At 36.6% G+C, this 144,179-nt stretch overlaps 2 protein-coding genes and 1 long non-coding RNA gene across 5 annotated transcripts; 2 read left to right on the top strand and 1 right to left on the bottom strand.

Annotated features, from left to right (window-relative positions):
- Positions 1-42,658: 42,658 nt before the first annotated feature.
- Positions 42,659-107,523, top strand: RASA1 (RAS p21 protein activator 1). Of its 2 annotated transcripts, XM_087927080.1 has the most exons (25): positions 42,659-45,224; positions 49,938-50,090; positions 53,438-53,573; positions 54,859-54,929; positions 62,313-62,430; positions 64,107-64,138; positions 65,742-65,794; positions 68,709-68,859; positions 74,965-75,043; positions 82,503-82,623; positions 83,483-83,639; positions 85,239-85,326; positions 85,909-85,986; positions 89,371-89,528; positions 89,768-89,844; positions 92,618-92,790; positions 95,939-96,098; positions 96,284-96,426; positions 97,539-97,654; positions 98,462-98,548; positions 99,468-99,535; positions 100,177-100,265; positions 102,300-102,377; positions 103,121-103,255; positions 106,732-107,523. In XM_087927080.1, the coding sequence occupies exons 1-25, from the start codon at positions 44,794-44,796 to the stop codon at positions 106,813-106,815; spliced, it is 3,036 nt and encodes a 1,011-aa protein (XP_087783206.1). In that variant the 5' UTR covers positions 42,659-44,793; the 3' UTR covers positions 106,816-107,523. The 2 variants fall into 2 exon arrangements, with proteins under 2 accessions (XP_087783206.1, XP_087783207.1); XM_087927081.1 differs by lacking the exon at positions 85,909-85,986.
- A 4,179-nt stretch (positions 107,524-111,702) lies between these two features.
- CCNH (cyclin H) lies at positions 111,703-127,547 on the bottom strand. Of its 2 annotated transcripts, none has more exons than XM_026718840.2 (9): positions 126,074-127,547; positions 124,707-124,829; positions 122,916-122,989; positions 122,486-122,696; positions 121,497-121,660; positions 120,271-120,341; positions 116,625-116,736; positions 114,903-114,963; positions 111,703-111,867 (listed from the first exon to the last, which is right to left on the bottom strand). In XM_026718840.2, exons 1-9 carry the CDS (start codon positions 126,329-126,331, stop codon positions 111,835-111,837), a joined length of 1,107 nt encoding a protein of 368 aa, XP_026574625.2. In that variant the 5' UTR covers positions 126,332-127,547; the 3' UTR covers positions 111,703-111,834. The 2 variants fall into 2 exon arrangements, with proteins under 2 accessions (XP_026574625.2, XP_087783205.1); XM_087927079.1 differs by having other exon boundaries at positions 111,703-111,869; positions 114,908-114,963; positions 126,074-126,434.
- A 43-nt stretch (positions 127,548-127,590) lies between these two features.
- Positions 127,591-131,459, top strand: LOC148127378 (uncharacterized). Its single transcript, XR_015742276.1, has 2 exons — positions 127,591-127,863; positions 129,456-131,459. It is a non-coding gene; the product is annotated as an uncharacterized LOC148127378 (long non-coding RNA).
- The last annotated feature ends 12,720 nt before the right edge of the window (positions 131,460-144,179 follow it).

Genomic DNA, 144,179 nt, shown 5'->3' with positions numbered 1-144,179 from the left:
CCTACCAAGCAGATTCCAAATGCAAGCAAAATTCAATAGGCAATGGCTATGTGGATGAATCTATATAGGGTTTCTACAATGGGGTTTCTAATCCATCCAATGATTACCTACCCATCCACTCTCTTTTGCTTGCACTTCACATTAAAATTACAATGTGTGGCTAAGTTTGGAAAGTGGCTCTTGGGACTGTACCCAAGATTTTGCAGTGGCTGTGGCTAGCCAGACTGAAATAGCTTTTACATCTATGGCAGGGGTGTCAAACTCACATTATCACAGTGTCATCATGTGGCATATCAGGACTTTCCCCCTCTTTGCTAAACCATGTGGGGGCAGGGCCAGCACATGACACATCCGGCCCGTGGGCTCTGAGTTTGACACCCCTGCTCTAGAGTATTCTATTACTTCAATATTCTATTACCAAGATAGGGCATCTTTTAGGACCTAGAGCATAAGTAGAATTTTGATGTTATGTAGAGGGTGCAATCACAGAATAGCTAAAATGGGAGAAATGCTTAATTATAGAATGGTTCAAATAATAGGTATGGCCAGTGTCAAAGTATCCGTTTAGTAGAAAACAAAAGATCCCCAGAGGTGCTATTTTAGAAATTTTGTGGAACCTAAAAGTATTGTCTCAAATAAACACCATATGAAAGGCTGTGCTTTGCCTTCTAATTTCTATTAAAAATAATATTTTTTAAGAGTATCAGGATAGACAGGGACCTGGTAAACCAGGAGAAGAGAAGGAATACCTAACCCATATTATGGTAATAAATCAGATGGAAGATTCCAACTGTAATCTTTTGCAGTATTTGGACAATATTTTAACAGGCCAATGTTTTATCTAAAACAAGATTTATTTCTGTTATTGAAATATTTTGGCTTCCTCAGCTGGAATCTCAGTTGTATTATGGAAAAAGGCATAAACAGCACTATTAAAGAACATTAGATATATATTTAAAAGACTCAACTGAATTTGAAAAACTTATAAAATAGGGACCACTTATTCGGTTGTACTTATAAAATCTCAGTGAAATATTGTCAGGGAATACTTTAAGAGCTGGCCAGCTGCCATGATGCTGTAATGCTGTTATACTGTAATGATGATGCAATGGTAGGAATGAGTCAGCAGGATTATTTGACTATTGCCACTTTAAGAGTATGTATTATAAGAAGCCCTGCTGGGGCATATCTCTCTCTCCATGTGTTCTTCCCTTGTAGCTGCTGATTGATTGTTTGACCTTTGGCTAGTAGTGTGTATATATTCTTTTGTACAGATAAACCACTGTTTATTATTACAAACCTCTGTTTGATGTTATTGCTCCTGGGTTGTCTCACATAGTCACACTGTGTGCACTCTGACAAATATGACTCTGAAACTCGTATTTTTTATACAAGGTATAGATTTTGATTAAATGGATGCAGGATTTAGCAATTATAGGAAGTTCAACCGAAGAAAGGTATTAAATTCATGGTTCATTCTCTTCATTTTGTTTCATCTGAAAACAGAAATTGAGGTGTGATATTCTCATATAGTTTCACATTTAGCCTGTGTAGCAAGACAGACATTTTTTTGAATAGTAGTAACAATATATTTCAAATAAAATGCATACATGACTAGAATAGCAAGAGCAGTGCAAGCTAGAGAATCAGTTCACTAGTAGCAATTGAAAGTTTATCTGCTGTTGCTGGAAATGAGGAGGAATTCCTGAACCCCATAGAAACTACAGTATCTGGAGATTGTGTTGGTTTTATTTGAATATTTACTCCAGGCAGTTAAGAGCAATACAAAATACAATAAAACCACATTTGTCTCCTAAAAAGATCAAGACCTAGTAAAACAAATAACATTTAATATTTACATTAAAAACCAAAACCAGAACAATTAAACATCTCTAAAACAGTTTGATCAACTTTTCAAGAGTTAAAATACAAAAAGCACACTATATTTCCAAAGACCAGCAGAACAGTACAGATGTTGCTGTTTTAGCTGAACCATATTTTAATAAAGTGGTAATGGAAGAAGGGGCTGACAGTGACAATCCAGGGCTTTAGGGGAAAGCTATTCCACCAGAATGGGGAAGGGTTGTCTACTGAGAAGTTGTGTCTTTTCAATGCCATTCTCATTCTGAGTTGAATGCCCAGGATGGGCAAATTCAGTTTGAAAAGCCAAATTTGAAGGTTAAATAGGAGCCAAGGTCTTTTAGTACTTGTGTACTAAATAGGTAAAAGTTGACTCAGTAGTAGCTTGTCTTCTTCAGTCTCAGCATTGGTCACCTATATGTTTCCAGATACAAGTCAAAGTGTTTGTTATCATCTATCAAGTCCTTCATTGTTCAGATCCAGGTAATCCTTGGGACCACTTGCTCTATGTGGAATGCACATGTTCTACATTTCAATTGTGAAGGTATACTGTACAATCCTATTTTTCCCCAAACTAAAGAGTTGAAGAGCAGGAAACCTGCCTTTCTGTACGTAGCCCAGCCTTACATAAAAATTAGCCCCAGTGTAAGAATATTCCCCTTTCTGTTAACATTCAGATGAGAAGTTAAAAAAAAACATCTCTTTCTTTCTCTCTCTCTCTCTCTCTCTCTCTAGGTTTTCAACTGTGATTTATATGGATGTTGCTATTGAAATATGATACAAACTTATCACATGGTGATAATGAAGGGAAAAATCATTAGTTGTGTCCTTTTCCTGGTCACCGATAGATGTGAGCTCATGAGAACCATCAAATCCCTGGTTCGTGCTAAAACATCTCCTGTACATTCTTAATAATCTTTGGCAGCTTCAAGAATTCCTCTCGTACTTCAACTATTCTCCAGAAGTAGGCTACTGTTATCATCCATGCAGAATAAGAAATAAGTGTGTATTATTAAAAGTAAATATATACAGGTAGTCTTTGACTTACAACCATTTGTTTAGCAACCAAAGTTACAAAAATTGTCACAGCATCCCCACAGTCATGTGATCAAAATTTGGGCACTAGGTATCTAGTTGCAGTATCCTGAGGTTATGGGATTGCCATTTGTGACCTTCTCAGACAGCTTCTGACAAGCAAAGTCAATGCGATGAGTCGGGTTCACTTAACAAACACATGATTAGTTAATAATTGCAGTGATTTGCTTGACAACTCTAGAAAAAAATGTTGTAAAGCCATGCATTCAACTTACTTAACAACCACCTCACTTGCCAAAGGAAATATTGGTCCCAATTATGGCTGTACGTTGAGGACTATCTCTTATACCATTTTGTCATGTCTTTCATTAACAAGAATGTTGTACATTTGCTTTTAGTAGCTAAATCTTTTTTATTTTAAATTTTTATTTTAATCAATTTTATAAATCAATTTAGGGAATAAGTTAAATGAACACAATATTATCTCATGATGGTAATTGATATTAATATTAATTATGTTTTAATTGACATATTTGGAAACACTGAAAATCAATATGATATTCAGTACCTTACTATCATCTATTTATGCACAATTAAATTATGGACTATTGAGAACAACTCTTGTTTTATCAAATTCTGGTTTCAGAATTCATCATACAAATCAGTCTCAATTGGTTTGCTTTTGTGGCTACATGTTTATAAATAATCAACGTTGTCAGCAGAATCTTTTTATCTCTTCTTAATTCAATCTGCTGGAGCAGTTTTTCCTATGGGATAGTGAAAAGTTTTATGTTTTATGCTGCCTTCTTTCATTTGCCTCATATGTAATTTTGACTAAATAGCAGAAAATGTCAGAATAACTTTACATCTGATATAAGAAACATATTTACACAATAGCAGTAATAGTGTGGCTTAAATATGCTTTGTACAACACATAAATAATATGTGCTTATGGATGGTCAGAAATTTGAATGGCTTTATTTTACTTAGTTATTTAACATATTTATGTGGATTAACGGGATAAATTCATAAAAGACAATTCTGTCAAGGGTTACTAATCTTGTGACTCAGTGGTCCCACCTAGTTGGGTGCAAGAATGGCTGTATCTCCACCCTCAGGGGCACCAAGGGCAACCACTGTGAGAGACTAAATATTGGATTGAGAGTCCCAAAGGTGCTTTTTCAAGATGCAACTGGACTCCAGAAAGTCCAGCTCCCTCTTCAAAAAGCACCTTTGGGACAACCATGACTTGGATGACTGAGAATCTCCATAGACATTGGATTGAGAGGATCCTCAGCAGATCCAGAAGGCTTTCTCTTGTGTTCTTATATACAAATTGGAATGTCTTTCTAGAACTGAAATTTGAAATCCAAAATTTATCAAACAATTGCAGGTTTACAGGTTATTCAAAGGGAATTTAAACATTGAGTTCATTTACACAGGACCAGGCTGATTTTTTTTAAGTTAAACTGAGCTTAAAACTTGTTTCTCCATTTCCACAAGACAATTCATCTTCTGCAAAGATTTAAGTCAGAGGCTCCCAGAGTTCACAGCATCCTTACTATCTTATATTTCACAAGGACCTGATGTCAAAACACTAAAGTACCCAGAGCTAATACTTCATATGGGGTCCATTGGATGTTGAGAATCACTGTGCTCCTTATATTTAAAATATCCCATTCAAAGCACACAATTTGGGAATTTCAGGTAGAAGCTAATCCAGCAAATTCAAGAATAGAACAAATTTATGTTAAGATGCCTGGAAACTAAGAATAGATTTTCCATGGAAAGAAAAGAATGCCCAGAGCCTAGGAAATCAGACACTGGATTCTCTCTTATAAGTCATGTGGCAACGTTCACAACCCTCCCCATTCTAATAAAAGCTTTTTTAAGATTGAAACAGTTTAAAAAGTGTATGTATATGCATACGCATATAAGAATGAATGAATGAATGAATGAATGAATGAATGAATGAATGAAAACATTTCTGACAGTGGAATTAGAGTAACGAAAAAAAGAAGATAAGGGCAAGTCAAAGAAAATGTATAGTCCTGTTTGCCTCAAAAAAGGCCAATTCTGAAATACTTTCTTTCCATTGTATGCATTGGAGAAGTAGGAATGACCCCAGAGGTCAACCTGACTTGTTAAAACAGAGTTAAATTTCTTATATGAACTGTGACAAATCTTTTAAACCATTTCAAAGTGGATATTTAAATCTACAGAGTATGCTGATTTTTTTTTTAATTTTTATCAACCAAATGTGTAGAATATATTCCATATATCATCATATATTGATGGGGAATTAAGAAATATTTAAAGGGGTACTTTCATTTTATTTCATTTTTCTAAACTCTCTTCAGCACATGACTTTTGTTACGATAGCATTGCAAAAAAAAAAAATTGGTTGAGTATTTAAGAGCTTTGGTACCTGATACTTGCTCTGTTCCTTCTGCTTCATATTTTTAAAATTGCTTTTTAAAAAGCTTCCTGCACAGCCCAGGAATGCTTTTTAGTGTCTGCTACTATTTAAACCTTCTACAAACTTCTACAAACCTTCTACAAACTGGTGATTTTGTAGCCACTATCACTAGGTAAACCTTAGGTTTGTGATTCACCAATTTTATTAATGCTCAGAATGCATTTTGCCAATTGACCTGAGGTACTTTTTTGTTACCTTTTCTTTTTTCTCGTACCTTCAAGTCAGTTTCTGACCTTGGTGACCAGTCTTGTGCAATTTCTTTGGAATTTTTTTTTTCCTCAGAGGTGGGTTGCCTTTTTTTTCTAGACTGAGAAGTCATCCAGATAGCTTTGTGCTTAAAGTGGGATTAGAATTCATGGTCCTCCAGTTTCAAGCCTGATGCTTTAACCACTGCACCAAGCTGTCTTCCTTTGGTTGCCTTCTTTTGATACTACTGTTAACATTCTAAGAAACATTTTTTTTCATTCAATCATAAATCTTATGCAGGATAACCAACAATCTTTACGTGTTACGTGTGTGTGTGTGTGTGTGTGTGTGTGTGTGTGAGAGAGAGAGAGAGAGAGAGAGAGAGACTGTGTCTGTATATCCCTAATTATTCAGTCTCTTACAAATCCTGTAAGAGAGATGGGTGAATAGATGAATGGACACATACATGCACACGCACACAATCAATTCATGAAGGGTGAGCTGAAAAGGAAAGACAGTGGGAATATCTCTTGCATAAACCTCATTGAATGAATCTGAATTATACAAGTGTACAACAAGAAACTGCACAACAGAACATTACTACCCCATTAATTTTACATGCAGCTTCTGAAGGAAACATTTCCAAAGACAGTGACAACTAATTCCTCGATAAATGAGATCAGTCGATATGACCCACACCCTGCTGCAGTGAGCAACAAAATGATCCTTGATCATAATGGATTCGGATTGCACGCTATAAGACTCAGCTCTCTCCCACTGTTCTATCAGTAGAGAATAATAGAAAACTGCAAATAGAAATAAATTGCATGAAATCCTGTGTAGTTTCTAGGTGCTTTCACGTAACTATAAAGGCACCACCTGTCACATTCATTCAAAACTCACTGTCAGAAAGCCTGATATAGGATTTGCTTAGAATTATATCTAAGTAATATCCTATTGAATATGTCAGTTGTTTGGTTCTATTTTAATCTTTCAGACAATATGATAGAAGTTATTTCTTTCTCAAAGAACATTTATTTTTTCCTAAATTGCCAAGTTTATGCATTTTGCCATGCATAAAAAATAGTCACTGTACAGTATGTTTGAATGTATTGATTTCATTAGATGAGTAGGTCTTTGTGAAAAAAAATTAGCATATCATCCATTCCTTCATGTTGCATAATGAGATCTATGACTCATAAAGAATATTCCATTTTTTCCCTGCAGAGGCACTCCTGGTACTCTCGTGCCATATCTTGAAACTCGCTGCCAACACATTTGAAAGAGGTAAAAATTCAGCAGCTCGGTGCTGGGGGAAAAAAATGGGCTACACCTCTGCTTCAGGAGTGATACATATTTATATGCGTGGCTCCTACTTTTTCTTTTTATTGGGGAATCTGGCCCTCTGTCATGTTTCCAATATTTATTCTAAAGATTGCATACAAAACCAGAAAAGTGGGTTGTAATAATTCTTCTTTGGGAACAGCAAGTTCTTTACAAACAGTAATTTGTGAGTCAGAGGTCAAGATTTAATATTCTGTTTCAATTTATAAGCTCACAAAGTCACCCAGAACCCTCACTTTGTTCATATAGCTTATGTCAGCTATAACTGTCTTATTTATGACATTTCAGAGTTTTAGGAGGTGAATAGGGAAAGGCCAACTGAAGACAAAGCAGATTTCAGAGTGGTGGAAAGAAAAGTTTTCCAATCTGACAAAAATCAGAAATTTGTGAAACTATGTAGGCAACAAAATAAAAAAGGCATCAAAAAAAGTTTTAGCTAACAGAAGGTTAAATAAATAAACCCACTGTTAAGTTTGGGAAAAGAGAGGCTGAACCAGAGCATGAGTGCAACGATATTTTATTATAACAATAAAGGACTGACCGTGCTTGCCAAGCCTGGAACTGGCTCGCAGCGATCAGCGACTGGTTGGACCCCGCAGCCTGCTTTTATAGCTGGCTGCTGGGGAGAACCAACCAATGAGTGAAGGGGAAGAACGCCCCCGTAAAGTGAATGGACCTGAGTGAGAACTCCTAGAGTTCCCAGGACATAACACCCACCCTGGAAACATATGGTTCGTACTGGAGACCAGAAAGCACATGAGAAACTAGATACTGGACAGAATTTCAAGGACATGTCTCTTTTACTTTTCAGAAACTAGGGGTTTTAACTAGATATGACAAATCCTTACAAGATTTGGCAACAATGATGTGCTAGAAGGAAAAACTTGCATCACACTCATGTAGGAAGCACCAAGGCTCTTTCAGGTTGAAAGGATTAGCTGGTGACATCACTGTTTCTCAGGACTCCTTTCATGTCACCAGCAGGAATTCATCCTGCCCTATAGCAGCATTTAGATCTTGAACACGGGCTTGCCAATCTCCAACTCAGTGTCCCAATCACTTGAGCCATTGTGCTCCTATGATGTGTGAAGTGGCAGAAGGAACAAATATGAATTTATCAGAAAGATCAGAAAGTTCACATAACACACTCCTATAAAAGGCAGGGGTACATATAGTAGTAGTCCATATCAACTCATGGTAAATCACATAGAAATGGGTGGAAGAGGCACAGAAACTATTAATTTACAAAATTATTCAGAAATTTGAAAAAATGATTTTGTAGTGTGGCAAGCAGAAAGTGAGCCACTGAAATTACTACTAACCCATTTCAAGACTCATCATTAAAAGTTGGTTTCATTCTCATTTTTCAATTTTCTCTTCTTCAATTAGCAACAAAATAAAGTCACACAAAGAGAAATTGGACTTACAATACCCCACAGAGAGACACACCACTTGGCCATCATACTTTTCACTTCAGATGACATCAGCACAGACATCATTGTATAGCCATGAAGGTCAAACGGTCAATAAAGAATTTGTACTAAACTGGGTATATAAAAAGTACTGCTTAAAGAAATATTGTTGGATAATTAAGAATGCAAGTCTAAATAAAGGGAAAAGTTCATTAATTATTTCCAGAGTGTCACATCTAATATCATATAGAACAGAAAATGGAAATCTTTCTTCATAATTATTAAAAATTGTTTCCCCATTATATTTAATGTGAATATTACCAATATAAATGAAAAGCTGAAATTTGATTCTGGGAGTTTACAAGGATAAAGGAGTTTTTAATATTGTTGTTGCACAACCACTTCTTCTCCCACAAGGCTTTGATTTGAATCTTAAGTTTCTGGTTTTCATTTAGTCCAACAAGTTGTTGGTTTTCCTTTTAAATTTTCTTAACATACATATTTTAATTTTCAGGGATGATGATTTTGTTGTTGGTACATCTGGGTTTTTTTTACAGATAATTGTGAGGACTTAAATTTAAAAATGTTAATTTAGTTTATTTTGTAATCAAACTCATGCCTATCTTTTTTTAAAAAGATATCTTTAAGATGTCAAAAAAAACCAAGCAAAAATTATAAGAAATGGTGTTAGGAGTCTTTAGTTAGCACAGATAACTATTTTTATTATATTGAATACTTTAGGTTCAACATATTTCTACTTAAAGTTTTGCTTCAGTGCAACATAAAAATATAATCAATATCTCAAACTATGGGATCCCACAATTTGGGCCCAAATCAAGAGATTATTTTCCTTTTATTTTTAATTCAACTGAATTAAAACTGAAACTTAAGTTGATGAACTATGATTCACTTAAGCTTATTTTAGAAGTTTGGGTGAACTACCGTGTTTCTCCAACTATACGCCCCCCCAATAGGAAGATCCAGCATGTTTTCTAGGCATAAAATGAAATTAAGCCCATCCCCACAAATTTAGGTCTATTTTAAAACATGCAAAATAGGGTGGGGAGGAACTTGCCATTAGGAGCGCTCCACGGGCAGCCATGCCTTGCAACCAGCCGCTCCTAACAGCTGCTCCTGGCAGAGTGCGGAGGGCTCCCTACCCCTGCCAAGCGCCTTTGCTGCAGACCTGATACTGGTTGCAGGACAGGTCGGCGGGCGGGCGGCAGTGTCATAGATGTCGCCTCAGCAAGGCACTTTACATCGTAAGACATTCAGTGCCCGCCGCTGCTGCTTCCTCTGCTACTGTTGCTTTTCCTTCTACCTGTGCCACTGTCGTGTTTGGAGTGCTCTGCATTCCTCCACTGGCAGCAATTCAGCCACTTTTTGGGTGGGGGGAGCCACCTCCATAGCTTCCATGGTTCCAGCTGGCATTGGCGCCTCTCACCAGCTCTGTCTCCAACAACAGCACCAGCGCCGGCAGGAACCGTGAAAATGTTTCAGCCGCTTTTCAGACGGGGGAGCCGCCTCTGTAGCTTCCACAGTTCCCGCCGGCACTGGCACAGTTGTTGGAGGCAGTGTTGGTGAGAGAGATGCCAGCTCTGGAGGGAACTGTGGAAGCTATGGAGGCAGCTCCCCCGCAAAGATGCCAAAGGGAAGATCCTCAAAATTGAATGGTCAAGGGAGTGTGCTAGGCACCCGCTTTCTTTGCCTTGAAGCTCCCCAGAAAGTAGTCACAGAAGGGATATGTCACTACTTTCCAACAGGAAGGGAGGGCTGGTAGTCAAAGCTCGCTCCATGGTTCTTGGACCTGAGGAAGAGAGGTGGGCGAGGCCACCCTTTAGCGACTCCTTCCATGGTGGAAAGCGAAGAGGGCTGCCTGCTCCAATTCCACATCCTTCCCCATGAGGGCCAGAGGAGCAACAACCAGATGCTCACACATGCAGCAGCTCCGGTGCCGCCTCCCCGCCAGGTCCTCCAGTGGGGACCTGCTGCTGGTGCTGCTCTCCACTCCCTTTCATATCCCGCTAATTTCCCCGTTTAGTGTCTTGGAAAGTGCTGCCGGCAGGTGATCCCCTCTGCCCCGGGGAACCAGCCATCCAGGTCGAAGATACATTGCTAAGTTCAGGAGGTTTGCTCCTAAGAATTTTCCTGGCATTTCCTTGCTAGACTTTGTCACAGTTTCACCAAAACAAAATCCATGCAGGAACTGTGGAAGTGTTTCATACCTTCGTGAGCTTGCCCACTTGAAATAAGTATAAAGTGACTGAAATCAGCTATGCCATTATCCTTTCTGATAAACGGGGGGAGACAGAGAGAGAGAGGGCGAGGCTGTAGGGCACGTCCAACTCTCACCTTTGTCAGGAAGGCTTCAGTTTTTGCACACCTCTGTTTCAAGGAAAGGGCAGAAGTGTGAGGCGATGCGACTGTGGCTAGTGCAGAACTATTCTCTGAAAGGGGCTGGGATCGAGTAGTACTTGCACAGCCGACCCACCTCAGGAGGCAACCCGGAGTGACTGGGAAGGTTCCAGAGAGGTGGGGAGTAAGATAGCAGCTGCAAGGCGGGTGGGACACAGACCTTGGAAGGCTGGCTCCCTAGGGTGGAGGGGATCACCTGCCGGCAGCACTGCTAGGGAGCATGCTAGGCATCCGCTTTCTTTGCCTTGAAGCTCCCCAGAAAGTAGGCACAGAAGAGAGACATCACTACTTTCCAATGGGAAGGGAGGGCTGGTAGTCATGCCACCCTCCCACTGACCCGGCTTGCAACCAGCACCATACCCAAGTCTGCAGCAAAGGTGCTTGGCGGGTGTAGGGAGCCCTCCATGCTCCACCATGATTGGCCATTAGGAGCAGCTGGTTGCTAGGCATGGTGGCTCATGGGGCAATCTAGGAGAGGGTGGGAGGGGGAATTAATCACCCCTGAAAAGACATCCTAGCCATTTTTTCAGGGCTCAAAAGAAAATAAGACCCGGCCTTATTTTATGAGAAACACAGTAGAATTTAAATTCAAGCTTCCTAGATATGATCAAATTTGCATTTGTCATATACTTTTCAAACTTTGTATTGACAGTGCAAACATTAAAAAACTTTCTAGGTAATCAAAAATAGACTGATATTAAGTGCTAGCCAATACATCCTATGGGTTTTATAGAATGGTACATTCCCATCACATGTCAAAAACCATCTTAATTTTATTTTATTTTATTGGCGATCCAGTTTTTTTAACAGGCAACCCTGTGCAAGCAAGATTAATTTGGTTTTAAAATAAACTTCTACTTTCTCTTCTTCTGCCCTTGCTTAGAAAATAATTTCTGAACTTTCAGTAGTATGCTGTGAGTTATTAGAACTGACATGTAATTTCATTCGTTTCTGCAGTCCCTCTGTATCAATCTGCTATAAAGAGCTAGAAGTGGGAGATACTCAAAGTGAGTTCTATGAATGTCACTGGGTATGAGAAATGCAATTTCTCTCATCTGGGTCTCTACCTTGACCTGTGCTGTCCAAATCCTAATTGCTGCCTTCTTGTCATTGTGATTCAGACTTAAAGCAAAATTATGTGTCATTTTATTTTAGGAATCTGTTCCCAAGACAGATTTTACAGGACCAATCTTTAATCTTCATTCTCATTTTTGTCTGTGAAGGATCTGGCAAACAGTTGATTCCACTGGACTTCTGAAACCATCTAAGATTTTTACCCAAAATTCTTCAGCCTTTTCTTCAAAGACAAATTCTAAAACTAAATGATACATGGTATGTATTATAATGCTTCAGGTAAAGGTAAAGGTTCCCTTTACACATAAGTGCTAGTCATTTCAATTATATTGTTCTTTTGACACTACCTACAGATGAAAAATTAGAATATCATGAAAAAAGTTCATTTATTTCAGTAAGGCAACTTAAAAGGTGAACCTAATATATGAGATAGACTCATTACATGCAAAGCAAGATAGTTCAAGCCATGATGTGTCATAATTGAGATGGTTATGGCTTACAGCTCATAAAAACCACAATTTCAGAAAATTAGAATATTACATGCAATCAATAAAACAAGGATTGTACATAGAACAATATCGGATCTCTGAAAAGTATAAGCATGCATATGTACTCAGTACTTGGTTTGGGCCCCTTTTGCAGCAATTAATGCTTCAATGCAGCGTGGCATGGAAGCTATCAGTCTAAGACAATAGTCTTATTGGTTGTTTGTTTGGTTTTTCCAAAATAAATATATCTTATTTCTTTTGCCATCCCACCCGTTTCTAATTCAGCACCATCCAGATATGTTTGACTACAACTTCCATTATTGTCAGCCAATTGCCATGTTGGCTGAGATTGATAGGAGATCACCCAATTCATGTTGAAGGTATCAATTAAGGGATACATGACAAACATGAAGCTGGAAATGTCAGTTCAGGTTCTCTAAATTCAAAATGGTTATGTCATAAACTCATAGAATTAGCTGACTAAATGTAAGACTATCCTTCCATCAACAATTACATCATGTCAAACCAAAAAGAAGCCACTATGTACAAAAAACCATGAACTTTTCAAGTTCTTTCACACCACTGCTAGCTTTGAAAAATGACTGTATCTTACAAACAACATGGCATGTACTTTATTTTTGCATCTTATAAACAACATTGAACTATAGTAACATTTAAACATTTAGTAAAATAAGATGTCATAATCACATTATCTATTTTAATATTATTATTATATTAATATATCATCTAGAGATAATGACAGAATTTTAATTTTAAAATAAACAAACAAATAAATATTTATTAGAAACTCATTTAATAGAAATAATTGAGTCCCAATATTTTTCAGTGTCGGCATACATGAAATAAATAAGTTAGTTAGTAGTGGTAAATTAGTGCATAATGAGACAAAAGAAAGGAAAAAAGGTTTTTTTTAAAGTTTTATTCATACTGCACTCATTTGGCATTAGTTTTCCTTTTCCAGTTTTCACATTGACTCCATCTGATGTTGAGAAACTTCAAAAGAGAGTTTTATATTTAAAAATTATAATTCTTTCTTGCTTTATCCACAAATGCAGATCAAGAACTGGTCTAAATTATTCTAATAAATTTTCTTTTTAAAATTAAAAATACTATGGCATAAAAATGCTATAATCCATTCTTATTCCTACATGGCAGGAAATAGCAAACAGTAATATTCTCAAAGAGTCTGGTATGTGGAGTTTTCTGAGACATGTGCATTCACATATTATGAGTGCATTCACTCATAATAAAACTTTTGAAAAAGAAAAAGTTCAAAAGTGTACATCAAAAGTACCATTAAAGCTACTAACTTTTACAAAACAAAACATAACTCACTGCTAGTAAATCAAGGACTTTTTTCCTGATTGCCCTGCCTATCATTAATTAAAAGATTTATCTGTGAGTAGATATGAGAGGAATAAATTTTCTTTTTGCTGAAACAGCTTTTCTGTTGCTGCTGGGCCAGTCTGTAGTCTCATGTTTCATGTACAAACTAGACTGCAGGAAATGCTTTGAGGTCTGTCTGAGGTATTCTAGTCAAGACAAATATCAGTTCTAAATTTATCAGATTTCTTTATCAGGAACTGAGAAGTAATATAAACAATATACACCATTATATTACATTGGTTTTTAAATAGATCTTTTCAATTTGGAGTTGAGAAACTAACAGCTAGCCCATACTATCTCGAAAGACTATTGCAGATAGTGGTTTTTTTTAAAAAAAACTTGATTTGTCTTTCATTAAGTATTGAAATTATTTAAAAGAAGGGAGATAGTCATTTATTTTGTTAGTGACTGAGATGGACTGATAGAATGAACATACCTGGTACAGCTGTTTGCTTTTGCTATTACTCTCAACCACTGCCATTTTCTTGCATGCCATACCTGATGCTGATTGCTATTGGAACGAATGAGTTTCACTAAAGCAATCAGAAAGGCTACAACAGGTCAAATAGCTACAACAGTCTGAAGAAGCAGTTACAATTGCCTGCAGTTCAATTACTTTTGTCCTGAGACTCTGAAAGCCATTCTTTAGGTTTTTTTTCTCTGCAAAGTACTTCATGGTTGATTTGGTGGCAGGTCTTTTCAGATCATCATGTTGCTGAAATATCCAATCACTTTTCAGCATGAATTTCTTCACTGACTGTGGGACATTAATGAAACAGTGGACAGCCTGTCTTAGCCTTCTGGAAAACTATAAAAACTTAGCTTTTCCATCAGGTGCTATAGACTGTATAGCACTGCCTATTCAATAGTGTTATGTCCTGAGGACTCAAGGAGTTCTCACTCAGGTCCACTCACTTGTGTGGGCGTTATTCCCCCATTCCCATTGGTCAGTTCTCCCCAGCAGCCAGCTATAAAAGCAGGCTGCGGGGTCCAACTGGCTGCTGATTGCTGCGAGCCAGTTCCAGGCTTGGCAAGCACGGTCAGCCCTTTATTTGTAAATAAAGTACTGTTGCACTCATGCTCTGGTTCAGCCTCTCATTGCTCAAACTTAACACTGGCGACGGATGGGATGGCTACCAGAAGCACCTTGCAACCGCTGAGTCACTAGCCACCGATCTACAGCCCAGAGAGCGATCGGCTGGCAACAAGGGAAACGCTGATCCGCAGCCAGAGAGAGCGGTCAGCTAGCGAAACGAGCGATCAAAAGAGCAAACGCAGATCCGCAGCCAGAGAAAGCGGTCTGAGTCAAATAGTTAGAAGCGTCTGTGCCGCTTGTTAGCCTCGCTACGGGAAAGTGAAGCGCTGCGAGCCGCAGCCGCTCTGCATTTGTGGCGAAATTCAAACGGGTGTCATTTGAATTTCGAGCCAGTAGGAATCACAGCACAGCGCTGTAGAGAGTCACTAACGCCCACTTTTTTGGCGCGAATCAAGACACCTCCAACGGCTAGCAGCCAACGTGGTAACAGAGAGAGAAAGAGAGGGTAGCAAAAAAAACCTCTCCAGAGCTGATATCACTAGTAACTCACGGCGTTCGTAGTCCCAGAGAGATTTCTCCGCAGGTAGCCCAGCCGTTCCAGCACCATGAGTTCCAATCCAGTATTCCCGGCGTTTAAACCAGACGAAGAGAAGTGGGAATCGTATAAGAACCGTTTCAATCATTACATCGATGCGGTCGGCCTGTCGGATGCGGGAGAGCATCGGAAAAATCCTATTTCCTAATCTACTGCGGAGCCACCGTTTACGATACCGCTGCAGCACTCGTGGCGCCGAGAGAATTAAAAACGTTCCGTGGTCCGAGTTGCTTGAGATCCTCACAAACCACTACGCTCCCAGGCCTTCACAAATCGCCAGGAGGTTCACGTTCGAATGAGGAAGCAATCTAGTAAGGAGACCATCAACCAATATATGGCGCCCTCAGAACAGCAGCCCTGCACTGCGGGTTTGGAACATACCTGGAGGACATGCTCCTCGATCAATTGGTTTGTGGGGTCAAGGATCTCAACCTACAGAGGCGACTGCTGGCTAAAAGACCTCAACCTCGCACAAGCGGTAGAGGAGGCCCTAGCAGCCGAGCTGGCTACGAACTCAGCCACCGAAATTCAGGGCCCAAGCGCCAAGCTAGCAGCTTCCCAGTCCATTCCGAAGAGGTGGAAGCGGAGGTAGGCCACAACGATGAGAACGATGTCCATCGCCTCACCAATGACAGACGGTCGCAGGTAGGGGCCAAACAAGAATACACCGGTCCACCCAAGCACATCACCCTGTGCCTAGCCTGTGGGGATCACATCAAAGGGCCACCTGCAAGTTTAAAGGAGCCATTTGCAACAACTGCCATAAGAGGGGCACATTGCAGAGTCTGCCAAGCCCCCAAAGCGCTGCACAAAGACCCCGTCCTCGCACTCGGGACCACAGAGGCAAGTATTAAACTGTCGCACGCACCGCCTTGCCAGGCGTACTTGCCACTCTGTTAGTAAAATTTCTCTCTCCGTTTCCCTAGAAGGTAAACCGTGCCACATGGAGGTTGACACAGGGTCAGCGCTCTCAATAATCTCATGGAACACCCTCAAGAGACTCCACCCCAGCCTATCTACTACCCGGCTTCAGAGATGCCAGTTCGGTCTGAAGGACTACCAGGGGAAGGCCATTCCCGTGATCGGCAGAGGCAAGTTCTTTGTCAGTTTTAGAGCTTTTAAAGGCCACCTACCTCTAGTGGTAGTTAACGGCAATCTACCCACCTTATTGGGGCTCGATTGGTTTCCCCACCTCGGCCTAGGGTTAACAGGAGTCCATGCTGTCTCAACCTCAGACACTGACTCCTTATTCGCTGACTACGCAGATGTGTTCAGCGAGGAGCTGGGTGTTATAATGGAACCCCATCTCGTTCACCGTTGGCCCCCAGGCAGTCCCAATCAGATTAAAACCACGGAGAGTTCCATTTGCTATTCGACCAAAACTAGACGCTGAATTGGATAAACTACTAAAACAAGGGGTCATTGAGCCAACAGATTTCGCCAAGTGGGAGACGCCCATTGTCACACCCTCAAAAAGATGGTAGCCTGAGAATTTGCTCGGACTACAAGACAACAATCAATAAATATTTACAAGTTAGCGCCTACCCCGTGCCCGTCATTCAGCACTTATTGCACACATTCGAACCGGGCAGTATTTTTGCTAAATTGGACATGTCTCAAGCATATCAACAGTTCCCTGTTGATAACCAAACAACAGAACTTCAGACCATCGTCACTCACAGGGGTGCCTTCCGATGCAAGCGTCTCCAATTTGGCGTAAGTGTTGCCCCGGGTATTTTCAATCCCTCATGGGCGGATTTTACAGGGCCTCCTGGTGTAGTATCCTACTTGACGACATCTTGGTCTCGGCCAGGGACAGACCCCAACTCTTCCAGAGAGTGCGAGCAGTGTTAGAGAGGTTCAGACAGCATGGCCTCAAGTTAAAAAAAGAAAATGCACCATTGCCACTAGACAGGTGGACTTTCTGGGTTATAAAATTGACGCCTCTGGCATTCACCCCTGGAGTCCAAGGTCAGGGCGATCCACGAAGCTCCCACACCGACCTCCAAAACGGAGCTACAAGCTTTCTTGGGACTCCTAAACTTTTATGCATCCTTTTTGCCCCATAAAGCCTCAGTAGCCGAACCCCTACACAGATTACTAGACAAAAAGTCACCGTGGCACTGGGGCACAAAGAAGACCAGGCGTTTAACGCCGTCAAATCACTACTTACGTCAGAGGCAGTGCTCATCCAGTTCGACCCCAACCTTCCTTTAGTACTGGCAGCAGACGCATCCCCTTTGGAATTGGGGCGGTCCTTAGTCACTGACTCGCCAATGGCGCCGAGGCCCCCATCGCCTTTTTTCTCCAGGACGCTCTCGGCCACGGAGCGAAATTACAGCCAAATAGACAAGGAAGCCCTAGCAGCTGTTGCAGCCGTGAAAAAGTTTCACGAATTCCTTTTGGCCACTTCTTGAACTGGTCACCGACCATAAGCCCCTCCTGGGCCTACTGGCCGGCGACAAACAGACACCTCAAGTCCTCTCCCCTCGGATGACAAGGTGGACGCTTTTCCTAGCGGCCTACTCATACAAACTTATCCACCGCCCGGGCAAAACTCTATCCCACGCTGACGCACTCAGTCGCTGCCCCTTACCCGCTCCGGCTGAAGACCCAGCTCCTGTCAATGCCATTTTTGAAATCACCCAGTTGGACCTGCCCATCACCGCCCTTGACATCGCCGCCAAAACCAAGGCAGACCAAACGCCGCCCAGGTGCTCGACTGGGTGAGGAGGGGGTGAGGAGGGGGTGGCCGGGAGGCAATGTTGATAACAAATTCGCACCCTTTAAGACTCGCATGCAGGAGCTGTCCAGTTTGCAGGGTTGTCTACTGTGGGGCACTCGAGTGATCATTCTGACCTCGCTGCGTGCCCGAGTCCTGGAGGCGTTGCACGAGGGACACCCCGGCATTGTGAGAATGAGGCGTTGGCACGCAGCTACGTGTGGTGGCCGGGTCTAGACGAGGACATTGTCAATTGGGTAAGTTCCTGCAGCATTTGCCAGGAATCCCGTCCTGCTCCCCCATTGCCACCCCTACCAGATGGGAGAGCGCCAGCGCCCTTGGTCTAGAATCCATATCGATCTGGCAGGCCCGTGCATGGAAAGATGTTCCTAGTGGTCGTGGACGCTTATTCCAAGTGGATAGACGTGGCGCAGCTATCCACGACCACCACACTAGCAATCACCAACGTGTTAACGCGCCTGTTCGTTACCCATGGACTACCCGACTCCTTGGTCTCCGATAATGGCCCACAGTTCGCATCAGTAGAATTCAGCCGTTTTGCAGCCAACCTAGGCATTCGCCACATTTTAACAGCCCCATTTCACCCTGCGAGTAATGGGTTGGCTGAAAAGGCCGTCAGACCACCAAAGAGGCCCTCGCTAGGTTTGGCAGAGATGACTGGCACCACAAACTCTCACGGTTCCTGATGAGCCAGCACTCAACCCCCTGTGCAGTCACCAATAAGTCCCCAGCGGAACTTCTGATGGGCCGCGCCTGAGGACTGTATTAGATAGACTGCACCCACAATACTGCCCTGACTCTCCCCTCGCTTCCACTTCGGGGTTAGACATTTTATGTTACAGGAGCCGATATTCGCAAGGAATTTCGCTGGGGACCCACTTTGGATTCCGGGCGAGGTCATCGCCGTCACCGGGCCGAGATCATATAGAGTCAGGCTGGAGGATGGTCGCGTCTGGAGGAGACACATAGACCAACTCAGAAGGCGCCTCAGCAACCTCGCAAACAAGAATCCAGAGTCTCCAGTCGAAGGGGAACCATCCCATCCGCCACCCAGCCACATCGCACCCAGTGACCAGTCTGCGCCAGCGGTCGTTCCGGTCAGCCCAAACCCGGACAACAGCGCCCAGAGAGTTGATCAACCGGATCCAACCCACGAGTTTGACTCCAGAAACCAACCCGGTGGTTTCCGAGGATGCCAGTCCAGAGAGAGTGTTGGCGACACTATGCCAGCTCAACCGTCACAGACTGATACCGAACAGTCAGACAATGTTCCCGAGTTGCGCCGCTCCGGGCGCCAACACAAACCCCCATCTACCTCAAGGACTATGCATGTTCGCATCTGGGGGAAGGGGTGTTATGTCCTGAGGACTCAAGGAGTTCTCACCAGGTCCACTCACTTGTGTGGGCGTTATTCCCCCATTCCCATTGGTCAGTTCTCCCCAGCAGCCAGCTATAAAAGCAGGCTGCGGGGTCCAACTGGCTGCTGATTGCTGCGAGCCAGTTCCAGGCTTGGCAAGCACGGTCAGCCCTTTATTTGTAAATAAAGTACTGTTGCACTCATGCTCTGGTTCAGCCTCTCATTGCTCAAACTTAACAAATAGGTTATCCTAAAATTCATCATCATCTAAAACAGAAATTCTCAAACTTTTAAGATGTGTGGAGTTCAACTCCCAGAATTCTCCAGCCAAGCAACTTTTTCTAGAATTTGAAGTTCATGCATCTTAAATTTGGCAAGTTTTAAAAACATTGATTTAAAGCATGCAAACAAAAAATTTGATAGCTTGGCACCAGAGGTGATATTCAGCAGGTTCTGACCACTTCTGGAGAACCGGTATCAGAAATTTTGAGTAGTTAGGAGAACCGGTAAATACCACCTCTGACTGGCCCCACCTGCATCTATTCTCTGCCTCTTGAGTCCCAGCTGATTGGAGTCCCAGCTGATCGGCTGGATCTTCTTTTGTTGCCCTGCACAGGAGAACAGAGCTGGAAAGCAGGTTAGTTGGGTGGAGAGAGAATGGGATTTTACAGTATTCTTCCCCTGCCACACCCACCAACTCCACCAAGCCATGCCCACAAAACTGGTAGTAAAAAATCTGAATTCCACCACTGCTTGGCTTTCTACCAATAAATATAAAAAAAACCTGTAGGAATCAAATTTGCAGAGAGCAGTTGTGGTTTAAGTTCTACTCTTCATGGTTTCTTTAAAATATACAATTTGTTGAAAGTTTCTAAACTTTTGCATACAACTCTCTACATCTGTACAAGCCAAATGTAGGTTTAAAACAAAGGTTTAACTCTCAAAATGACTTCTGCAGATGCAGGGGAAAAAAATCGTAGTTCACTACATTTGTATGTTAAATTAAAGCACATTTGTTGTATTTTAGGTTGATATGTAATGAAAAATATTTATACTTGTTATCAAATATAAATTATTTATACTTTCCGTGTTTTCTCTATTCTGGACTATTTTTTCTTTTAATTCTTTTTTAGTTTTATTTTTATCGTTAAAATTGTAAATATACAATAAAATTACTATAAAAATAACATGCACATTTCCATATCGCACTAATAAAGTGCTTTTCAACGAAACAGATTTCAACAGGAAAGATGTGGAATTTTATCAGTTCATTTTCTTTACATAGAATCATGTTGGAAGCATTTTCTTTTACACTATCACTTTATATCACTTTATTTATAGCTGGTATAGAATCACAATATAATATGCCAATTGAATTTTAACAATATTTTAAACAATGTTTATGGGAGTTGGATGGCTAATAATTTGTTATTAATATTCCTCTAATTTACACTTCCTAGAGAACTTAGGGCAGAGTATTGAATAATTACAATAAACAAAGCAATAAAAGCAATAAAAAGGCATCCTATTACTATTTGCAAATGCTCATGTGGTCATGACCAATTATATTTTCAGTCGATAACTAAATCTAGATAGCGTCAGCCATACATTCCAGGACACCAGTTGAAAAAACCCTCCTCCAGATAATCAAATGGTACACCATAGCAACAGACCTGATGCAAATCTGTCCCAGACTAATTTTGCTGCAGCTGATGCTGGAGAATTTTAAATACTTGGATTCTAAACTACCTAGTGCCTTATTGAATAATAATAGCATTTTGCAATGCTGTTAATAACTTACTTTAAAAATTCTTTAAGAATTGGTGTACATAATTCTTTAAGAATTGGTGTAATTCCGTGTAAAGAATTGGTGTTTGATATCTTTACCAGTTACAGATTATTCTAATCTATATTCTGAATAGCACTATATGGAACACAAGTGTATAAATTATAAAATTATTTGCACTAATAGTAAATTTCTATTTTAGCAACCTATTATATCAAACTCACGATTTAGCTCCTATAGAAGACTTATTTTGATTTTCTACCAAACTAATGGTTATCTTGATTCACAAATCAAACTTATGGTTATCTTGATTCACAAACGATAGGACACAAGACTATTCAATTTATGTTTTGACACGTAGCTAAGATACCAGCCTGCCTTCGGAACTGTTAAATCTCTCACTTGGTTTGAACATTGCTGGAGCAATAATTTCTTATGCCTTTTGTATTTCTGAATCTGGAAGTATAGGCATGGCAACATCTCTTCTATTGACTACTGGATGTGGAATCATGTGAACAATAGGATTTCAGACATCTGACTGCACTCTGGAAAATGACAACTTTTGTACTTAAAGATACTTGCCTTTATAATAAAAAGGGAAGTGGTATACCTATAGAGCACTCAGGATATTTTAAAGTATGTATTTTCAAATGTGGTTCACCACTTCCCTTTTTGAAAATGGCATTTTGTTTGTTTTATATGAAGAGGAAAGGTTCGTGGTCAATTTGTAAGACACTAAGAACCTGTCAGTTTGAAGTCTCCCTTATTCATGAAAGCTGGCTGGAGGACTTCAGGCCAGTCACTCTCTCTCAGCCCCATCCACATCACAAGGTTGTTGTTGTGAGGAAAACAGGAGGCAGGAATATTGTTGTGCAGCCTTGAATTATATGTATATTCATATAAAAATGTAATAATCATAATCATCCTTGCTAGATCAGTTTTAACTAGATCTGTTCAGCATTGCACTTGCCTACACAAGCAGCCATAGACTTATTTCTAATTAGACATGTATTTCACAGTCAGTATCCAAGACTGAATTCTAACTATTAAAAAGTGGTCTGATAGATAAATGATAGATGGATGGATGGATGGATGAATGGATGGATAGATAGATAGATAGATAGATAGATAGATAGATAGATAGATAGATAGATAGATGCTCTTATCTCAGTGATTCAGATATGAAACAACTAAAACAATTATGAATTGGCTTAAGAATTATCATGTCAAGTTTGGAGTAATTTTGTTGAAGGATCCCAAAATTTTCTTTTATTCCATTCTATTTATATTTATACTCATCAGCTTAGGATATTTCTAAATGATCATCTCCCATTTAACTAAATCATCCAACTTTACAATGAAGACAAAGCACAACCTGACTTGACTATCTTCTAAGATTACTAAAGCCTTACTAAAGCTGGCATATTTACTTCATGGAACTGGAGGCCTTACTGACAATTAAAGGCCAAACAAGGCTTTATTTTATTAGTCAGCTAGATATCAGTGGGTATCTCTTCTATTTGCTTAGTTTCAAAACAACACACATTTCTCTCACCACCACCCCGGCACCATAATAACAATAAGAACAACAACATTCCAAATGCATTTTAATTGAAAAAGCTTTTAATATTTGTTTTTCCAGTCAACCAATATCCTCTGTCAGCTTCCTGAAGGATGGTAAACTCAGCCTGTCAATGTTAGTCAGCTTTTTTTTATAGGTTCATGCAGAAGTCCATATTGATAATAATGAAAAATGCCCATTTTATGCCCAAACAATAGATAACAGATAATCAGAGTTGGAAGGTACCTTGTAGGTCATCTAGTCCAACCTCCTGCCCAAGCAGGAGACCCTACACCATTTCTGACAGATGAGAGTCCAATCTCTTCTTGAAACTCTCAAGTGATGGTGCTCCCACAACAGCTGAGGCGGGGAAATATTGTAGAGCACTTTGCAAATGTGTCAAAAAGTTATCATTCTGAGTAGTAAGCTTTGTTGTTGTTTGTGATGATGATGATGATGATAACTTTTCCTAACTCCAGGCAGTATTGCCTTGAATTACATTTTCCATTACCTGGAACTAGCGATGAAGAAGCGATGGCAATATTGCAGGAATTAACATGGCTGCTTCATTTCTCTTTTCTGTTTTCCTTTAGAAACAGCTTAAATTAATCTGATAATATGCAAATATTGCTTTTGGAAAGATGAATTCTATAAAGCTAAACAAACTGAATTTCTGAGTTTCCTAAATCAATATTATAAGTAAATATTCTTTAAATGCATAATCATGGAAAGTACATTCTTCAAGATAGCAAGCACCAATATGCTATCTATTTTTACTGAGCCAATGCTACACTGCAAACTGTTTAAAAATCTTATAGAAATGTTTATTCTTAAACAACAATAAATAAGCAAATAAAAACACACTAAAAGGAAATTATGAGATGTTAAGGTCAAAGGCAAGGTTTTGGGTGCTAAAATGCAAAACCAAAAGGAGTAATGGTCTTCGGAGTTTATTCAAACTGCATGTATGAATCACATTGTGCTTTGAATAAGTCCATTTGACACATTTTCTGAGACTCTTAAAAGGTAACCTTCCTGCATAAACATAAATTGAGGTCATGGTCTAACACTCTTGCTTCTTAGAAAACTCAGAAATATTTCTACTTTCAGGCTAAATATTATTACTCAATCTAACTGCAGCAATTACATTATTTCTACCCCTTTTTAAGTGTAAGTATAAATCAAATAAGCTATTTTTCTTTCCATCTCCTGCTGTGAAGTCTGAAGCTGCTAAAAGTTTCTAAACAACCTCAGATCTATGCTGCAGTTAACTCTGAACTGCTTATTCATCTTAAAGAGAGCATTTTAACATTGTGAATGGATGAATGCTTTCCATGCAAAAATCCTTTTAGAAGCATATTTCATTGGATTGCACGGATAGCAGAAGGAAGCAGTGAATCAATGAATATTTAAATTTGTGATGGGCTGTGGAGAAGGGAATCTTCTGAAATTGAGAAATTGATTGTTTCTATAACCATTTGCTAGTTCAAATTGGTATTAAAAGCAAATCATTCTGATTTCCTGTCTGCCATCTTGCATACTGTCATAAAAACTTTCACGGAATCTAGACAATCTAGTTAATAATGATTTCAATAAAGACTTTTCTGGAGATAGGAAAATCACCTTTAATATGCCTTTTAATAGTAGCATTCCTTTGCACAGGATATGTATTATGACATAACTAGAGAAAACAGCTATATAAACATTAGATGGCTACCTCCCAAGTCATGTTTCATATAGCTTAAGTTGTCCCAGGAACGTCACAGATGAAGTACAAAGAAATAAATTTTAGGATAAATGTATTATATTATCGGTAAAAGAGGACTGAAGAGTTTAGTTATGACAATGAAGATGTGGCCAGGAACTAAATGTGAAAAAAGAAACTAATATTGCCCTGTATTGACTCTCTTTGATATATGAGAATTGCTTCAACAGTGAGATGGGCAGCATATAAATTTAATAACTAAATAAATAATAAAGACATGAAGGAGAGAAAATGCTGCCAGGCTTTCAAGATTGTTTAATGTAGCCTTTAGTTAATTTTGTTGTTCTCTGGGTTGTGTAGTTTGTATCTTGATTATTTTGATGTTGATAGTGTTTGTCATTTTAGTTCAGCTACTGTACTTATATTTTAATGATTTTTTTTATTCTGCTTGTATCCAGTCACATGCTTTGAGATAGATGGCCATATAATTTATTCATATAAATTGATGACTGAATGACCTATATAAATGCAGTAGAATTCTATTATATTGTGATAAATATCTCCTGACCTGGCCACCTCAAAGGGATGATATTTGGGCCCTATCTTGCCTCCTAAATTGAATCAAGATTGGTTTCTAGGTACAATTTGAAGTTCCTGTTTAAATCTACAAATGTCTTCATAGTTAGCACCTAAATATCACCAGGACCATGTTCTCCAGCTAGAATTATATCAATTAATGAGATCACCTCGATAGAAGCTACTACCACTGTTCCACTTCTGATTAATTTCTGGGGATGTTGCCAAGGCATAATGCATTTCTCTTTTAGAATTAGTGCACTGTTTTTGTTTTGCTTTTATTTTCATGCTCCTGCTTCTTGCTGGGAGATCCTTGTGTGGTCCAGCAGCCTGAAAGTGTAGATGAGTAACAGTACCACTGTTGTGGTTCGCCAGCGGCAGGTACAGACGGCTGAGGTCTTGGAGAGCGAGGACTCAGATAAGGGGCCTGCGTATGATGCAGGGATGGAGCCAGGACTATGCTGCCTTTGGAGCTTGTGGAGGCTGGCAGCAGTGATGCAGAGGAACCTGAGGAGCCTGTGTCCAGTGCACTTGCACATAGTGCTGCTCAAAGAGCAGCTGCAGCAGCACAGGCAACTCAGGAGTAAGGCTGCAAGGTGATGGCCCCTCCCTTAAGGGATAAAAGCCAGCCCTCGGGGGTGGGATTCTTTTCAGGAAGCAAAGAAGTTCTTGTACTTCAAGTCTTGTGGAAGTTCATACTATCCTGGTTTGTATTTGGAGACTTTTGGTTTTGAATATTTCCTTGCAATTTAATCTAGTGTTCTTGGTAGCCTTGCACACCCTTGACAAGACTTGTTCTTATCTGGAACAATTAGTTTTAATAGTGTTTTACTGTGAATGAACAGAATTCACAGAGAAGCATTAAAAAGGTTTTGCTTTTATCTCTGTTTGGTGTTTGTTTGCTTGGAACAAGGCTTGAAGGGTCAGAACAACCACATTGCCCAGGATGCATCACAAGGAGGCTAGTCTACTGCATTAATTAAAATCTGGAGGCTAAAATCCAATATCAGCAAAACTGAGATTAAGAACAAGGACGACTAGATTTAAGAACAGTTTTTATCCAAGTGCAGTTTTGAGTTTGAATGCAGGGTCATAAGATTTTTGTGGAATTTAATGGCTGAGAGTAATGGGGTATTTACATTTTTAAACTGTATAGAGATTATTGTATGGTCTGTTGTGTTTAGTTTTATTTTTCTTTCAATGGTGTTGTCCAGTTTTACTTGTGAAAGAGCACCTCATTTCGTTGCACCCGCTTGCGAGTGTAATGACAAATAAAATTCTTATGTCTTATGAGATGTTTTCACTGGAACAAACAAGCTAACTATACACTAAAAGTGGAATTTAGGAACCAGCTGCTATTTAACCATAATCCAAAGTATCAGGAATGACCTTTGATCGGACCGTAACATCTAAGAAACCCCTAAAAAACAAGGATAAAATAAAAACCAGGAACAATATCCTTCATAAATCTTCAGGCACCAGCTAGGGAGCAAGTACTATAGTATTGAGGATTAATTTTTATTCAGCAGCTGAGTATTACAGCCCTGTATGTTTAAACAATGCCCATACAAAAGCAGAGAATATCCAGTTTAATCACACTATGAAGCTAATATCAGGAACTATTAAATCAATTTCTAAATAACTACCAGTATTATCTAACATACCACCACCTCCATTTTAGAAGACAGCCTTTAAAAGGTAATGGCATAAAATGTGACATAAACCTATTATTATCTATACATGGGACTGTCACAATCAAATATTCAGATTCAAATCTTGAAATCCACCATGGAAACTTGGGACCCCAATTAATCAGAGAAGACTTTGACAATGAGATAGCACGCTGCCAGGAGTGGGCAATTTCTAATCCAGATCTTAGTAATTTAGTGTCTGATCTAGTGCAACACTCCTTCAGCTTTGATCTCCCAAAGAAAATCTGGACAGCACTCAACTAGACCCGAACTGACCATGGCAGGTGCCAATACTGGAAATATAAATGGGGGTTGGTTGATAATCCTAACTGTGACTTTACATCAGATTGGGATGCAATGCCCTCTCAGAAGGTTCCTGGATCCCTGCATAAAAAGCATCCTGAGGGTACTTCTGTCCAATAGCTAAATGATCTAAATATCTGGCCATATGTTTAGTCACTCCACTTAATTGCTCGAACATAATTTAATTTTATTCATAAATTTATTCATCACTTTTACTGTGTTTTTTAAATAATTCACTGCTCTGATCTTTTATATTTTGATATACATTTTATATATATTTCTCCGTGAATTTTATGCACTACGATGCATTTTGTTATGCCAAAGAAAATTTTAAAAAATCAACCCTCTGAAAAGCATCTCCCTTTCCATCAGGGCCGCTGTCTCTCTGTCAACATTCAGGAGAAAACAAACAAACATGGAATCCTTCTATAGAGTCTTTCCCTAATATATCACAAGATAGGGTTTGGGGTTTTTGTTTTGTTTCACTCCTTAAATATTTTATTTTCAAACCTACTATTGTTTTCTTTGTGCCATATTTGTTTAAATCTTGTTATAATGAATGATTCAGTCAATTTGTTGAAATTGGCAACATGCAAGTTTTATATATTTGTATCTATTTAATTTAGAGGCTGCCCAATTCCATAAGTGGATGGGTTACAATATATACTACATCTAACGTATTACAATTGTACACTAATCTTCTCTCATGGCAATCAAATAGGTTTTAGCCTTCAAATAATATGTCTGCACTTGGGAAAATGTATTAACCTATTATTATACAACCATAAATAATTCTGAGCCCTACATCAGACTTTTAGAATGTATATTGGCATTGGTTGGATTTTAAAGGATAATTGTATTATATATCCTTTAATTCCTATTCACTCTATAATACCTCTTGATTTTTTAAAATGTTCCCTGAAGCATTAAGGAGAAAACTATAGGTAGCAAAATACATTGACAAAGATTTACATCAAATCTGTCCCTTAAGATGTAAAAATAGGAACACATTTATTTTAGTCTATAGTACGTGTGATTGAATCTGAATAAAAATATGTCACAGTAGAATGGCAATTTAAACGTGACTGGACAAGTAAATGTAGATTATTTTATCCCTATTCACTATGATTTATATGTAGATATTGAACTATGAATCTGAAATCAACAAGAAAACAGAAAACATGACCACAATTGGTACTGGAACTTCCATCACTAAGCAAAGCAGTTATTAAGTGAGTTGCACCCAATTCTATAATCTTTTTGTCATGCCCCTGGTGGAGACTGACTCTGAGGAAGAGGAGGAACAGCCAACAGGGAGTGGGAGTGTGGCTCCAGAGGTGGTGGAGGAGGCTAGGGAAGGGCAGAGGCTGGCTGAGCAATCAGAGGAAGACCCAGGCCCATCCCCTATCCATCCTAGGTCACGCAGGGAGGAGAGGAGCAGGGAAAAGCGAGGTCTACTCAGGAAGAGATTACCATGATCAGCATCGTGGCTTGCAGCTGGGAGCTATGTATATGTTTGTAACCGCATAGTCAGAATTGCTGGAGTCAAAGTTTAGTGTTTACTTTGAAAGTGGTTTATCTTTGCTGGCGTTCTTCCCAAGGACCTCCTCGGTTATCTTCCTGGAATGTATGATTAATTATCTTGGCTTGCTTCGGAATTCTTGTCAATGCGGTTGGTTTTGGTTTTCTTTTTGCCTCATTATTTACTTTTGTGACTTTAAACTGTGCCTAATAAAACAGTGAAGTTAAGTTGAAGGCATTATCGGACTTTAATGTATGTTTTGGGTTTGGGGTTATTTTGAGAGACTATGGGTCATTACACTTTTTTTGCTGTAATCCTTAAGTGAATTACTGTGTCCATTAAGTGAATATGGTTGTTAAGCAAATCTGGCTTTACCTCATTGACTTTGCTTGTTGGAATCCAGCTAGGAAAGTCACAAATGGTGATTATGTGACCCCAGGATACTGCAACCATCATAAATATATGGCAATTGCCAAGCACATGAATTTTATCATATGACCATGGGAATGCTGCAACAGTTATAAGTACAAGGACTGTTTGTCAGTCACTTATTTCAATGTTGCTATAACTGTGAATAGTCACTAAAAGAATAGTCGTAAGTTGAGGACTACCTGTGTTAAAAATACCACCATTAATTGAATAGCAGAAGTTCCCATTTAAAAAAAATTAAATCTCCTAACATAATCAGGCAGCTATGCAGTCTTTATTAAATCTTTGATCAAATCTCTGCTTGCTTTTATGTACATTGTGATCCACATAAAAAACAGGGAGAGCTTTAATCACCCCATTGTGGTTGCTATCTTGTTTTAACCAAACATTGCGGACAACTTTTAATATAGATATCTTGCACAGAGTATGGCTTAGTACAGATATTAATACATATTAACAGCCATTAAATATTATCATTATTAATAATAGATTTATTTATTTAAAAGTATGTAAAAGACTTACTTTTATCTAAACTATACTTTGAAGAGAAAAATGGCAGAAAGAGAAAGAGAGAGACAGAGAGGGGAGAGAATGATGAATCTTTTTGTTTTAAACACAAAAGTTCATTTCACTTATAATAAGCTAGATGAGGAACAAACACAAGGACCTTTTTTTCCTTTATTTATCTCTCCGCATTTGCCCTGGGGGTCAAAATAGAATAGATGTAAAAAAAAAATGGTGGAGTTTTCCTATACCTTTCATAATGACAAGATGACAAGAATACAATTGTACTTCCATCTTTCTATTTTCTACTTTTCTGAAATTGTGAAGCAAAGAAGAGGCATAATTTTGCAAAGGTTATTTTCCTTGGCAAAACATTTCCTTCACAGAGAAAAAGCTGGATTACATGCATATTTGCAATGAGCATGCCAAAAGCTAAAATTGCCATCAAAGTTACACATTCTTCCCAGTGGGGGATTCAAATTTTTTTACTACCGGTTCTGTGGGTGTGGCTTGGTGGGCATGGCAGGGGAAGGTTAGTGCAAAATCCCATTCCCTCTCCATCTCACTAACCTGCTTTCCAGCTCAGTTCTCCTGTGCAGGGCAACAAAAGATCCAGTCAATCAGCTGGAACTTGGGAGGCAGAGAATAGATGGGGCAGGGCCAGTCAGAGGTGGTTCTCCAAAACTGGTCAGTACCTGCTGAATACCACCCGATTCTTCCTCTGCTCTTTCATAATCTCTAAGTTATGATGGAGTGAGATGCTATTTCCCTTATTTCCAGACACAAATGAAACCTTATCATGTCTTTTTAATATCTACAATTCAGTTTAGTACAATGTAGTTTAATTTTAAGTGAAATTTATTACTTAAAAATTTTTCCCCTCTTATTTTGTCTGCAAACATACTCAGCTTATATTGGTATACCCCTTTTGAGAAATTAGCTAGTGTTAGTGGATATTCAAAAACAATATAATGAAAGAAATATTCTTGGGGCATCTCCATTAAGTCAAGGAGGGAGACAATGATGAAACCTGCATGTGCCAAACCTCTCTACTTATATCAGATACATGCATGTAATTATGGTATTTGCACAATCAAGTCAAGAGTGGTTTATTGTCACATCACTAATTGTATTTGTTCCATCATTTATGTTTGGATACATGTTGAGTAAAAATGATATAAATCAATATTCATTGGTTGATTGATTCAATTTGTATGGTCACCCATATCAGGGAAGTGATTCTTGGTGGCAAATAGTCATAAAATCAATTAAATCAATTACAATCCTAATGCAAAAAAGAATTATAATCCATAGATGTTAGTATTTTAATATAACTCAATGTGTAGCATGTCATATAGTTGAATGTATGTGAGTGGGCTTTCATACATTAAAACTGATAAGACATTTAAGCTACTCATGTCAAGAAAAACTCTAGAAAGGTTAAAATTTATATATATTTTTACAGTATAACTGCTGTAAAAAATATTAGAAGTCACTTTATATTTTTTTTCTTGCTTGTCTCATTTTCAATTTTTTTTCTTTACTTGCATTTTTTTGCTTTTTGCTTTCCTTATTTCTTCCTTACTTTTTATTAGTTTGTATTACTTCTTGTTTAAAAGTTTTAATTATATATTCTGTCTTCAGACATGCCTAGTTTTTATTTCTCCACTTGTTACTGGAGCATAATATATTGAAAGTAATTTCTTATAGTTTACCGAGTATAAGATAGAATAAGTCTAACACTGAGAATAAGTCCAACACTGGTCTCAACCCTTTGGGTCAAATGCGCGGATAAAGGAAAAACCAAAGCTCTTCGGTTTGGAAAACAAAAGTTTTTAATTCCTTCTTGTGCAAGGACACCAAGAACACAGTCAAGCAATATAAATAAAGTCAGCTCTAAACTGAGTTTAACAGAACCCTGTATTTATAGAGACTTCCCATTATTACCCAGTATTATGTTATTACCCCTCATTATCCAATCATAGTCATTGTAGTTAATCCCCATAGCTTAATTAATCCACCATTAGCTACATTCACATCAATATCTCCACAACAAAATGGCTCCCCGTCAGTACACTCTTCGTGTATACTCTCCAGGATCTTTGCTGGTACATCAGAATCGCCACCATCATCGGAGCCCCATTGGTCACTTGTGTTGTGTGGATGCAACAATTGGAGGCTTTTAAGAAAGGACTGGACAGCCATTTTTCTAAAATGGTGTAGGGTCTCCTGCTTGAGCAGGGAGTTGGACTAGAAGACTTCCAAGGTCCCTTCCAACTCTGTTATCGTGTTATAATTTCCTTTAAATTTCACCCACTTTTAAACCTATGATCATTGCCTTAAAATTTCCAGGTGATTTTTTTTTTAACAGCAAAGCAACATGTGCTGTAGGATGGATTCTCTTGCTTTTAAGCCAGTTTAATTCATGACTCTATTACTCTTGCCAATTTTATTCCCCAGAGCAACCTATTTTATTAATAGAAAAATATCTTAACCTATTTCATATTTATACAAGTTTTCCTCCTTGACATTGTCTAATGCCCTTTAGGCAGATGATTCCATTCATACATTGTCAGCTTTTCCCAACATGGTGCCTTTCAGTTGTGTCACACCATAAACCCCACTACTCTATAACTGCATATGCAGGTAATTGTGATGGCAGCTGTAGTTCAACCCATTTGAAAGCCATCAGTTCAAAAAGATTTAAGATTTTACATTTGTAGCCTGCAATTTGTAGCCTGCAGTTATTTTTTATTTATCAGTGTGGTCTATTTATCCCCTACAATTGTGCTGGCCTGATTTAAATTATGATCTTACAAAGGACATTTCTTTAACTTCTCTTTACATCAAGGGGACCGAACTTCAGACCTGGGACCATCTCTGGTTCCAACAAAGTTCTGTGAAATGTCTTGTACGGAGTTGTAGGAAATAGACTGCAGGGGGGATTGGTATATGTACCTCTTAGCTCCTGGAAGAAAAACTCATCTTATGAAAGAATATTAGACTAGCTAGGCCAGTGATGGCTAACCTTTTCCACATTGCATGCCAAAAGTGCTCACGTGTGCATGGGCCTGAACCCATGATGCAATGCGCATGCAACCCCTCCATATGCCACATACCTCTGCTCATGTGCGTGCGCCTTTCCCCACGCATGCGCAGCAGATACCTGACAATAAGCTGGTCGGGGGGGGGGTGCATGCACAGTGGAACTCTTCCAGGCAACCTCTCACGTGCCGGCAGAAGTGGCTCTGCCTGCCACTCCTGTCATAGGTTTGCCATCACGGAGCTAGGCTGATCAGCCAATAATGTTTGTTTTCTGGAATTAATTACTGCATATAGTGCTATTCATTTCAGCAAAGTTTCAAGGAAATAATTTTATCAGTAAGCTGTTTATAAAATGAAGGCGGGGGAGATCTGGACTAAGAATTGATTTGTCTGCAGTATTCCTGGAATTTATTTATTTCTATTGGCAAAAAGAATGAATAGTTGAAATTAGAATGTAGTTAAATATTAAAATGGCTGAAACAATCCCAGGAGACTCAGAAGAGGGTAGTCACTAAAAGGACATGCTCTAAACCAAGCTGAAAGAATGGATAGGACTCCTTAATAAGACAATTGATTATATTATTGGCATTTTCCCATTATGCTTAGGAGAAACAAATGAACATAAATCTGTATTGGCAAATAGATAGGAATAGAGGAGCAGAATTGCCTAAACTTGCAAGGCTATCTGCTAGAAGACTGAAAGCAAAAGAAAACTGTTCCAGACAGCACAATACAATACAATGGGAGCTGACCTAGCTCTATTACCCATTTGAAGGAAATGTTATAGGCTTTTACAGTAGAGGAAGAGGGATAAACAAGCTGCCTCCCACAGAATAAATAGAATTAAATATTCCAGACTTGTTTTTAATGTTTTATTTTTTTAAATAAGCCCTTTTTAAAACAAAGAGCCTTATAGCAATCAACAGAATTTTCTCAGACACACTGATATTCACACTGACTTTTCTTTCAAGCTGCCTGATCTATTTTGGAAACAGAATATGAAACAGAGAAAGATGCTAAATTGTATTGATCTTTATACTTGGAATTATTTGGGATAAGTTAGAAAAATACATCAGAGAAAAGCATGGCCTTAAGGGACAATTTTGGCTGATATCAGGAATATATACAGTATCTGAGGAAAAATGGCTCTGAGTTTAGATTCTTCTATAGCAGCATTTCAAGATGAGCTTTGCTTCACTGAAGCTTCAAACAAAGCACTTCCTAGAGCAGCATTTCTTCCTAGAGCAGCATTTCACAACACTATCAGCTTGAAGCTGTGTGAACTTCAATTCCCAGAATTCCTCATCCATAGTTTTCAGAGGATAAAAAAAAACTAGGTGTGTTTGTAATTGTCTTTAATGATGGCCACGTTGTATAAATCTACTGTAATGATTTTACACCATTGAAATTCAGAATCTATCCTTCAACTCCATTAAGTAAAATTTTTTAAAATATCCTTTTTCATTAGGGGACTGGATCTCTCTCACAACATTTGTAGTTTAGTTCAGAAGACACACATGAAAATATTCAAAGATAATTGGTATAGGTATAAATCCCTAATGTTATTATATAAAATACATGCATGTTTTATTTTTTAGCAAAATAACTTGTAAGATTACTACTGATACCTGTAGTTTTATCCTTGCTTTATGTTTTGATTAGTTATAATTAGTTTTGGTCTCTATTTACTGAAAAAGCAGAATAAATAAGGATAAATAGAATAGTATATGATCAGTTTGATCTGGTAGGGTTTAGGCCTGCTATCTGTCTTTCATTAGGTTTTTTAAAATTATTATTTAGGTATACATTATATTTTCTTGATTATTTTTAAAGTTATCCTTAGTGAGTTCTTTCACTTTTTAATATTGGTAACCTTTTAGCATCCTTATAAATTTATATAAATTTTATCTAACTTGTAACTTTGAAAAGGGATACTACATTTTTGTGACCAATAATGAAAATGAAAAGAATATATTTGCAGAACAGATTTGCTCTACAACTTTCTCCTTCAATACATGTCTGTGATAAATTCTTTTGGACACTGCTTTCCCCATTGATATAAAAAATCACCAAATAGGGGCTAGAGAAAAATGTACTTTGGAACTACAGCAATATTGCTGAACCTGGCGTCCAGATTACACTTTTCATAATTCTTAGCAACACGACCAGCAATACCAAAATCAAAGCTGAATTAACTTTTTTTTCCCTATTTTTTTTATTAATTTTTAAAAAACAAACATACAGACCAAACACAAAACATAAACATAAAACATCTTTTTTGAAAGCAGCTTGATCCCGGGTTACATCTCTTCGTACAAACATAAATTCAAATTCATGCTCACTTTTATATACCATTCCATATCTTATTACCATTCTAGATTTTCTATATAGCTTCTCCCCTCTTTTCACTCTCTTAATTCTATTTTATTTATTTCATCTCAATTTAAATCATTACACTTATATCCTTTATCTGTCCTGTTTCAACTGTCTATTATCTTTTCTCATTAGCACAAAATTTCTCCTGTAATCACTGATTGGAGTATGACGCCTTTATATCTTTCCCCTAAATTTAACACTTAATATAATATACAACTTTCATTTGGATTCTGCTTAGTACATTCTAAAGCTACACACTATATTTTAAAAAGAAAAAATTATAAATATATAATTAAAACAACAATCCATACCAGTTACTCTATCGTTAAAATTAATATTCATTTAAATCTTAAACATTTTACACCTTCCTTTTCAAATAAGTATCATGCTTCTATGGGAACCCTTATAAATTTTGCATAGTTACTTCCCCCCCATTTCACTTATATTTTAAAACATTATATAATTAAAATGTTCCCATTCCTTTTTAATTCAATTCTCTCATATTTCATTTCATTTATTTTGTTCAAAAAACAAAGTTTCACTAAATTACATTGAATATTTTATCCCATTTCATAATCATATGTTGTTCCAATTTTCTAACATTATTTCTAATACAAATACAACAATAGTCTATATGTACCTTTGCAGAATCTCTTTTTCAGTTATATTTTTACCCATTATCTCTAAATAAATCCTGTTTCTTTACATCTTGTTTCAAACCCTTGTAGCTTCTCTTCTCTTCCCTTCCTTCCTCCCTTGCTTCTTCAAGCCCTTTTTACCCCCTTGTCTCTCTATCTCCATTTCCCTCTTCTGTATTCCTCTTTTCCATTGTTTTCTGACATTATATCCACTTTTCACCTTATTTTTCCCTTTTTTGGTTGTTTTTTTTAGGTCTTAAATTCTCCATTCTCTTTCCCCTCTCTTCCCCAGATAAAGTTACTTGTTCATTAAAGATGGCTTCTTCTTTGTCCCAATCTTCTTGTTCTTGTAGTTTCTCATAGGCAGAAATCGCCATTTCTAAAAAGTTGAAAACAGAGCCAAAAGAGCCCTTCCCTTCTTGTTCCTCTTCTTTATATTTTTTAAATTCAATTTTCAGTTCATCCACAAGTTATGCCATTTTAAAAATGATTTTTAAACAACCACCCAAGTATTTTTAATCATTGAAATATAATTTCCCAAAGTCCCAAAGTCACCAAGCAGTCCAAATACACACAAGGTGTTTCATTTAACACTTCTCTCTTTTTTCACTTTCTCTTCCTGGGGTTACAATTCAGTTACAAAGTTCCAATTAAAATGTATCTTTTAGAAGTCTTGTTACAATTTGACTTTCGATTATTTTAAATTCCAAGCAATCTCCAGTCAAATCTTACTCTTTATTCTTTTCCTCTCCCTTCCCACTTGCAGCGAAAAAAAGTTTTTTCAATGTTCAGAAATCTTTATTATCCCCTTGGCTTTGATTTTCAGTTTAATTACCTGCTGATGCCAAAGCGGGTTTTTCCGATTTCTCATTCATTTGCTGTCACCGTAAGGAAGGAGAGTGAGAAAAAACAAACTTTCCCTTTTCACTTTCATTTACTGCTTCCGGATCTTCCTTGGGAACGATGAATCTTTTTTGAGGTTTAAATTCCAGAATATCTTGAATGTTGCTTCTTATCCCGGTCAGCCAAAACATTCACTTCTTAGCTTCCTCCTGCACATTCTTTTCCGGATGCGTGCTTCTTTGAGGCAGCCATTTCTGACTGCCGCTCTACCGCCTTTGGAAAAGGGAGTTAAGCCAGTGAGGAGGGGAGGTGCGGACTCCCCTCAAAACCCTGCCGGATCTCCCCTGTCTTCAGCCACCTCTACGGGGTGACTTTAGCCCCGAAGCCAGCTGGCTTAGGGCACTCCAGCGGCGAGCGCTAGCAGAAACCGTGCACGGTCGCGGATTCCTGCTGCCGCCGAAGCCCAGCAAACCGGAAGTTTCCAAAGCCGAATTAACTTTTGCAACCATAATTTTTCTTAATAAAATTAAGAGAAAATAATCTCTTTAAAAGTAATTTCTTAATAAAATGAACAAAATTATATATTGGTAAAATATGCACAATGAGCCTAAATTAAGAATGAAAAGATGAGAAATACTGAGATTGACTGATTCAATGTCAATCTGACTGCCACACTGAAAATTAGTCTTCAAAATGGTTTATATTTCCCATGCAGAGGAGAGGACACATGAATAAAGCATTGTTCGATTGTGATGCAACCTCTACTCCTTTGGTACATGTCACAATGTCATAGCCACGTGCTTATGTCATAATTATCTGATTTTGCTCTCATTTCTAAAAAAGGAATGGAACATGCTGATGCATCTGCTTATTTGCAGTCATTTCACAACTGAGAAATGCAAAATGAGGTTCTGTATATTATTTAAATATACTTTTGTACCTGATATATAAAGCATGAAATATTTAGCACTTATTCTAAATTTAAGTAAAGCTTCTAATTTGTAGAGATACTCCTGTAAAATGGAATTCTGAAAACAAGTAAAAGTTTATTTCAGATACAAGAGGCAAAATCAGTAATCTAACATGCAATACAAAATATGTTTGGGAATTGCAATTTAAATGTCAGACATAATTAATGTTATTTTTAAATGTGAGGCAGTTGACTGCTGCTTTTTTTAAAATGTGCTGCCCACATGACTTTCCCAATGAATGAGATAATATTTCAGTATCTATTTCCTTTAATCAGCAGAAAAGCAGATCATAACATTTCTGAATCACAGAATTTGGTATTAATTTCATAACTCGAAATACTGCAAGATTGTTGGAAAGTAATAACTATTTTGGAGGGAAGGCAAAAATGAGTGAAGTGATAAATCCTGGAATTGACTGAAATCTGTGGGAGCAAAGAACTTAAAGCTGATTTAAGACCAAGATGAGTGGAACTACAAGTTTATTTCAGAAACTTTGAGTTACTTTAGAAAATCTGTGAAAAACTTGAGCCAGAAATTTACCATCCAACCTATACCTATATCATCTTAATTTTTGCCCCATTTGGGGGGGTGGGAGGGATTGCCAATTTTATAGATAGGTTATTGAATATGATTTTTTTTTGAATGACTTGTATTTTATTTCTGTTTAAGATCTGTTAAATGGGATAAATATGGGTTTATTGTTGTATTCCTGGATTTGATTTGATTTCAATGCTTTTTACTTGCATTTTAAAAAGGCTGATTGTTGTTTGTGGCACTCCAAAGTGTAGATCTTGATCTGATTTTAAATCAAGCATGGATTTGTGTAGACTGTGAAACTCTACACAAATCCATGCTTGATTTAGAATACATGCAGAAGAATACATGCAGAAAGATGAATAATCATGGCTAGTGTTTTTTTTATTCAATACAACTAAATAGAGAACTTGATTATTCTTTGCTAGCCAATTGAAAAAAACACCAAGATTGGAAAACTCAACTAAAGTTCTCAATCATTACTGAGACTCAACATATGACTAAGTCCATATATTATAAAAGCTCTGCTTGGTTAAGTTGAATAAATCATAATTGGGTAAGTTAAGATACAACAAGACAAATCCAACCAAATTAATCATATCATGGTAAAGCACACTATATGAATTCAATCATTAACAAAAGTTGTTTAATACCATTTTATCCTTAATTTGGAAATTGCCCAAGGACCAAGCTGAGAATTATAAGAGCTGCTGTCCAATGGATCTGACAAAGAGTAGATTGGGAAAATGTAAATTGATTTAAGGTGCTTTGTATCATGCACTTTCAGCATGCTTGTTGTGAATACTGTGACACTATATATATCCTTATTTTACTTAAGAGGATTCTTTTCTGTCCTTCAAAGGCAAATGGTTAATGAACATTATCAAAAATTCTCAGCAAAAACATGGAAGAAGAGAATGAATCCTATCTTAGTTATTACTTTCATACTTATTGTATGGAGACAAATATTGCTATTACTTTGGTTGATAAAAATTGTTTAACACTTGCAATTTATGTCACAATTTAGGAATTACATTGGGAAAAAAACTGCATCTAGTTTCAAATGGAAGATTTAAGGTGGCTGGGAATAATTAAAATCTAGTTGTTACAGACCAAAAGTAAATACTCAACCTGTCTGTCAGATATAATTACATGTGCATACATATAAATGTGTAGGGGATGATGAAAAACAAGAGTGTTTCACAAAATTGTAAGTGCTCCCACATGTCTCTTTATTCTCTGTTAATTGCTGTGATTTGACTCTTTCACAGTCCGCCTCTACCCCCACCCCATTGGAAGCATTCACCATCTGGCTGGTTGGTCTGTTTTCTTGGTATAGTTCCCATTTAAGCCTTCCCAGTTTCTGTCTATTTTAAGTAAAACACTCATTAAGGACAGTCACAGCTGCCACACAGTGGTATTTGAAAGGAAAATTTTGCCTTTGCTTAGGTGCCAAGATAATAAGAATAGCATGTTTATGTCTGATGATTCAGCTTCTCTTTTTCTTGGAATTCATCTACTTTCATCTGCATAGCATGAAAGATAAAGAACCACAAGTATCTGAGAGATTTAGAGGAATGACAGAGGAAGGTTAAAAAAAGGGAAATTACTTATATGTTATATACTATAATATTTGATTGTTACTCAGGAAAAATCTTTTATCACGGAAATCTAGAAAATGCTTTGAACGTACAGTTGTTTCTCCTTTTCTTTTACTTAAAGCATACCATAACAATATGCAAATGGAACTCTCACTTAAAAAGATAAAATGGCAGAATCAGCTGCCTACTGGATACTTGGATAAATTCTCAGTTATGAATGCATTGATTAGGAATTCTGAGTTATCATCTGAATACACCTACTGGTCACTAGGTCAGAGAAGGATAGAAACCCAAATACTATACAACATTCAGTGAATCATCCAGTCATATATTTCAGTAAGTTAATTTATATTGTTGAAGTCCTCATATTCTGGTGTTATACCATTTTATAACTAACAGCATTTATTTCACATATGACTGCATTATATTTAGTTATGTACTATCTTTCTCTTCCAAACTCAAATTATATATTTAGGCGGCTACTGCATATTGTATTCCCAAGCAGCGCATCATGAAGAATTTATTATTTGTTTTGTTGTATTTCTATACAACCTGAATTAAGCTCATGTGACTACAGCCATTTGCCTCTCTAGAGAACAGTAAATGGACCACAATTTAACTGTAACCTAATTAATAATATCTCACAACTATTCTGTGCTTTGAAAGTTTAATGGCACCATAGGGGTATGATTAAATATAATGGCATTTGCATTAATATTTTACATGAAACCAAAGTAGAGGAAAGGCCCAAAGGCAAATAACGTAACTTGTAAATCAGAGTGGTTATATTGGTAAAGAGCAAGGCATAGTTTTGCAGGTAAAAAATACCTCGTACATTCTAAATGCAGTTCTCAGTAGAAATTGCCAAGTATATTTTTAACCTGATTTCAGAAGGTTGAACTATTTAAAAAGAGCAGGTTTTGTAAGGCAATATGAATTTTCAGAAAGGTTTAGAGATATACTTTATTGGTCATAAGCACATACTAAGCTTTTTCAGAGTATTTCTCTTCCTGTCTCTTTCTACTGAACTCGTAAGTTATTTTTTTTATGCTGTGTTAAGTTTTATGGCTGAACTGTACAAAATGTATTGAGGAATAATAGAGAATGTGCACATTGCTGCTGACCTGCAGACATGTCATTTTTGTATTAAGCACTTCTAATTTTTTCCCAGTCCATTTAAATCAATATAGATTGCATTTTGATAGGATGATGTTTGACAAGGTAAGGTAAAGCAAGGAAGAGGCCAGGAACTTAAATGCATTCATTAACTGGCTATTTGTTTTACTGACTATTTTCTAAACATTATCCTAATAATGAAAACGCAGTATTTCTGTACTGGTCTCCAATGAGGCAAGATTCCAAAAAGAATTCTTAGATGCATTATTTTACATTTCATATATAGTTCCCTCTTTTTTGTAATAGCTAATCAATTTGTTGAAAGGATAAAAACATCCATGTCAACATGTTACAAGTTGCATAGCTTATAATATTAAATGTATTTGCAGCTTGCCATCTTATGCAGTTTGCTAATCTAAATCCTCTCATCTGCTAAATTCACTTGTTTTGTAACTGAAACTACTTTAAGAATAAAACAAGTAGCCAATTTACTCTGACACCTGTCATACATTGTAACACTTCTAGATCATAAAGGAGTAATATATAACTGTGTTAGTCCCAGTTCATTAAAACAAACTATTTTCTGGCTTACTTAGATTAATTTTATATGCATGAACATTTTCTTTATGCAACTGCTTACAACAGTCATACAGGAAGTTTTCAACTTACAACCAGTTATTTAGCAACCACTGAAACTTATGGCAGACCCCCAAAAGCTAATTATGGCCTGATTTTGAAGTTGTGAAGTCCACACCATCCTGTGGTGACATGACTGTATACTGAGCACTTGGCAATCAGCTTATCTTTATGGCCGTTTGTAGAGTCCAACATGAAACAGTGATTGTTGACATTTTACACCATTTTTTGGCATTTGCTTCCAGTTTCTGATAAAAACCACCCATTGGATAAAACGGATTCACTTAATGGCCATAGCATTTGCTTCAACACCACTTTACCAACTCACCAACAATCCTACAATTTGGATAAAAGTATATTAAGTTTTTAGAGTGCCTTGGATCAGCAGTCCCCAACCTTTAGGGCTTGGTGGGCTAGCGATGGGGGGAGGGGGAACTGGAACAGGCCCACACAAGTAGCAGCCCGGAGCACACACGCATGTTGCAGTGTGTACCAGCCCGCCACTCACGCAAGCTGCTCACATGCGCACCAGCCCGCCACTCGCACTCGTCAACCTGCATGTTTGCTGGCCTGCCGCTCGTGCAAATCAAGTTACATGCATGTACTCCAACCCACTGCTCGCACGGCCCAGTTCTGAATAGGCCATGGCCTGGTACTGGGCTCCAGGGATTGGAGACTTCTGCTTTAGATTCTCCTTTCACCAATTTCCTGTATTTCCTTCTTCCTAAATTAATTTTGTATAAACCTTATGTTTATTGTTATCTCAGAACATTGTTGATAATGAAAATATTTTTCTTCATGCCAGTGTATCAATATGACAATATTTTCCCCTTTCCTGTGACAACTAGCATCTTAAATTATAAAATATTAACTACAAAAGAAAGCATGGAATACACCCAAGTACCAAGATGCAGAGGAGGGGAAAACCTTATAAGCTCCTTTGTACCTTCCTTTCTTTGTACCTTCCTTTGTTCATCCAATCTCATTTTTCAACAAGAAAAAAAAATAAAAGAAAAACATTACCCATCCTTATCACAATCACTCTGAAGTTCAACCCTTATTTCAGAGCTGGATTAGGTAGGTTCCAATATAATGTAGAACAGAATTCTTCAAAATTATAAGTAATTCAAAATAAAAAATGATAGTGGGTGCTGACTATTTCTCCTGCTTGGTTCCTAAAAACCAGGGGTGGGCAATTAATTTTCCCAAAAAGCAACATGAGAAATTGGGATGTTATGGAGGGTCGCCATCACCCACCACCACCACCACTACTGCTCAGACAGGGACAATCAAAGGACTTATGTGGCCTATGGGCTGTAAAATGCCAGGTTTGCTGTGAACATTGAGAATGAATAGACAGAATCTTTGTGATTATTATTTTTTTAATCTCATTTACCAATCATTCATTCATTCATTCATTTGCTGAGAGTTTTTTAAATTGTTAGCTTCCAGAATCACTTTTTTGATATGGGCACACATGTTAATTGATGGCACACTTTTCCTCCAAAAGATGGAAGGAAAAAAAAGTTTAGAAAAATAAAAGGAAGGAGCGGCGTGGGATGGGGAGAAGCTTCTACATCACCTACAGCAAAGTTCCCCAACCTTTCCGGGTTGGTGGCCTGGGGTGGGGAGGGAATGGTTTTGTGGGAGATAAGTATGTGCACATGCTCAGCTTTTTGCTGAGAGCATCTGCATACACCACCCAGCCAGTTGCACGGCCCAGTAGTGGGTCATGGTCCACAGGTTGGGGACCCCTGACATGCAGGTTTTGGATAAGTCCTTTATTTTTGGATCTTGAGTCCCATAAACAGCCTTGTTCTATGTGAATACAACAGTTTTTTTTAGCAAAATACATTTCTGAAATATCAGATAATAGGAATATATTAATATATTAACATACAGCTCAGATGGAATAATTTTGAAAACAAGTACAATACTATAATGCAACTTATGCCTTTGGCGTTAGAGAATAAGATACAAAGGATGCCTTGGCTCCAGCTCTCGTGCATGGAATGCTGCAATTTTTGCCAACCTGATCCTTGCACACTTGGGGGAAGTTGATATATTACTTGGTTGATTTACTGTTACTGTTTTTATATTTTTATTTTATGGCTGCTCTTTCATTTCATCATGCAGTAACCTGCCCAAAGCCTTTTGAATTGGGCAGCTATCAAAACATAAAATGAATAAATATGCCCATAACACATGGATAGATGTTTCTGCATCCAATTATAGCCAAGCTGTCTTTAACATGCAGAGAGGTTTATACCCAGTTAAATAAATACAAACCTGTGTTTGCTGACCTTGATGACATCTTACTGGGGTTACATCCAAGAAGCTTGGGCTGAGGCGACCAAGGCCAGCAATAATCCTATTTGTAAATCCAGCAAGTAAAAAAAAAAACAGCACATTAATGCACAATCTTGAGGCATATTATCACATTTAACTTGCTTGAATTTTATGGACCAGAGGCAAAAACCATTGCCACGCCCACTGATTCATCTTTATCAGTGTTTCTCAACCTTGGCAACTTTAAGGAATAAGGACTTCAAGTTGCCAAAATTGAAAAAGACTGATCTATACCACCATACCCATTGCAGGGACGACAATAGCCTTTTTCTTTGCCTCACCTTAACTACAAAGTCAGGTGCAGCAGTCCCACTAAACAAAAAACCCAGACCTATTTAAAATATGGCAGCTAAGTTTTGTGGGCGAGAAACCTTTTCGCGCCTCTCAGAAATAGCAATAGAATTTAGACTTATATAACGCTTTGCAGCCCTCTCTAAGCGGTTTACAGAGTCAGCATATTGCCTCAACAATCTGGGGCCTTCATTTTACCAACGTTGGAAGGATGGAAGGCTGAGTCAACTTGAGCCTGGTGGGATTCGAACTGCCAAATTTCTGGCAGCCGGCAGTCAAGAAAGCGCTACTAGTCTCTTTCAACTTTTGAGACTCAGAAAGGAGGCGTTCCTTGAGTTACTGATCGCGCCTTCTTTTTCCAACAAGACGCCTCCTGCCCTCTCCGAAAGCCCAGCTTGCCCCGAGAACTGCCCCGCCGCAGAAGTTCTTTCCGAGCTTTTTCCGCGAAGCAAACAGTGGCGGCCGAAAGGACGCGCATGCGCCTTGGAACAAGTCTGGGGTGGGGGGTGTGGAGGAGACGAGCGGCAAGTGGAAAGACTAGGGGCGCTGCCGCCTCACAGCAGCCCACTGTTGAGTCCAAGAAAGGAGGCTGGCTGAGGGAGCGCGTGAGACGCTGAAAGAGCCGCCGCCTTCGGTGCCAGAGGCGGAATGTCACGCCCCACACCTCAGGAACTGACTTGGATCCTTGGCTACCGGGCGGCTCTCCCATTGTTCCCATTCCGCGTCTCGGGCAGCTCAGTTTCACCGGTTCCCTCCCTTCCCCGCTGAGAGGCAAAGGCGGGGAACTGCTCTCTCTTTCTCTCGCCCTGTGCCTCTCGGCCGCCTCCTCCCGGCCGCGGGCTGTCCCATTAAAGGCGGGGAAGGTGTGGGAGGAGTCGGAGCAGCATGATGGCGGCGGCCGAGGCTGGCGGCGAAGAAGGGAGCTCGGGAGCGGCCGGAGAAGCGGGGGGACATTGCCCACCCGCCGCCAACGCAGGCCCCCGCAGCGGGAGCAGCAAGAGCGCGGCGGCGGTTCTTCTGGGAGGCTCCGGCCTGAACGCTTCTCCCGCCCCGGGCTCGCTTGCGGTGGGCTCCAGGCCTGCCCCTGCGGAGATGTCCAAGGGGCCGCTAGCGGCGACGCTACCGCTTTCCGAGAGCAGCGGCGGCGGCGGCACCGCAGTCAATACTGCGGGGGGCTTCCCTCCTCTGCCGCCACCTCCGCAGCCGCCGCTTCCGGCCGGGGGACTGAGCACCGTGGATGAAGGCGACTCTCTCGACGGGCCTGAGTATGAAGAAGAGGAGGTGGCTATCCCACTGAACGCGCCTCCCACGAACCAGTGAGTATGCCTCCCCCCAGCCACCCACGCCCCATCCAGGCTAAGGATTCAGATGAGGATCCTTCCCAAAAGTCTCGGTTTCTAAGCACCGCACCCAGTGGAAGTGTGTTGTGTATGTCAAACTCTGAGCAAGTCCTGAAAGTTTCTTTGCGCCGCCTCTTTCTCTTCCCGCATCCCGTTGGAAGCTGCTTAGTCAACTGCCTGCTTGCCTGGAAAAACTGAAAACCTGAGAAATTAAGTCTTTTTCTTTCCCCTGTTCCTTCGCTTGAAAATAATAAGAAGCACCGAGGCTCGCATTTGAAACTTGTCCTTCGCTTTGCCTAAAGCTTCCCAGTGTGGATATTTTCCAAAAGCTTAATCGTATCTTTAAAAGTCCTCAATATTTTCATCTAAGGAATCCATGACTGAAACCAAACATGCTGTAAAAGACTTGCTTGTCTTTTAACTATAGCATTTTCTGCATATAAAGGTTGCTATGCTGTCATGGTGTAACACGCACTTTCTATGCAAAGTTTTTCATGGAAGATGTAAAACAGCAAAAAATATAGTAACATCTCTCTGAAATAACTAATATAAATAGATGCAGCTTTATCACTCTTTGCATCTGGTAACCTGTCTCTGACATTAAAAATTTCACTATCTATTGAGTTTAGGTAGAAAATGTTTTTTTAAATAAATATTTTCTGATGAATGAAAGAAATGATGTTATGTATTCTGATAATGGATTAACTTTGAAAGGGGCAGAGATGTTGATCCTGACATCAGAACAGGTTCATATGGGGACTGAGAAGCTTTAGGTATTTACAACTGCAAAGCTTTAAACCAGCTTTCTGTAGTGTGTTTAAAAAAGAATGCGAAATAGTTTAGCTTTTCAAAGGAGGCAAACTATGCTTCATCATCACTGCAGCTTGTGCAAAATCCAGAGACTTCTTATTTTCAAAGAAACTTTAATCTTCCCTTTATGAGCAGGACATTGCACAAAACTAGATAAAAATTGTTCATCTATTAACAAATGAGTTTATTGAAGTGGCACATAATTGCTCTACAGCCTCATTTGCTAAAATGAATTTTGAACCCTGAATGCTATTTCTAAGATCAAAACTATTACAACATAAAATAGAGATGTTTTATTTAGAGTTATCATAGCTGATGCCATAATAAATTCAGCATAGATGCAAAATTGAAATGATTTAGTGCCTTTCTGGAAAATATGGATGTATCCAATCGGCTATTGTGCTCCTTCCCTGAAAAGAGACAAAGGTATTGGTGACAAATTATAGCTATTTTGAATCCATGTATTGACTTCTTCCAGTAGTGGCCTTATAATCATTTTTATAAAAATATTGTTCCTGAGAAGATTTCTCCTTGAAAAATAAAGGACAGATTTGTTGCATCCAAATACTTCAAGAGAAGTACTTACATTATTAAGGACCCAGGTTGTTGGGGGGAATATGCTGCCTGTAAACCTCTTTGAGAGGACTGTAAAGCACTATAAAGCGGTATATCTAAGTTCTATTGCTATTATGTTAAATTATGTTCACAATATGTATATAATATGAATTTACAAAAATGAGATAATTTCTGATATTTGAAGAATGCCATTGCTAATTGTTGTGCAAATAGATTAAATGGACATTTAGAGGTAATGCCTTTATCTTTTATTGATTTAAGACAGTTTTTCATTGTTGAGAGTTGGGTGGCGTACAAAAATTACTGAGTTGGGCAGCATGGAAGTTTAATAAATTATTATTAATGGATAATCTGTCTACCCAGCTACTACAATAGATCAAAACTGTATGCTATTTTGTATACCACAACGGAGTCAGTTTTGGTGAGATGGGCTGCTATATAAATTGATTGATGAAAGTTTTGTTTTGGTATTTTAAATATGTGTGCAGCTGTTTTATTAACAGGATAAGTGTAAAAGTGTTAAGGTGGTATCTCTTAGATACAGTGGCTTCATAAAGGTGAGTGGTATTTGGACCTGGAAAAGATACCTTAGCTCTGTACAGATTGTTCCTTAAATGAACCATTCCATTTCCTGGACTTGCATGTTACATGTGCAGGCATAGGAAAATACCTGTTAGAGTTGAAGGTAATAGGATATAATCACTTCTTTTGTACTTCCTTAACTGATGCCTGTTTTCTAAATTAAGGGAAAAAGGAGCTACCAGTAGGAATAGAAAGTGTCCATGCTAGATCCAAATACTATACACCTGCAGATCTTTACTTCTTTACAGAGTCATTGTGGGAGGTCTGCTCACAAAGTCTTTCTGCACTACTTGATGACAAGTCTGGTACTGTGATATGATAATGCAAGAAATGAAACGTGGTAATTTAGGGAGGATTGGAAAATTGAAAGCTCATATGTTGCCTAAACAAATCCCTGAAATATTCTAACCCTGGAAATTGTATGCTAATGAAAAAGGGGAAAATTGTGTGTCTCTCCCATCACCACCACCCAATTAGTATCAGTTGGAATTTAGATTTGGTGGTTCTTCTCAACGGATTCTTTTTCCTCTGCTTTCATTGCATAGTTCTGTCCGTCTGCTATACAGGTAGTCCTTGACTTACAACAGTTCAATTAGTGACCATTCAGAATTACAACATCTCTGAAAAAAGTGACATGACCATTTTTCACATTTATGACCACTGCAGCATCCCCATAGTCATATTAAAAATCAGATAGTTGGCAACTGACTCATATTTACAACCTTTGCAGTATCATGGGATCACTTTTTGTGACCTTAATGACAAGCAAAGTCAATGGGGAAGCCAGATTCACTTAACAACTATGCTAGTAACTTAATGACTGGAGTGATTCAGTTAACAACTGTGGCAAGAAAGATCATAAAATGGGGCTCACTTAACAAATGCCTCATTTAACAGCACAAATTTTGGAGTCTGTTGTGGTCATAAGTCAAGAACTACCTGTACAGTATACTTGGACATAGGAAGTCAGCGGAGCTTGACTTTTAAGTCAACATATAGAATTACTATAAAATTACTAAATTGTTTGCAGAGTTTTATTATTATAGTTATTGTGTAATTGAAAAATACATTTGAAGTAACATTTGGAAAAGAGCTGTTGTAAATATCAACTTAAATGACATTGTTCTATGCAAACTTTCTATATGTTTTATTGCTTGCTTATGTATAAAAGCGTAAGATATAAATATCCCATAGAAAAGACAGGAAGTTAATACAATATTAAAATTATTATGAACATCAAAACAATAAATGAATACTGCCCACCATCTTTTTAAACTCAAAAGTTCTATGGAAATTATTAAATCATCTATGGAGTTAAATGCAAGTGCTTTTTTGGCAGGGCAAAATTTTCTTTTTGATAAGTAAATTTGTAGATGGAATTAATTTGGGTTTTATTTTTTAAAAAAGGAAAATTTAACACTTTTGTTAACATAGTAATTTTTTATGTACACACCATTATGTAGAAAAAGATTCTTACTAGCAAAATTTGGTTGATCTTGTCTTAATAGTGTAAAATTTTAAAGTGATACTTGGTATACTTTTCCTTTGTAGAGGTGATTCAGGATGACTTGTACTTTAGTGTGCTTCATGATTGGAGCTGATACTACAAGTATGAGTATCTGTGGGAATTTTGGATGTAATTTATTTATTTAATTTATATCCTGCCTTTATTATTTTTGCAAATAACTACAGATATTAAACATATCCAACACACCTTCCTCCTATTTTTCTTACAACCCAGTAAAAATATATTAATAAATCTCCTGAGAAAATTATTTGGTAGAACTAAGATATTAAGCCCTGTGTGTAAAAATATTAGATAGTACTTCACAGTATAGAGGATGATTTAAAATTGAAAGCTATATCCAAAATGTGTGTTTGAGATTTCAAGATGCAAGTAAATTTGCAGTCTGATATATATCTCTAGCAACATACTAAAGTATTGAGAACTATTCCATGAGTATTTTGTTTGGAAATATTAGTTTGATACATTTTAATTTGGGAACAATTAGGGATGGGTAAATGAATCTCAAGTTTAGTTTTGATACAGTATTCATAATTGGGTTGAAATTATTTTTTTTATCATGTTTACATTATGAAAAGTTTCAAGTAGATACTGGTAGTCTTTGACTTACAACCAATCATTTAGTGACTCTTCAGAGTTACAACAGCACTGAAAAAAATGACTTGTGAGTGTTTTTCACACTCGCCATTGTAGTAGCATCTCTGTGGTCACTTTATTAAAATTTGGATGCTTGGCAACCGGAATGTATTTATGATGATGGTTGCAGTGTCCCAGGGTCATGTGATCATTTATTTGTGACCCTGACAAGCAAAGTCAATGTGGGAAGCCAAATTCACTTAACAACTGTGTAACTGTTTCCCTCAATTATGGTCATGTCATCTGTACCTCAAAAAGGAAAGTTTTCAATCTTTTAGGATTGAAAAAATAGGCAATGATCATGCTTATGCTTTTGTGAGCATAAGTACCACTGAAGTTTTAATTCCTGTTTTAAAATAAAATGCATTTAATATAAAAAATGAAACAACTACATAATTCTTACGTTTAGATTTCTGTTACCAGTATTAAATCAGCAATAAACTTGCCGTTCACTTGCATCAGCCTGTAAGAAAAGTGGATGTAGGAGATTTTATCCAGGATTTTCAGGTCTAGATGCTCTGCTAGATGGATTTAATATGCCATTATGCTTTGGTTTTCAGATGGTATCATGGAAAACTTGACAGAACAATTGCAGAAGAACGTCTTCGACAGGCGGGAAAACCTGGAAGTTACCTTATTCGAGAGAGTGATCGAAGGCCTGGATCATTTGTGCTTTCATTTCTGAGCAAAACCAATGTTGTTAATCACTTTAGGTGAGTGAATGTTTGTTTTGTAAATTGATAACTGGGTTCCTATAAACTCCTATAAAATATGAGAAGCAGGTCTTTTAAGGCAGTGGTCCACATCCTTGCCTGTTTGGCAAACCAGCGGGTGGTAGGGGAAAAAGGAAAATTTTGTGTGAGTGGTAAGTGCATGCGCTTGCACACACTTGCCACTCACACAAGTGGAGCAGCACATGCGTTCGCCCACTGCTTGTGCAGACTGGGGGTTGGAGCCCCTGTTTTTTAAGGGTAATGATTATGTGGTTCACATATTCTTTCACAAGTTTCAAAACATTGTTGAAAAATATATTTGGCTGGTGGGGTATGCACAGGTTACATATTCAATTAATATTGAGTTATCGGCAGATTTTGTGATCAATATTTATTTGTAAGTATTAGAATGTGCCCTGGAAAATGCACTTATAATCCAAGCAAGGTGCAAATTATTAAGTTTATACATTTAGAGCTGTGTGAAAAAGTCCTGCCCGCTTTCAGTTTTAAGCTGTATTTACATGTTTAATCAACTTTTTACTCATAGAAACCACGCAAATTAGTACTTTGATGAAAATTTCTGTAGTTGGATTGAGATGCATAATTTTTATTAATATAACCAAAGTCTTTTTAAGGTTTTGAGTGAGTTTATGCGCTAAAACAAACACAACTTGCATTTTCGAGAATGTTAGTATCGAAAGTAGCCAATCAGCAGCGAGCTTTGACTGACCAATCAAAATGCACAGAAGCTAAATCTATGAGCCAATCAGTGTTGTCATACTCTCTGACTATAAATAGGCATGAAAAGCATCAAGAAATTTAATTTAGCTTTGGCTGCAGGCAAGTATGAAGGCCTTTGCTTTACCATACTGAGCAGCGGCATCGCATGAAGAGGGTTACTCTTGTACAGAAATAGCCAAGAGAGTAAAATGCCAACACACCACAGTGAGCAGAGTGGTTGAAAAATACCAAATAACTGGTTCAGTTGATGACAGGCTCCGCTCTGGAAGACCAAGAAAGTCGACAAAATGGTAAGATCAGGCTCTGCAATGCATTTCGGTGGCTGACAGGAAGCTTGCCTCACCTCAGATTACAAGAATTTGAGGTGAAACATGTGATGTAAAATTTGTGCACAAGCACAGTGCATTTGCAGACTGATTGCTAGAGGGCTCAAAGGCTGCAGGACTCCCAAGTAAACCTTTGCTCACAGATGCTCACCACTCTTGTCGACGTGCGTGGGCCAAGAAGTATGCCAAGTGGACCAACAACAGTGGGCCAAGATCATCTTCAGTGATGAGAGCAATTTCTACTTGACTGGGAATCAGTGCAATAAGTATGTCAGAAGATTTCCAGCTGAAGAATTTAGGCCATACTGCCTGAATCTATCTGTGAAGCATCTATTGCACATGAAGATCTGGGGGCTGCATCGCTACTTCGGAAACAAATCGTGCAGGGAATCATGAATTCCAAGTCATATGTTGAAGTCCTGGAAAAGACCATGCTTCCTTCAGCTCAGCAACTTACAGGGAAAGATTTTTACTTCCAGGATGACAACACTCCTTGTCATTGAGCCAAGTCTGTCCAGCAGTGAATGAAGAAGCATGGGGTTCAACTCTCTGAGTGGGCCAAGATTGGTTACAAAATAAGCAAGAAGCATCTGAAGCCAAACAGGAGCTGATTGAATCCATTATTGCAGCCTGGCACCACTTTGTCACCAAAGATCACGTGCAAAGGCTTATAAAGTCTTATGTTGAAGCGATGCCGCCTGATGATAAGGGCTGGCCAATTTCATACTAGTAACCATGTTTGGTTACCTAAATGGTCCTTTTCAGGGCCACAAACAATAAAAATGTTAACAAAACACTAGCATCGGCCTTAGTAATTGCAACACGTATGTCACTGGGTATGCATCAATTAATCTGTTTTCATAGGCATTGTAAGCATGCATTGTAAGCATGCACAAAAATTCACAATCCCCATCCAAACTGCACCAAATTGCAAAAAGCTTATGCTTTTCACTTAAAAACCACCAGTATTTATTTACATATAACAATATTTGCATAGCAGTTACCATAAAATATAAAATCAATGGCCTATTCAAAAAATGTCATAAACCATAAACCATGCAGGACTTTTTCACACAGCTGTATAAACAGTTTTATAAATGTTTATACTTTTATACAGTTATATACTACGTTTAATAGGGAATTGCCACTTCCACTTTGTCTCTTATTCTTATTTTTAACTCCTCCTCCCAATTTTTTATTCATTCCATCTTCTATTGACTACTGGGTCTAGAAGAGGAAGTTGGAGCATGCATTAAAACGTTTTCATTTGTAAAATATTATGGTAAGATGAGCATTCTTTGACTAATAATCATTCCATGAACTTTACTAGCATATATGCTTGGTTTAATTTCTAATTAAGAAGATTAATTTGTAAATGTTGGAAAGAATCCAGAAGGGTTGCTTCTTTTGCTTGAAGAATGGCAGCTGCTGAGAGTTTAGCCACATGTTCTACAGCTGTATTTTTTTTTTTTAAATGCGGCTTTGCTTAATGTAGGGTTATGTTCTAAAGAGATCTGTCAAAAGAGATCTGTCTTTCCATGATTTTGAAAATAAATTGACTAGGCTGTGTTGTTTTTCTGTGTCATAATATATGTGGGTATATGCATAATTTTGTATGCATGTATGTATGTATTTTGTCATGTTTATGTACATTGTGTGCATTGAAGGTGGTGACCCTTTGAAGGCTGTATGCAACAAAATTTCATTTTAATGTATGCCGATTAGTGTTACCTTTGATTTGCCGAAAGGAAAAATAAGATTGACCTTACAAATATTACTCAGTAATTGTATTATTAATTTTAATTTATGCTTTTTATCCTGCTGTACCCTTAAAAAACTTAGTTGCCAGTTGAGTAGAAATGTAGAATATAAATCAAATCCTTGATTACCAATGGTAGCTGAAACTGGAAACTATCATTAATCAATCTGCTTATAAGGTATGATATCACATGATCACATCAACTTATGACAGTAATTCAATAAGTCCCAGTTGTTACAGTTAGGTGAATGCCATGTGATCACAGTATGCTGTGGTCATGTGATTACCTTTTGCAAATATCTGCCTATTTCCCCATTGATTTTGTTTGTTGGAAGCTGGCAATACTGCAGAAATGCAGAGAGGGACACAACTAGGAGCATCTCCTGTTCAGCATCATCACAACTTCAAACAGTTGCTAAAAGAATATGCCTTAAGTGAGGACTGCCTCTAGTTTTGTTATATGTGCAGTCTTTAATAGAAAAGGACATTGTACTAATGTTAGTTATTATTTTCTCTAATAGGATTATTGCAATGTGTGGCGATTATTACATTGGTGGCCGACGATTTTCTTCACTTTCTGATCTAATAGGGTATTACAGCCATGTGTCTTGTTTGCTTAAAGGGGAAAAATTATTGTTTCCTGTAGCACCTCCAGAGGTATGTATTTTTTATATAAGCATGTGCATTTTTATATATTTGAAATTAACTGGAAGTGAACCAGTTTGGTATTGTGGTTAAAGTACTAGGTAGGAAACCTAGAGACGGTGAATTATTCTTAGGCACAAAGGTAATTGGATAACTTTATAGGTAGTCACTCTTTTAGCATAAGGAAACAGCAATGTTAATCCATTTCCAAACATCTTGTCAAGAAAATTACAGGAGTCAATACTGATTCATGGGAGAAACATTAAATTAAATTAAATTGAATTAAGAAACTGAAAATTACTGTTTCAAGATTCACAGCTCTGTTGCACTTTTTCAGAGGTGAGGTGACTGAGTGGATCTACAGTTGTGCTCATAAGTTTATATACCCTGGCAGAGTTTATGAGCACAACTGTAAATGTCATACCTATATAAGCCCATATAGTGTCTTAAAGAGGTTAATTAGATTGACACAGAATAATTACAAGTTTTGAAGTTCTCCAGAACTTTACATCAAAGTCAGTCCCAGAATAGAGGTTATGATATAGACTAAATCATAACAATATAGTTTTCAGGACAAAAGAGACAATACGATACCAACAACACCTCCAATCTGCAAGCAGCCAAATGTGTCTACCTTGGGAGCAAAAAGAAAATATTTTTGGACTTCTGTGATTCTTTATTCCTTCTTTTTGATTTTTTTTTTTGAAGACATTTCGCTTCTCATCCCAGGAGCTTCCAGAGCTGAAAAACCTTGGATGAGAAGAAAGTCCAGTTGCCTCTTGAAAAAGCACTTTTGGGACAAGCATGACCTGGATGACTGAGAATCTCAATAGATATATAATAAAGATATAGAGAAAAATTTTGAACAAAAACAACAAAAAGATAATAATATGACAATAATTAAATGTAATGCAATTTATTTTTATAAATCAAAATTTGAATATAAATCTAGGATTTTTCTGATATTTAAATTCTACAAAAAAATCAACAAATATCCAACACAAATGCCAGTATTATATAATTGTTTATAAAACATGATTGTAAAAAACCCCCATCTCAATTATTTTATTATTAAATTATGTTTATTTCTGATGCTACATCAAAACCGGGGTAAATTTTTTGGTCTTTTTATTGGTTTTGAAATTGGTTCTGGCCAATTGGAACTTTATGACCAAAGAAATGAGAGAAAAAAAAAGCTGAGTATTGTGGGTCTGAATATGTGGGAGATTTTGTCTTGATTCAGTATACCAATTCTGAAGTTTTTCTTCAAAACAGAAGATCTTTCTTTTTTTTACAGCCAGTAGAGGACCGCAGGAGAGTCCGAGCCATTCTGCCATACACTAAAGTGCCAGAAACAGATGAAATAAGGTATAATTTAGAATGATAAATAATGCATGTATTTGGGTGTAATATTTGTTAGGGTTTTTTTGTAAGAATTAAAATATCACTACACTCTATTAATTTAAAATATGGAAAACTGCTTTAAAATAATCACTTTAATAACTCTTTTGTTTCAATGTATAGTCTGTTTTATCATTAAATTAATAGTGAAATCAGTCAAATTTATGGAATTGATGCATATATTTAATGTGGTGTAAGTTTAGATTTAAGTAATGCACAGAAATTTCCAGGTTTCTATTAAAGTAACTTTATTAAAGCAGCATCCAATTCTACGTGTAGGTACCCAAGTGTTAGTCACACTGAATTCAAGCAGATATACTTCTTAGTAAAAAATTGTGGGATCTCATGTTACCAATTGTAACAATTTTGAAAGTAGGATGTGATTTTTTTAAAAAATTAGGGGATTTCAGGGGATTTCTGGAGAGCTCAGTAACATTCTGTTCTTGCTCCACGCCTGCAGTTCTGAAAGCAGTAGTATTTAGCAATAGCAATAGCATTTAGTTTTTATATGGCTCCAATGTGTTTCTTCAGCAATATTTCAGAATGAGTCCTTCAAATAAATAAATTTAATATGACATAAAACACACTTAACATAAAATTATGTTACGAGAGATCATCAAGATGCAGAGTGGCAGGACAGGAGAACGTAGGTGAAGAAGTCTGGTGCAGGCTTCGAACACCTTTTCTGGCATCAGGAGCGATCCCCCAGGGATACATGAACCCCGGAGAGGTTCGTGTCAACGTGGAGATCCTCGAGCTGCAGAGGGGGGAAGGCAACTCCCCGACAGTGAAGAGGGAAGCTCCCGAGCTCGGCGCTAAAGAGTAAGCTGTCATTTTATGGCGGCTTCCAATCCGGTCTGCCACTTGAGTGAATAAGCAAAGCAGTGACAGCCTGCGAGATCGAGTAACAGGAACAGAGAAACGGTTTATATCTTGGATTCTTTGAAGTCTGAAGGGAGTAGAATGACAGAAGAATGATAGCATAAATTCTTCTCTCCTGGTTGTGATAAGCACCTCTTCAGGAAGTCGGGCGGAGAGCGGCCAGAAAAGCAATTGGGAAAATGGAAAGATTATAATGGAGAGCGAAGGAAAGCACAGTTTTACCCTGTGAAGGGGAAGCTCTGGAGAAAGAGGGAGATTGCTAAAACCTGGAGATTGGAGGTCCGGAACTGATCTGAGCACAACATGACTATTACATCTACTTAATATTGGGGAGAAGATAAATTGAGCATTATATTGGACTTTGGGAGATTTGTATGTGGATTTAAAAGTTGGAAAGCAAAGAAAGAAGCAGCAGCAAGAGGAAGAAGGCAGAGGCGAACAGTAGGCTGGGAAAGACGGTTTTGGGACTGCAGAGTAGTCAGCACATTTCACCATTTGCTGATTGGAAGGCTGAAAAGAAACCTCTAGCTGGAAGATGGAACTTTAGCTCACCCAATTTGCTTTCTTTATTACGTGGTACTACTTAAGTTTACTAAGTTGGCACTACTTTCTCTTTAAGATGACTTCCTTGTTTGTTTGTTAATTTTCTGAAGCTGTGGTAATCTCTCTTCTACCCCTTCTCTTATTATCTTGCCCCTGCCTCCCTATTGTATCTCCTAAATACTTTACATAATTTTACTTACTTGGGGGAAGAGGAGGATACACACTATTATCAAAGAGTTAAGAGTTTACTGTTGTAAGTATTAATAGTAAAAAGGGATAAACTTTGTTGATATAATCTATTTATAAATTATTTAGACTACTTATGACATTTAAGATTAATCCCTTAAAGTGTTAATTGATGTACTATTGTTGACCAATTTTCTTATTACATAGACTAGAATATTGTTGCGGATATCTATTTATGATATAGGGGAAAAGACTGTGGAGTGAGATATAAAATTGAAATACGTGAATAGTCTTTCAAGTACAGGACCCAAATACTGAATGGTGATTTGGGATAATATATTTAAAATTGTGCATCAACAAAAACAAATACTTAGAGAGATGACATCCACAACAACTATGGCCTTAAAAACAGGAAAGAAGGCTATCCCGACCCTATCGACTACGTTGACAGCCACCCCACCAACATCTCAAAAAACTATCGAGGAGTCTTTAATAGGGGAAAAGCAGCCCAATGTCCCCAATATTAATATACAAACTTCCATATTAGCCTTGCAGGAAGCTATATCTAAAATGCAAGAAATGATGATTAAAAATCACAAGGAAACTAGAGCAGATATAAGCGAATTGAAAGATGAGATGGGGAAACTGAAGGCTGAAATGAAAGCGGATATATCGAAGGTGGAGGGCAAGATAGGGTCTCTACAGCAGGCCATGGAGAGAAACGAAGTGAAAATAAAAGATATAGAGAGTAGAACAACACGCATGGAGACTAACTTTGAAAGGATGGATGAGGAATTTAAAAATGTACTTAGAGAAACGGAAGACTCTCTGGTCCACCTCGAGATGGACAAAGCAATGGCGTATTTAAGATTCCAGAATGTGGCGGAAGCCAAAAATGAAGAATTGGAACATTTGATGGCAGAAATATTGGCTGAATGGCTAGGAAAGGAAAAAGATGATCTAATTAAAGAGTTTGATGAGGTATATAGGGTTAGCACAAGCTACGCCAGGCGTAACAACTGTCCAAGAGAAATTCATATCCGCTTCTCTAGGAGATGTCTGAGGGATTTAATTTTGAAAATGTCTAGGGAGGAAACAATATCATATAAAGGCAGAGAAATTAGGATTTTAAAACAAATTCCAAAGAGAGTGAGGATGATAAGACAAGATTATAAATTTTTAGCTAATGATTTAAATAAAGAAGGAATCCATTTTAAATGGTTAATCCCGGAAGGGATGTTAATTACATGGAAAGAGAGGAAAATCAAAACAGAATCGATAGAACAGGCCCAAGTTTTTCATCAACAGCTCACAGATAAGAATAGTCAACCCACCAAAGAAGAACCTAAAACAAGACCACAGGAGGTCCGATATTATCACAGAACCCAAAAGGAACAACTTTCTCCAATTTCAGGAAGTGATAATCCACAACATGGGAGAGAAGAGCAAATCCCAACAACAACAACAAGAGAACCGAATCATTACTAGGCAAAAATCTAAGCAGAAGTAGATAAATGGTGGAGGGGAAGAAGTTGCTCTCCATCAATATAAACGGATTAAATTCATTATTAAAAAGAAAAAGGATATTCTCAAAACTTATTCAACATATCGCAGATATAATATGTCTTCAAGAGACACATATTTGAAAAATGACGAAAGACATCTAATTTGTCCAAAATTAGGTAAACTTTTACAGCACCGGCCGACAAACACAAGAAAAAGGAATTGCAATTTACGTAAAACAAGATGTAAAGGCAGAATTAATCTGGTCGGATCCCGAAGGAAGAACTCTGGTTATACAAGTTTGGATAAACCACATCACATTTTTACTTGTAGCAATCTATGCCCCAAATGATGACCAGGGGAAATTTTTAAACACCTTCACCAAAAAATAGTAGGCTTTGAAAAAAGAAACATTTGCTTGATTGGCGATTTTAACTCCATTGCAGACTACCAGAAAGACCATAGTAATATGGGGAAAAACAAGAAGGGGAAAAGGGAACTTTCTGCGCATGTAAGGAAATGTTGAGAGAGCTAAATTTAAAAGATCTATGGAGGGAACGGAATCTTGAAGGAAAACAATTTACATACTATTCTAACCCACATAAGACTTGGACCAGAATAGATATGGCTTGGATGGATTTGGACTTGGCTAATGAAATAAAAGAAATCAAAATCCTACCGAATGAATGGGCTGATCATAACCCAATACAGCTAATTTGGAGAGATAGGAGACGAATAAAAAAAAGATGGACACTAAATAACCAAATTGTAAACGAAGAAGAGTATATTAATAAACTGAAAGAGGAGCTAAACTATTTTCTAAAAGATAATAATAATGAAACAACTTCAAAACAGAACATTTGGGATACTATGAAAGCAATTATAAGAGGCACAACAATTTCCTATAATGCTATGAGAAACAAGAGAATTTATGCCCAACAAAACGCGTTACAACAACAAATCCAAGACTTAGAAATACAATTACAAAAACCCCCTAAGATCCAAGGACTACAAAATCAGTTAATACTAGCCAAACATAAGCTGAATTTAATTGAACAAGATAAAATAGAAGTTAGCTTGAGAAGGTCCAAACAAAATTATTTTGAACACGCCAATAAACCAGGAAGATGGCTATCTTATAAACTTAAAAAAGAAAAAGAAAAGAGATTGATACACCAATTAATAGACGAGAAAGGCATCCCACAACATGAGATTGAGAAGAAAAAGGATATTATATTAAACTATTTTCAAAGATTATATAAAAAAGAAGAAATCAATGAGGATAAAATAAGAACTTATCTGGAGAATATGAATGATAAAACAATAGGGGAAGGAGAGAAAGAATTACTAAATAAGGATATTACATGGTCTGAGTTAAAATCTGCAATGGAAAATCAATGTAATAATAAATCCCCTGGTCCAGATGGGATTCCAGTAGAATTGTATAAAGCCACAATAGATTTAGTAGGGCCTCTGATGCTGGAAGTGTTTAACGAAGTACTTTTGGCTGCCAAAATGCCAGACTCATGGAGGGAGGCGTTGATTGCGTTAATTCGAAGGAGGATGTGGATGCCAGATATATCAACAATTATAGACCAATCTCACTTTTAAACGCCGGTTATAAATTATTTACCTCAATTATTGCGAATAGAGTAAAACAAGTTTTAAATTTATACATTCATGAAGACCAAAATGGTTTCCTTCCATTCCGCCAAATTAAAAACAATTTAAGAACCGTTATTGACATCTTAGAATATTATGAAGCTCATCCAGAGAAACAATTTACACTCATGTTTCTAGATACGGAGAAAGCATTCGATAACTTACATTGGCACTTTTTAATACAAAAATCTATAACATGAATCTGGGCACTAAATTCGAGAATATTATCACAACAATTTACAATACCCAACAAGCCAATATACTAATTAATGGTGAACAAACAGGCCCACTAAGCATTGAAAAGGGCGTTAGACAGGGTTGCCTCTCTCACCCCTCTTATTTATATTTGCTTTAGAATCATTGTTAACGCGGATAAGACAAAATTCTGAAATTCAAGGGTTAGGGTCAAAGCAGAGGAATATAAATTACAGGCGTTTGCAGACGATATGGTTTTCTTCCTAGAGGATCCCATGGAAAAAGGACATAATCTAATAAAAGAACTAGAACAATATGGCTCAGTAGCAGGATTAAAGATTAACAGAAATAAGACGAAATTACTGACTAAAAATCTAACAGAGAACCAGAGGAAAGAATTAGAAAAAACCATGGGGATACAGGCAACAAAAAAGGTCAAATATTTAGGCATATGGTTAACACCACATAGTAAATCACTCAAAGAGAATAATTATGATAAACTGTTACAGCAAATTAAGGAAGATCTAGAATCTTGGAATAAGTTGCAGCTTTCTTTACTGGGCAGGATTGCCACAATCAAAATGAACATTTTACCAAAACTCCTTTACTTATTCCAGACAATCCCAATAAAATTACCAAAAAAATTTTTTGATGATATAAATAAGGTAACTCTTAAATTTATTTGGCAAGGGAAAAAAGCTAGAATCAGTATTAAGGCCTTACAAGATGCAAAAAGTAGAGGTGGGCTAGCGCTTCCAAACTGGGAATTATATTATTGGGCAGCCAACTTATTATGGTTAAAAGACTGGGTCAATTTACGGAACAAAAGAACTCTAGTCTTGGAAGGGCACGACCTTCAGAGAGGATGGCACGCATTTCTATGGGATGTGGGGAAAACTAAACAGGCGTACTTTCATAGACATCTTATTAGAGATTCACTATTAACTAATTGGAAAAAAATATGTAAAAAACATTATTTAAAAATTCCGATTTGGCTTTCAACAATGGAGGCAATGGTTCATCCCAACAATTTGGATATAACAAAAACAACTAAATATAAAGATTTATTAGACCCTTTAGGAAAATTAAGAACTCGACAGGACTTACAGGAACAGGGATTTAAAATTGATCAGTGGTTATATATACAAATCCATAGTAGATACAAACAAGATATCAAAGAGTTTGGAATCTATAGCAAATTACAACACTTAGATAAAATCTTATTAGGATCAAATAAAAAGAATATCTCTAAATTTTATAAATATTTATTGGAGGTAGAATTAGAGCAAGAGATAGTGAAAGGGAACATGATAATGTGGAGTAGGAATATTGGAAGAAGCATTACATTAACAGAATGGGAAAAGATCTGGAATAGAATCATTAAGATTACGAAATCTGCAGCGTACAAAGAAAATATGTATAAAATGTTATATAGATGGCACTTACCCCCTTCGAGGTTAGCGAAAATGAACCCAAACTCTAGTCCAAAATGTTGGAAATGTAAAAACATAGAGGGAACCTACTTTCATATGTGGTGGACCTGTAAAGAAGCCCAGAAATACTGGCAAAAAATTAGAAAATGGCTGGAGGAGATAACCAAAGAACAAATCGAATACAAACCAGAGTTCTTCCTACTAGGGATCTCTGATAAACATTTTCCTAAAAAGACGAAATATATAATAATTCATATTCTAACTGCGGCCAGATTAGCATTTGCCCAGTGCTGGAAATCATCCTGTTTACCTACAGATCAATTGGTCATTCAGAAAATATGTGACTGCGCAGAAATGGACAATTTAACCATAGCTCTTAAAAATAAAGAGTCTTCAGCATTTGATAATAATTGGAATGCGTGGTATAATTGGTTATATCAGAGATAAACTGTTCAATGAATAAAGGTAATTTAAGCATAAATAGTGATAAGATGTGTATATTTAAAGTAAGGTAGGAGAACTGGATCTTGTAGACTGTCAAAAAGAATATCTGTCTGGTTTTAACGTATTTTCTTTTTTCTTCCGTCTCTTTGTTTTTTTTCTCTCTTTTATACTTCTTTTTCTCCTTTTTCGGTCGCAAGACCGAGCGTTTTTTTTTTTTCTTTTCCTCTCTCTTTCTCTTCTTTCTTTCTTCTTTTTCTCTCTCTGTTGCTTATGTAATGTTGTTATGTTATTTTTTTAATTGTAAATTCAATAAAATTTATATATATAAAGATTTCCTGCAGAATAACCGGTAGCCTATGGTTCGGTGGGGGAGGGGGGGGAATTATAAGAAATTCGTTTAATTTGCAAAGAGATTAGAAATTAGATCAAATTGATAACAGGTGTAACTGATCGCTTAAGTGTTTATTTAAATAATTAATAATTTTACCTTAACTGCCTATAGTTTCCTTAAAGGAGACATGTTCATTGTCCACAATGAATTAGAAGATGGATGGATGTGGGTTACAAACTTACGTACAGATGAACAAGGCCTTATTGTAGAAGACTTAGTAGAGGAAGTGGTAAGTAATATTATTACTCAATATTGAATAATATTGTTTTCTTCTTCTTTTGTGAACTTTATTCCTTTGAAGATATTATTGATTGTTGATTCTCTAGTTGTTTCTTTTCTGTTATGACAAAGGTGTCATCTACATACTAGATCCATACTTTTAGTTGCATGAATGGGAAAGCTGTTGTTTCTACACATTGCATTACAGTCTGCTATGAGTCCTGAGAGTGGTGATGCCATAAATATTCCTGGGAACTTGACAGTAAGACAAATCAGCCATCAACTGGCACATAGAGATAACCCACATGTACATAGGACCCAAAAGAGGCAATAAAAAAGTTAAAAAGGAAACAAAAAGATCAGAACATCTCTTGCCAGAAATCAGAACCCAGATAAGCAGGGATTAACACCAGGAGCAGCATCAAACAAACAATCCAGCAGTGAACAAATCAAGTAGTAAACAACAACCTAATTAAGGAATAACCAAGGAGAAAACAACCACCCACATACACACACTGATAGGGCAAGCTACCATATGTAAACAGAGAGAAAACTCCAAGCCTTCTAGAATGCAGATATTACTAGTCAGGTAGTGAAACGTCTCCATAAAAACATCCAAGCTCAGTATGAAGGACTCCCCAGTTCTATCCTGAGCCACATATATTTCTTTCTATTAGTATTATGGGCATATTAATTAATTTTTACCCTGTGCTTCTTTTTGATGGGAAATGGAAATAAAATTAGGCACAGAGATTGTGTTTATTTAATTATACAACTATCCAATTTGCAGAAAAGTAGTATAATAAAAACAAATCACAGTATCCTGACAACAAAAAAACAGTTGTGGCTGTATCAACTTTCACCTCTTGGGACTAGGTCTCCTAACACTTTGGTCCTAATGTCTTAAAAAATAGCAAGAGTTAATAGGGTCAGAGACATCTTGGAGGGTAGTTCCACAAGGCAGATGCTACAACCTAAAAGATGTGTCTCCTAAATCTTGACAGATGTTATTTCAAAAAATGCTTGGTGCATACTTTCCTAGAGTATATGTGAAAATGGGCGTTCCTGTAGATAGTCACAATTCTGTGTTATGACGGACTTTGTATGTGATAGGCAGCACCTTGAATTATATGTAGGAAAATTGAAGTTTTACTTGCATGTACCAAGATGCTACCATGACTACCTGTGCTGCTGCATACTGAACCAATTGAAGTTTCTCAATGGTCTTCAAGGACAGCCCTGTGTAGACCACATTACAATAGCCCAACTGAGACGTGGCTTAAAATGATTGTCTGTATCCAGACCTCCTGGTCCAAGAATGGGTGCAATTAACATACCAGATACTGTGTAGAGAATCCCTTGACCACATCTGCTACCTGCTTATTGAGGGATCTTATCCATCTCTTTTACTAAGATTTTCAACTTGGGGCAGATTTTAAAATATTTAAGCATTTTTAAGCATCATAGACTATATTCCTTTATAACGTTTATTTGCAAAAAGCTTTGTTAGATACCATGTAATCCTGAATAAGCATGGATAGACACTCTTTTCTGACTCAGAGCAACCTAATGTTTACATTTTCTAAATTATACTAATTGTGTCTTTTCTAAACAGAACAAAATTCTTTAACATGCTTAATGCTACAATCATGTTAAGTTCATCCTTTTGTATCATATTTTTCTAAGGGAAGAGAGGAAGATCCACATGAAGGCAAAATGTAAGTGTAGAATTTTTATACATAAGTAAGTAGTGTATATGTTCTTTCAGCATGCTAATTCTTGCTTTTTTATATGCCAGAGGCACCATCCCATAAAAAGAAGATTATATACATACAGGTAGTTCTCCATTTACGACTACAGTTGAGCCCAAAATTTCCATTGCTAAGCGAAACAGTTAAGTTAATTTTGCCCCATTTTACTACCTTGCTTACCACAGTTAAGTGAATCACTGCAGTTAAGTTAGTCACACAGTTGCTCAGGGAGTCTGACTTCTCCATTGACTTTCTCATCAGAAGGTCTCAAAAGGGGGTTCACGTGATCTGAGGACACTGCAACCATCATAAATATGAACCAGTTGCCAAACATTTGAATTTTGATCACATGATCATGGGGATACTACAATAGTCATAAGTGTGAAAAATGGCCATAAGTCACTGTTTTCAGTGCTGTTGTAACTTTGAGTGGTCACTAAATGAACTATTGTAAGTCGAGGACTACCTTTATTGAGCCAAATTATTAACAGGCAGCACAAGTAAAGATACTGAAGCTGAACACAGACTTAGTGCTATTTTAATGTGCATAATGAGAAACATTTTAGGACTTCAAAAAAATCTATATTCCAACTTTGAGTCACAAATCTTATCTGGATTGCTTTGTCTGGTATTAGTCACAATTTTTTTTAGCATTGACATGATTAATTAGTACAATGGAAAAGTTCTTGAACAAGAAGTTGTAGTACAAAAGAAATGAAATATATTCATCTAGATAAAAGAACAGCAATAGAAATTAAGCTTGCTTTGAAATGTTTTCTGAACCTATTATTTTAATAGAATTTCCAAATTTAGAGACATCCAAATCCTTGGGCAGCTTGCAAATAAAAGTGAAAATCAATATTTTTGAGATACAAGTAAAAAAGAACCTTAGCTCACTGGAAAGCAATGCATAGTCATTCAACCACCCTATCTCAAGGTCAGGGAGAACAGCCAGGTTTGTAACAATTTCCTAAACATCACAAGGAAGAGAAGTGCCAGAATCTCTGGGCGGACATTGTTCTAAAGGGAAGAAGCTGCAACAGCAACCCTGCCTCCAAGATAAAAATATTGTTCAATCAAATGGATGCAGAGAACATTCATTTCTTTTAATTGTACTGAACAAGCAGAAACAATTGGAGATAGCCTGAAATAGCCAGGTTTCCGTCATGAAGGGTTTTAAAGGTGATAAGCAGCATCTTGAATTTCACTCAGAAACCACCTGGCAACCAATGCAGTTTGCAAAACTGAGGTCTTCTGGGCATAGCATGATGGTCCCAACAACCCACACCACATTCTGGACCAGCTCTAGCTTACAGATGGTCTTTTCATGAAATAGATCAAGTTGCTATTTTCTATTATATTTGATTTAGAAAAAACTAGCAGTTTTAAAACATATTGTTGAAATTTAATCCAACTGATATAAAAGACATCAAGTATTTTGAATGTTACATTTCTGGGTTTTTGTAAATGCATTTTAATTGTCATTTATAGATGTATGTTTCCTAAAGCAAACCAAAGAACTTGTTACTAATATTTCTTGGTGTTTATTATTGTTGTTGTATTCTTTAAGATGGTTCCATGGAAAGATTTCAAAACAAGAGGCTTATAGTTTGCTGATGACAGGTACTTATGAATTTTAATTAGAATATCTAATAGAATATCTGTTAATATGAAACGTATGGTAGAATTATATGTCACTGTTCTATCTCCAAATGTTGGAGCATGGAAGTCAGAATGTAGCATCTTTCTCTTTAACAACTGAGATCAGTTAAGTCCTTTTCTGAGATCTCCAGAAACTGGAAAAGACAATAGCACAATCTCAGACTATGACACAGGTACAGATTTAGATAGTATTTGCATTCCTCATGAACAACTTTTTTTTTGAAATTTGAGTCAAAGTATTACCCAATCCTAAATACATGCACGTCTTCTGTACTAAAATTTGTGATTGAATTAAGGTTTCTTTTTAAAAAGAAAGAAAAGGTCCATTTTTGACCATATGAAACATAATTGTATAACATCATGTAACATTTTGATAGAATTAGGATTGTAAAATGTCACACATGTGCTTAGGCCAGGATTTTTCTGCTTTTTAGGGCGTTTAGTGGGATTTTAAGGAAAACATGAAAACTATTTTAGGACTTACAATATATTATTCATGTGTTTGAAACTGACAGGGAAGTGAATTGCCAGATTTCCACAATTTTATAATTAAAATCCATCGGATTTTAGATGGAAATATGGAGACTGAGGGCATGCATATGAATCAGGGATAGTACCCTGTTTCGCCAACAATACAGTCTCCCGCAATAGGAAGTCCCAGCATGTTTATAGGCATAAAATGAAATTAAGCCCTTCCCCCCAAATTAAGGCCTATATTAAACATGCGAAATGGAATGGTAGGGGGGGGCTTACCGTTAGGAAGTACTTTTGTTGCACACCCGCATATGGTGCTGCCTGCGTTGACCTCAGCGTTGATGGGGCACTTCGAATCAGGAGACCTTCTGCCACCATTGCTTTCCCTTCTCCCCATGCTGCCGCAGTGTTTGGAGCAAGCCACGGCATTTGGCACAGCCACGCGAGGCCGGCCAGGCCTCCCCCCTGCAACTGGAGCCCGGAGGAGACACTCAGCTTCAGGCACTCCTGTCAATGCCTTCCTGGGCATCGTTTGAAGGCAAAGCCCATTCTTTTAAAAACAATGCCCTACTACGACAAAGCGTCCCCTGCCCAAGAGGGCAGCCCAACCCCAAGTGGGGAGGCGAATCTCCCGGGGCCACACCGGAGGATTGGCCCACCCCAGGAGAAGCGCCCAGCTGCCATCCCTGCCTGGTGCCAGGTAGAGTGCGAAGAGCTTTTCCTGGGGCACACAGCACAGCTGACAGGCGGGCCCTCCTGCCTGGCAGCGGAGCTCTGGCCAAGGCAGCAAGCGTCTCCCTGCCGGGCCCTCCGCTCATCCCACCAGGGCTGTGCCGGAGCGGGGCGGGCTGGGCAGAGCCGGGAAAGCGAGCCACGGGTGCGGGCCCACCTGCCAAGCAAAAGAGCCGAGCCAACCCAAGCTTGGCTTCCTTCCCAAGGCGCCACCAGGAGAGGCTGCCCGAGGCAGTGATAGCGCTCACCTGTCTGTGGACAGGGAGGTGAGGCGACGGAAGCGCTGCTTCCCTGGCCAGCGGGTCCGGCAGAGAGAACCCGAAGCCACCCGTTCTTTCCACCCCTCGCCCAGCCCGTCCCCATCCCCACGCATCTCCAAACGCGCCAGCAGCTCCAAACGCTGCAGCAGCATGGGCATCGGGCAGAGGCGCTCACTCGGCAGGGCTTAACTCGGAGGAGGACACGGTGTGGCCGTCACCTCACCTCCCTGTCTACAGATGGGTGGGCATTATCACTGCCTCAGGTGGCCTCTCCCGGTGGCCCCTTCGGGATCAGGCTGGAGGGATTTGGGAAGGAAACCAAGCTTGGGTCAGCCCAGCTCTTTCGCTTGGCAGGCAGGAGCGCACCTGTGGCTTGCTTTCCTGGCTCTGCCCAGCTGGCCTGGCTCTGGCGCGGCCCTGGCGGGATGAGCGAGGGCCCGGCGGGGAGGTGCTTGTTGCCTTGGCCAGAGCTCCGCCACCGGACAGGAGGGCCCGCCTGTCAGCTGTGCTGGACGCCCCAGGCGCAGCTCTTCGCACTCTGCCTGGTGCCAGGCATGGATGGCAGCTGGGCACTTCTCCCGGGGTGGGCCGATCCTGCACTGCAGCCCCGGGAGATTCGCCTCCCCATGTGGGGTTGGGCTGCCCTCTCGGGCAGGGGAGGCTTTGTCGTAGTAGGGCATCGTTTTCAAAAGAATGGGCTTTGCCTTCGAATGCTGTCCGGGAAGGCGGCGACAGGAGTCCCTGAAGCCGAGTGTCTCCGCCGGGCTCCGGTTGCAGGGAGGAGTCCTGTCCAGCCCCGCTGGCTGCGCCAAACGGCGTTGCTCCAAACGCCATGGCAGCATGGGGAGAAGGGAAAGCAACGGTGGCGGAAGGTCTCTCAATACGAAGTGCCCCACCAAAGCTGAGGCCAACATCCAAGCCGTTGCCTCCCGCCCGCCCAAGGATGCAAGAGGGGGGGAATTAAGTCACCCCTGAAAAGTCGGCCTAGCTGTTTTTTCGGCGGTCAAAAAAAAATAAGGCCCAGCCTTATTTTGTGAGAAACACGGTAGTATCTCATCTCATGCCTAAGCTAAAATTTAAATATTCTTTCTCGTATTTGTCAAAATAGTCTACTATAAAAATAACAGGGCGGGGGGTTCAGCAAAGGTTTTTAAATTAAGGTTACTTCAAGATGTAAAAGGCTTTATTTGCAAAGTAAGACAAGAAAAGGTTTGATTTTTTTTAAAAAAAATTCTTGACTGCTTTATCATTGCTTAATTAAGAAGACTATCCTAAGGGGGGAAAAAATGACAATAGCCTTTTTGCAATTGATTAGATTTTCCTCTGCTGCATGCTAAATTCCAGACCAATGAAATAAAACCGATTTATTGACAAAGACCTGTAACCTTTTCCTTCTTCTTTATAATTAGTGGGTCAAGTATCAAGTTTTCTTGTGAGGCCTTCTGATAATACACCTGGGGATTACTCACTCTACTTTCGAACCAGTGAAAACATACAGCGTTTTAAAATATGTCCAACACCAAACAATCAGTTTATGATGGGGGGCAGATACTATAACAGGTATGTTGCAACATATTTTACAGTTTATATTATGTATTCTGGTAATTGCCATTAATGATATATACTGAATTTTTTCAGATTTTGTGGTTTTGTGAGGTTTGATTTTTTTTGTGGCAGGGAGGGAGAATATTATAAGTAACAATTATTTTTGCTTTGAAAATGCAAAATTTAAAAATGTAAAATTGTGCACATGTATTCAAATGAGTAAGATGTGTCCATTGTCAGATCTTAACAAATAAAAAGGTCTTGGCCATTGGGTCATAAGAGCAGAATCTGCTATTTTTTTTAAAGTATCATTGCTTCATCACATTGAACTTAATTTTCATATGAGAGAAAATTTAGGACATAAACTGCACTTACACTGAGTACATTTCATTCTATTTTTCAAGTTCTTTAAAGTATGTTAATTTTGACTGTGTTTGAATAACCTTTAGTAGTGCTAAGTTTAGTTCTCATTTCCAAAGAAGATTTGCCCTAACTTAGATTATGGAACTTGGATATGCCAAACATGAACCAGGGAATTGATGTCCATCCCAACCGAGAATTTCTCTCGCTTCCAGCTTGTCTTCTGAGTTGGTTAGAAATCCTGCAGCTGGTGTGACTGAGAAAGTGTCAAGTTCTCCTAGCTGAGAAGGTCATTGGACTGTCATAGAACTTCAAGTGGAAGATGTTATGAGGCTAAACAATTGGATCATTTTGCATATCCTACATACGTACAAGCTTCTTGAATATCTTCTTCACTAAATCTGTCTGGCATTCAGACATCCTCATTGAAAATCGAACTAGCAGCAGAACCAGCCCCTTTGAAGGTAAACTGTCTTTTGCCCATTGTCTAGTTGTCTAGTTCTTAAGGGTATGGCAATAGAAGCCTCCCATTTGAAAATTTCAACATGTATGAAACAGGAGTCCACAGTCCTGAATTAAGCAATAAAAATCCCATTTCCAAAGGATCTGATTTGTGTAACTTGACAATGAGGAAAAACTAAAAAGTGTTTTCTTTTTTAGAAAACATTCTCATCTGAAGCCATCTTGAATTATACTGTGTATTTCAGTTTTTACAAGCTATTCTCAGTGATTGTTACAAGTACACTAATTCAGCCTCAAGTCTATGTTTGAACTTCATTGTTTAGATACTGAAATTGTGACCTGATTTTACACTGTGTGAGTGAAAATTTACTTATGCTTATCTAAAGCACCCTGCTGGATCTCACCAACTATTTTCTACTGCTGCAGCTCTTTGCTTTTTCTGTTTTGATCTTGAGAAAGCAACAAATAAAGGGGAAAAGTCCATTACATAAGTCAAGTTTTCTGAATCCAACCTATTATTTTTACATCAACTTCCCCAAAAAACAATTTTGTGCTAATTAGCTGAGTTTTTTTTTTTGGTGTGTGGTATACTGTGTATATAATGAATTAATTACCATGTATATATATAATTAATTAAAATAATATCTTTAAGCTGTTCATAGTAGGATTTCATTCATATAACATTTTTAAATTTTCTTTTGTCATAAGATATAGTTTCATTATTAGATAGCTTCTACATATTATACACATGTATGTGAGAAAGAGAAAGACAATGACATATTATCATGAAATTTTCAAAATGAAAATGCTTTTTGCAGGAAAACAAAATAGTTGATAATCTGAGAATTATAACTATAAAGGATACTATTGAAGTAGTGTTTAACACTTGCAGATCCAGCTCTCAAATTATCAAAGCAGTAGATATTGGAGGTTCAGTAAGAGAATTTAAAGGCCTCCCCGCGCAATTTCCATAACTGTTCAAATATTAGCCTTCAAATGCAATTTTATTCTCCCTCTTATAAATTTTTTCGAAGTATATAGTATGAGAATTTAGTAGGTCCATTGGTAGTGGCACACTTTCAAATATGTCTTATGTAACTCTTCAATATATCTTTTTTCAGTAGCAAACCAACTGCTTCCATATTTTTGCTAAAAATATTTATCGTTAATGGGAGACAACCTCAGCTCAAAACAGTCATAATCTATAAAATATTCAGTATTTTACTAGATTTAATTTTCTTTTCAAATGTTTATTGCTTTAATTGCTAGGTTTTACATATAGGTTACTGAATATGAGTGTACTGAATAAGTGTGTGCTATGCATTTCTATTAGCAAAAGGAAAAGATATGCAAAATATTCCAAACACAAACTGTTATGCACAGAGAACACTTTTTTTCCTGAGAATTCAACCAGAATTAAAATATTTATGGTGTAAAGCTTGGACCAAAATGAAGTTAGTACTGGTCAGTGAGAGTAGAAGTATAGGAAAGAAATTGGTGTTGGTATCTTTAGCAGCTCCAGATTCTGTAACAGACTTTGATCCTTTTCCTTTCTTTTATGAAATTTTATTTAGAAAATTTTAGCCAGCTGAATTTCTTTGCAGCTGCCTACTAACACTATGGAAAACGATATACACTATGTACTAAGACATACAAGCAGGGAAGAGGGGCATAAGACAAGATTTTACAGATGACCACCTCAAATATAGAGCAGTCTCTTCAGAAAACCATACCTCGCACTTCCTGGCTGCAATGGTACATGGGAAAGAACTTGGGAGACAGAGCGAAGAGAAGTTGCCTAGAAAACTATAAAATATAAAATTGTGGGATATGTCAGATAAAAGGCAGTATAGTCTATTATTTTATAGTAGGTTGGCTCAGAAACCTAGTTTTTGGGCCTGTAAAGGAAATGGCAAGAGAGTCTTTACTAAAACTGACACCATCCTTCTTTGTAGATATAACAGAGAGAGAAAAATTGATAAATATCAGATTTCATAAAGTGAAATGTATTGCTTTTATGGGGCAAAGTCTCTAAAAATATGGAAAGTGGGAGGTAGTATAAAGCTTGATAATATAACAAATACTTTAAGTATATGAGCACTACACTTCTGAAAATGTAACATAAAGTATACAGTTTACTATTGGTTTTAAGTACAGATCATATTTAAATTCAATTTTTCTTTCTGCTGATGTCATTGTATGTTTATTATAATTGAAAATGCCAAAATGAAGAAAAGTGCTCTGTTAATATAGTCTATACACAATGATTTATTCAAGTGCATTATAGTGCGTATAATGTGCAGACTTGTAAATAATGTGGGAGTGCAAGATTTGTTTCTTTGTTTGAATATTGGCCTTCGAGTGCAATTTTAGCCTGTCTCCCTATTATAATACATTTCAAACTCTTCAGTGTAAATGTGATTAAATTTGAATATGATTTTTTTGTTTTCCCTTTTAGAAAAAAACTCAGCAATTTATAAAAATAAGAATAGATTAGTAATAGATCAACAGTTTATAAAAGCCACACTTAAAATATTCCTCAACTTCATGTTAAAATGAGACATTTCAAAACAATATAATCAAACAATAAAGTGGAGAAAGAAATTGTTTTTATGCTTGCATAACTATACTTTTAAAAATGATGAGATTGGATATGCCAGATAGAAAACTAATGTGAGATTGCTTTCCTGTTTTCAAGGAGAACAGTTAGAAATATGCTACTGTTTCTTTTCTCAATGTATGGAGAGGGTGCTATAGGTGAAGACTGTCACATAACTTGGTCCCAAACCATTTGTTTACAATAGAATTTTGTGACTTAAAACTTGTTCTAATTATTTGGGCCTCTGTTTTGTATTAGAGAGTTTCAATACATTAAAATATATACGTTCATAATTTTTTCTACAAAGTATAAAATATATTTTACTTTTCAATGTAAAAATACATATATGTATAAAATCTATTATGTGCGATTAAATATAGCTATAACAGGTTACAGTTGCAGAATCTTTTACATTTCAGCGACTCACAAAGTGAATAGAAGCTGATATAAGGGTACAGTGTTAAATACAACATACAGTTCTACAAATTTGAACAAATTGTCCATTGCTCAAAAGAAGAAGAAAAGAAGCAAATATGGTAGATGGAGAAATTTGGACATCAAGTTAATTTAGTGCTACTTTCTTTTTACAGTAAAGTTGTCGCTGAGTACAATCCTCCACCTCATTAAGTCTACAAAGATGTAGATTAGTTTTATAGATGAACCCATATTCCAATTTTTATAACTTTTCAGGATGTGATTGTTGTTCTGTAGCCATAAACTTCTCTAAACAGCTATCTAAGTATTTACAAACGAAGATAACTCATTCTTACAAAGAATTTTAAAAATAAGTTGAAAATAGTTGACCCTGGAAGTAGTTATGCCAGTACAGTGTTACTTAGGTGGAAGTGATCTGCACTGAAGAGTTTTCTAAAGGAAATATTTTTCTGACTTCATCACAAATGACATTATCTAAAATGTGAAGATAAAGCTTGATAAATCTGGCACATTTTGGAACAAAGTACTTTTAAATGATAATTCCAATGACTTTCTTGATTTTGACTTTGAATAGTTTCACTTCTCATCCAAGAAGTTTCTTCAGAATTGAAGAAACTTTATTGCTGCTTTTTGAAAAAGAAGCAAAATGTTTTCAAAGGAGAAAAAAATCAAGAAAGTCCACTTGCCTTTTTGAAAAAAAAGCACCTTTGGGACAACCATGTCCTGGATGATTAAGAATCTCCAAAAACACTTTGAAATGATAGAGCAATATTGAAATGTTCCACCACAACTACATAAAGCAGATCTGTAGAAAACAAATGGAAGAAGCATTTAAAAAAAATAAGAAATGGTAGTTACGCTTTGTAGCTTTACTTACAGTAAAGAACAATAAAGGGCTTAACAAAAAAGGAAATTTAATTAGAGTACTTACCAGGAAAAGAAAAGTCTGGCCTTCAGACTTGAATGGTCGTGAAAATATGTCAAAAGATCTAAAAAATGCAAGAATATTTTTGAACTAAAATAATTTTAAAACATTCCAAAAACAGGCACAAATAGCCTTAGCTGAATACACGACATCTTTAGAAACTTATTTCTAGAGAGACATTAGAAAAGTGTCCAAACCTTTTGCAACTGCAATGTTCAGTGTTTTCTTATTTGACTGCGTTCCCGCTCACGCTAGTAATACTATTGCTAAATTTGCAGATGATACAACAGTGGTGGGACTCATCTCCGAGGGGGATGAGTCTGCCTATCGAGATAAGGTAGACCGGTTGCTTTCGTGGTATGGAGACAATAACTTGGTCCTCAACACCAATAAGACCAAGGAGCTTATAGTGGACTATAGAAGGAACAGATCAGACATCCAGCCTCTGCTTATCAATGGAGACTGAGTGAAGCAAGTGGCCAGTTTTAAGTTTCTGGATGTTACCATATAAGAGGACCTGACCTGGGGAGCTCACATTGCAGCACTGGTCAAAAGGGCCCAGCAGAGATTATACTATCTGAGACTTCTCAGAAAACAACAACTGAATGGAAAACTGCTGGTGACCTTCTACCGCTGCACCATAGAGAGTATTTTAACTTACTGCACCTCTGTATGGTTTGCCAATTGCAGTGGCAGATAGGAAAGCACTGCAGAAGGTTAACGTCATTGCCCAGAAGATCATTGGTTGCCCTCTCCCCTCTTTGGATGAGCTTTACAGCTCCTGCTGCCTTAAGAAAGTTCAAAACATTCTCAAAGTTCCATCTCATCCTGGGAACCCTTTTTTTGAACTATTATCATCTGGCAGACAGTAAAGAATAATAAAAATAAGGATAAATAGGCTGAAAAACAGCTTCTATCCCAGGGTAGTAGCTCTTTTGAATTCTGCTGTATAGTGCAGTATTGGGGTGGTGTTGGGGTTTTTTGGTTCAATGTGTGGAGGGTGAAAGGTGTGTGTTTGTGTTTATTTTCATGGTCATGGTCATGATGTGCACTGAAGATGTTTGATTTTGTTGTACGAGGTGCAAAGACAAACTAAACTAAATTATGTTTGAATCAATAAACAACTGCACTTAATAGTATGAATGCATTCAAATTTTCAGAAAGATGTCATGGTGTATTTAGCTTTGCCCTTTGTGTAAGTTGTGTCAATTTCTTTTCATTTGGGAATTCATTTAAACATACAATTTGAGTAGAAAAGCCTATACTTTTATAGCCATTCTATTTCAATTTTATAAAATTCTAACTCTTAATTGACTCCTGTTTTTTTTTTTTTTAACAGTATAGCAGACATCATAGATCACTATAGAAAAGAGCAAATTGTTGAAGGCTATTATCTTAAAGATCCTGTTCCAATGCAGGTGAGTCTTTACATAAATGTTTAATTATAATTAAAGGTTTTAGTAATTGCAAAAATGCAAAATAAGTCAATTATTCTTTTTCTTCTTCGATTGATCCAATCTCATATCCATACAAGTATTGCTACGTTACGGTATAGTTCCCAATCTGGAAGTCCAAGACCACCTCTGCTCTTACTATCCTGTAAAACTTTTAACTTTATTCGGGCTTTTTTGCCTGCCCAATCACATTTTGTGATTTTTCTATCAAGTTCTCTAAAAAAAATTCTTATCTAATTTTGTTGGAGTTGTTTGAAATAAATATAAAATCTTTGGCAGGACATTCGTTTTTATAGTTGCTATTCTTCCTAATAACGATAACTGCAGAGTCCCCCATTTTTCCAAATATTTTTTAATTTGATTGAATAATTTAGTGTAATTGTCTTCTTTTATTGTGGAGCACTTTGCTGTTAACCATATTCCTAAATATATATTTTTTTATTTGTAGTCCCATTACATTTTCTAGTTCCTTTTTATTTCTAATTGTTATGTTTTTCACTAGCATTTTGGTTTTGTCTTTGTTGATTTTAAATCCTGAAATTTTTCTAATTCCTCTATCAAAATTGGGCCTGATTCTAGTGGCCCCTCAATAAAAGAAATCCCAAATCATCCGTGAATGCTTGTAGTTTATACTCTTCTTTTTTAATTTTTGTTCCCCGTATTTCTGAATTATTCCTAATTTTTATTAATAGTGCCTCTAGTGTCAAAATAAAGAGCAGAGGTGACAGTGGGCATCCCTGCCGGACTCCTTTTGTTATTCTAAATGCCTTCATTATATCTCTATTTATTATTATATTGGCCTTTTGGAAAGAATAAACTGTTTCTATTAATTTTTCAAATCTATCTCCAAACTTCATTTCCTTAATTTGACATACCATAAATTCCCAGTTTAAATTATCAAATGCTTTTTGTGTGTCGAGAAAGACAAGGGCCACTTGTCTTCCTGGTTTCATTTTATAATATTCTAATATGTTCATTACTATTCTAATGTTGTCTTTTATTTGTCTTTGCGGTAGAAATCCATTCTGATCACTATGTATAATTTCGTTTAAAATCCTTTTTGTCCTATCTGCGATAATACTCATAAAAATTTTGTAGTCGGCATTCAAGAGCGATATTGGTCTATAGTTTTTGATTTGATTAACATCAGTACCTTCTTTTGGTATCAAGATAATATATGATTCCCTCCACGATTCTGGTACTTTTGCATTTAACAAAACCTCATTACATACTTCCAGTAATATCAGTTCCAATGATTATCCTATTTTTTGATATAATTCTCCTGGTAAACCATCTGTCCCTGGGGTCTTATTTGCCTTCTGTTTTTGGATTGCTTCCTTTAATTCTATTAATGTAATATCTCAATTCAATATATTCCTTTTTTCTTCCTCAATTGGTGACATTCTATCTCTTTATAAATACTGATCTATTTTGTTTGTTTCTATTATTTTTTTGTCTATAGAGATCTTCAAAATATTTTAGGGCAATCTTTTTTTTTCTCTTCATTACTTTATAGTATTCCTAATTCATCATGAAGCTGGTGTATTTTCCTTTTTTTCTTTTTCTTTTTTCAATTTATAGGCCAACCCCGGCTTATTTGCATTTTCAAAATAATTTTGTTTCATAAATTTAAGATCCCTTACAATATCTTCCTATTCTAATAGGTTTAATTTGTATTTGGCCAAATTCATTTGTTCCTTAATTTGATTACTCCCTGGAGGTTTTTTTGCATTAATTTTTCTAAATCTCCAATCTCTAATTGTAATGTATTTTGTTGCCCCCTTTTCTCCTTGTTTCTTTTTGCAATGTAAGATATTGTTACCCCTTTGGTATATGCTCTGGTATATGCTGTGTCCCATAGGGTTTGCAAAGATGTTGTTTTTTATTTATATCAAAAATATTGTCATTGTCAATTCATTTGAAATTTTTTAATAAATTCTTCTAATAATATCTGGGGGTTCAATTTCCATCTTTTTCTTTTCTTTTTTCTGGCCTCTCCAACTTACTTTAATGGGGTTGTGATCAGCCCAGGTGTTTGGGAGAATTTCATTTTTTTTCTATTTCTTTGCCTAAGTCAATATTTGTCTATACCATATCAATTCTTGAATAAGATTTATATGGATTTGAGTAGTATATAAATTTTTGTTCCGTGCAGTTTAATGTTCTCCATACAACTATTAGGTTCAATTCCTGCGTTATATCAAAAAATGTTTGTGGCAGTATATTCCTTTTTCTCAATTTTTTATTATCACAGACGTAGTCTTTTATAGATTCTACTATACTATTATAGTCTCCAACTATGCATATATCATTCTGACCTGTCTCAACAATTCTTTCATGAAGTTTTTTGTAGAATTGTTTTTGGTTTTTGTTAGGTGCGTATATATTTACTAGTAGTATCTGTCTTTGTCCTATTTTTATCTCTAGTATTAATATTCTACCCTTAATGTCTGTGTAAATTTTCTTTGCTTCTATCTCTTCTCTGATATATATCACTATCACCCCCTCCCCCCCCCCGCCCTCCACCAATGTAGTATGGAGTTTCCTCAAATTCTAAATACTTTTTGTCTTGATTCTTGATATGTACCTCTTGGAGGCACACAATATCTGTATTTTGCTTAACCAGTTTTTATAGTATTTGTTTTCTCTTAACTACGTCATTTAATCCATTTACATATATTGACAATAGTTTTAGTTCTTTTTCCATATTTTTATTAATCTATCTACATCTAGTTCCTATTCATTTTTTTGCTATTCATTTGGGATCTGGTTCTAATACCTTCTTTCTTTTGGGATTCTTGTGTTTTATAAATACACTGCTCAAAAAAATAAAGGGAACACTTAAACAACACAATGTAACTCCAAGTCAATCACACTTCTGTGAAATCAAACTGTCCACTTAGATAGCAACACTGATTGACAATCAATTTCACATGCTGTTGTGCAAATGGAATAGACAACAGGTGGAAAGCATAGGCAGTTAACAAGACATCCCCAATAAAGGAGTGGTTCTGCAAGTGGTGACCACAGACCACTTTGCAGTTCCTATGCATTCTGGCTGATGGTTTGGTCACTTTTGAATGCTGGCGGTGCTTTCACTCTAGTGGTAGCATGAGACGAAGTCTACAACCCACACAAGTGGCTCAGGTAGTGCAGCTCATCCCGGATGGCACATCAATGCGAGCTGTGGCAAGAAGGTTTGCTGTGTCTGTCAGTGTAGTGTCCAGAGCATGGGGGCACTACTAGGAGACAAGCCAGTACATCAGGAGATGTGGAGGAGGCCGTAGGAGGGCAACAACCCAGCATCAGGACCGCTACCTCCGCTTTTGTGCAAGGAGGGACGGGAGGAACACTGCCAGAGCCCTGCAAAATGACCTCCAGCGGGCCACAAATATGCATGTGGCTGCTCAAACGGTCAGAAAAAAGGCTCCATGAGGGTGGTATGAGGGCCCGATGTCCACAGATGGAGGTTGTGCTTATAGCCCAGCACCGTGCAGGGCATTTGGCATTTGCCAGAGAACACCAAGATTGGCAAATTCGCCACTGGCACCCTGTACTCTTCACAGATGAAAGCAGGTCCACGCTGAGCACATGTGACAGACATGACAGGGTCTGGAGACGCCATGGAGAACACTCTGCTGCCTGCAAACCAACATGACCGATTTGGCAGTGGGTCAGTAATGGTGTGGGGTGGCATTTCTTTAGGGGGCCGCACAGCCCTCCATGTGCTCGCCAGAGGTAGCCTGACTGCGATTAGGTACCGAGATGAGATCATCAGACCCCTTGTGAGACCATATGCTGGTGCGGTTGGCCCTGGGTTCCTCCTAATGCAAGACAATACTAGACCTCATGTGGCTGGAGTATGTCAGCAGGTCCTGCAAGACGAAGGCATTGATGCTATGGACTGGCCCGCCTGTTCCCCAGACCTGAATCCAATTGAGCACATCTGGGACATCATGTCTCGCTCCATCCACCAATGCCACATTGCACCACAGACTGTCCAGGAGTAGGGGGATGCTTTAGTCCAGGTGTGGGAGGAGATCCCTCAAGAGCCCATCCGCCACCTCATCAGGAGCATGCCCAGTCATTGTAGGGAGGTCATACGGGCACGTGGAGGCCACACACACTACTGAGCCTCATTTTGACTTGTTTTAAGGACATTACATCAAAGTTGGATCAGCCTGTAGTGTTTTTCTCCACTTTAATTTTGAGTGTAACTCCAAATCCAGACCTCCATGGGTTGCTAAATTTGATTTCCATTGATAATTTTTGTGTGATTTTGTTGTCAGCACATTCAAATGTAATGAACAAAGTATGTAATAAGAATATTTCATTCATTCAGATCTAGGATGTCTTATTTTTGTGTTCCCTTTATTTTTTTGAGCAGTGTACTTTCCCAAATTATCATACAATTACTTTATAATATTAAATCTTATCTTTCTGTCTTGATTCTTTTGAATACAATGTTTTAATTTATAGAAGATTCCTAAAATTCTGTTTCTGTTCTTTTTTTATATTATCAATGTTAATATCACTCACTATCTTATTCTCTCTAAAGACTAATTTATATTTCTGAAAGATAAAACTATCTAATAAATAATATGTTTCTGTGTTTCTTATTGAAGATTTCAATAATTATTGTCCGTTCATATACACTCTAATAAATGTGGTATAGTATAGAACAGTGGTGCCCAACCTTTTTTGTGCCACGGCCCGGTACTGGCATCACAAAATCATCCACGGCCCGGTACCAGCATCACAAAATCATCTGGGGCCCAGTACCGGCATCAGCACGCATGGCAAGGCGAGCTGAGCAACCAGCCAGCCAGCCAGCCATCCCCCGCTTCTCCCCGCCACCTTCAACTCCTCCTTTGTACCTGTGTTGATGGGCTTCGCGACGGCTTCAGGACGGTCGCTCGGCTCGCCTTGCCATGCGTGCTGAAAGAATCCTCGCGCCTTAGTTTTGTTCGAAGCTGCCCCCCTCCTCGATGAAACTAAGGTGCGAGGACTCTTTCAGCACCCAAACGCTGCTTTCTACCCGGAAAAGCTCACCGGAAGCACTTTTTCATCAAAACAAGATGGCAGCACCCAGCAAACTGGCGGCCCGGTAGAAATTGTTCCACGGACCTGTACCGGTCCGGGGACCGGTGGTTGGGGACCCCTGGTATAGAATATACGATATAATATAGTTGATACTTAATATACAATTAACATAAATATTAATCCAAGTATATAAATCCTAATTATATTTTAAATATAGCAATATCTATCTATCTGTCTATATATATCCAAAATTATAGTATATTAAATCATCTATAATATTTATACGTAACTCCAGTTAATATTTGGCATTCAATATAAATCTAAATATAAAATATAAATATAAATATAAATTAATTAATATAAACTAAGTATAAATTAATCCTATAAATTTAATAAAGCTTATCTATATTATAGTTTTTTCCTAAAGATGTCTCAATCTTTAAAATTAATACAAATATAGGTTATATATCAATATTATATTTGATATTTCAAAACACTTAATATATCGAACCAGTTATTTTACAGTTGATTTTCTAATAGACTTATCCTCCAATTATTAAAGAGTTACTTGATATTAGAGTGTTCATTTCCAGTTCTGTCTCAGCTAATAATCCAGTCTCCTTCCGCTGTTAATTTTGGGCTTTCTATAGTCCTCCTGCTTGTTCAGTTATTAAGTTCTATGATTCTACAGTTCGTTCCTCCGGGCTTTGCCAGGTTTCACCAAATCTTCTTAAATTGCCTTATTGTTCTCTAAGCCCCCAAGGCTGTCAACTTCCCCCTTCTGCTTGCAGGGCTTTTCTAAAACAAATCCACAATTCACAATCACCTCCGGAGCTCTCCTCTTTGGTCCTCTTTCTGCTACAACTTTCCCTTCTTCCAATTTCACTCCACACAGTCACACAGCCGATACTTCGTTGCTTTCAGCACCAGAAGAATTGAATCACTGGATTCTCCTTTCCATCCCTCTTGAGTTTTAAGTCTTCTCTCTTTTCAGCTTTCCTGAGTTCTTTAGGTTACAGCTCTTTCCTTTCGGGTTGCCGCTTTTCGGGACTAAAGCCTTCCCCCTGGAGCTTCCTCCTCTGCTGAGAGTCTCTAGAAAGTTACTCACTTTAGGAGTTCGATCAAGTCTATTGCAATATGGGATTCTTTTCAAATGTCACAGTCCGTTCTTTACAATTATTGCTTCCTCTTCAATTGTGACTAGTCACGGTTTCAGGTCCACCATGTCAGTATGACAGGACACTCTCTACGCCGGGATCGAGGGAAATCCTTCAGTGTAGCGGGAGGCTGGCTCGCTCCCCACCACACCCTTGGGGTCCACTCTGCTTCGTGTTGCTCTCCAAGCTTCCTGCGCCTTCAAAGGGCCCCTGATCACGGAAAAATCAGAGATAAAGGACAAAGCTAGTCCTCTCCCTCTGCAGCACCTAAGTCACCGGAATGCCCCAAGACACTGAGTTTTGGCAGTCACTCTTACCCAACCCATGTCATAGGGCTGCTGTTGTAGAGGAAAGAGGGGGAGTGAGAAGTATTACCCGTTTTCACTGTCTTGAGTTAGTTTTAAACATAATCAAGCAGGATAAAAACATCTAATAAAATTAAAAAATATTTGGTTTGTTCTTTCGGTAGAGGGAGTCATAATTTAAATTAATTATAGCAATGAGAAAATTGCTCTTTGGACCATTTTGTAGGTTACTTAAATTCTTATCATTTGTAACTGTTTATTTGACCATCCTTTTAAGTTGATGTTCTTTCTTGTCATGCACCAGAATGCGACTCATAATTAAATCCTTAATACTTAAAAAACAAAACAGTAATCATCACACTATTACTGTATTTACTGTTATACATGAACAAAGGCAAGGACTAGCAGATCCACTTGTTTACAGAATTATGAAGAGACACCTAAGCAAAACTAAGCAAACCAACCAAAATGGGTAGGCCAGAAACATCGTGTCAGAAGGAATGGAATAGAAGATTAGGAGAAGAGTAATGGAATAAAGAATTCCTGGACTTCAAAACAGAAAGGCACAGCATATTGTTGCTGTTCCTACTTGTAAAACTAAATAATACAAGTAGAATTAATACAATCTTAAAACCATTTGTTGAAGTACAAAGATTTCTAAAATATAAATGAAAAGAAACTTCATTTCATTCATACTGTTTCATTGTATTGTTAATGTGCTCTAATTGGATATGGGGAAATGGATTAAAAATACATACAGGGAGAGGGGGGGGAGATATAGAAATAGCTGACAAAGTTATACATTAATTTAAGATATCATTCTTTAGTTATATCTTGCAGCACCCTGAATTAATCAGTGTGCTGTAGTATGCACTGTAGAATTCTAGTGTTTCAGAATGAACGTATTTTTCCTCTTAGCATCAAGGGCAAGTGCTGAACGATGTTGTAGATGGAAAAGAAATTTACAATACAATTCGGCGAAAAACTAAAGATGCATTCTATAAAAATATTGTTAAAAAAGGATATCTTCTTAAAAAAAGTAAGTACAAATCATAGTTTTTGTGTTAAGAATGGCTGTGAGTATCTAACAATTCAGTTAAATTTTGCTTCACTTGTGGCAAGTACTCCAGTGTCAGTGATTAGAATCTTGTACATACTATAGTTTAGGGAATCTTAAATTATACTAAATAGAGCCAGTTTGGTCCAGTGGTTAATGCACCAAGCTAGGAAGCTGGAGACCATGAGTTCAGGTCCTACCTTAGCCATGAAAGCCTGCTGGGTGACTTTGGATCAGTCACTCTCTTTCAGCCCAATTCACCTCACAGGATTGTTGTGGGGAAAACAGCATGAAGAAAGGGTTGGATAAGTTCACCACGTTTAATTATTTGTAAAATTAATAAAGGAGGAAAATAAATAAAGAAATAACATTGTGTGGCAGAAACATAATGTAATCCTATTTGCTTATACTCAATTTGTATGCTTTATATAGAGTGTAACTGCATACTATTGTCTTTTTTGGCTCATATTTATATATTAATATTCTTCTGCAAGGTGAAAAGAAAATACAGTTCTACAATTGCCTTTTCTTCTGCTTGTGATGTATAGAACTTGAAACTACTAATCAGAATTACAATATTAAAAAAAGAAAAGTTCCAGAAAGATATGAATTCATACATTCATACCCAGTCTATAGGGAATCTTTCCAGCAGTCAATCAAAATTTGAGTTCGGCTAAACGTTTACCTTATGTAACATTCCATTGTTAAAGATCCATAAAAAATTTGGGGGGGTAATTTGAACAAATAAGGCAGGATTGACAAAGATAATTTTAGAAGTCAGACTGTCAGAGACTTGATAGAAAATCCACATATTTACCCTGCCTCTTTACCCTGTTTACAGGTAAAGGAAAGCGGTGGAAAAACTTGTACTTTATTTTAGAAGGAAATGATGCACAGCTTATTTATTTTGAAAGTGAAAAGCGAGCAACTAAACCCAAAGGATTGATAGATCTTAGTGTATGTTCTGTCTATGGTGTACATGATAGTCTGTTTGGCAGGTAAGATATTATTTTCAAATATTTTGGGGTTAATTTCATTATTAATGAAGCAAATGTAAATATGCTGTTCTGGCAATATCTGAATGGGTTTTTAAACTTGGAGAATAGCAGCAACATATATCCAATAGAAATTCAATCAAATTTAAGCAATAATGATTCCCATAGATAACAATCTAGAGAATGGCAGGCATAATCTCTTTAGTATCTAAAATGGGGAGGGAGCTAAATATCTACAAATAATACAGATTAACAGAAATACAAAAATAGGAAACTTAAAAACTTATTTTTTTACTTTTTTGTATTTTAATTCTTATAAAATTTGTTCCATTCACCAATATTTGCTTTTCATTAATGTGTGTTTGTGTGTTGTGTATTGACAATACAAGATTTATTTTCAACCTTGAAATACCAAATAATTCTAATGCTTGTAACATTAATAATCCAAATTGTAATTAATATTGCTACAATATCATTTTTCTTGTCTCTGTTTTGATATTCTGCTTTATATAAATAATAGAAAATATATTTGCCTCATTTTTTCTTTTTTAATTTTGTATTGTTATAAATCTTGATACATTATATTTTCTATTGTTCAAGAGCTATTGTAAGTTATCTTTTTGTTTTCAAACTTCTACAATGTATTGATTTTTAAATTTTACAATGAACAAAAATGAGAATTTCTGGAAATAAAATGACACATTTTTAATTTTTGTTTGTGCTTTTTTAGTGGGAGAAGGGCTAGGTCAGTATAAGAGCATTAAAACTAACTGATAGTTTTACATCCTATGGATTGTCTATTTCTATTCCTGAGGATAGGACTTGAACAATTCAACTAAGGATTTGACTACCTTTAAGAAGATGGTGATATTATAATATGTGTCACATGGAGCAGATTTTGTAGGCATTGTTAGAACAGGGGCCAATATCCCAAAAATCTATAACAGAATTTAAACCAAAAACAAGTACTGTGTATGAATGATATGTGTTTTTCTTAGGGCTTAGAAAGTTAAGAAAAATAATATGCATTAAAGTATTGAATTAAATTCCAGGTGTGCATTTTCTTTGTAAAATTCAGTTGAAGTATTAAATTATCTTAAAATTATGTTTGTTTCTATCATTCAAAATGGTTATTAAAGTTTCTTAGTTCCTGAACATAAACATACCAACATCATGTCCAAAACTGGGTACATTTTGATGACCAAAAATGAAATTTGTCTGTAATGACATTTTAGATTGGAGAAGAATATAACAAAGTAAAATTGACTATTTAGAATTCAGACTTCAATTTATGCAGTTTTTGGAGTCAATATTAACTAATTTATTTTTAATTACTAGATTTATTTTCTGCCCATCCCATCTTGTGATGATTTATCCTTAAATGATGCTATTAATGTACATTAAAAAGAGATGCATATTATCAATTTAAAATATAGGCATATTTGGAAAATAAAGAAGGATTTAAATGCACTGCAATAGGAGAGTAATAATAGTAAACATATATGAGAATGAAAAGCACTGCATGTCTCAGGAGTGACATCTGCATTCTGTTAAAAGAATTCTATTGTTATTTGTTTGTTTGTTTGTTTTTCCTTTAAATAGGCCAAATTGTTTTCAGATAGTAGTTCAGCACTTTAGTGAAGAGCATTACATCTTTTACTTTGCAGGAGAAACTCCAGAACAAGCACAGGTAAATATTTTTTTTAAAAAACCCTACTGAATATGATTAAGATAGCAGTATATGATATGTTTTTAATGTATTGTAATAACAATTAGATTGGATTGTAATAATGTGCTTGCTATAGTGGTTTGTATTTATAATATTCAAGGTCAAAAGGTTTTTACAGCATGTGTGTGCATATGCGCACACAAACACCCAAAAAGGACATTTTCCTTGTAAGAAGATTGACATACAGCTTAGTGAAGCAGTTTATTAAAGGGTTGTCATGATTGAAGCAATCTGTTTAGAAGTGAACAAGAGCAAATACTTACAGAAATAGGGCAGTCAGAAAAAAGTGTCTGTAGTTGCCTTTATACTTTACCTTCCTGTAATTAAATGGTTAATTGATTATGATCACACTATTTTTATGCATTAGGAGAAATAAAATAGAGATCTGTTATAACAAATTAAACTTAACTAAAACATTTAAAGATTAGTTAAAGGATTAAACATAAGTACAATTTTGTCTGTAATCCTGCACCCAGCTATGGACATATAAAAGTTTGCACTGCATAGGTAGGAACTGCTGATCTGAGATTTTCTTACCTGCAGGACTGGATGAAAGTGTTGCAAACTTTTTGCAATTTACGAAAAACAAGTTCGGGAACATCTAATAAACGCTTGCGCCAGGTACTGTGTTCTCACTGAAACTTTTTTGATTGAACTAATGTATTACTTGTATAAAGTAAAGGAGTTATAATTTTTTTAGAATAATCATAGTGTCTCCTTTATCATGTACTTTAAACAAATTAAAGATTGAAATAAACATGAAATAAATGGAGTTAATTTTAATAACACAATTACTGCTTTGCTTTTAATAATTTTTAACTTCATTTTTAATAATGAAGTCAAAGTCAATAGGCAAGTCATGAATTAGTCAACTAACCAAATTCTAAGAAAAAGCTGTTATATAATCAATTATGATGTTAATTGGCATTTTTCTTAGAGATTGCTCTATAATCTTAATGGAGCAACATATATCCGTGGTAGTAGGGATGTCATTTAGTGTATTTTATGTCTAATTATAGTGGGATTATCATTATATGGATATAATCCTATGTATGTTATAGGACTATATATTGAGAATATAATCTGAGAACTAATTGTTTCGCCTAAATTAGACATTTTTATTGAGAAGCCAACCCCCAAAGTGTATATTATTGTAATAATTGTATATCTTTTATTGGGTTACTTCCAAAAATTCTTGAGAATTATAAATAGTAAATAGCAAATTCTACTGATTACATCTTAATATTTGATAGAACAATTAACATTTAGATCAGTGGTTCCCAAACTTTTTCAGTCCACTACCCCCTTGGTGCTACAAACTCATAATCAGTGCCCCCCACCCAGGGGTGGGATTCAAATTGCTTAATCAGTTCTGTGGGTGTGGCATAATTTGTGGTCATGTGACTGGGTGGGTGTGGCTTGCTGGTTGGGCATAGCTTGGTGGTCATGTGACTGGGTAGGCATGGCCTGGTGGCCATGTGACTGACAAACCAAATACAAGTGGTTCTCGCTTAATGGCTGGTTGCTTAGCAAGTTTTCTAAGTTATGACTGACATCCCCAGAGCTACTTGATCTGTTTTGGGAGTTTTGACAGCCATGCACACGCATGCACACACACACACACACACACACACACACACACACACTCCCTCCCTTCTGGAACAGGTGGTTGGACTAGATATCTCATTTACTCCTTCCATCGCTCCCTCCATCCATTCCTTCCTTCCTTCCTTCCTTCCTTCCTTCCTTCCTTCCTTCCTTCCTTCCTTTCTTTCTTTCCCTTCCTTCCATCCCCCTCTTTCTTTTCCTGTTCCTTTCTCTTCCTTTCTCTCCCCTTTTCTTTCCCTTTTCTTTCTTTACTTTCTTGTCTCTTCCTCTTTCTCTCTTTCTCTCTTTCCCTCTCTTTCCCTCTATCCCTTCCCTTATCCCTTTGCTCTCTCCTCCTAAGCTAGGAGACCTACCTGAAACACACACACACTCTCTCTCTCTTCCAACAAGGTAGAGAGAGTGTCCAGCAGAGTCGCTTGTGACGAGTCTCACGCCTGGTCCTGCATTGCCTGGAAAAGCCGGCAGGCAAGGCTTCTGGGTCCAACAACAGGGCTGCGGGTGGGATTTCCACCCCTCCCTCTTTTGGGGAAAGGGCTGGGAACTTCAAGTGAGGCTGCAGCCTCCCCCACCACAGGAGCCGCAGGAGAAGTGAGTTGCAGGAAAAGTGAACCAGCCCACCCTGACTGTCTCACCTTTTCTTCTGCCACCAGCCGTGGCAGGAAGGTAAGTTTGTAGGCATTTATTCAAACGTATGTAGCCCAAACCGCAGTGGTTTCATGACGGTCTACAAACTTACCATCCTCCTGTGGCTGGTAGCAGAGGGAAAGGTGAGCAGTCAGGGCAGACCTGTCACTACTTGGCTCCCTGCCAGCCTGCATCTCATCAGCTGCTGGGGCTCGCTGGTCGCGGGTGCTGAGGGGGAGTGGTTTATGCTGCCTGCATCGCCCCTCTGCCAGCTGCCCCTCCAAGTGTTTTAGCCAAGTGCGGCTGCCATTATGCAAGCTCCATGGGTGGAAGATCCACTCTCACAAGGCTTGACTCGCATCATTCTCACAGCGGCGGCCCGCATTCAGCCAAAGTTTGCAGGTTGGCAGGTGGCAGAGGAAAGGGGCGGCAGGCAAGGGGTGATGCGGGAGGCATAGCATCATGCTCCCTGGTCTCCTCCCCCACCCCCGCCCCTAGCAGGCAAGGCCCAGCAGCTGTGGAGAATCCAGGAGGGACCCAAGTGACAACAGGTCAGCCCTGGCTTGCCTTCCTCTTGGCCACCAGCAAGCCAGGCTAAATTGCACCCTGCGAGGGGTCCACCTTCAGCACTCCTCTGCCACCTCCCTTGCCTCTTATCACCCCCCTAAGTCATCCCACCACCCCCCAGGGAGCAGTACCGCCCACTTTGAGAGCCACTGATTTAGATGTTATAGTACTCTTTCTTCCAATTTTATATGTGACAGTCATTATAAATTCTTTTAATCATAAAAATAGTGTTTTATGATTAAATATTTACTTTCTTATAGGATTGCTGTACTTTCTTTCAAAAGGCTGTATGTGTCTGCACAGAGCAAACTTATGAATTACAGAGAGGTTTAAATATAGGTTGGTGCTTATGCCTTCCACATTCTATGATATTTTTTTCTGCCCCAGGGAGTGGCACGGTGATCTTCCTCTTCAACTTTCTACTAATTCCTGCATTAGTAGCAATGTAGTATATTTTATAGAAGATTGTTGCATTCCATGGAGTTTGATGGTTTTCTGAATTTATTTTGCAATAGGTGGTTTGCCCCACCTGATGCCTTTCAATAATTAAACACGTGTCCCTTTTATTATTGCTCTGGGTTCTGATTCTCTTTATCCATGTAGAGGGTGAATTTTCCTGCCTGCCATTCTTTCCTCAGTCTGTGCTAAGCTTGTTGAATAGCTCCTTTTGGCTGCTACAGGAGCGGCCTGGTGGAGAGGCAAGGGTGCGCATGGGGCACTTTCAACTGCTAAAGAAGGGGCCCGTTGGAGAGACAAGACATGTGGGACATTCCTTTGAATAGAAGCAGCTCAGTGGCTGGGCGAGGCACATGGTAGGAAAATTAAGACACCCCTCAAAAAGATGGCCTAGCCATTTTTTCAGGGGTCTAAAAAAAATAAGGCCCTGTCTTGTTTTCTAAGAAACATGGTAGTTTCTCTAAATTTGCCCTATGCAGGCACAAATCCAGTCAACAATTTTGCACTTTTATTCTTATTTTATTTTTGTAGTGTATAAATTCTATCCAGACATTTTTCTGTTTTCTTTACGAGCATTAGATAGATATGAAAGAAAATACAATAACATTCAAATTAAATCTATTATGTTTTAGCTCTTAATGTGGTATTAATATAATTACTATATCAGTAGATATAATAATTTATACACAATTTTGTATACTTCATAATTTTCATAAAATAAAATTTAAAATTCTGTTGCAATTTTTCTAGGTCAGCAGTCTTATATTGCATGTTGAAGAAGCCCATACACTTCCAGCAAAGCATTTTACTAATCCTTACTGTAATATATCCCTGAATAGTGTTCAGGTGGCAAAAACGCATGTACGAGAAGGACAGAACCCTGTGTGGTCAGAGGAGTTTGTGTTTGAGTAAGTTTCATGCTAATTACATGGGGCAGGGATGTTTGCCAACAAACTGAATAGATTTTTTTAAAAAAAAAAACTACTTTAAAATGGAATTAGAAATCAGACAGTTTTATAGTATGTAGCTTTATTTCATTTTTTAACCAATATGACTGTAATGAAAATGCCAATGACTTTCTGGCATTTTGATGTTCAGTGTGATGGTAGAATACAAATATTAATATGATTTTTCTTTTTTTCCCCAGTGATCTTTCTTCTGATATCAACAGATTTGAAATAAATCTTAGTAATAAAACAAAGAAGAGTAAAGATCCAGATATATGTAAGTTTGGTATTTAAAAAAAATATAGAATTTATCAAAAAAGAAAATGACTCTTTTCCCCAGTTAAATAAAAAAAATTCACATAACTTACAGCTGCTTTTGTCCCTTTTCGATAATATCTTTCTTAGCACATAATTTATTGTAAATTTCATTGTTGTTGATTCTTCATCTTTTGTAGTCATTTCAGCAGTAATTTCAGTTCATGGAAATACTTTGAAAACAAGAGAGGATGGTGGCCATTATGTATTCTCATTTCAAATGGTCTTCAAATGCTTTCTGATTTCCAACAGGCACTTAAGGAATTCTTCAGCAACTCTATAGGCAGGTGAATTGAGGACCTAGTATGCTGCTGATACGATGCAGCATCTCAGGCCCTTGACAAAGTTGTTCCCAGATAACCTCTGTGGATTAGCTAATCTCTGTTAGCTCCTTGTTTCTTTGAGGAACTTTGGCAGATGAAACAACAAAGGCAACGTCTGGAATGTAGGTAGAATATAACAAAGATTGAGTTTAACCAAGAAAGAGTATGTGCCCAACTTTGAGCCTACTCTGTGATGATAATAAAGGAGAAATATGTATTCTATTTATTTATCTATTTTTTATTATTCCATTATATGAGTTAAAATAAAAATTAATTACAAAATTGCAAAGTAAAAAAACACCACTGGCCAAACAATGTAAACTCGGATCTCTACCCTAACCAAAAAGCAGGTTCTTGCACTGCCTCTGGGTCTCAGGGCCAGAACTAAGTCTTAGGATCTCATGAAAGGCCAGCTGGGCCATGGCCATCCTGATCTCCAGAGGTAGAATGTTCCACAAGTTGAATGCTATAGGTTAGGGTTAGGGAATATATTCTAGGATCTGCCAACCAGTATTCTTTGGCCAATGGGACCTGAAGCATATCTATTCTTCCTGTCCGATTGAATGGCAGAAATAATTGGGGAGAGATGGTCCCTCAAGTAACCTGGTCCTAAGCCAGGAAGGACTTTTAAGGTAACAGCCAGCACCATGACTTACAGTAGGAAGCAGACTGACAACCAATGCAGCTCATAAAGTGCTGCTGCATTTTGCAGCAGCTGAAGCTTCTGAACGCTCTTCAAGGGCAATCCTATGTAGAGCACATTGCAGTAGTCCAGATGAGAGTGACTGTTTACAACCCCTTCCCCCCCCACACACACACAACCCAAAGGTTTACCAAAGCCCTCCTAGCCAGGAATTTTGAGTCCAGGAGGACACACCCCCCCCCCAAATTATGCACTAGAACTGTCCATACTCATTTCTTGAAGAAAATAAAGATGGGGAAAAAAATTAGGAAGTAAAATTGAAGGCAAAATTTGGGGGATGAAAACTCAATCTCAGTAGTCTTATATACCAGCTCTACTTTCTCATAGGGACGTGTTTTCAGTTTTGTGTCAGAGAGGTTGTAAAACAAAAGGAATATTCTTTCATATCAGTTGTCTTGCAACATACAAACACTGTGATCAGAATTTTTGATAGGAATAAGTTTGATAATAATGATAATAAGAGCATATCAAGCAAACACAAATGGGTATTTTAAACATTTTTATTGCGAACAATAAAACATGAAGCAAACATGATTCTTTTTTATTTACATCAGCAAAATAACTTGCAGCTCTGCACTGGAAGTACATGAAAGGGGAATAGCACAAAAACCTTAATCTTTGTAAGAAAAAGATAATTGATAAGTAAAAATTGTAATAGATCCTGTTTTATTCAAATGTATGTAACTTACTTTTAGAAATAGTACAAATATGAAATATCCACTACACTTCAGAAACTGGGTAATTTAAACAGATGTAATAATAAAGTTATATGTTCTGAGACTGATGTAAGAGGAGATAGAATGTCTAATATATAGGTAAACTTGAAAAAAAGAACATTTAAATTTGAACATCTTTGTATTTTAAGAAAGTAAATCTTTTTGTACTTTTCTCCATGAGAAAATGATTTGATGCAACAGTGTTCAGGAAGAATGATCCTGATAAGTACTTTGTTATTTGCATTCGTAGATAATCAGGCCTTTTGTCAGGCCCAAGCACAAGAACAACACAGCAAAATCTAATTGAATCCAATCCTTTATTTGCTAACACTTAAAGAGACAGAATTTTGCCAAAGTGAAGCTAAGCTTTTAATCTAATAGATATATCCTGAGATTCTTGGGTGTGGCTACCCTCAACCTCTTCCCTTCCCTTCCCCATCCAGGTTAGGACTGCACCATTTCTTAATCTGAATCTCTGTCTGGTAAAGCTTTTTGTTGCTAAAACTCTTATTTACTGCTCCTCTAGGTGCATATTCCATTACATATTCTTAGAAAATTGAATGATTTTTTCTATATAACAGCGAAAATGATTGTGTAATCAATGCTAAATTATGCTACAGTTAATCCTACTGGAAAATTGTTTAAAAAAAACTTTTCAGACTCAGGGATGAAATAATTCATATGTTATTATATGTTTAAAACATTAGGGTGAGAATGAAGTCAAGTATAATATTCTAACATACAGAGAATCTTGTTATATCTTTCACACCAAACTTGAATATCAGCCCATACATTCGTGAACTCCTACACCCTCCACCCCTGGTTAGCCAATGCCACTGTGATTTCCTGGTCCATCTAGGTCCTAACTAAGCCTTACCTCTAAAACTTCTAGCCCAAATAAAGTTGGCCAGGAACTGTACCTTTTGAAATGTCAGTTAGTTATAGCAGAATTGCAAAAAGCTAACTATAATCTGTAATGTTATATATTTCAAGTATTTATGCGATGCCAGTTGAACCGACTGCAGAAAGGACAAGCAACTGATGAATGGTTTCAACTCAGTTCACATGTACCCCTGAAAGGTATTGAACCAGGCTCTTTGCGTGTGCGAGCACGATATTCTATGGAGAAAATAATGCCTGAAGAAGAATACAGTGAATTTAAAGAGGTATTGAAATAATGTGATTTCAGTAGCATTTTGAAAAACATTTTAAAGCGTTTCTTGTCAATATAAGAAAACTAATTTTGGGGGGTCTTTCTACAAGAATTACATAAATATATACATTGGAGGAATATGAAAGAGAACAAACACTGGAAAGAACTTATTGTCCCAAAGACGCTTTTTCAAAGACAACTAGCCTTTGTCTTTTCTTGAAAACATTTCATTTCTCATCCAAGAGGCTTCTTCAGTTCTGACTGAATGGTGAGGAAAGGAAGGATTTATCTTTGTTAGGGATATACTCTAGCAAGATCTGCAGGGCAGGCAGGCAGGCAGGCAAAATACGTGAGATAAACGTTTTTGTAGCTTGCACTCAGTAAACCAGATACACAGTGCCTATTAAATAGTTTTATTCCAGCAAGAGTTAAAGCATAGTCAAAACAGTCCATATATCATTCACTTAGTTCAGTCCGTCCAGGGATTATTCAGTTGCAAATTCCAGTGTCGAAAAAGAGAGGTCAGTACACTTACAAATATCAGTCCGGTGATTTATCTCCTCGCAGTAGAGAGATATGAAGAAAAAACTCAAAAAAACTCCTCTCTTCCTTCAGCAATTCTTCAGTAGGGAAAACACGCAGCTAACAAACATCAACGTAATCCAATCCAGTAATTGTCAGTAATTGCCAGCAAACAGTCAGGGAATCGTCAGCAATCAATCAAGTCCTCTTGCTGCCTCTTATGGTGGTTTCACACCACACCCAAAATTACATGCTTTGCATTTAAAGTGACACACACTTAAACTAACTATCATAGCTTATATATATTATTTTACCCAAACTAGTTAGGTGACCTATGTTATACCTAACAATCTTCTTTGCAATTATCTGGTCGTTTGCACTCTGAACGTAATTAGCTCTTTGAGAGTCACTTGGGGATTTATCTGTACCCTTAAGGTCACCTAAATCAATATGCAAATGGGTGTGGAACCTTCCTGGAACTGCTAAAAAGAGAGCAGATAGGTTGTGTCCTTTCACTGTCCTTTGAAGGAAAAAAAGTTGCCTTTGAAAAAGCACCTTTGGGACAACCATGACCTGGATGATTGAGAATCTCCACAGATGAAAGGACTTACTATAAAACAAAGTTTGGAACTTCATGAGAAACACAGTAAATCCAACCATTTCACCACTAGCCTTTTGTTTAAATGCCTTTCAAACTGGAGATTACTAGAGTAAGAATTATATATGCAGATATAGATTCCATAATAGATTAAACAAGAATTACAACAAAAACCTGGTTCATACTATCACATGTGGTGGACTTGTGAGGATGCTAGAAAATATTGGACTAAAATCCACATGTGGCTGGAAAAAATGACAAAGAAGCATATAGACTTGAAACCGGAGTTTTTTCTATTGGGAATACTACCAGATACTTATAGTAAAGAGTTGAAATATTTGATTGTAAATGTATTGACTGCTGCTAGGATTGTATTTGCAAAAAATTGGAAAAATGAGAAAATTCCATTGCAAGAAGAAGTTGTAAAGAAAATTTTGGAATGTGCTGAGATGAGTAGATTGACTTTTGAAATTAGAGAGCAAGAAGATAAACAATTTTATTTAGTTTGGGATCTTTTCTATCAATGGTTGAATGATGAAATATTAAAATATAAAAGTTAGATAATAAGGAATAATAATGACTTTATTTTCCCCTTTTCCTTTTATTGGTTTTTGATACTATATTTATATAATAGTTTTCTTTGTTTCTTTCTTTTTCATATTTGGGATAGAATTGGTATGATTATAAGATTTGTTTTAGAATAAAATATTTAAAATATAGTTATCTCATAAAGGCATGACCGAATAAAAGTTTAGTCAAATTTTTTTTTTTCTTTAATAGAGATACTAGGATTTATAAATTTGTATTGATAAGAGTATTATATAAAGTAATTGTAATTGTGACTATGAGGTGAATGCACAAAACCGATGGACCAACCGACTTACGGTGTGTACAAAAATATGGGGGAGCTGATACTTTTATGTTTTGTTGTTGTGTTTTTTATGTTAAAAAAATAATAAAAATTTATATATAAAAAAAAAAGAATTACAACAAAAAAATAATAATTGGTGAAGGCTAAACTTTATTATGGTCTATGTATCTATTTACCTATTAAATTGTTGGAATAATAAAAACATATCAAAAATTAGGGAAAGATTCTAAGAAAAAGGACAGTATTTGAAGTGCTTGTACAGAATCAAGATCACCTATTAGGATACATGTATGTGTCAATTACATTCAATAGAGAAACAGAACGAATAAAAATTGTTTGATAAACTGGACGCAAAACTTAAAAGAAACAGTCCCCATACAACAATGGGAAGAACTTTGGAACACATCTATACAATTTTCTCAAGCTGTATCTTAAGAGAAAACTGATACAAAATATTTTGTAGATGGTATACAGCTCCATCAATAAGCATACTGTAATAAATGCTGAAAATGCCATGAGACAGAACATATTACCTAATGTGGGAGACACATAAAGAAAACTTAAAACATAGTATAAAGAAACATGCAGCATTATTCAAATAATTTTAGAATTCAATTCTGGAAACAAAAACCACCAGATGTTTTAACTAGGCATAATTCCAAGATATTTCAATAAAAATACCACAGTTTAAAAAGATAATCTCAGGGATAAACTTAACATTATCTATACTATGATATATCTTACAAATGATAGACTGGAAATTTTAACTTGGAGAATATGCAGTAATAACAGAATTAACAGCATATATTCATAACAGAGGTTTGACCACATTTAAAAAAAATGGCTTTCATATCTTCTTTGTATTATACAGCAAGGGAAATTAAAATATGGAGTATGGTTCTTAAGTGGGAAAAGAACTGAAATAAGAAATACATGAAAATTGTAAAATGTTTAGAAACAATGTAAATCAGTTGGAGTACAGAATATATCAGAGATGCAAAATCATATTTTAAATATTTTTTATTGTTAAAAATACAATAGCTCTTGCAGCTTCTTTCCATTCGCTAATCTATTTTTGCATTAACTAATTTTTGATTTGCTTGTTTTCTTCTTTTAAGAAAAAAAATGATATTTTGGTTTCATATTAAATTATTAACCTTTATTTTTCAGTTGGTACTGCAAAAAGAGTTGCATGTGGTCTATGCCTTATCTCATGTGTGTGGACAAGACCGAACATTGCTGGCTAGTATTTTACTTAAAATTTTTCTCCATGAAAAACTGGAAGCATTATTATTGCGAACGCTAAATGACAGAGAAATATGCATGGAAGGTATATTGTAAATCTTTAATACTGATTCCTAAAATTAATTTTCTATGACATTTGTTTTCTCTTCCCAAGTTTCCCAATCCTTTCCTTTAGAATGTCTTTTGTACCATTAACATCTCTCAGATTTTTTTAAAAAAATGCCATATATAATATTTGAACCCAGTATATAAGCATATATTTTTATTCAGATGAAGCCACTACCTTATTCCGTGCCACCACACTGGCAAGTACACTTATGGAGCAGTATATGAAAGCTACAGCTACACGGTTTGTGCATCATGCTCTAAAGGATTCTATTTTAAAGATAATGGAGAGTAAACAATCGTGTGAGGTAAGAAATGTCGGTTAATATGACTATCTAATGAATATGCACATTTTCTTTAGGAAAGACTTCTTTTTTAATGTACATTTGTTTCATGTCAATTTTCATGTCAATTTTCTAAATACACTAATTTTAGAAATATAGTAGAATCATATGCTAATCTAATTAGTACTTGTTTTTGAAGCACATGTTTCCAGTATTATTCTATTGTATTATTTCTTATCTTAGAGCAGAGATTCTTAACCTGGGGTCTACAGACCCCTTGAAAATCCTTTCCAAAGGAATATTTGAACTTGGGGGTAAAAAACATTACAGCTTTATTTTCACTACTTCTTACTAAAATTGAACTTTGCATTCAATGATAGACATATGGTACAAAGTAAATATGGCCTCTAGACTCCAAAACTTATTTTCTTTAAAAAATGTATTTGATTTATATTGCCAACCATCACACATACACAACTCTAAGCAGTTTATAATAAAACAGATCAAACAAATAAAACACATAATATAAAAAACATAGCAACCAAGCATAATAAAATAACAATCAACAAAGCCAAGTGTTGGGGTTTATCACATATCTGGGATCCCAGGCCCATTTACAAAATCAAGTTTTAGGGTACTGCAAATGGCCAATTAGATTGGGGTTACCCTAATCTTAGATGGAATTAAGAAATTAAAAATGTTTGCTAACCTCATAACCTCACACTGTCTGAAATTATTATACCAGAAAGTGCATCATCTTGTTATTTATTTAATGGATTAATAAAGAAGCACACTTATTAGCTTTTTTTAAAAAAATATTTGTATAGTTGTATTTAACCTGTACATATTTTTCCATTATAATACAGACAGTGTCTTTGTATTTTATTGATGAAGTTAAATGCATTTTTCTGAGAAAGATTTGTAGGTTTCACCAAATAATCAAAGAGGTCAAATTGGAACAACAAAGCCAAGAATGCTTAGTTTTATGCCATTACAATCCATATGCTTCTTATTGAATTTTAAATTTCTGTGTATTTCAGTATTTAATCTTCTAATCTTAAACTGTGTGTATTGTAAACATATTTAATCTATTTCATTCAAAATAAGAATGTTAAATTTCTGGTTGTATATTTCAGTTGAATCCTTCAAAATTAGAGAAAAATGAAGATGTAAATACTAACTTAGCACATCTACTAAGTATCCTGTCAGAGCTAGTGGAAAAAATATTTATGGCTGCAGAAATACTACCTCCGTAAGTTCATTAGTATTTTCTAGAAAATCTGTTGAAATTTGGTTGTTTCAATTTTATATACTATCTATTGTTATGATATAGTTCTGTCTAAAAAGTTATTCCTTGGCCAAGTTCTTAGATTTTGTTCAACAGTTGAATGTTTGTGGATAAGAGTATGTCTGCATAGTAGAACCTTGGTAACATTCAAAAAAAAATTTCCTTGGTTTTCACCTGAATCTTAATTATGATGTATTGAACTGGAAGTCTGAAGTCACTGTTTCTACTATAAACTTGGATAATTCCCTTTTTACAATCCTATAATCCCTTAATTTGGGGTAAAGTCAGAGCCACTGGATAGAGCTGAGCATTTACTAGCTGGATGCCCTTCCTGACGCCATGTGGAGTTCGCAACAGATATGTTTTTCTTTGTGCGTTGGAAAAGAAACATCTGCTGCTATCTAGGATTGAGTTCTCAACATTCCCAGTGGGAGGCAAAAATCTTCACTAGTAGGCCACCATGCTGCCAACATTACTATAAACTTGAATGAACACTTAGAAAGTTATTATATTTTTTAAAAAATTATTAATCTTTCAGTTATTCAGCTGATACCTAAAAGTAAAATTTCGTGTAGTATATATTTATTGAGTCAGATGTATTTTATTTCATTCAACTTTCCTTTTAAAATACTTTTTTAAAGTATTTTTAAAATACTACTGTTGATTGTAGAAAATATGAAATACCAGAAATGTCAGTTATCTATAATTTTGGAATACTTAATTATTATAAAACTTACATGTGTTATTATCCCTATTGTATTATTTGAATAGGACGCTGAGGTATATTTATGGTTGCTTACAAAAATCTGTTCAGAGCAAGTGGCCAGCCAATACAACCATGAGGACAAGAGTAGTTAGGTAAGATATTTTTATTATTATTTTTGCTTTGTTGCTGTTATATGCTGTAATTGAGAAATTCACCTTCACGTTTTATTTTTCAGCTATCTTTGAAAAGATATACTGTTTTAAAACTTTGAAAATGCACGCTATTCAGCTTTCATACTTACAAAAATACCTTTTCATAAATTACACAACAGTACATCATATTTAGATAAAACATTGCACATGCAGAAAAAATACTATTAAAACTTGAGAGAAAAATATTAGTTGGGTAACTAGGAAAGTAATTCCTACATCCCAATTAGAAAATATGCCTTTGTAACTGTTTTTTGCAAAAAGATGCTGGTATAAGTGCTCTCTCAAACATGAATGTAGATAACATGACTGCAAAGGTAAATCCCTATTATTATTGGTACTTCACTTATCCATTCTATAACATAATATGTTATGGAACAAGACCTCATCAGAAAACTATGAGAGTGAGAAAGAAATTAATATACCAGATTTTATCTCTTTGTTCCTTATCTTGTTGAGACTGTTGATATGTATATTTAACTACCTGTTAAACAGTACATTACTACACTACATATATGAAATGACTATTTGCATGCCTATATATTATATAATTTTATTGATACTTATTGCATTTTACATTGATAGGGTGACATAGGCATTTTAACTTGAAAAATTTTGGACTTTTGAAAAATCTTTTCTATCATTCTGTCAATCGGTAATGAATATTTTACGAAGTATTAGATATAGGTGTTGAAAGAATAATTTCTCTGCTTTAGAATAATGGTTGAAAAACTGAACTGTGGCTAGTACATATACAAGAACAATGAGATAAATGGGTTAATCTTATGTGCATCTTAATAATTTCACAATGTTTTGTTCATTCATTTCAAACATCAACATATTCTTGTGTCTATAATTTCAGTGGCTTTGTTTTCCTTCGGCTGATCTGCCCTGCTATTCTAAATCCAAGGATGTTTAATATCATCTCAGGTGAATACATTAGATAGTAATTAACTCATATTTAGCATTAGGACAACAATGCCTATTTAGTTTCAAATGCAGTCATGAAAATAAATTCTGTTGCTTGGTTAAATAGGCTTGAGTGCTTTTTTTAAGTGTACAATTCTTATTAGAAATGTCAGTAATAAAATGAGAATGAGAGTATATGAATCTGGTGCACTCATCATGTGTTTAATATTGCTAAATTTCCCTAACAGTTTTCCTTTCAACATTTTATTTTTTTAAAATAAAGTAAGTTTATATTGCTATTCAATAATTGACTTTAACTTGTTTTGAGAGGGTTAAATACTAGGAAGATAATGACAAATATGCAGTTGTATAGTTATTTGATATATTTCCTAAACAAATAGTTGGCCAATTTTTTTCCTTTAAAGAAATTTTAGAAAAGGAGAAACTGCCAGAATTTACTGTCCTTAAGATTTCTATATTATCAGTGTCTTAGGAAAGAAGGTGCTATGGTTTGTGAACTTCCCCTTCAAAAGGCTCATCAGTTAACCACTTGAATCAGGAGCAACTTAGCTAATTTAATGTGGCTTAGAAGAAACTTGACTTAGTTGGCTTGCTATAAATTATTGTAATATTGGTTGTAATTTTCAAACTGTTCATTACAGATTCTCCTTCTCCGACTGCAGCAAGAACATTGACGCTGGTTGCTAAATCTGTGCAGAATTTGGCAAATCTTGTTGAGTTTGGAGCTAAGGTAAACGTAATTGGTTCATTATATGCTCATCGAGAAAATACAAGAAAACTGCCTATTCTAATTGCTGTATACATTGCAAGCAGATAGTACCATAGTTAATCATCAGGAAAAGGATCACCTTACATCCTGTGTCCATATCATACTGTATTTCCCCGAAAATAAGACCTAGTCTTATTTTCTTTTAAGTTTGTAAATAAGCACTAGGGCTTATTTTGGGGGGTGTCTCATTTTGAGTGCCACCGCAGCAAGGTGGGAGAATGGAGCTATCTGACACACACATCAGCTTACTTTAAGGCCCCCCATGTCTTCATGCCCTGACAACTGCTTTGTGGGAGCAACAACCAACATCCATGTTTAGCAGCAACCCCCGTGGCCACTGACCCACTTTCAGTGCTGGCGCAGCACCTCAGGAGGAGGCTGAGCAACACGCCAATGTGGTTGTGAGGTGGGGAGGGAGTGGAAGATGAATTGTTTCATTCAGGCACTGCTGCTGACTTCTAAGGAACAGCTTTTACATTTACACATCCTATCTCCCAAGGGGTCTTGCAGGGTGAGCCCCTTAGCTTCTTTTCTCCACTGCTTCAGCCCAGCCTAGCCCTCCATCCAGCAGCTAAGGTTGAGGGGATTCCCCGCCTCTCCATGAGACACGGCACGCAAATTAAAATAAAGCACTGTGAGCACTTACTGTTTGTCCCCCCTCCTCTCTCTCTTTCTCCCCCTCTCCCTCCTTGGAAACTGTATGGGGGAAGGGCCATCAAGGGGACGCTGGCAAGATACTCCTGGGGAAGGATGAAGTGGCCCTACTGCCAGAGCCCAGGTGCTGCTGCTGATTTGGGAGGAACGGCTTTTACATTTGCATGATGTTTCTCCTGAACGGTCTTATGAAGAGGCGGGCAAGCTCTTCATCCTTAGCTGCATGGCTTCTCCTTCCCTTTCTCCTTTGCTTCAGCCCAGCCTAGCCCTTCATCTTCCTCCTCCGAGGAGGAAGGCCAGGTTCAAAGGGGATGGGAGGGTCAGGACAAATCTTGTTGAGTTTGGAGCTAAGGTAAACGTAATTGGTTCATTATATGCTCATCGAGAAAATACAAGAAAACTGCCTATTCTAATCTGGCCCATTGCTAAATGAGTGGTTATAACTTGAAGATTACCTGTACTAGTTGCAGAACCTAGAACCTAGCCTTGGCCAGCTGTCTGACTAAATGATATAGTCATGCATATTGGGTTTTTTTTTAAAGTATACTCTAGCTATTCTAGAGAATGGCCACTGGAAATGGTTTTGGATCCATAACTTACCTCATTCCTTGCAAAGAGATGAACAGACCCTGAAACAATTAGCATGTGTTTTTAATCATGTTTTCTTTTCTTGATTGGGGATTCTCAATAATTAAGAAACATTAATATGATAAAAATCATATCAATCATTCTTTTAAATTCTAAGAATCTGAAATTTGATTGAATATGTGAATTTTGAAAATCTTTGTATTATCTCAAAACTTACCAAGTATAAAAACGAAGTCAGAAACAGAACTCTGACTCCTTATTTTCAGTTTTGATTATTACATGTGGGGATTTTCTTGATAGCAATTTAGTAATTTGAACTGATGCAGAATGCCCATTCATATGTATTCATCTGCACTGGTTAGATAGGTTTTCAGTTTGTTTCTCTGTCCATTTTGAAGGGCTGTAACATTTTTCACAATTTAAAAACTTCCTTTTAAAGGCCAATTATGAATTTCCCTTGTCAGTTCTGGTCAGTTGCTTTGCTAACTGCAAATAGGATGAGATTTAGTAAATCTCATAAAGGAACGTCACTACCCTTATTACCATTTTACAAAGTATATAAAACATTTGTGACTTAGCCTTTTGTCATGTGAATCTTTTGATGTGATTTTCATTAAATGTAGAAAAGGGATATTAAAATAGTGTAATTAATTATGCTGCTCTGGGAGTTCATGTAGAAATCAAAATTTAAAACTATTGCACGCATTACAATATATAGGTGTAGAATAAAGATAGCGACTTATTTAATTTTAGGAACCTTATATGGAAGGTGTAAATCCATTTATCAAGAGTAACAAACACAGGATGATCATGTTTTTGGATGAACTTGGGGTAAGAACATTTATCTATACACAGCTATTAGTTTTGTAAAGATTTCCTTTATTTCCACACTGAGAACTGGGAAAATATTTTATTTCTCTAGCTCCAGAAATGTACTTCAAAGTATTAATTATTTATTCTCCAAGGCCTCATTTGTGTTTTCTGAAATGGCTTTTCTTTATTTGGCTTGTTTTTGTGTCTTAAAGTAAATTCAATTGACTTTTTTTAATATTCAAGTGATACTGCCCCTCTATTTTATGTAGTTCATCTCCCTGCTTAATTCCTGCCTTGCTATTTTATATGTTTCCATTACATCTTTGTTCATTTTTGCTTGCATAGAATATCTTCTTCCAGAGCACATTAATTCAATGTAGCTGTTTGCCATGCTTATTCACTAACGTTGGCTAAAATCATAGTTCAGTCTATTGATATTAAAAATGGGTTAAACTTCTCAAGTAAGGCCTAATATTTCTAAAATGCATCATTGCATAGCAGTTCTTACTTGAGCTTCATTCAATAATGAAATGGCACCTGTTAGTTACACAATTTTAACTCCTGTGATGCTTACACAGCTTTTTAAAGCACTCATCATGTTATTTAAGCCTTAAACAGCCTGTAGGTAAAGAATGATAGTGACTTTTAATCATTTTCTATATGGACAAACAATGGTATGTCAAATAATGGTAAAAAGTGAGAAAAGCCTGACTTTCTATTATTTTATAAAATATGATAATCTTTGTTATATTTTGTTCAAGAACATACCTGAGCTTCCAGACACTACAGAGCCCTCTAGAACTGACTTATCACGTGATCTAGCAGCCCTTCATGAGATTTGTGTGGCACATTCAGATGAGCTTCGAACACTCAGTAATGAGCGAGGGGCAATGCAGGTAAGAGGTGATACCAAACATAGGCTTGTTCCAAAATATGTGAAGAATTTATTTTTGTCAGCACTTCAAAGTACACCAAACTAGGGGGCTCCTCCCCCAATATGGCTGCTGCCCAATAGGAAAGTTTTTCTTTCCTGCCGATGACCTGTTTTTGTTGGCAAATCTGGTTCTTTGGCAGCGTTGTTCCCTGGCTTTAAATGCGGGTATTTAGGAATGATCCAAGTCGATTTTGGGGCTCATCTGGGAGGGATTTCAGGTCCCTGTGAGGGCAGCTGGAAAGTTATTGGTCTTTTCTCCATCTCTTCCTATCAGCAGAAAGTTCACTTTTTGAAGTTTTGCTTTGCTCTTTATCTTTAAATGTTAATTGAGTTATTGAATGCTGATTGATTTAAACTGCCTGCTAGATTTTATCTTGAGGGGTTTTTTTCGGCTTTTTCTTGAATCTGTTTGGCTGTTATCATTAACATCTGCTTTTCCATAAGGGAAAATAGCACATGCCTCTGGATGGTGAAAGTGCTTCTACTTGATTTATATTTTATTGGGCATTCATTGCAGAGAATTTGTATTTTTCAATTTGTTATTTTGTTTTTGTTTTTCCTGTTTTCTTATTTTTACATTGAGCAACAACATATTGAATTAGCGGACAGGAAGGGGTGAGACTAAGGGAAAAAAAGACTGCTTGACAACATGCAGTCTTTAGCTGAAAGTTTTCTTTAAAAGTTTTATGAATTCATAAAAAATAGTGGAAAACATTCAGAGGAAACTGACAATAAAAGATAGACCAGACTAGGAAACCAGAGTCATTCAGGCCAACATAACTTTTATTACAAGGTTATGATAGTATAATTTTATAAATTTGAATGTGTTTTCTCCTCCATCGCTGCATCTTTGTGAGATCTAGATAAAGTCTATCTGAGGCATTTTCTCAGATTACAGTTCAGTCTTGGACATAAGGTTTTGACCATTGTTTTGTTTGTGGCTCTTCCTTCTGTTTTTTAAAGCTATTCCTTTTTCTTTTACAACTTTTCACATTTAAAACTTGCTTATGTAATTTGGAGGAAAAAATTACATCTCTATATTTTTCCCCATATATTTTTATTTTATTCAGATTAAAATACAAAACACCCCCCCCAAAAAAAAATTTTTTAAGAGACAAACTAAGAAAAAAACAAAATCATTTTAAAAGTGCATTTTAAAAACACATATATACATATTATTCCCGCTAGCTGAATACGGTTTAATATATTACAACAATATTAGTTTCCACACCCCTTGCAAAACAGGCCCCCCAAAATTTAAACTATTATACTAATTCCATACAAATTTTTTACCGTATATGTTGAGTTAATAACAATAATAATGACAAAATTAAAATTTCAAAACCTTTTAACAAATTGCTATTATAATCAACTTGCAAAAATTTTACCATGTCTTCTTAACTATTCCAAATTGTCTCAAAAGTTAATACTGGTTCGTTCTGGATCAAATATCCACATTTGTTTCTTAATAGCATCTCTTATCAATTGTTATCTGATTAAATAATATAATAAGTTGAATTTCCAAAGTCAATCTATCTACAGTTACTTGCTTATGACTACCACACCTTTATGAGTTGATCAAACTTTTTTTAAAAAGCTTTCAGCTAAGAATTGCATGTTATTAAACAGTCTTTTTTCGAGTATCAGCCTCATCCCTTGTCTGTAAAGTTGTTGCTCCACGTAGTAGATAAAGCAGAATAAGAAAACTGACAAAGGATCGGAAGATATTTTCTGGATATTTGAATACAATATTAAAAGAAAGACTAAGAAAAATAAGCTCTAAACTTTTTATAAATTGAATATATAAATACAAAATCCCTGTAGTGAATGTCCAGTAAAAATTTAAATCAAGTAAAAGTATTTTCACTATCCAGAAACATGCCATGATTTTCCATTTGGAAAAAGCAGAAGTTAATAAATACAGTCAAACAAGCAGAAGTTAATAAATAGTCAAACAAAGCAAAGGAAAAAAGCAAGAATAGATAAAATCCAGCAGCGGGTTGAAATAAATAAACTTTCAGAAATAGAAAACAAAGCAAAATAAAAACTTCAAAAAGTGAAGTTAAAACCCTGTTTCCTTACGAAAACAGTCTGCTGAGAAGAAAAGGTGAAAGAAAGTTCCAGCTGCTCCCACAGGGAACTGTACCCTTTCCAGGGTGAGTTCGCAATCGTCCAAAAGTGCTGCCATTCAAATCTTTGACAGCAAAAGGAGATCATTGGTAGGAGAGACAAATCTTCCTACTGGAAGCAGCCAGCTTGGAGAGTAATCTAAATTTCTATATTTTTATAGCCTTAATTTAGAAAAAGATCTTAGTATATTGTTTAACTGTAAATATATCAAAACCTCAAATCATAAAGGTAAAACATAGCAGAATAAAATGAATCCTACTTTTAGAATTTAGTATCTGAAGTGAGAATTCCTGGCTTCTGAGAAATCCTTACTTTCTTGAGAGTTTGTATTTAAAGCCGATATTTTTAAAATTGGATTAAAACATTTGCTTTGGTTGACTTTCTAAATACTATTATGCTTGATTAAGTCAGTATCATAGAATCAAATTGATCTTGTCTTTCAGTTTTCTGTGTGCCAAATACCAAAGCAGTATGATATTTAGCAAACTTGGTGTTTTCTGAAGTAATTGTATTGAAAGGGTATTACAGAAAAATGTAAGCATGGTACAGCTTTCTTTTTGGGAGAAGGAATGTTTAATATTCACAGAGAATTCAAGTAAACTGGATATTTCTAAAGTATGAAAATATAAGAAATTATTCTGCAAGTTAAAGAAACATACTGGAGTGTATATGAAGTGAAATATAAACTGAAGATGAAAACAGAAAGACAGTCTTGTGAAAAGATCAGTAAAAGTTTACTGAAAGTCATGTTGTAATCAATAGAATGAATTCCTATTCACTTAAGATGAATTCATCATCTACAATCTTTTATGGGTAAAATTGGGAGGAAGCAAACTCACCAAATGTCTTTTCTGCTGCCCTCTGAAAGTCTGCTCTGGCTTTGGAGACTCTTAAGCAGCTTCAAAAGATGGCACTTAAAGACTACAGATGGTGGAATTAGCAAAGTATCATCAAATACAACTCCCTTCTGTGAAATGAATGAACCTTTTAGCATGACTGTCTTGATTTTGTCTATGGTTCAAATACAATGCATATTTGAAGTTATGTCCATGATTACAAAGTGATGTTGTAAGACATTACATTTTTTATATTCATTGTATATAATCACTTGCTTTCTTTAAATGTTAAAGCTGCAGGAAAGTTATTTTGATGTACATATTCAAGCTAGAAAACTTTTAGATTGTCTTTTCCTTACTCAAAATCTAAAAGTATTCTAAAGATATTTAAATAAATAAATCACTTCTTTCAGCCTTTAAAACTTCCAGAAAGACCATGGATAATTTAACAAATTTACTTTTTTTTCAACAGCATGTACTGAAGAAGTTGCTGGCAATTACAGAACTCCTTCAACAAAAACAGAATCGGTATTCAGTGCCTAACAACATTAGGTAGCAGCTTTCTGCATGAGCTAGCATGACCAACATGACAACTTTCACCAATATCACTTCTTGCTCTTGCCAAAAATAGCACACGTTTCACGTTTCCAGTGATGTGTGAACTATGCAAAAAAACAACAGATCTGTTGGTGACTGACTGTACCAGCAGCTTTAAGCTATCTGTGCAGGACACTTGCACTTTTGGAACCAATTTTCAGGACCTCTGAGCCTTGGTGTACAAATCACCTTCCACGAAGTAAATGCTGTGACTGTCTCTTTGAACTTTAATGTTATTTCAAACCTCCAATTGCCAAAGCGGTCTTTCAGAAAACACAGACACCTGCCAATAAATTGTTTCAACAGCAAAGTATAACTGGATGAACACCTTTTACTGTAAATCACCTGGTTACTGTAATCACATTACAATTGTTCAGCCACTTTATATTTACAGCTTCCAGAATTTGAAAGGAAATCTTTGCTGTACACTTTTATACCATTCTATTTTGTTTGTTCAGAGTTGTGCTGAAAGAAGATGCAGACTGGGTTTTGTCACCTTTATTTTTTTTATGTGCCATTTATCATTTTGAGTAATTTTTTCACCAATGACTGTATCCAGATAAATTGCAATGCTTTTTGTAAAATGTTTACAACAGTAAATTTGAATTCAGTAAATTTGTTATTGTATCAGGCACGCATGCATTCATTAAACAGTTTTATAGCATACATTCAATTTTTTTGTCTAATAATTCAGAATTTAGCGATATATGTTTGTATATTCATAAGTGCTGACTGAAAAAAATCCCACTTAGGGATAGTAATCCATGTATTGCCATTAATTAGTCCTTTATAGAAGAGTAAGAGAAGGCTAAACAAGGACTTTTCTGAACGAAGCTGCTAAAACACCATTACTGAAAGAAAATCGTGATGGAAAGTATTCTCCTGTGACTTGGAGTTAGATTCATTCATATCATAAACGCTAAGGTTGACTAGATGGTGGCCACTTTAAAGTCATCTACAACTATGCTGCCATTGTTGGCTCAAAAAATATACCACAATCCACTGCATTACTGAATTTTGAAGTCTCTGCTCTTCCTGCAAATCAAGTTACAAATAAAGCAGAAAAACACGAAGGATAGTTCCAGAGGGCTGAAGCAGAGGAAGTTTAATGTAATTCATTTCAAAATAGTTCTTAAAACAATTGTGAAAATCTTTGACTTCATGTTTAGACTGTAAATGAACAAAAATATTCATGAGGGGAGTGAATATTTCTTTCCCAAGTATATATGTGTTACCTTTTCTGTCTATACATTTAAGCCATCTTGCAACCTAAACTACCTCATATCTTTAGACAATACATGAACAGGAAAAAATAGAAAGTACAAGATCTCCATAATGGCCAGTGCTAGGACAGCAAGCCTTAGACTGATAAAAATCTTACCTGCTTCAGAAGGCAGTTCACCTGCCTTTTGAAAAAGCTTAGATGTTTTTGTGCAAAAAAAAACAGATGTGCACTTAAGTTGATTAGGACTTCCCCAAACAGGTATGCCTATTTCATTTAATTAAAGCTATCTGTAAAGTGGCATCCTGGAGCAGCATTCTTCTCCCACATACCTATTTTTCTGAGCTTTGCATATATATGGGAGGCATTCTTTTAAAAAACATGAGGGGATATGATACACCCTGAATGATTTATTTGAAAACTTGTCACCTTCCCAGAAAAACCAAGCAAGCTGAAGTGATCAGTGGGATGGGGTAGATTTTGTAAGTGTGACCATACTCTTAAAATCTCAAAATATTTCCACTAGCTCGCAAATGTTGGGAAACCTTGGATTGAGAAATCTAAAGTGATTCTAAACTATTAAAAGTTCAGTGGGTTATAAGACATTAAATATCAGCTCAGAATACTTTGTACAGCTAATACTTATGTGTTCCTTTAAATATATCTCCAATCATTAATGGAAGTAAATAGGATAATTACAGCAATATTTCTAATTGGGGTATCATTTTTAATTAAAACATTTCTCATGCTCCTTCACTAAGCTAAAATGGCCAGATCAAACCTAGACAATATGTGTGTGTGTGTGTGTGTATGTAGGTCTAGGTGTGTTCAGGTCTTTTCCTGTGTAAGATTAAGAGTTGGCGACGTTTCGGCGAGGTTCCACTTGCCATCCTCAGGCTGGTGCTTTTGGTTTCGTGCCAGTGCAAGCAGTGCAATCTGCTTGCACTGGCACAAAGTCGAAAGCACCAGCCTGAGGATGGCAAGTGGGACCTCGCCGAAACGTCACCAAGATACTCTTAATCTTACACGGGAAAAGACCCAAACACACCTAGACCTACATACCTGTACCCGTGAAAATTACAAAAACATGTATGTATGTATGTATGTAATTCAGCTTTGTTCGGGTATTTTCCCATGTCACTATTCACTCAAGTCCCGATAAAACTCTCAAAATCATCAAAACTAAATACCAACCACCCAAACACCTCATGGAACTAACAGAACACTGCTTAATCAACACATATTTCAAAGGACAAAGATAAAAGCAAATCAAAGGAGCCCCTATGGGATCACCACTGTCAACCGTCATTGCAAACCTGTTCATGGAAGAATTTGAATCCAGAGCCCTAGCCAATGCCACCCACAAACCCAAACTATGGTTAAGATACATTGATGACACTAGTTATTTGGCCCCATGGAAAAGAAAACCTAAACAATTTCCTAACACACCTAAACAGCACACACCCCAAAATCAAGTTCACTGGCACAAAGTCATGGAAACAGAAACAAACAAACTACCATTCCTAGATGTACTAATCTACAAAAAAACAGATGGCACACTAGGACACACCGTATACCAGAAGAAAACACACACTAACCGCTACCTCAACACCCAATCCCACCACCACCCAGCACAGATAAACTCCGTGGCTAAAACACTAATTACCAGAACCAAACGCCTGGCAGACAAGACACACATTAGGACTGAACTATGCACCCTGGGACTAAAGTACTGACAGCCAACGGCTTCCACAAAAGCAAAATCACCAGCTTGATCCACAAAAACACACTGAGACATAATAGAGACCCAGAAGATGAACAGACCTATGGAACAGCTGTCCTGCCCTACATAAGAGGTACTACAGACAAAATTAGTAAGATACTACACAGACATCACATCAAGACTGCCTTCAAAACAGACAGAGAAATAGCAGCCATCCTTAGAAACCCCAAAGATAAAATTGACCTGGAAAACCAAGGCATGTACAAAGTCCCCTGTGCATCATGCCCGGCCACATACATTGGACAGACCAATAGAAGAATAAGTACCCGCCTGGATGAACACAAAAATGCAGTAAAAAAGCTGGAACACACTTCCTCACTAGTCCAACACATGGAAGCCACAGGTCATAGCATCAAGTTCAACAGCACCAAAACCCTAGCCACTATAGAAAACCCCAGCCACAGCATCATCAGAGAAGCCATAGAGATTGAAAAAAGACCAGAAAGCATGAAGAGAAGAGATGATTCCACCAGACTGTCAATCATTTGGAAGCCTGCACTCACAAACAAAAAGATCTCCACACCACAAGCCAGGCAAACACCTGGGCACAGACAGATCCCCCTTGATACCTTCAGCTCAAACACACCCCAACCAGGCACCCAGATGAAACCTAGCTTCCTAACTAATGATAGCCGTCCATTTACCCGGAGCCAAGCTGCACTAAAGGCCTCCAATAAAGTAACACAATGTTGCCAGCCAATCAAGATACAAAAAGAGCCAAAAAACAGATAGAAGATATTAGAAACACCAATCAAGCAGAACACAGCAAACTCCAAGACCAATAAACACAGACCAAGACTCCCAACCAATCAGGGTGAAGAAAAAACCATTCTGGCACAGCAATAGGCTGCCCCAAATTTAAATCTGAAACCACTCTAAAAGTCTGACTCACAGATGAACACTATACAGAAGCCTGATGATGGCAGAATAGATTCTGCCGAAACGTTGCTACAACTTTAAAAGCACAACTACAATGATGTGGGAAAATACCCGAACAAAGCTGAATGCCATACATATATGTATACAAACACACACACACACACACACACACACACACACACATATATATATATATACATATATATATACATACATACATATATATATATATATATATATATATATACATATATGTGTGTGTGTGCGTGTGTGTATATATATATATGTATATGTATGTATATCTGCTTTATATTTAAATTCTTCTATTCCCCAGTTACATACTTAGCATTAAATACAACTTGCTGACTTTACTACTAGGTCAATGCAAACTTTTCATTTGGAGATTAAACTTGATTCTCTAAATCAGCAACTCCATGCATGCTTTATAAAGAATTCAGCATTCACATATTGTGAAACATTCCCATAGCTGTTTCCAAAGTATACACAATAAGCAGGAGATTTAACTTGCAGCCCTTGGAACACAAAAATATTTGCCTGGGATGTTAGAGAAAGGTTTTGCTAAACATAGCTGATATTTTCTGCTGAAGCAAATATTGTACTAGAATAATTAAGTAGCTTTTAGAGTCTTGTATATCAGACTTTCTGAGAGCAATTAATTAGGTTTATATCTTTGTAAAAAAATAAAATTTAAATATAGTAAGAATTTCAAATTCACTGCATGGCATCATCCTGAGATTATTTCATGATTAGTGCTACCTGAAGACAATTATGGAGCTATAAGGTATTTGTACAGGCCCTTTGAATGTAGCTATGTTCATATCTTCTCTGGACATAGTTATTACAGTTGGTTGATGGCCAATTCTCAATGAAAAGAAGCAGTGACAAGCCTTGTTCATTGTGAAGTCATATTAATGCCACTTAAGCAAGTTCAAGTATTCCAGTCACTTTGTAAAAAAATTTTTATTATAAATATATAATTTTCTGATGTATGATAAGTTGTACAACATGCTGCCTGGGTTTATTTCCAATGAATATTAATTCAGATTTTATTTTCTATTAGGAATGTAGATATATTAGTCCATGAACTCATCATCTGTCCATTCATCCTAAGTAGAACAAAATGAAATTAACCACATATTACAAAAGATTAAAACTCCCAATTTATTCCTAAATTGATTTTTTTCCTGCATAAAGATTGGTCACAATAAGTATCCTGTTAGAGTGAGTTAACTACACAAGCTTTGAAAAACACTCCTCTTAATTTATCAACAATCCTGATTATGTAACAGATGTTTTTAATATCAAAAGGCAAATTTTATTCATATAAAGCAAATATGACAAGCCTATCATCAGCATTTTCAAATAAGTTACAACTATTACTGAACAAATAAGTTACAACTATTACTGAACAACTTCAATACTGTAAGAAAAAATATGGATGAATCTCAGTACACATAAATTTGGTTCTAGCATATCCAGATGTCCAACTGAAACAGGACATGAAAAGATTTTCACCTGAGTCAGAAAGATTAGCGTGAATGGTACAAAGATTTAATTCAATGAAAGGTAATTTCATCTTCTAAAATTATATGTAGTATATTAGGAATAAATTCTGATTGCTTAGTTTAAACCATTATTATCTTTAGCCCATGTTCTTCCAACATGTTTTGCATTTAATGTTCCATTTATTTCAAAACCAAAAGTAAAATATATACTTCACTAATTTTTGCAATTTCAAATATAATACAGTATCAGATTCTAATTTTGACCTTGTTATTGTACTTAAAATTTAATTTAATATTTCTTTCACAAAGTTTGACAAGGTGGTACAAATATGAACTAGGTTTTTCCCTTAAATATTCTAATTTAGTGTTATATTCAATGTTAAAATCATTTAGTCGTGTAACATGCAAATGTAAACTGGTTAACAATTACAGTGCTAATTTTAATTGTCCACATATTCCTAATACTTTTAAATTTTGTAAATAAGGCAGAATTATTTTAAGAATTTGGTAATATTTAGTTATCAATAGTGCTGGTTTATTGAGTAAAATAAGGTATAAATTTCTTAATATCTATAGTCCCATAAGCTGCTGTGCAAGGTATCTGGGAACTGGTCCTGCTCCTTTGATTCCATGATAATTTATGTTTTACTTCTTTATCACATTTGTATACTAGCCACCCATCTATTGTAGTAACTCTGGATGACACACGTGATAAACAAAATACACTGCTCAAAAAAAATAAAGGGAACACTTAAACAACACAATGTAATTCCAAGTTAATCACACTTCTGTGAAATCAAAGTGTCCACTTAGGTAGCAACACTGATTGACAATCAATTTCACATGTTGTGCAAATGGAATAGACAACAGGTGGAAAGCATAGGCAGTTAGCAAGACATCCCCAATAAAGGAGTGGTTCTGCAGGTGGTGACCACAGACCACTTCTCAGTTCCTATGCTTTCTGGCTGATGGTTTGGTCACTTTTGAATGCTGGCGGTGCTTTCACTCTAGTGGTAGCATGAGATGGAGTCTACAACCCACACAAGTAGCTCAGGTAGTGCAGCGCATCCAGGATGGCACATCAATGCGAGCTGTGGCAAGAAGGTTTGCTGTGTGTGTCAGCGTAGTGTCCAGAACATGGAGGCGCTACCAGGAGACAGGTCAGGACATCAGGAGACGTGGAGGAGGCCGTAGGAGAGCAACAACCCAGCATCAGGACCGCTACCTCCGCCTTTGTGCAAGGAGGGACAGAAGAAGCACTGCCAGAGCCCTGCAAAATGACCTCCAGCAGGCCACAAATGTGCATGTGGCTCCTCAAACAGTCAGAAACAGACTCCATGAAGGTGGTATGAGGGCCCAACGTCTGCAGGTGGGGGTTGTGCTTACAGCCCAACACCGTGCAGGACGTTTGGCATTTGCCAGAGAACACCAAGATTGGCAAATTCGCCACTGGGCCCTATGCTCTTCACAGAGGAAAGCAGGTTCACACTGAGCACATGTGACAGACGTGACAGGGTCTGATGATGCTGTGGAGAACATTCTGCTGCCTGCAACATCCTCCAGCACGACCGGTTTGGCAGTGGGTCAGTAATGGTGTGGGGTGGCATTTCTTTAGGGGGCCGCACAGCCCTCCATGTGCTCACCAGAGGTAGCCTGACTGTCATTAGGTAGCAAGATGAGATCTTCAGACCCCTTGTGAGACCATATGCTGGTGCAGTTGGCCCTGGGTTCCTCCTAATGCAAGACTATGCTAGACCTCATGTGGTTGGAGTGTGTCAGCAGTTCCTGCAAGACGAAGACATTGATGCTATGGACTGGCCTGCCCGTTCCCCAGACCTGAATTCAATTGAGCACATCTGGGAGATCATGTCTCACTCCATCCACCAAAGCTACGTTGCACCACAGACTGCCCAGGAGTTGGGGGATGCTTTAGTCCAGGTGTGGGAGATCCCTCAAGAGACCATCCGCCACCTCATCAGGAGCATGCCCAGGCATTGTAGGGAGGTCATACAGGCACATGGAGGCCACACACACTACTGAGCCTCATTTTGACTTGTTTTAAGGACATTACATCAAAGTTGGATCAGCCTTTAGTGTTTTTTTCCACTTTGAGTGTAACTCCAAATCCAGACCTCCATGGGTTGCTAAATTTGATTTCCATTGATAATTTTTGTGTGATTTTGTTGTCAGGACATTCAACTTTGTAATGAACAAAGTATTTAATAAGAATATTTCATTCATTCAGATCTAGGATGTCTTATTTTTGTGTTCCCTTTATTTTTTTGAGCAGTGTACAATAAAGTCACTAAAACCACAACTCAAACTAAAAAGTAGATTAAAAAATAAAAAATATGGTGGCATATATTACAGTGCTCTGAGGTGTCAGGTGGAAATTTTAGTGAATGATCCCTAATATTTATAAATTCAATCTTTGCTTCATTTCTTATGAACTAAAGAAACCAATAAAAATTGATAAGAGGAGCAAAATAGTGCATTACTTTAGTTTTTAAAAAAACTGGTATAAGAAAAAGTGATTCTTGACATGATACAGGTGCCATCTAAAAATAATGTGGTTTTGATATAATAATACAGTTTAAATACAAATTTAATCTGGTGATATAAAACCTACTACTAACCTCCTCCATTCTAGATTTTTTCGAGATGAATTCATCACCTTCATAGCCTTTTCTTTTTTTCCTATCAAAAATCCCACAGCAGAAAAATGTTAGAGATTATTAAATTTATTCAATTCCATTTTTTATATTTAAAAGAATGCAATAATTTAATTACTGTATAGAATAGAGGTTTCCAACCTTTCCAGCTTTGCGGACTGGTGATTAGGAGAGGGATGGTTCCACACAAGCAATGGGTGCTCATGTGTACAGCTCCATTTATGCAAGCGGCGGGTGCGCACACCCACAATTTGTGCAAATGTAGCTTTCCATGTGAGCACAAATGGAGCTGCATGTGCTCGCCTGCCGCTTGCGCGACCCAGAGTTTGGGGATCCCTGATGTTGAAGATTTATTAAATATCAAATGATTCTATTTCTAATCTTATCCTGCTGAGAGCCTGAAGACATGGCACTGCCAGTTGGCCTGGGGAACAAAATGGTGCAGTTTTACTGGTATGGACTGATGGCAGACTCCATCTCTTCACCACTTGCTCTGCCCTCCACCCATCCATCTTTTCAGTTCTCAGATTATTCTCGTGTTCCTTTGTCATTGTTTATTTTATTGTTCTATTATTTTACTTCCAGTCTGTTTACGCTCCTTTCATTTTTCTTCCTTTTTATTATTGTAAGCCGCCTAAAGTTGCCCCATAGCGAGATAGGAAGCAAATAAATGTAAAAAATAAATATAGCCATTCTTAGAGGAGGAGAGAGGGTGATTGAAGGATTCTATCTTTCCCAGGGATTAAAGACTCTGGAAAATCCAGAGGCCTTCTGAAGGTATGTGGCAATAAGAACTAAGAGTAACAAAAAAAGCACAGCAGGCTTGGGACACTTTCCCTCTGCAGTTAGGGCACATTTAACACTATAAATCTCTTAAAACTATAAATTTAAATTTATCTCTGAGGTAAATTGCAAATTTGTTAGACACATACTTTTGTATACCGGAATCAACTTCCATAAAATACATGTTTTCCATTGATAGATTATAGAAAAAGTAATGCAAAAAAGACTGATGAAGTTGGAAAAATAATAAATTCAATAAATCAACCTTCAGATTAATAGGAATATTATTTTGCAATTTCTTTCTACTACATTTATGAAGCCTTCAGTAACAGATCATCTTAGGCTTTTGGTATCCAACTTAGCAAAAAAAAGAGGGGGGGGGAACGGGAGTATGAGGATGAGCATCCTCACTATTTCTATCTCTTGCCCCATCTACTGTTTATTTCATTTTCTCCATCATGCAACCTCCAAAAAACTTGAGAGTATATAACCCACAGCAGAATAAATATTACCTAAATTTAATCCAAAAGTGTCCCTTGAAAGTAAACTTTTTCTATTTAGATAAATAATGCCTAGTACAGGAATGTGGCATTAAACAACTCCATAAGTTCTAATGTTGTTAAATGAGGCTAAATAATGTTTTTATATAATATCCTTCATCTTCTCTTTATCCATGTTTATTGTATAACATAAAACTATCCCTCTTCAACCTTGCTGCATTAAAAGTTTTTGCTAAGCAACATTATAATCCATGAAACCACTTTCATCGTATTATACATTTAAGCCCCAACTGAGGAATAAATACTAACAAACACCTTCAATAGCATCAATAGAGACAACCCTAGCCAGAAATTAGGCGATTAGAACAGAAGGAATTTAACAAAGCTTTAAACTATTACTTACGTATTTGAATTAAGAGCAACTTCTGGACTATGACATTTTTCTAGCTTCTGTTTTAAAACAGCAACTTCTTCAGGATGTGGTAGCTCGTATTTTTTTACTAGATTTTTCATGCCTATACAAATGCAATAAACACTTATCAAAATAATATAAAAAATGAACTATTACGTTACTTACCAAAGCCAAAAACAGATCAGGAAATTCTAAGAAAACGAATGTGTTGGTTGAAAATCCTATCAGTCACAAAACAGTTTGCATTCTAAATAATTTTGTATTTAGCCTATTTTCTTCTACAAAACTGATCAAAAGGCAACGACCGGGTTGGGGGGAGGGAAATATTATGACAAAATAGCTGTAGGCAGACTTTATATGAGCCAAATGAAGCTAAATCTGAGGGACTTTAGGTTATTGTAATCTTATTCGAATGGAAATGCTTCAGATGTCAACTAATTCCAAGATATATGTTGGAGGATATCAGATTAGGGAAGGTGAATCAATTCTTTTCTCAGCACAGACTTTATCTGAATATATGCAAGGAAGGCCACCTTGTGCCTAAGTAATTGTTTCTATTATTTAAATGTTCAAAAGTATTAAAACTATTTTTAAAAGAAACACTTGGAACTTGCCTTCTTATGGCTATTATTTAAAGTGCCACATTTTAGGATGATGGAGAGCTAGTCCTGATTCTCTTCTCAAGCAACACTTCAATATCTGAAAAGTGCTATCAAAATTCTTTTTATCTCATTTCTTCAAATCATAGCATATTTAGCCAACTAGCCTTATAATCAATGAAGAAAATGAAGATAACAATGGCTCATGATATAATGTTGCTTTCAATATTGCTCAATCCCAAGCATAGGTCTCTGCAGCATACTAGATTCAAACAGAAACAAGATGTTTTGGAGAATTCAATGCATTCTCAAAATATTTGTCCACAGGACTTTAAGATAGCTCCATTATTTCCCTAGATTTTACAGCTGCTAATACTATACTAATTCCCATAGAGACACACACTGCTGGCATGCTACATATGCATCCATGCATAATTTGAAGCACCTTTTTCATTTTAGTATAATATAGATGGCAAAGTTGTTAGCTGAGAAAAAAATACCTTTCTCTCTGGCACAGGATGGATTAGACTGGTTCCCGATAGCCTCTTTGAGTGACACTCATTCTGCCCCTTATTGTTCAAAACAAATTAAGCTTCTTGCCATCTTGAGGTGAGTAACAATTCCAGTAAAAAGAAAAAAAACTTTGCAGACTGCTCTCCAAACCTAGTCCTATTCTTGAATGATATGCCCCACCACCAGATTTAATATAAATCCATGGGTAGCAAAAGGTTGCCCCTGTCTGTTGTGACATATGGCCAATGCCTCTTGCAAGGAAAGAAAGATAATAGTGATATTTCAAAAATTGCCTTCCTTTCCCCTAATACATGTCCGTTTAGGTTGAGATCTCAATAAGATGCAATACAGAGCAGTTACTGATCATGGTTTCTTTCAGATTAAAAACAAATGTTTCATTGCTAAGAAATGTTTCAGTTTCTTTTACACATCCTTGGTTTAAATGTCCTGCTCTTTTGCCAATCAATCTTTATTATGGTCATAGACCAGCAAATAAAAGCATTAAAACAATAATAGCAAAAAAATAAAGACAAGCAAAGTAATATATTGTGATTGGTAGTGGATTAACAGTAGGTTGTTAAAGTTTGCCTAATTTTACATACAGCTTAGCAGACTTTGGTGACCTTCAGAGAAATTACTTCATACCCATCTGATTAACAGTAGTTACATGTAAAAAAGATCAGTATTTCTCAGATGTTTTATTAGGTAAGATGCTATAAATTGAATCTATGAGTCTTTATAGATGGTGCAGTATAGCAAAACATGAGCTATAGTTTCATAGTTACTCTGGTTTCTCTTCAGATCGTATAAAATTTTCAGTCTTATACCAAATTTAGCAATAGCACTTAAGACTTGTATACTGCTTCATAGTGGCTCACAGCCCTCTCTAAGCAGTTTACAATGTCGGCATATTACCCACAACAATCTGGGTCCCCATTTTACCAACCTCGGAAGGATGGAAGATTGGGTCAATATTGAGCCAGTCAGGATCAAACTGTTGGCAATCAAAAGAATTAGCCTGCAATACTGCACTCTAACTACTATACTAACTACTGTACTCTATTTTAATTGATATACATCATTTATTTTTATCAATGTCAAATATACAGTTAGTTACACTAAAATTGTTATTTCATTGTTTTTAGTTTTCTGGAGTCTAATCATATAGTTAGCAATACAGTCGCAGAGAAAATGTTAGAGACCTAGGTATGTTTATACATCAATGCTTCAAAATACTGTATAAATCAACCAAAACAGAATCTAGTAAGTCCTAAAGAAAAACATTAGTATAGTTGTTGACATTTTAGTATCTCCTGGACACTCTGGAATCAGGCAACATAAAACTCAGTATCAAAACAGATAAAACAAACCTGTTAATGAGACTGTGCCATAGTTAATATTACAGAAATCCATACAGCTACAAATATTTTATATAACAGGATATGAGGGGTTGTTGGTGCTCTCTGAGCATGGCTGTTTTCTTGAAGAAATTTCATTACACAAACTAGGTAACATTATCAGTGTTACACTATCATCATCAGTGACTAGCACTGATACCTAGTTTGGGTAATGAAACATCTGCAAGAAAACAATCAAGGTCAGAGAGAACCAAGAACCCCTCATTTCAACCCTGAGCTACAAATATTCTTCTTTATTGATAACAGGATATTTTGCAAGACTTCAACTTTTCTATCCTACATGCTGACACAGGGAGTATAGTCTGAATAGTTTACTTGTCATTGCACCTCATACAACAAAATTAAATGCCATCTTCAGTGTACATCATACATAAGAAAACTATAAAAATAAAGCAAAAACATATGTCCTTCACATTCTATACAACTGAATTGAAAACCCCTGATACTACATTAGTATGACACTATACAGTAGAATTCAATATAGTTACTGCCCTGGGATAGAAGCTGTTTTTCAGCCTATTTGTCCTTGTTTTTATTGTCCTGTACCATCTGCCAGATGGTAATAGTTCAAAAACAGGGTGTCAAAGATGAGATGGATCTTTGAGAATGTTTTGAACTTTCTTAAAGCAGCGAGAGCTATAAAGCTCTTCCAAAGAGGGGAAAGGGCAACCAATGATCCTCTGGGCAATGACGTTAATCCTCTGGAGTGCTTTCCTATCTGCCACTGTGCAATTGGCAAACCATACAGAGGTTCAATAAGTTAAAATGCTCTCTATAGTGCAGTGGTAGAAGGTCACTAGCAATTTTTTATTCAGTTGTTTCCTGAGAAGTATCAGGTAGTATAATCTCTTTTGACCAGTGCTGCAATGTGAGCACCCCAGGTCAGGTCCTCTTTTATGTAAGAAAGAGGGAGTAAGAAAGATGGAAACAGACAAGATTGCAGCTCTTTTTGTTCTAAAATAATGGGTCCTTTTATTCAGTAAGAAATATCAAAAATAAACTTTTACAACTCATAAAACATATCAAATTCTTCACCTTTTCCTTTCTGAAGCATCAAGGATTTTTTAAATAAAAATGTAGGTAATGTTTGTCAACATCAATACTCACATTTCATTCCATCCAGCAACTGCGAAAGGGATGCTTTGTTATCTTTGAACATTAGGGTTCCTGACAAGTAACTATTAAAAATTTCAGAAAATTAACAAACAGCCAAAGAGAATTAAATTATATATCATAAAAAGAATGAGTCCTAACCTTTCACGATAGGCAATGCCAGATATTTTAAGTATTTAAAATACAATTTATGTGCATGAAAGCAATTTAAAAAAAATTAAGTAATTTGTATTAGAATTAATTTCTTGTATTTCCACAAGTTTTTCCCTCTTTGTTTAAAACATTTATATAGCTGTTTTATACCAAACTCTGGGTGGCTGCCAATCAAGAAACCATATTAAAAATATTAAAACCAAATGCATCAAAAATAAAATCCTGGCACCAAGTCAAGCTTCAGATATGCAGTCACCACATCTTATCCTAGCACTTGGGCTTCACAGAAGGTTAGGAAGGTAGAGTCCTGCCAAATTTCAGGCAGAAGAGGTTTCCATGGGGCAGGGGCTGCCACAGAAAAGGCACTCTTCCTAGCTCACTTAATGTGTCAATGTTAAGAGAAGGGACTAAAAGCATACCCACCCTGTATAACCTGGTAGCATGTTTCCCTTTCCCTGGTCTTATTAGAGAAAGGCAGCCCTGCAGATAACTTGGGCAAGTGCCATACAGGGATTTAAAGGTGAAAAGCAGCACCTTAAATTGCACCCAGGAGGAAAGTGGAAGCCAGTGTAGCTGCCACAACAGAGGTACTATATGGGTAAAGCTAGGAGTACCCATCCTGAGCACAGTCATATTCTGGAACAGTTGAAGCTTTAGGGTGTTCCTCAAGGGCAGCCCCATCTAGCACATTGCAATAATTCAAATGGGAGGTAGAATAACATTCAGACACAAATAGCAGACATACATACATACATACATACATACATACATACATACATACACACACACATACTCACCTATTTTGACAGGCTAAAGCATTTTTAAAAGTTGTAAAAGTGATTATTCCGCAGAAAAATTCTACACTCACTAGAATTAATGATTTACTGCTGCCAAACTCATATAAAGTTGCTCAAGTAATCAAATCAAAACCTGGAATTTGGGGTATATGTCTGACTGAATTGTTGTTCCAGCAGTTATTATTATTCTTGCCTTTTTTATAGCCTATATTTTTCCTACAGAAACAGAGGATACTTATGTGATTGCTTAAATATTCAGAAACTGCCTACCTTTCCATATTAAATCCTGCCCTGGATGCACTCGATACCATAGCAGTGAGAGCTATCTGAGAAGGTGTAAATAGAAGGCAGGCATCTGTCAATGATATTCGATTAAGAAAATCATCTGCTGTCTTCCTCAATATCTCAGGATTCTCAAGCAATTGATAACGGGTCTAGAAAATAAGTAACAGACAATAATACTTTGGAATAATTTGTTGTTATAATTTCCTCCAAGCCGATATCCAAGACAAGTACCTTCAAATGAAAGGCACGTACTAAAAGGATTTCCCCATTTTCAAGCAATAATATAAAACAAACTAAACTAAACTAAAAAGCTTATTTATTCTGTGGTCTTTTTCACCTACTTCAGAATAATCGTATATAATACCAAAGTTTTCATGAATTGATTTGATAGTGATCAAAACTTGGAGCTTACAAAATCAAACCAAAAAGTCTTCTACAGTACCTTGTTCTTCAAAATAAAATAAACCCATAGATTTTTTAAGCTGATTACATCCAACCCTTTACCAAGATTTATCTTTACTGATATTTAAGGGTAGCAAAAAAACACCTACATTTTTCTATATCATTGCTCATAACTTTGATGTTCATAAGTATTATATAGGTAATATCCTTATTTACAAAGAAATTAAGAATCCTGTCAAACATATATGAACATCTGCACAAACAATTCAACATTTCCAACCATCATGTTGGCACTCAGTTTTAAAAGCAATATTTTATTACAATTTTCAAAAAACTGAAGAAAGGGTTTTGAAATATATGCAAAGAAAATCTAAGGTATTAAAGATGGGGTTATAAAATTAACATTGATATCTATGTTCATAGTCTGCCATTCATTTTTAAAATATATTAGCTTAAAAAGAGATACTCAGTAATTATCACTGTAAAAGTTTAACTATCTCTGTATTATTCATATAACAACATTTAATAAAGTTATTGCGATCAATGTTTAACTTGGTAAGAAAAAAAGATACCTTCAAATCAATCAATAGCCCTTCAAATGGTCTGTATGGGTTATGTACTATAAGGTGGAAGTTCAGCTGCTGAATAAGAAGTAATTCATATTCCAAGATCTGTTCCAATGTTTTCTCCTGTCCTGCTGGGCTGTCTTGGAGGTTACTAACAAATTGTGTACTAGATACATTAAATTCATCTACTTTACAAGCCAAGAATGCACACGTTAACCTTAAAAGCAAAACACAAACATGTTACTGTAATGAAAGTATATGTACTTGAGACAATATAATTAATTTCAAGACCAAAAACATTTTCCTGAGAAAAAGGTAGTTTTCACTTTGGAATATGAATATGAGCCCTACATATTCCTTGTCTGTTAAACTTTCGAAAATATATAAACATTAATTTTAACTGATATCAAAGCATAAGTGGTTAAGAGTTACTCACATAATTATACGGGGATGATATTCCATTACTGAGTTATTGAGATAAAAACGTTTGAAATACATGCAGGCTGTACCCTAAAAGTACAAAAAAGTTGGAAAGTTCATTCAAATTGCTTGTTATAAACATAATAAATACAAGACACATTTTAAAATGCCAATGTAAAACTAAATAACATACTGCTCAGTTCTACACACATCTATTCAGAAAAAAATCAAATCAATAGAGTCAGAAAGGGAATTTATGAAACAAAGGATGCAGCCCTGAAATAGCTTATCACCTTATCAATGAAAAGTGCATCTATTTTACGTATAAATTGGCCCGGGAGAATAAAATAGAATGTTTGCTCCAATCTACTTGGAAATACTAAAACATTTTTCTATTAAAGAGCAGAGTGCAGAAAAACCAATACTAGAATTCCCTTCTAAACAGAGTAGAATTCTTTATTGGCCAAGTGTGATTGAACCCACAAGGAATTAGTCTTCGGTTCATATGGTCTCAGTGTACATAAAGAAAAAATACATTGAAGAATCAAAACATACAACACTTAGTCATAGGTTACTAATAAGAAATCAAATCATACAAATAAAATATAAATTGTAAAGATACAAGCAACACAGTTATAATCATAAGTGGGAAGAGATAGGTACTAGAAAGGATGAGAAAAGCAATAGTAATACAATCTTAGTAAATAATTTGACAGTGTTGTGGGAATTAGTTGTTTAGCAGAGTGATGGCATTCAGGAAAAACTGTCCTTGTGTCTAGTTGTTCTGGTGTACAATGCCCTATAATGTCGTTTTGAGGGTAGAAGTTGAAGCAATTTATGACCAGGATGTGAGAGATCTGTAGATATTTTTACAGAAGAGCTGATTCCAGTATTCTAAGAGAAAATGCTTTGTTTTATAGCTAGGAAAAAATTAAAAATGAAACTCTGGTGCAAGTTTCAACAGCACACTAGATCAGTAATTCTGCTCTTCTCCAAGTCAAAAATGGTACACTTCACGAATATAAGTCTTCATGCCTATGATATCAGATAAGCTTATATTCTTCATAACTGTAGTTTTTCCAGAATTATGGGATTTGTTTGGTTGATCTGAGATGTGGTCTCCTATAGCAGAATTTAGCAGTATGGCAAGATAATTAGCTTTCCTGACAGTGTTTTGATCTTCAGTGCATTCTGCTGCATGTCTGCTGCATAACTCTTGCAGAAGCTGTTTGTCAAACTATTACAAATCGATTACAAATATTACAATATTATAAACAGATCTAACTGCTGCTCTGACATTTGATGTATATTTTCTTTCTCTTCCCACTTAACAAAATAAGGTGGACCAGGGTCTAAATGGAAATGAAGCCATCAATCACAGAGAACTAACCTTAAGGCAGTACTAATTACTTGGAAGGGAAACTGTTCTGCGTATCTTTTCAACATTTCAAATCAGCATTATTAATACCAATGTACAAAACTATTAACTGATGCTAATGTACAAAATAAAATATTTCTGCATATGGAAAAGAAAACATTGAAATCCACATTAAATTTTGAAAAATGAAGAAAAGGATGATTAAAACTTACAGAGAATTAGCTATTTACATCCAACATAGCCATTTTTAAACTACAGGATATTATATGAACCCAGATGTGTGCTTAATTTATACTACTATGTCATGAGCATTAAAAAAATGGCTTTCTTTAAATCAGCTTTAAAGTAGCATTTCAAGTAAGCACCAGCAAGACATTGGTTACTCTAAACAGGAATATTAAAACATGTGTAAAAAATTCAACTACTTACCACAACAGATTTGGGCATTGCTGGCTTAAATACAGAGCAAAAGTCTGCTAATCTTTTTTCATAATATTTACAAATTATCAGCTCTTCATGTTGGTCAAGAAGAAACGAGTCTGTCTGTTGAACCTTATGAAAGAATAATATGTATCTTAAATAGAAATCACAATTCACTAACACAGACTACAGCTATTAAGTAGAACCACTTAAGGCAGGGGTGCCAAACTCACATCGGTACATGGCGTATCAGGATTTTTTTCCCCTTTGTTAAACCAGGTGTGGGCATGGCTAGCATGTGACACATATGGCACACAGGCTGGGAGTTTGAAAGCCTTGACTTAAGGCATAATCCTATACATGAGCTTTACTAACCTAGTACTGTTCACATGTGCAAGTCTACCACTTCCATTATCCCCAAGCAGCTAAAGAAATTGAGAGTATAAATCTACATATTTGCACAGAAGGACTTTGGGAAACCATATAACAGTTAGAGAGGTCCTTGGTGCTCCCTGAACTTGGTTGTTTTCTTGCAGATGTTTCATTATCAAACTAGATAACATGAGTGCACCAATCAATTTCAGTGCATCAATATTCTCTATCAGCAAGTTAGACTATAAATACTATACATGTTTATCCGCTTAGTGGTCAATGCAATTGTAAAATAATGCACAGATATTATACGGTATCTTACTCCTACCAAGAGAAGTCTTACAACACCTGTTCACAGGGATATGGCACACTGACTAAAACATCCGTTTCTCTTATTCTTAAAGGAAAACAGAATCTATATAACAGTGTTTTCCAAACTTGGCAACTTTTAAGATGTGTGGAATTCAGTTCCCAGAATTCCCCAGCCAGCATATAAATTAGGGTTGGTACATACAGGCTATCCTCATTGAATGAGCACCCGCTCAAAGTTACAGTAGTGCTGAATGAAAGGTACTTGTAACAGCTCTTCATAGTTAAAGCCGCATTGCTGAATCCTCAGTGACATGGCCACAATTCCAGTGTTTAGCAACTGGCTCCCAATTATAAAGTATCATGTCCAGATATGTGATGCCAGCTTCCAACAAGCAAAGGCAATGGGGAAGCCCGCAGGGTAGTAATCGCACGAGTGGACACAGCAACCATGCAGGATTCACGTTCACCGGGACTGCCAACTGCCTTCATAAGTCGGTGTGCTCGCGTGTCAGTAACACCCACGCATTATGATCGTGTTGTGGAGCGATAGGGGTTCCCAGCCCCAATTAACGTCGGTAAGCGAGGGCTACCTGTACTATTTTGACAAATCCAAAAGACCCAAGGCAAATGCAACGGAGAGCACGCTCGGGGGCTCCTTGGCTCTTCTGCTCCCCCCCGCCCCCCACTCTTACCTTGCCATTGGCCACCGCTTTGCATCTGAACTTGCGGTTGGCGTCAGAGCGCCTGCGGACCAACTCCTCTTCGCTACGGAAAGTCCAGTAGCGCCTCTGTGTGCTGCTGTGGTACATCACAGCCAACCGCCGCCGCTCTCGAACTTCGCCCGGCCGCCGCCTTTCAGACGAACCGCCTTCCTCAACTCCGGAAACTGCCAAACTCCCCGCGACGGGAATGGCCGCCTCCGGCCCCGCCCCCGCCCTTCTTGTTGTCATCACAGTCGCCACCAGTCCGCCCCAAGTTCCCGGCGTGCCTTGCGCCAAAAGGCGAGGATTTCCCAGCACGCCCTGAAATCTAAATTCGCGCGGCTTTTTCGCCGGGCTGTTGAGGGAGATAAGAAAAGGTGGAGTCGCTTTATAAGCTCGCACTTCCGGAAAGGTGTGTTAGAGAGAACGCGACTTTCTGAGGGGAAACCTAAGGAAGCCTTAGATTTGAGCAACGACCAAAAAATAAAAGTAAATTCGCGGGCTCACACTGCTTACTTTTTACCACATGAGCTATTTCATTTTCCCGTCGTTTGCAAGCCGAACCTGCGTAATGAATTTTATTCGGTGCTCGGAAATTTTGTAACTTTACCAGTATATTTCCAGTTGACTGAATATATAGGCGAGCCACATCAGGGCATGCGCCAATTTAGATTTACACTACAATTTATATATCGTGAGCATTTTTCTCAATTAAGTGTTAATCTAACTTGGCGCATGCTCTGAGGTGGCTCGCCTGTATTTCTATTCAGTCAACTGGCAGCTCGGGAATTTTTTTAAAAAAAGAGCGAGCCCTTAATAGAATAGCTGGCGAGAAATGCCGTCGAGCGCAGATACAGAGATAAAAAGTAAATAGCTGCTGCACGCCGCGCTGTCCAGGACTATATTTCCTAGCTACAGCGAGAAAAAGGCTGCTGGAAAGCTGGGGCCTCCGTTTAGTTTTTCTTTTTCCGCCCGTAAATTCTTCTCGGATTCCTTGTCGGTTTGACTCTCGTGGGAAGGGTAAGGGGGGTGTCTCAATTAGCAATTCGCATTTTGGAAGCTCGAAGAAAGGGCACCGCAGTTAGATCCGATTCGAGCTTTCCCAGTTGCGAGAGATGGGAGTGCAGCCCAACGAGGGCAGGCTGGGTCAACGGAAAGACTGCGTGGGCGATCCGCCGAGCTTTGGCCTCCGGCGATCCAGTAGTATAGGATCTCGGCATTCTGCCGGACATGACTGGAATGGAAATTCCGTTAAAAATTGCAGATGTCCTTGCCCTGGAAGCCTCGGAAATGCCCGTCCGTACTGCAACAGCATGTCAGTCCCCCTGGGCGCAGTCTGCAAGGGAATAAAACAAACCCAGTTTCTCTGGATGGAAAAGGGCGCAGCTCTGAAGATCGGTTTGCCTAACCTGCTGTCTTTCGAACAAGGTTGAACTTCATTTCCCATAGTACCCGAGGCTGGCTCGAGAATTATGGGAGTTGAAGTGCGACGGATCAGGTGGGTCTCCGACTGGGGAAAGGATTCCTCCTATTGGATGTGGTGTTGCGGAGAGAAAAGGATTTTGCAGTGAGAACGCAGGGGTTTTTTTCCGCATCGTCTTCCTCAACGTTGCGAGCAGTTGGATTCTAGTTTTTCTGATGGACTTAATGCCTGGGGAGGCGGCTCCGAAAAGGATCTCACATTTCCAAAAGCCGTTTCACAGCCCTCTTTTATAAAAGAAATACTATGTAGTTGGACTACCAGTTCTCTACTATCAAACTTAGTACTAGGTTCCCACCAGGTGGGTTACTCTGCTGTAGGTAAATCATTGAGCAATTTACAGGGACCGACAATCTTTTGATTCATGATTTAATCCTTCTGAAGCAAAGTTTTGCGATGCCTTAATCTCTTTTTCTATGCAGGTATAGAAAAGGTGACTTCATTAGAAGATGCCTCTGGCCGAATAGGTTTCGCTTACTGCGTTCATTAGAGCAGGATAACAGTCACCTACTCCCCCATAGATCTCTGATAGGCAATTTGTGCTCATTTGACGAAAAATATTTTTCTTTTATCAACTCATCTTTGTATGCAGCTTTCGGAAGATGCAATCGTGCTGATCTCAGTCCCTGGAATAACTGCAAAAAATATAGATCTTTAGCCTTAAGTTGTTCATTTTCTCCAAAGCAAATGTTTAAAGGTAATGAAAGGCTTATTTATATCCATGCTGTGGTTAGTTGTTCCACCTCCTTACCTGCGAAGAAATAATTTCATTGCATCCAAATTTTAACTTTTGGTTTGGCTTCTATAAAGATCTAATATATAATACTTTGCCAGTTAGGAGGGGATAAATAGAGAGACATGAAAAAAGTTTAGGTTGTCTGACAAAAATAGTTACAATAGATAGTAATATTACTAGGGTAATGGTTCTGCAATGTAGTAACAATATTGAGAAAAACACATCCTGTTCCAGAATATAGAAATGTTAGCACCACAGTTGCACTAATGATCAATACAAGTCAGAGGGTGAAAAGTCAGGCTAAGAGTTCAAGTTAAGCCAAGCTGAATAATATTATTGTATAAAGTAGGCCAGAAATTGGAAAGTTCTGGATGTAATTAAGAAAGCAAGTAGTCACAGGTTCTTCATACTTATATCAAATATATGGCATATCTAAGGTTGCAGATTCCTAATACAGAGGGAGAAGTTATCCATATGCTTTGTGTTTCTAGAAATACTATATCAGCAAATTAATGTTGATGATTTATTTAAATTGTTGCAAAAAGCAATAGTGATCTTGTTCAATGTTTTGAAAGCAGCAGTAGCAAAAAATTATTTCATAAAGTTTATCAAGCCATTAATGGTGGAAGGGAATAATGCAAATAAATAAAACCTCGGTACCTGTTTAATGGTACAGTTTTAATGGATGACTCAGAAAGATGCACCACTGAAAATTAAAACTGGAAACTGAAATGTGCTAGTTAATTATGAATGGCTCAATTGCCTGTTGTGCAAATTGTCCAGAGGCTAGAGAATTAGAAATGCAGTGTTAATTTTACAAGTATTGTAATCTCATTTTCATAACTAGCTGTAAAAGTTATTAATCAGTTGCTCTGGCCAGTCATGTGTAAACATTCTTAATCTATGAAGATGTTTTATTTTGCCATTAAGCATTACATGTTCTAGAATATTTGATCAGAATTATGAAAATGGTGGAACAGCAAAGCAAACTTGGAAGATAATGAAAATTATCCAATTACTTATCCCTTTAAGAACATACTACCTGAGTTATATAAAAATCTGCCAGAATTTTGCTGAGGTATTTTTTTTTAAATAACGTATGTACTTCCTTGTTTCTTGTTTATTTCTTAAATAAGAATGTCTTGTTTCTCTTGCAGTAAGAGTATGAACCAGATATAGAGAAGCTGAATGGTTCTCCAGAAACTGCTAAGTAACTACTCCCATCAGTTAAGGCACTGGACATGTTGTCTTTTATTAACAAAAGTTGAAATTCAGGAATTGGCCAATTTAATCATCTACCTTTTATAAATGTATTTTTAAGAAACTTCATTTCAGACTTAAACAAATGTGGTAAATTAAAGATGCTGTTGCTAGGGGTCTTTGAATCAATCTTAACTACTGGTGATTATACATCCATACAGATCAATGCAGTTTTTCGAAGTGGTTTGCCTGTACTTTCAGTTTCCCATTCTAAGGCTAAAGAGCGACTGACTCAAAGACATCCGACTGGTTTCCATACCTAAGGAAAGACTAGGATATACAAATCCTCACTCTTAGCCTTGTTACGTTACATTAAACTGACTCTTTAAAGATAACTAATATCAAAACATGCCCTGAACGTAGCATGCACTCTGCAGTTAAACACCAGCATTTCAAGAAAGGTCTTTAAGACATGTATTAAGACCACTTCAGTTTCAAACATGTAGTAGTTGCTAGATTAGGAGTTCCACATATGTGTGCCATCATTGATCTTTATGCCCATGCTGGGGGCATTTTTTAGCCAGAAGAATTGGAATAATACCAGTTCTCAGAGATGGAAAGGCCCCATTCAAACTATGGTTTAGTATTTGAAATAATTAGGTGAGTTGATCTTTTCTATTCAAGGAGGTAGTTAAATCACTCCCAAAAATTAATTTGGGAGCAGAAAAGAATGGCTCTGATGTAGGGTCAATGAAAAAAAGAATTGAGAGGGGAATTCAAAATATGCTCTGTCTTTTGATTTCTCAAAGACTTTGGCTCATAGTATACTTAATACCCCTTCATTGGATCATCAAGGTGATCTTCAGAAGACACTGGCAATGCTGCTTGCAGATTATTTTAATTCTACCGAGTACAGAAGTGGGAAGTAGTGAAAGGCTTAGGCTTTTTATTCTGGCAGTCCTGCTCATAATTGCTGTGCTCTGTCCCTGGTAGCAGATAAGGTTGGTTGCCATTGAAAGTGGTGGTGCCATAGGCATCTGTTCTTAGATACAATGATTTAAGAGTGGGAACATCAAAATGCAAAGCTCACCCTTTCAAATCACATCCTAATATATACAAATACATAAATCACAGCATTTGAGTCATGATATAATCACACATTTAATCACTAACCATGTCCATTATGGGTGCCTGTGGGTGATATTCATTGTGGCTCTTCAGATTCCATGATTTATGGCTCCAGATTGTTTACACTCCTGTTAAAAACCATACTTACTTCTTACAGACTGGTGTACATATACACTGTTTCTACTTCTGACAGTTAAGGAATAGGCAAGAAGTTCTACTGCTGTTACCAAGGGCTTCAAAAAAAGCACAAAAAGTTACAAAGAGGCCTCTAGTTCTTTCTACCATTCTGTTGATTTCATTGGTATTCATCTGAATGCTGAGTTGAAGCTAAGGAGACCCAGTTTAGATCCCTTTGTCTCTATGATAACTAATCTTGAAGATGTCAGTCTTTGTAAAGCTAACATTTTACAGAACAGTTCTGAAAATTGTCTTACTGAGAAGTAAAGGTATTAAAAGATGTGATATGGATTGAGATCCTTAGCATGCAGAAATGTGAACATCTCGTGTCAGATTCTGTATCATCCAGAAGTAAAATGAATAGATGTTGCTGTAATGATTCCTGTTAAAGACATGATTTAATGCTAAGCCAGTTAACCTTTTTTTCCCTGAAGCAAGAATAGTGCTTGGTCTTTGAGTACCAAGACAAGGACCTCACTCCAAAAAGTAATGGTTGGACCAGTCTAAAGCAAAGATTGATGTCAAATTATTTACATTTAAATGAACATTACAGGAGTAGAAGCTTCAAGAATTTCCAACCAGCCTGTGCATTAAAAATGTTTCATTTCCAAATCCTGTGACATGCATGAGAGGATTTCCCTAATAAATACTAAGTATGACTCGGCTGCCTGTTTTTCAGATTCACAATAAAACACTAACATAAACCAGACCAGCTGCCTTACTGATAAGTGTTTTCCTTCTCCACTGTTCTGGGATAAAAGAAAGAAAAAACTCTTCTCTTTTTTCCTGTAGCCTTGATTACATTGAAATTCACAAGTAGCAATGGTTCCCTCCCTGGCTCTGTTGTTGCCATGGTTATGTTTTCTCAACAGGAATCTTCCCCTACCCTGCTTGCCTGTATAATATATTAAATAGGAATAAGATTATTATTTCTGTGTGTGTTAGTGTTCAAGAAATTACAGAGGAATAAAAAGAATGGCATAAAGGATGTTATTGTTAAGGGCTACTACAACTATGAATGGTGTGGTATTGTCTGTTTCTTTGGGGTGAGAAGCAAAACACAAAAACTATGGTAAGAGTACTATTGCTTGCTTGGAGTAGGTAAACCCTTAAACATGTGACAGTCACTGATCTTACACCTGAATCTAGGCAGCAAGTGTGTAGACCAGATGTAGAGAAAATTAATGGCTCTTCAGAGACTGCTGAGTAACCTTTTCTGTCAGTTTTAGCCATTGGCCATATTGTCTTTTATTAACAAACTCTGGAATTCAAAAACCATAGGAATGCAATGCCTTTCATGTATCTAAATATTTGGCTTTATTGTTTTTAGCTGTACCTAAATTAATTCTAAATATGCCTTTGTCCCAGTTCTGGTTACATTAGGTATTGCATTGGTAATAGTGTGTGGGGGGGGTGGGGGGGTCAGTTACTAATACCAATAGATCACCAGAATTAGTCGATTCATATCAGTCAGATATAAAATGTATAACAATTGCATGTTGTTTCAGTCACTTATCCACAGGATATGTTAAATATTTATACTCAACCCCCTGAATTTTCTAGAAGATAAAAGGTGTGATTATTTGAAGTAATTACTTAGGCAATTATACTGTTACATTCAGTAGATTCTACATCTCAAGCTACTTCAGCTATTCAGTAGAGGGATTTTCACCCCTTTTTCATTGGCAAGGTTAAGTAAAATGGATATATTTAGCCTACTTATTTTATTGAAAACATGGAAAATCATATGGCTGTCATTCCCATAGTTCCACTAAACGAACTAAGAGCTGCATTCAGTTTAGGGTTTACCACTCCTGGCTGTGTAACTTTCAGTGGCACCATTCGATTATTCAAACATTCAAAAATCTCTCCCAATTTGCCTTGTCCAAATGTTAATAAATGAGAAAATTACATTAAGGTTTATGGAACTCTATATGATTAATCTTCCAGGATCTTGCAGAAGTTCCCCACAACTACAGTTAAAACTAATGCACAAGAATGATAGTGGAACTCACCTAATTATAGTATTCCTAAAATGTATTCTAAACAATCTGAAATAATCTAGAGCACTTATACTATATGCAGAGGCAGAAAGTGTGCACAGGAAAGCTTTTCATATCCTCTGGAGTTTTTCTCTTAAACTTTCAGAAGCAAGATTCTCAAATCATGAGAGGAGCCTCCATCAATGTTCTCAGCAGACAGTTTCCTTCAATGAATAGTAAAAAAAAAAAAGGAAAGGGTGGGGAGACAACACCTGAACACTCCATTGTGTCCTCTTTTGCACACAATGGACAAATGGGCTCCTATTTATAATATATTGCAGTGGATGATTTTCGGGTGTCAACTTATTCCGCCATCAGTCATCTTAAAGCATGCCCTTTGCATTATTGCTTTCCAGAATCATATAGTCTATAGAAAATTTGTTCAAAACCAGTTATATCCTGTAAAGAACAATCCATATTTTCCAAGATGACTTATTTAGGAAATAAAAAATACATTTATTGTGTCCTCCAGTTTATATCAAACATTTGTAGGAAATCAGGATTTAAAAAACTACTGCTTCTGCTGCTGCTGCTTCTACTTAATACTACTATTCCTACCCTTTTGAGTTTCCTAAATGAGTTCATTCTTGGTGCTAGACCCAATTGTAAATACAGGTATAGAAAAGAATTTTGTGGTGTTTTTATGAAACACAGGTCTGCTGTTCATCACAACCAGCAGAAAGATCTACATTCTGAAAATTGCAGTTGCATATATTAATATACTACTTCCAAATGTGGGAAGAAATATATTGCCAACTATCAGTGTTGGAGGGGAGGGGAGAGTTGTAGACCATTGGTAAATCACTGGTCTATGCAGTTTGTTTAGTTAGCAAGACAAAAAGCATTATAGTTTCTATAATTGCTTCTGATGAGTTTCTGACTATTTTGCTTATATGTTTGTCTTTAGTCATTGCATGAATAACTTTCAGTGGTATTTTGTTTCTGGGCAAGAGCTTTGCATCTCATTGTAGACAACTTAAGTAAAACACCACAATTAATATCAATAATACTGAAACATGCACCACTGTGATAAACAGTTCAGCAAAGGTGAACTGTTTATCACACCACTATCACTTTTATAGTTCCTAAATTATGTTGCTTGGCTAGTAATTCCAGTTGTCCGAGAAGATTAAGTTAACTAACTACACTGTTAAAATATAATGACATACCTTGCAGGTTCTCAAAGTATGATAAATATAATTTGTGGAAGGACTATTTCCTCAGGATAACCTTTAAGAAAAAGGGAGGAGAAAAATTCCTATATTTACCTGATCTAGTTATGTCACAATCTTTTCTGATTTGGGTGGAGGGGTGAGTGAGTTTCACCAGGCTGGTACATTAAAGTGGCTCTAGTATCCTGGCATGGGATTTCAAAAAGGAAACTTGGATGCTAGATTAGAATTGAGACCTAACTATAAACTATTTCTGAAAAACTAATTCTGTTCACTAAGATATTAATAATTCAGTTTCTTAGGCCAAAATCATTAATTCCAGGAAGAGTTTTTTTAAAAAAAATTTGCTAGAGGGAAGGATAAGGCTTATTTCACAAATATTATTAATTAGTTTAATATTAATTTTAATTTATACTTTTTAACCTTCAGGAATATTTTCTTTTTAATTGCTTTTAATACTCACTTGAGAGGGAAATCGGTTTTTTTTTTTAAAAAAATCAACCTTATTCAAGCTTGTTTCTTCTCAAGAAATTGTGGAATTCATACCAGTTCCAAAAGAGAAACTTTCTCATCTCCATTTATAACCCTCCAAAAAGTTAGGGGAATATATCTGCATCAGAACATCTGGACTGTTCCAGCTGTTTGCTCCCATTTCCTATATTTAGGTACATGTCTTATGATTAAACTTCTTGGTAGCATGTAATTCCAACCCCAGATTTTGCTTTGTGTGTATACATATATAGGCTAAGTCGCATTGGTACATATTATCATTCATCTAATGACTGATATCTAATGTAAGATTTCTTTCTATATACTTTATACTTGCAAATAGCATTATAAAGGTAGAAGATACATAAATCACAGAAGAAAGTCAACCCGGAAGTAAAATCTTATGTTCCTGCAATATCAGCTAAAAACCTGTTAATTCTTTCACATGTTATAGGCATGACAAACATTAAAAGACCTGTTCAAAATATTGGTGAACTTTCTCAGTCTTAAAGCAATAGACAATTCTACTTTGATGATTAGTGCTCTTTCAATGAAATTTTAATTACTCACATAATACTAAAGTTGACTTCTAAAATCTTGACCTAACTGGATTATAAATGCTTAATGTGGAATTTTATAGGATTTTACATATGAAAATTGGTATGTTCTGGGGGAAATTGGAGTAGTTTTCCCACACAAAAAATAGAACTTTTGAGAAAAATATTTAAAATGCACAATGCAAACTACCAAAGTTTTTTTTACTTATTTGATGGATAATTTGAATCTTGTTGATGTATGGAGATATAAAAATGATAACGCAAAAGAGTTTCCTGGTTTTTTTGAAAGATATAGAACTTTTTCAAGAATAAATGTGATTCGGTACTCTTGAGTCTTTGGTTATTAGTTTGCTTTGGTTTATGCATATCAATGTACATAAAATGGAGACATTACCAAAGACTTCCTTAGAACATGTTAGCGACTTAACATTTTAAGTAAAAAACAGCTCTTTTTGGTGAAAATTGAATGGGATGTTGTTCCAAAGAAAATGATAGGTGGTGTGAAGGATTACAAAAAATAAACTTGTGACTCAGTGTGTTGATGATTACACAGAATAAATTATAGAAAAAAGAGAGTCATGATGTAACTTTAGAGAAGCTAAAATGTAATTGTACTAATTACAAATTGCAAACAATATTGGAAGCCACTTCTTATCTTTCTAACCTTCCTTACATCCTTCTCACTTTCTACTTTTTTATAGCACTTTTAGCTTTTTCTTTTATTACTCTTTCCTGTCCATTTTCTCTGTTCTATTTTAGTTTGTGTTAGTTCTTATTAATGCTGTTAAAACTTTAAATAAAAATTAATTTAAAAGCTAGAATAAGCCAAACTCAAAATGCAATGATTGTTTAAAAAAAGCTTCCAATACATGGAAAGTCTGAGTTTTATTTTCTCAGACAAGCAGATATGACCATAATTATCAGGGCAATTTAAGTGTACTGAACTACAGGTATTTTGGGACTCAGGGAACCAGAGCTTATAGCTGCTTGCCTCAGTTAGTCGCCCCCCAAAGAGAGCCTCATGCACCTGCCTCAGGCAGGTGAGCTATTTGGGCAGGCATGTCCATCCCCAGGCTGGCATACCTCCATGTGAGCCAAATGATAGATGAGTCCTTAAGCAAGCCAAGCTACCTATTAGTAGAGGGAGTCCTCGACTGAGGGCCACAATAGAGACCAAAATTGGTCTGTTGCTAAGCAAGACATTTGTTAAGTGAGTTTTGCCCCATTTTACAACCTTTCTTGCCATGGTTGTTAAGTGAATCATGGATGCTATTAAGTTAGTAACAGTTGTGAAGAGAATCTGGCTTCCCCATTGACTTCGCTTATCAGAAGTTTGCAAAAGGAGATCACATGACCCCGGGACACTGCAACTGTCATAAATAGTTATGATACAAATAGTTGCTAAGTGTCTGAATTTTGGTCACATGACCATGGGGATGCTGTAATGGTTGTAAGTGTGAAAAATGTTGTAAGTCCTTTCTTTCTTTCTTTCTTTCTTTCTTTCTTTCTTTCTTTCTTTCTTTCTTTCTTTCTAAAATAAATTTTATTGATTTTACAATTAGAACAAACCAACAACACATACATAAATTAAAGAGAGAAAAAGAAGAAAGGGAGAAGAAAAAAAATAGAAAACAAAAACATTCTCATCTTCAGCAGTTTGTAAGACCTCTTTTTTATCCTTATTTTATGCCATATGCACATACCTAATCCTTACATATATCTGTGTATCACTACTATGGATTTATCCTATCTTCTTTTGTCTTTTAGTGTGAAGTCTATCTTTGGTCTATCCATTTGTACCAGCAGTTCCAGCTGTTGTAGTATATTGAAGTGTCTTTATTTTTTAATGCCAAAGTTAATTTGTCCATTTCTGCACAACTTGAAATTTTTTGAATGATCATCTCCTCTGATGGAACATGAGGCTGCTTCCAACATTGTGCAAAAGCAAATCTGGCCGCTGTCAAAATGTGTATTATTATATATTTCACTTTTTTTGATATTTGTTTATCAAAGATCCCTAACAGAAAGGACTCTGGTTTGAATTCAATCTGTTCTCTTGTCATTTCTTCCAGCCAATTTCTAATTTTCTGCCAATATTTTTGAGCTTCTCTACAGGACCACCTCATATGGAAAAAGTTCCCTCTTTTTTTTTTTTTTTTTTGCATTTCCAGCAATTCGGACTCATATTGGAGTGCATCTTCGCTAATCTCGAAGGAGGAAGGTACCATCTATAAAACATTTTATAGGCATTTTCTTTGTATGCTACCGATTTTGAAATTTTATTATTTCTACCCCAGACCTTTTCCCATTTTGTTATGGTGATGCTACGTCCTATATTCCTACTCCAGGCAATCATGTTGCCTTTTACAATTTCTTCTTCTAATTCTACTTCTAATAAATAATTATAAAATTTTGTTATATTTGTTTTGCCTCATCCTAATAAAATTTTATCTAATTGCTGGAGTTTATTGTTAATTCTGAATTCTTTCTTGTCTTGTTTATATCTACTTTGAATTTGAAAATATGCCCACTGATCAATTTTTAGTCCCCGCTCTTGAAGTTCTTGCCGTGATTTCAAATTTCCTTGTGTATCCAATAGGTCCTTATATTTAATCATTTTAGTGATATCCAGATTATTTGGGTGAATCATCGCCTCCATTGTTGAAATCCAAATTGGTATTTTTAAATAGTGTTTTTTCCGTATTTTCTTCCAATTAGTTAATAATGAGTCTCTGATTAGGTGTCTGTGGAAATATTTCTGGCTAGTTTTCCCTACATCCCATAAAAAAGCATGCCACCCCCTCTTCAAGTCATGGCCTTCTAAGAATAATATTCTCTTATTGGTTAAATTTACCCATTCCTTCAACCATACTAAAGAGGCTGCACTATAATACAACTCTCAATTTGGAAGTCCCAGCCCTCCCCTGCTCTTCATATCCTGCATTGCCTTTAAATTTATTCTAGGTTTTTTTCCCTTGCCAGATAAATTTTACAGTTATTTTATTAAGTTCTTCAAAAAAAAATGTGTACTTTGATTGGGATCGTCTGGAATATATTATAGAAATTTTGGAAGAATATTCATTTTAATAGCAGCAATCCTGCCTAATAATAAAAGTTGCAGCTTACCCCATGTTTCTAAATCCTTCTTTACCTGTTGCATCAATTTATCATAATTATTTTCCTTAAGTGTCTTACAATGTGCTGTCAACCATATTCCTAAGTATTTAACTTTCTTTATCACTTGTATTCCCATAACTTCTTCTAGTTCTATTTTCTGTTTTTCTGTTAAATTTTTAGTCATTAATTTTGTTTTTTTCCTATTAATTTTAAGTCCTGCTACTGCTCCAAATTGTTCTAATTCATTCATCAATTTTTGTCCTCTTTCTATTGGTTCCTCAATAAAAAAAATCATATCCACAAACGCTTGCAACTTATATTTTTCTTTCTTAACCTTTAATCCTTTTATGTCTGGGTTCTGTCTAATTCGCATTAGTAATGTTTCTAATGATAATATGAAGAGCAGGGGTGAGAGTGGGCAGCCCTGTCTGACTCCTTTTTCTATTTTTATTGGGCAGGTATATTCCCCATTTATATTAGCCTGTTGTGTATCATAAATGGTTGTTATAATATTTTCAAATTTGGTGCCTAAATTCATATTATAAATTGTTTGGATTAAAAATTGCCAATTTAAATTATCGAAGGCCTTCTCTGCATCTAAAAACATAAGTGCAATTTGTTTTTCGGGGTGGGCTTTGTAAAATTCTAAGACATTTAGTACTATTTTTAAGTTGTTCCTGATTTGTCTGGTCGGGAGAAATCCATTTTGATCTTCATATATGTGCTCATTTAACATTCTTTTTAGTCTACTTGCTATAATAGAAGTGAATATTTTGTAATCAGTATTTAACAGTGAAATCGGCCTATAATTATATATATATATTGGGGATCCAAATCCTCCTTCGGGATCAGCGAAATCAATGCCCCCCTCCATGAGTCCGGCATCCTGGCTGCCAATAAGACATCATTAAAAACTTCCACCATAAGAGGTCCTATTTGTTCTGCTATTACCTTGTACAGCTCCCCTGGCCTCCCATCTGGTCCCGGGGATTTGTTGTTTTTCTGGTTCTCTATTGCTGATTTCAATTCAAACCAAGTAATGTCTTTGTTTAATAATTCTTCCATTTCTTCTCCAATTGCTTTATCCTTCACTTCATCTAAATAGTTTCTTATTCTATCTTCATTAACTTCTTCCTTTTTATATAACTCTTCAAAATACTTATGGGCAATTTCTTTTTTCTGTTCTATCTCCTGTTGTATATCCCCCTGTCCATCTATTAGCTGGTATATCAATCTCTTTTCTTTCCTTTTTTTTTTAGTCTATATGATAGCCACCTCCCTGGCTTATTAGCATGCTCAAAATAAGTTTGTCTAGTTGTATTCAAATTTATAATTATTTTCTATTTTTCAATTCAATTCAATTTAGGTTTAGTTATTATTATCTGATTTTGCAATTTGGAATCCTTTGGGGTACTCTGTAATTGAGTTTCTAATTCTTTAATTTTTTGTTGTAATTTGTTTTGCTAGGCGTATTTTTCCTTATTTCTCTTGGTGCTATAAGAGATTGTTATACCTCTTATTACTGCCTTCATTGTATCCCAAATGTTTTGTTTTGTAGTTGCTCCATTATCATTTTCCTTTAAGAAATAATTTAATTCCTCCTTGAGTTTGTTGGTGTATTCTTTTTCTCTTATTAACTGAGTATTTAACGTCCATCTTTTCTTGGGTTTTTCCCTACCCTTCCATATTATCTGAATTGGATTGTGATCTGCCCATTCATTAGGTAAAATTTCAATCCCTTTTATCTGATTTGCTATTTCCCCATTCATCCATGCTATATCAATTTATGTCCATATTTGATGAGGATTTGAATAGAATGTAAATTGTTTTTTCTTGGGATGTAATCTTCTCCATATATCAATCAAATTTAACTCCTTCATCATTTCCATACATATCTTGGGAAGCTAGCTTGTTTCTCCACTGGTAATGTTTCTTCTATGGTTTTTTGTGCCATGGGCGAAGCTGTTGCCAACGTAGTTGTTAATGTCAGGGTGACCTTTCTTCCAGTTTTCAGAGCTGTAGCAGTTGTGGAAGTCATTTCTTTTAAGATTTGTTTCTGTTGTTGTACTATATTAATTATATTATCCCAAATTAACATTCAGTGATAGAATCTCTGTATTAGGATTGACCAGTATCTAATTACTTAATCTATCTATCTGCTGGATAGCTGTGCTTTTAGCTGGTTACTGGAGTATAAATACTTACATATAAAAATATTATCACTGTATTATTTTAAATCCAAATTCTAAATCACATATATAATTTTGTAAGGTCTATGCTCAGCCTCTGTACATAACTTCATGTAATAAATATATATATATATATATAAATATTATATCCAACTCTATTTAAATATTATAAATAAATATGTGTATTTATTTAACCTTATTTTAAATATTCTTAAACACAAACAGTATTACCTTCATCCCCAAGTAGATTAATTGTGGTCACACAATAAATTATAATATTAATACATAAAACCCTATACTTATTAATTAAATAATACTTAATGTTCTTACTATTTTCCCTATATATCTAATCAAACTATCACTATTATTAATAAATCAATTAAACCAATTAATTCAATTTTAACAATCAGATACAACAATCAATTTTCCTTTCCCCAGTATGCATATTTATAATCATTATAAAGAGAGAATAAAGAAGGAGAGATAGTTCATCATAGCGCCAGATGGTGAGGGAAAAAGAAGAAGAAAAAATTGAGCAAATGTATACAGAAAAAGGGAAGTAAAAAAGAGGGGAAAAGGAATTTTGAAGTAAGTTTTTAGCTTTCCATCTCTAAGTTTAAGAGCTTTCACTCCAAACGCACTAGAAGTGGGGAGGTAAAAAATGCGAATAGTGACTGCAATTACACAGTATCTCCACACATTTGGAAGCTTCCACTTTTACTTTTTGTCTTAGCGTTCCTAAGTTCAATTTTCCTGATTTTCTTCAGATGGAACCACCTTCTCAATTAGATCAGTATGCTCCCTAAGGGCTGTTAAGTGGTTTATATCAGTTATATTGTTATGATAACTTCAGGGTTTCTAAGTATCGCCTGTGGCACCACACTGTCTTTTTGCCATCAGCTTCAATCTTCTTCCCATCTCTGCTTTAATAAAGTTTATCAGAATAGAAATCAAATGAGAGTACAAATCCTCCACAACTTCCAGGCACCTTCCAGACGCTAGTCTCCCAACCTCGTAAACTTCCCTTTTTACTTGTTATTGTCCTCTCTCTCTCTTCTGTCTGCCAAGCCCTTTCATTTTCACTTGCCTCGCATCCGCTTTTGGCCACTTTCTTTTAGGGCTCCAGACAGACACTTGTAACAGCCTTATAAAAGTCTATGGCATTCCAATCCTCCTCTCCACCACTAATTTTCTCTGCCACACTCTTCCCAGTGATCTCACAAACTGTCACTCACTCACTTCTTTACATCAGTGGCAGTCCGGACTTCGGAGCTGCCATTGATAGGGGGCCGTTTCTTGCTCGTTGGGCTCTGGAGGGCTCCTCTTCGCTGCAGGGGGGTTGCCTTCCCCACACTGCAACCCAAGTCTCCCCCAAGCCGGCACGAATCTCTCCGAGACTCGTGCACCCTCAAAGGATTGCGCCAACCGCAAAAAGAGATTAACTGAAACCACTGTTCGTCCTTGCCTTGCCACCGGAAGTCCTGTAAGTCACTTTTTTCAGTGATGTAACATCGAATGGTCACTGAATGAACTTTGTAAGTTAGGAACTGCCTGTACTCTTGATGGGCCATGCAAAGCCTGCATAACAAAGATAAAGGAAGAGGGAATATGAATGGGTGATGCCAGTGGTGGGATTCAAATTTGTTTTACTACCAGTTCTGTGGGCGTGGCAGGGGAAGGATACTGTAAAATCTCCAGTCAGAGGTGGTATTTGCTGGTTCTCCAAACTACTCAAAATTTCCTCTACCAGTTCTCCAGAACTGATCAGAACCTGCTGAATACCACCTCTGGTGATGCCCCTTTCAGTGTAAAAACTAAAAGCTGACTGTGGGGCATATCATACAAGACATATTGCTGAGATAAAGAATAAGGCTAAGACAGAGCCAATAGAAAACTTGCTAAATGTCTTCTAGCATGCCTATTAGTTAACTTTTAGAAATAGGGCTGAAGTAGAGCCAACAGAAGACCTGTTAGATAACTTTTGAAGTGTTTATTAGTTAAGATTTAGAAATAGGAATGTCATGGGGCCAATAGAGGATCCTTTAGATAACCTTCAAAAAGCTTATTAGACAATGCTTCTTTATCCCATCTTGAAAAACTGTATAAAAGCCTGTTGAATCCTTTGTTCTGGGTCCTGGCATTTTGCTGGCTGGGACCTCTTTTGATGAAGCACTTCAATAAAAGAACATTAATCCTTCACCTCGTGTTCTGGTAGGCTTTGGTGCCAGGCTAAGACCTGAATTTGGGAACAACACTGTAGTACAGCTTCATATCAGGCCAACAAGGTCATTTACTCAAATAGGTTTTATTGTATGGTGACTTTTATATTATGTGTTTTTATTCCAGATATATATTCAAATTTTAAGTTAAATTCTGTACATTTTCTTTTTCATAGTTTTAACACCTTTTTTCCATAGGAACCTAGGGCTGCATGTGGGGAGCCACCAAACCTGATGTTGATGGGCTCCGAGTTCCTTGAACATCCTTGTTTGGTGCAATTCATAAATGGCATCAACCAGAGTGGTTTATACAAATTTAACTATTTTGTTCCTGTCTATTATGACTGATGCTTAGAAACTGCCAGGATAAGTCCCTGCAGTTTTCTTTTTCAGTTTTCAGAACAGCCTCCTGAGGATTGAGAGAAAGTAACTGACCCAACGTCACCCTGTTGGCTTTGTGCTTAAGGCAGGACTAGAACTCATGGTCGCCCGATTTTTATATTATACCTTAACCACTACACCAAAGTGGTCCTCAGATATATTTTAGGAGAGAACCAACCCTGTCTACTCATTCATCAGAGTAGTTGTAAGTTTCTCTTAGCTCTCCCACATTTTTTAAAATGAGATCATAATGCACACATTATTTATTTTCATACAATTGGCACCGCATCTTCTTTGACTCTTACATACGTCAGTTGCTATATGAATATAGCTTTATATTCATTGGCTGCCTGTAACTGGGATGAGGACAAGACATTGTAGATATGTTTTTTCTGGGTGCCTAGAAAGGAAGGAGATATGCAACAGGCCATAGGATTGTGTCCCTTGTTATTTATTCCTCTATAAGAGATATTTCTGTACTGCTGCTCACAGAAATCCTGATGCATATTTCTATATTTGTAAGGTAATTTCAGAATTCTGTAAGTAATGTATGTGAACATAATATTTGATAATATTTCACACTGAGTTCTAGGGAACAATTTGGAATATACATATTTAACATTAGTGTAATGTGTACTGATTCTGTAGCAGTTTTTGGGTTCCTGGTTGGCATGGGGATCAATAAATCCATAAATATTGAAAAATAAACTTTTTTTTAAGAAAGTCAGTTTCATATGTTTAGTTTTCAAAAGGTATCTTCCATCTATAAGAAAGCTATTGATTCAACCAATTTTAGAATTTATCAATATATTCTCTTGCCTGCTAAAAAAGTTTTAAAATGTTAAAAATAATATATTTATTTTGATAAAATATTCATAAATGTGCATTAACAAAGCAAATGGCCAAAATACTTGGCAGTTGCAACACTGTCTGTGATCTATAAGTGGCAGCATTTATTTGTTTTAAGTTGGCTTTTCCCCCCAACCCTGCTTGATATTTGTGAAATCCTATGTGTCAGAGTTTCATTTTCAATCATACTGTATGCAAATAAGCTGTAGCATCATGCAAGGGAGAAACCACAGCTTGCAAAATAATTGCCAACATTTTCCAGCAATTCCATTCTTACACATGGAACGGTCTTTTGCGAAATAACATCTATAAATAAATCCTTGCAATTGCTAGAAAGACAGTTGACAACTGCACTTCCCCC

Source organism: Pseudonaja textilis, chromosome 2 (assembly GCF_049901715.1).
Source record: "Pseudonaja textilis isolate UNSWEBS1 chromosome 2, rPseTex1.2, whole genome shotgun sequence".
In the NCBI taxonomy this organism is placed as follows: Eukaryota; Metazoa; Chordata; class Lepidosauria; order Squamata; family Elapidae; genus Pseudonaja; species Pseudonaja textilis.
Note: the sequence above shows the minus strand (reverse complement) of the source record. Positions and strands in the feature narration are given on the sequence as shown.

Bases quoted from the DNA above. Each gene is read 5' to 3' on its own strand.
- CCNH (XM_026718840.2), bottom strand. From the start codon at position 126,331: ATGACAACAAGAAGGGCGGGGGCGGGGCCGGAGGCGGCCATTCCCGTC. The intron at 122,697-122,915 runs GTGAGTAACTCT...TTTGCTTTTAAG, and splicing joins TATCATCCCCGTATAATTAT to GTTAACGTGTGCATTCTTGG. The intron at 111,868-114,902 runs GTTAGTAGTAGG...TGTTCTACTTAG, and splicing joins AAAAATCTAGAATGGAGGAG to GATGAATGGACAGATGATGA.
- RASA1 (XM_087927080.1), top strand. From the start codon at position 44,794: ATGATGGCGGCGGCCGAGGCTGGCGGCGAAGAAGGGAGCTCGGGAGCG. The intron at 64,139-65,741 runs GTAAGTGTAGAA...GTATTCTTTAAG, and splicing joins GATCCACATGAAGGCAAAAT to ATGGTTCCATGGAAAGATTT. The intron at 97,655-98,461 runs GTAAGTTCATTA...TTATTTGAATAG, and splicing joins GCTGCAGAAATACTACCTCC to GACGCTGAGGTATATTTATG.